The 121,896-nt window shown below is 36.1% G+C and overlaps 2 protein-coding genes across 2 annotated transcripts; one reads left to right on the top strand and one right to left on the bottom strand.

Moving 5' to 3' along the window:
* The first annotated feature begins 5,577 nt into the window (after nt 1-5,577).
* ERMN (ermin) lies at nt 5,578-10,586 on the top strand. Its single transcript, XM_019727179.3, has 3 exons — nt 5,578-5,946; nt 6,591-6,683; nt 9,919-10,586. The coding sequence occupies exons 1-3, from the start codon at nt 5,718-5,720 to the stop codon at nt 10,443-10,445; spliced, it is 849 nt and encodes a 282-aa protein (XP_019582738.2). The 5' UTR covers nt 5,578-5,717; the 3' UTR covers nt 10,446-10,586.
* Nucleotides 10,587-17,558: 6,972 nt separating this feature from the next.
* GALNT5 (polypeptide N-acetylgalactosaminyltransferase 5) lies at nt 17,559-59,618 on the bottom strand. The gene is made up of 10 exons (XM_019727177.3): nt 57,738-59,618; nt 43,472-43,638; nt 41,281-41,400; nt 33,691-33,826; nt 32,996-33,115; nt 30,637-30,754; nt 29,359-29,682; nt 24,698-24,778; nt 21,030-21,191; nt 17,559-18,128 (listed from the first exon to the last, which is right to left on the bottom strand). The coding sequence occupies exons 1-10, from the start codon at nt 59,189-59,191 to the stop codon at nt 17,988-17,990; spliced, it is 2,823 nt and encodes a 940-aa protein (XP_019582736.3). The 5' UTR covers nt 59,192-59,618; the 3' UTR covers nt 17,559-17,987.
* Nucleotides 59,619-121,896: the final 62,278 nt, after the last annotated feature.

Raw genomic sequence — 121,896 nt, 5'->3', positions numbered from 1 at the left:
TAAGCATGAAGCCAACTCTGGACTTTCTGGTTAAATGATCTGTGTTAAATTCACAGAGTTTAAGATTCTTTGAATTGAGTTTCTGTAATCTGCAACCCACAGAGCCCTGAGTCATACACTTGCCTAGGGTCACAAACCAGCAGAACTAGGATTTTATTCCCGGTCATCTGATGCCTGAGTCCATCCTCTTCACCATTATAGCGGTCACTGATGATAATGCTCATTGATCCTCTATTTGAGGGGATCTCTTAATTCTTGGCTAGTGCTCTCCCTCCCCATCCCCCAACCCTTACTGTCTGGGCCACAGCAACTTACTTTGTGGCTTCTTTCGCAGTACACTCCCCTCTAATCCTCACCAAATTCTCAGCCTGTCTCTTCCAGTACTTTTTAAATGGTGTACAGTGACTCATTGGGAGGCTAGGCCCCAGATTCTAGGACCACAAAAAGGTATAGCTTTCCTGGGAGTATAAGAAACTCTTTGTCTTTAGAGAGACACTGGACAAGCCCACCCCGCCACCCCCAACTCACCTCCATGATTGGAAAGCATGCTTCTTGTTAGATGTAGTTGAATTTTCAAATTCTGTTACAGTAAGTTCTTAAAAGTCATGTGCTATCCATAGACTACATTCTTGGCTTCCTGAGAGAAACCATCCTTTATTTTGAGATCTTATATTGCTAAAATGACAGCTGTTGTTTCACACTTGGCATAAATATAAACATAAGGTACTAAGATAGCACAAGGTAATCAACTTAATCTAATTTATACCAGGTGGCAGGCAGTTACTGTTTTTTGAAGTAAAATACATGGGTACTGATTGATTTTATTGTTATAACATTTTATATTTCTGTAACAATTCATTTTTGCTGGGGTGTCCTTTCAATTTAAATGTTAATCCCTTAAGTGAACCAGTTCAGATTATTCTGTCTTTTCAGGGTCATTCAGTGTTGCACACCCTCTGTTCCCTACAGAAGATTCTATGGGTATTTGGTGGGCTTTTGAGCTGAAAGTTTGCTTATGTTGCCACACTGGCTCGGAGAGCTGTTGAAAGTCCTGAGTTGTGAGGTTATTTGTTCACTTGACCAGTCTAAACTACATTTCCCAGAATTCTCTTTCCTCAATATTTTCAGAAAATAGAAAGGTGGACTAAAAGAGTGAGATTTGTAGGGCAGAATTGAAGCAGCAGCTATTTTATAGTTCACACACACTGTTGCTGATCTGCTGGCTCACTGCACGGGGCGGCACTGGGCCTCCAAGTGATCCACCTTCTCGTGGATCCTCCTTCAGTTCCTCTTGATTCCTGACTCATGATGAGAGGCCCAACTTCTCCTGGGGGATGCTCATACCACTAAGGTTAGAGGCAGTGAAAACTAACACAGGTTTCAGTTTGTCTTTGTATGTTACAGCTTGTTCTTGCCCCATACATCTGTTTTCCCTTCCAACTTCCTGCCCTATAGACTCAAGAGACACCTTACTTGACAATAGACTTATAGAGACAGTTAAAGCAGCACCCACAATATTGTAAGGTCAAATCCCTTCAGATAGATAGATAGATATAGATAAATAGATGATAGATAGATAGATAGATAGATAGATAGATAGATAGATAGATAGATAGATGTGTCTATTAATAGTTCTCTTAGTGGTTCTATCTTTCTGTTTTAACCCTGATTGATACAATACGTCTGTCTCAACTATGGAAATCTCTGTTTATATATTGACTCCAAGCTGCCAGGATCAAAAACTGATCTTGTAAATTTATTTCTAGTTTTTAATCAGTGCTCATTGGCTGTCTGAACTGTAACATTAACTTGTGGCTTGTCTTTTTAGATATTATTAAAGGTCAAGTGCTTATGACTTTTCTCTAAATCTTGTTTCTGGACCTAATATAGCTTTAACATGAATCACTTGGCGTTTCACAAATGGAATGTGGATATTTACATGATTTTATTTTGATACTTTACATTCCCATGTGAAGATCTTATAATTATCATATTTTGTTATAGATTTGATAATGGCTACAATTATACAATGTCCTTTACTATTAAGAAAAATAGCTATGGAAAAAGACAACTAATCCAGTAAATCATCTAAAAAAAAAGGTCATGTTTCATGGAGTAGAGATTATGTAATAGTATTTGAATTAAGGATCATTAGTACAAATTATAACATACTTTAAAAGTAATAGGCTATTACAAACAATGGCAACTTACCTCTTTATGGATAAAATACCCCATGTTTTATTTATATAGTTGGATAGACTCATCTTGATGCTAAATGTATCTTGCGTTGGCAACTACTTGTAGAAAAAATAATACATGTTATAAACCGTTTACCTGACCTCCATTATTTTGTAGAACAGCATAAAAATACTGCTTTTTATAGAGGTGAACACAGTGGTTAGCTGATGCTGACGGAACTCTGGATCCTTTTTCTATCTTTCAAAATCCAAAATAATTCTAGTGACAGGAAAAAATGTCAAAGTATGGCGTGAGAAAGAAGATAATGATAATTTAAAAAATTAAACTCCTGTAGAAACGAAGCCAGAGGTATACATTGCAAGTTGCTATAGAGTCATAGAAATCTATGTGTAGGAGAGATAAATTAAACTCTCTAAACTCTGCTGTGCCCCTGAATTAAAATGCTTAGAAGTCTGAAGGGAACTGAGGGTGATTGAAGACAGGTCTTTGAGGCTAATGTGAGCGTTTCTACATTTGTATGTTTGTTGCTGGATATTTGGTAAGACTAGTGCCACTTCCTGCTCTTGAGTATCTCACAATCTAGTATGCCCCCATGTGTTCCTACTTTGGCCTTGGTTTCTGCTTCCTCCGATCTGATTCCATGCAATATTTTCTTCTTGCCCCAGATTTTGGGCTGTTCTCACTTCAGGTTGGTGGGGTTGACTGACCTGGCCTTCAAGCTCGAGATTCTGACGTTTGAATTAAGTGATTAATCCTGTCATTCCTAGTGGAAGGAGACCCCCTGGCCCTCCCAATCCTGTCCTCAGCAGCTGGTGTCTGTCTTGGGAAGGCCTTGATACCACCTCAGACACGCTGCTGACCTTTCCTGCCTATAACAAGTTATTGTACACCTTGCTGGCAAGGTGGTTAATTCATCAGGCTGGAACCCAGGGGGACCTATGTTTGGAGGAAACATCCCAGGGATGGCACTTGGTTTGATCTATGATGTAAACTATCATTAGTAGGCTTACTAGCTGTGTGACCTTGAACAAGTTCTTTAATCTTTCTGTGCTTTGCTTTTCTAGTCTGTGAAAAGGGGATAATAGCACCTACCTTACAGGGCTGTTATGAAGATCAAATGTGTTACTATTTGTGAAGCAATTTGAATAGTGCCTGGCATATAATAGGTGCTTTACAAATGTTTGTTAAAGAAATTAAGAACAAACAAATGAAGGGTAGCAGAATATGCCACCCCAAAATATATCTCTTTGGCCTAATGATTACAATGAGCCAATTATTTTTGAGAAACAATAGACACTGGAGAAGCTCTGAAAACAGAGCTGAGGATGTAGGGAAATTTCCCTTTTGTAGGAGAAATTGACATTTATAAAGAAAATCTCCGTTTGTAAGTGTGTCTCCCTCTCTGTACCAGGAAGAAAAGTATAACACTAAATCACAAGAGAATCTTACCAGTGGAGAAGGAACTCACTTAAATCTGCATAATAAATCAGCATAACAAATCTGCTTACCCTTGTTTACTGTGCTTTTCCTTATAACCCCTCACAAGGGGCCTCCCACCCACCATACACACCTTTCTTTCTTTTGTCTAAATACAGGGGGTATTTAAGTCCACAGCTTGGGCCATCTCAGGGAGTTACTAAGTTTACCTGGGTATATCCTATGTATAGTGGTACACATGTTAAAAAAAACATCTGTTCCTTTTGCTTTTGTCAATCTGTCTTTCATTATAGAGTCTCAGCCAAGAACTCAGAAGGGTAGAGTGAAAATTATTTTTCCTCTCCTACACCAACAAATAATTAGTATGTCGAGTAGTGAAGAGCTAGTGATGACGAGGGAGAAAATTCTAGGATGTATTAAAGATAGATGTCTTCCAAGTGCTTGAGAGAAGGTTGAGACCAGTGTTATTATTTGTCATTCCTGATATACACCTTAATGAACTCAGCCCTAGCTACAATTTTAAAGGTGATAAATTTACAATTGCTGTCTTACTTCTCTTCTTCTCTTTAGAAAAGATCTAAAATGTGTTATCTTGGGAGTAAACTTTATTCATTTATTTAATAATATATACATTTAATAATAATAATAAATAAATATATATTTATTTATATTGAGTACTTACCTAGTTCAAGGCAGATGCTACAAGGTGGGGACACATGTAATAAATTAACTAAGGTCCTTGCCCAGGTAAAGCTTAGATTCTAGTTGGTGAAAGAGACATTACACAGATATTATAATTATGCAATTACTTGTTTAATCACAACTGTGAAGAATATTCTAAAGGACAAAGATAATGTGTATCAGGATTCCTGTCTTAATCCTGTGGGTCAGGGAAGTGTCATTAAAAAAATGATCTTTCAGCCTCAGAGCTGAGGACGTAGAGGATCTGGTTAGGCCAGGGGTTTAGCCTTGTGGAAAAGAAAGGCATTTTGAGCAGGAAGCAGCATGGACAAAGGTTCTGGGTTCATTTTGTACCTGTGAGATCCAAAAAAGAAAAAGAATTGATATCTTCTTTAAAAAGCAATGTGTGGTAGGTAACAGATGTTTTACATAGTCACCTGTTTCTCCCAAGGGTAGACTGTGTTGGTCCTGTATAGTTTTACTAGCATGATGCAATATCAGTAGGGAATATAGAGAATAATTCTGATTGGGAGAGGCAAAGCTTCATGGAGGAAATTATATTAGGGTTTTAAAGGATGGATTGGGCTGCAATAGATGTAAGTCAACTAGAGGATAAGAAGCTATATACCAAATGCATTACTCTAAAACTAACGTTTTTGGTATTAGCAAGATGGCAGAATATTCTTTTTTGTTTTTTCTTAGGTTCCTTCTCTGGTCTCCTGAAAGCATACCATAGAATCTGCTGCCAGAACCACTTACAATAAAGTTGTCCTGTTTACAGGTTTTTGATAAGCTGTTTTTATTCTTTAATAAATAAGAAACGAAGCCATTGTCCCCTAAAAAATAGCTTAGGTTTTACTTGAACAAAATCTGTTTTGAAATGTTAAGCTGGTTATGCAGAACTAATATGCCTCAAGGTAGTCATTCTCTCTGGATTAAAGCTGTGGAACAATTGTGGCTCCTGTTACAAGGAAAATGACAAAGGGCCATTATGAAAAGGGACAAAAATCTCTTTTCCCAGAGGGGGACTGACAAGCTGAAAGTCCCCCTCTACAGGCTAACACAAAAGCCTGATTGCCTCAGATTGTTTGTTTATGTAAATCAAAATGCTGCCATTAATTCTGCAAGGAGGACGGCTAAGCAACAAAGAAGGTGGTGATTGGCCCGATTCTTGTTCATGGGCTGGTGGCAAATCTGACAAATCCTATTGCTTTTGTTCTAAGCTCTATCTGGGCACCTTTAGGGAAATAAGCTTGTTACTAAGTATTAAAGTCAATCATTTGTATTCTTAGAGTGGGAGTTGGAACTATAGGACTTGAAGACAAGAGAGCATATCTTACCAAAGATCTGTTCACTCACTTTCCCCAAAGCTCTCTCTAAATTGGACTCAAGTGTTCATCATGACAGATGTTCCAGGGACATTCAGTCAGGTTGAGTGTAATGGGGATACACCACCTGAAAATGGTCAACAACCAATCACTAAAGCCAGTGATGTGGATGACACCCCACCATTCTACCAGATAGAACCTAGTCTTGAAGATTTACCCACAGAAGGAAATCAGAAGAAAAGTGGAAAATTACAAGGGAACATGATGCTCAACTGGTCCATGGATAAGAAAAGTCTAAAAGGTAAAACATTTTTCTTCTCTTCAGTTTGCTTGATTTGATTTATAAACTCAGAATCTTTTGATAAACTTATGATAGGAATGAGCTCTATATCCTCCCACCCCTGTTCCTGCTCAAATGTGACCTCTTATTCTACTACAGAGCATAAAGACTAAACTTCTGCCTCGGGTCAAATACAGGCTTATTTATTTGATAGCTCTGTGACCACAGCGACATTCCTATTCTCCTAAAGACTTAGTTTTCTCAGTAGAAGAAAACGGAATAATAGTACCAACATTTGTAGGGTTGTTGCAAGGGTTACTAAGTAAATGTTGGTTAAATGTTAGCTACTGTTATTTATTATTATTATTATGAATAGCCTCTTTATCATTTGAGCAAAAGGAATTCAAAATTTCAACTTTTCCTCCTAAATATATATGAAAGTATCTGAATTCATGGTTCCATACCTTATATAGGTATTAAAGAAGAGTTACCATTATATTTATAAATAAAAGGAACCAATGAAAAATGAGCTGGGAGAGTGAGTTATTTTTAGTGATCATAATTAAACATCAAAGAATCTATCTAGTTAGAGTCTAAATTGATAATTTATTTAACCTTGAATTACTTAAATATTAAAATAGTAATCTTGTTGGTTTTTTTACCAGAAAAACCAGAAGAAAATCTCTTTATTGTTCATAAGGCTATCACAGATCTTTCTCTACAAGAAACAAGTGTTGATGAAATGACATTCAGAGAAGGTAAGAGGAATCTCTGTATTATACACAGAAATTATTTGACTGGATGTGGATGACAGTTTTTGCATGGGATGTGCTTGAGTGTGGTGTTGAAAGAGTTATTCAGGCAATGCCTTTAAATGCTCAAAGCTGCTATATATAGGCAAGTAAAGAAGTCGACTATTTGTGGGTTCCACCTTAGAAAGTACTCTAGAAGCTTCCAGAATGAGACTACATGGATTGGTGTAACTGATTGACACATTTTGACCTGACTATATATTTGCCTCTTAATAAGTTAGTCCACTGAATCAACTTTTCTTCTTGATTTATTGTCTCCAAATCTGTGCGATATGTAAATGTTTCAAAAATGGGTTTATTCTAAATGTTTACCATTGATATATAACTTAAAATAATCTTATAAATTTATTTGATCTATAAAAAAATTCTAGGCCTCTGACGCAAGCACAAAATGGTTACCAAATTCTTCTCAAAAAATCTCCCAGGTGATGAAGTTAATTTTTAATTGTGTTGTTTCAGAAAATGGGAGAATAAAACGAACACTGACTTTTAAGTGACTATATTATATTTCAAATAAACTCAAGAGACTAAGAGATGCACAATCTTTTAGACTTCTCCAAGGAGACATTATCATTCAAGTGATTTCCAAAGAAAGTGAAGGATAAAAATCAATTAATCATTTAATGCCTCTCTTGCAGCCATAAACATCTTATCTGAAAATTGAAGTCAACTTGTTAGACCTAAGCAATTTAGTTTAGTTAGGAGATTAACTGGAAAAATATTTAAGAGATTGTTGGTTGAAATATTAGAACATCACATAAAATAGTAGATATCAAGGAAGACATGAATATAATTGAATTTCCTGTGTGGTTCCACTTTGCCTTAACAACACTCAGGCTGTCTGCTGACCCTATGCAGTAGTCCACTGTGTAGACAGTTAAGGAAGACAATAGAAAGCAACAGCCATTGTCAGATTTCTTACAGTATCACAAATAATTTATAAGACTGAAGCCCCTATGAAATGAACTAACTAACCTCTTTGCCCTAGTCTTTCTGCTTCCAATGTAGCAAGCTCTCAGACGCAGGGGTCTCAATCTTCCATCTAGAGTCCCTTTCAAATTTCTAAATCAGGAAGTCCAATGGAGACAAGAGTTTTCTAGGATCTTTCTTTTTTTTCTTTTCTTTTCTTTTTCTTTCTTTCTTTCTTTCCTTTTTCTTTCTTTCTTTTATTTTTTTTTACCAAATAGAGAATGAGAGCAGTTTGGATTTCTAAAGTAGATGGTCTCAGGGTGAATTTTCCCTGAATGACTTCTGTTGTTTGGTGGAATGTATGTTTTCCTATAGTCTAGAGGTCCACATGTTGTTGTCTTGTACTTTTACAATGGCAAAGAGTCTCCAGAGAGAATACTCCTGGGTTGAAAAATAGGAAGATGTTAAAAATATTTAGGAAAAACTATAATTTAAATTCAAGAATTGATTTCATACATGAAAACTCCATACCCCAGTTATGAATATGAGCAAAAATATCCGTTTCTTTGGTTCTTGCAGAAAAAAAAAAAGGAAACAAAATAAAGCTCAAGATGATAGCAAACATTCTAATACATATTAATTTATAATATAAAGTACATTGACTAGGCACCAATGACCTGATGGGAGCTGTGTACAACTATATAGAAGTGATAATCCATCTTTATTTCTATTTCTTTTTGTAAGTTTACGATCTGATTCCTATAGTCGGGAAAATCAAAATAAAAAGAATGAAAAATCTTTGATTGAAATGAACTTGTGAGCATCTTTCAGTGAAAGTAGAAAATTGTGGAAGGGATGAACAAGGAGGAACATTATCTCTCACTCTAATTTAAGATTGTTATGGTGCTGAAAGGGAATAGAGAACCCAGGCCTGACAAGGGACACAACCCAGACAATATTTCTGAATCATGGGTATTACAGATTGAAGCTTCCTACAGAAGTCTTCTAGGGGTGAAATCCCAGAGAACAACCTCTTCTCTCTTATAATTAATTCCTTTTAGGGAGCTCAATAAATACTGTTGAGGATATGCTGTTACCATATTTCCCTGAAAATAAGACCTAGCTGGACAATCAGCTATAATGCATCTTTTGGAGCAAAAATTAATATAAGACCCCGGTATATAATTATATTTATATTTATATTTATATATATTATATTATATTATATTATATTATATTATATTATATTATATTATATTATATTATGGATATTATATATTATACATATTATATTATATTATAGTATAGTAAAATAAGACCGGGTCTAATATTAATTTTTGCTCCAAAAGATACATTAGAGCTAATTGTCCGGCTAGGTCTTATTTTTGGGGAAACACGGTATGATCTGTTTGCAAAGTGAAATTTGCAATGAATTAAGCCTTTTAAAAGTCACTACGTGGTACCAAACAATTTGAGTTAATTAATTGTCATTTGGGACATGTCTAAAACTGTAGGCTAATCTAGTACTATGTAGATATGATATTATTTTTAAATCTTGACTGTCTAGGAATTAGTGGCAGATATTAGTTTATATTGTGTGTACTGTGGTGGGCCTGGTGCTTTAGTTAGCCCAGCTCATGACTCCTGACCATCTGTGGTCCCCTGCTCCTCCTTCTACACATGATACATTAGGACAATTTTGAAAAGCACGGTGACAAATACTGCCTGTGCTACTCTGAGCATGACCAGATGTGGAAGTCATTGTTGGAAGGAAGCCTTTTTTTCCTGTGAGATATTTTTATAATTTTCCTTGAGGAACGTGTGTGTGTGTGTGTGTGTGTGTGTGTGTGTGTGTAAAATATAGGTCCAAATATTTATTTTGTATATATCCACCCATGAGAGGCTAGACAAGATTTTAAGAAGTGTGTTTCAGGGAATACCAGTCTCTCTAGGTACTGTAGTCCACAACAACAAAAAATCCACAGTCAAATGAGGTTGAGTTGACTTTCTTGGAGATTTACAATATTCGTTAGCATTTTAAAGGCTTGGATAAATTCTGAAGAAGCTTACTTCTCTGTGTTTACTGCAGTATTTTCCAAACTAATTTGATGGTGCAACCTACTTTATTGTGTAAAACATATTAGTAACCCACAGAATAATATCCCATAAAACATATGCAGGGGACTAATTGTCCAGACAAGTAATTTGGAGGATAACATCTGAGTATTTTGGAATCTCTGCACATCTCAACTACCAATTGATTTTGCTACAGGGCATCAGTGGGAGAGGATTCCTCTGAGCAGCAGTAACCAGGAAATAAGTAGACACAAGGAAAGGATTGCTGAACAACCTCTAGAAGAAAGAGAAGATGAGGGTAGGAAGAACAAAGCTTATCAGGCAACTGAGATTGAATGGTTGGGATTTCGAAAACCTAGCCAAGTTGATGTGTTGCATTCTAAAGATGACGAGGAGCAAGAGGTCTGGGATGAAGAAATTAACAATGATGATGATGATGACGACGATTGCAATGATGATGAAGATGAAGTTCGAGTGATAGAATTTAAGAAAAAAAATGAAAAGTGTTCTCACCTAAAAGAGGAAGGTGATGCAAGTGAGGACTCCGCACTGAGCAGCCCCAGTTCCCAACCTGTGACCCCTGATGAGCAGCCAACCTTCGGGAAGAAGAGTGATATCTCCAGAAGTTCCTATTCAAGATACAATACAATATCCTATCGGAAAATCAGGAAGGGGAATACCAAGCAAAGAATTGATGAATTCGAGTCTATGATGCATTTATAAACTAACTGAATCTGAGAAGTTTTCATGTCCACTAAAGCAAAAGCTAATTCTATTTTCCTGAGATGCATCTTTGTATGCCTTATCTGAGTTATCCCTTCTAAGGCTGTGGAAGCTTACTCTCTGTCTCACTGTAGAATAATGTGGAAATAACCCTAGACAGAATTCAGTCTGGTAACCTCAAATCAAAACCTTTAGATTGATTCTTGGACATTTACTTCCTAAAACTTCACTAATATGACATTATCGATAAGCACTAAACAGCCAGAACCCCTGGGGAATCTGGCATGATTTAGCTTTAGAAGGAGCAGAGCTGGGAAATGTAATCATGAAATGAAAGATACCTATTTGAAATCATTCCAATATTTCTTTTGGGGTCTTTCTTTCTGTACCTTGAGGGTGATAAAAAGTCTGTTGTTAAATCTTTCTTACTTTTAAACATGATTTTATAGAGTCTGTCAATAAACTTTTTAAAATACTCTGCCTTTCCTGTTATCTTCAAAAAAGATTTTAAGTGGTTTTCCTTGGCATTTACAGAGTGAAAATTCTGTATAGGCCTCCTTCCTTCGTGGTACCATCACTGAATTTTGTCACTAGGGGGGCTGAGCAATTGTCAGTCAGGAGAATTCTGTTTACTAAATGTTGGATTTATGCTCTCAAGATGAATTAAATCCATTGTGAGGTTGATGCAGGGAGGGGCTAGGAGATTGGTGGACAATGTATTGGATAGTTTTATTTCTGTGACTTCAAAGAAAATCTTGTCTAGCACAGTTAAAGTCATTAAGAATGAAAATGACAGCTTTAACACATTTTAAGAAACTGCCCCTATTATTACACTCTTTTATTAACAATATCTCAGAATAATTTTCTTTCCTTAGAAACCTGAGACAACTCTAATCATAACTGTATTAGTTACTATGAAAATGGAAATAATTATCTTAGAATATTTTCAAAGTAGATTGTGAGCTCATATTTTTAGTGAGAAAGCTCTGATAGTTGTTGGGAATATATAATTTACTGGACCTCAGCCCAAATGAAGATGCTTAAAATTGTGCTTGTGGAGTTTCACTCAAATCAATGTGTCAAATAACGTATTGAATATTTATGAAAAGGGAGAGTCTATATTTATATAGTCTTCATAGCTCCATAATTTTTCATTTCTTGCTTCCATATATATTATCCTGAACTTTCTGTCACTACAGATAAACATTTTTTTGGCTGTGCAAATAAAAAGACAATTCTTTATTGTCTGAATGTAATACAGTCTTCATTGTACTATTCAACCCTTTGTTTATTTCTTTTTCATTTTGTAAAAATACCCTGGGTTAGCCTTTCTTAGATTATTGTTTATTTATGTGTAACAAATCCCACACATTCTTTCATTCTTCCTGGTCATGTGTTTCCATAGGATCATATACTATTATTTAGTATTTACAGGACTCAGTTTTGAATTTGAGATTTAAGTGATCCTTTTATTTTTTCAAACAGATATTTTGCAACCTGACCATCTAAAATTCTGCCACCCTTTATCTGTAGAACCTATAGATTTCATTCTTGACAATGCAAGTTTTCAGAATAAAGCCCGGGAAATCAGGTCTTTATTGATAAACTGAGGTAGAAGTTTGATGCACTAGGATAATTTGCTGTTTATGTAGATCATCTAAATCTTTCCATCTGGACAAACTTTTTATTCTTTTTTTTCCCCCTGGGTCACTGATGACCCCTACAATTTTCTGCTTAACTTCAAAGCACAGTATTGTGTTATCCATTATGGAATAGGACCATATTGTTAACCTACCATCAACAGAGTCTGTGCTTTGAATTATTCTGCAGAGGTTTGAATTCCTATGGAACTTGAGTAAGGTCAATGGTCTCTGGCCATGTGACGTGGTCAAGCAACTAGCTCTTATGGGGCACCAGCATACAGTAATCCTGGTCTTTTATTTACTTGGGTTAGTACTTTCAGTACATGTTCAATTGGAGAATGGACATTTAAGTTTTTCAAAGTGAAATAAAAGTCTTACCAAAAAAGAAAAAAGAAAAAAAGAAAAGAAAAGAAATATGTTTGACCATATGAGAAAGTCTTCTTTTAAAGCCTAAACTTTCATTGCTCTGTTTAAACAAAAGGTCTATAAAAAATAAGGTCAAAAGTTACAGCAAACATTTACCCATATTAAAATATCAGACAGTAACATAATAAATATGAATACCAAAACATGTACACAGCTCATGAAGCATGTGAAATGACTAGACCATACAATCAACATAATAAACACAATGACATGGGTAGAAATCAGAAGCAGAAACCACTCAGATACTTGTGAAACTCCAAATCAAATATGATGTCTCATAACTAACTGCCAATTTCAGGGAGTTTTGGAAATGAATGTAGAAAGTAATTTGAATTTTTACTTAGAAACTTAAAAATCAAGTGGTAACATATTTGATTCCTTCTTTATAATAACTTCAGTTGGTCAGAGGCAGAAACACTGGATACTAAAAAAAATTCAAATTGATACCAAATTCCTTTATATTCCATAGTTTTAATCTAGTTTTTCCATTAACAAATGTTTTCATGTAATCAAAAACAAAATTCACTAATTACTATTTTGACCTTTGACTTGTTTTAATGTCTGCTTCTTAGAGCTAATGTCCACTTCTTATAGTATAAAACTAGCAACATTTGGGCAGCTGTTTGAAGGAGAAAAATTAAGATATGTGCATAATCCTAACCTGAATAACAAGCATTTTGATTATTTAGAATTTGGTTACTCCTTTCAAATATGGCAAACAATACCCAGAGTGAAAATCCACCTGAGATACTTTTGTCCAGAAGACCAGGTGCAGACAAAGCTATGCATTTGAGAGTTAAAAATACACAAAAATATTTCTTAATTTTATTTGTAAGTAGAAACTCTTGGTTTTACTTTCTCCCAATTCGAAGCACAAAATATAGAGATTCATATTATACATATAAATGAATATATATGTATATAGGTATATACCCTTATATACCTATATACACATATATTTACAAAGACCTGTATGTTTTTGAATGGTCAAGTAAAGAAAATCTATTCATGCTATCAAAAATTTTAGCTTCAACATCTAATATAAAGATTTCACTCATATAGATATTTGTGACCAATATCCTTAAATGGGCAAATATCTACATCAATAATAAAATAGAAAGCCTCTGTTTTGAAAGAAATTATATGTTACTTATTTGATGATAACTATCAGCATTAGGAAATCAGCATATTAGAAGTTGCTCTATTTGTTGGAAAATGAGAATTTCATGCTTGTTTTTTCAAAGCAAAGACTCACATAAACTTGCAGAGACCCTAACTGGAAAGGTAACTATTAATCAAACCATTAGGTTGAAAACAGAGGCATTAAATCTGCTTAGTGAGATTTTTTTGTCTTTTTCCTTTCTTTTACACACAGGCACCACCAAAACCTGAAATACCATCCATTAAACCTCATCAGGTGTACATAATACTTTACATGGCTTATTCAAACCTGTTCATGAGATGGCTGTTTACCAAAAATAAGTATTTTCTACATTACCTTTGTTTAGTGTTCGTTTTCTCATTGCAAGACACTTTCACTTATAGCAATGGTTGAGTAACCTACGCAAAATTTGTTGCAAAAGCACTACAGTGACAATCTATATAATGAAGTGAAAGTTACAAGTCTTGGTTTGTGTTTTAAATTAAAGGATTCCTCAATTTTTTCACTTCCCATCTCTGTTCAAATTGAGAAATCTGTCAGCTTTGATTAATGGTTGGGGGAAAAAAAGAGTTGGTAATATTATTCACAGAAAAACAATCTCTCTATGTCTGCTTCTCACTCTTATATTTGTTCCAGGAAAAGGAAAAGAATGTATATGGCACTAAGTCAAGAAGATAGACCACTGCAAAGCATGTGGGGATAGTTATCCTTAAGCCTGCAGTTCAGTTGTTTAACTGAGAGGGGTGCAGCTTCTATTTCCTGTCTATACAACATCCAAGAGAGAAACCAAAGAAGTTTAACTCCACAATGAAGGGATTTTAACTGAGCTCACCGAGCTGATTGCCCTACATAAAAAAAACACACAAAAAAAACCCAAAAACAAACAAAAAAACAAAAACAAAAAAACACACAACTATATATATGAATCATGGCAGCATGATATAGTGAAAGAGACTCTTCTTTCCTTCCTTCCTTCCTTCCTTCCTTCCTTCCTTCCTTCCTTCCTTCCTTCCTTCCTTCCTTCCTTTCCTGCCACATATAATAGAAACTGGGTTTTATCTGTTACTAGTTGGATAACGTTAGACAATCCCTCTCAGCCGTCCTCTTATCTGCATACTGAAGAAATTGAGACCCATCTCACTGAGTTGTGTATGACAGTGAGATAGAATGCAAAAAGTGCTGAGCACATTGTAGTTACTCAAAGATAATTAATTCCCATCTATTTTCCTTTTACTCCTTGTAATTTCCTTGTTTTTATCCAAGATATTGGGGCCTTCATCTGAGGCATAACTTCTTTCCTGTGTTTGAATATAGAAGTTAAATTAAAGATGTTAAAACAAATAAAGAAGGTGCTGTCTGGTGTACCTCAACCTCTTTTTCTTGCATGACAGCACCTTGAAAATCCTTCTAAGCCATTCAAGAAATCAAGGTTGACTGGGAAAATTGAATTCATACAGTATAATTGGAATCTCTGCTCCTCTACAATCCCTAAGGTGGTATTAGAAGCAAGGTGTTTTAATATCTAAGAGAATGTTTCCAAATTAGTGTGGTGAAGCTAACAGTACATTGTAATCATGGCACATGGTGGTTTTTGGCCCGGTGAATGACAGCTGATTGAATGTCAGCAAGCAAAATCGAGCAAATTTGATGCTGGTGATAAAACATGGTTGTACCAACAACAGCTGTGTCATCCTTTGTGGGGAGTAGGGTGGAAGCTCTGGGTAATTGTTGAAAAAGATTTAAAAAAATGTAAAACCAAAAGGCTCAGATGCATTCAGATGGGTTTGGTGAGTTAGTATTGATCAAATAAGCCCTGTAAAATATTATCAAAACTAAGCTTGTGTTTAAGGTAAGATGTATAGGCATTTTTTTTTTTTTTAAGAAAGGCAATAAGTTAAGATAATCCAGGGAAAACTCTGAAGTCCCCAATAACACAGCCCCCTACTGAAAAATTCAGGGCTGATAAGGACCCTAATGTGTCCCATGCAAGGGTTTCTCATTAGAATTACCAGAAGACCTTGTAGCATATATAACTGTGTTACTGTCTTCTGCAAACAAAATTTAGAGGGCAATGCTTAAAACAATGTTGGTAGTATATTTCACAATTAATCAATACTGTTAAGGTTAGGCCTATAAGATTCCTCACTAGTGATAAGTTACGTCTTCGTGTAACTGAGCAAATACATGCTAAAAGCTGTTTTTAAAATTCTACCCAAGAACAAACATGTGATGTATGAAAACAATCCTTTGTTATGTTGTTAATACAAATTCAAATATAGCTTCATGTAATAATTATTTCAAGGTAAAATCAGGAAGAGCGTGCACTGACCAGACTGTAGAAGGTTTTATTGAGGAAAACATTCACATTTCTTCCACTAATGTACCCGAAGTTAAGTGTATTCAAAACATATTTCTTCTTTTTCTGAACAAAGTTGAAGTTTTTGGTGGAAACTTTTGGGAAAATAACCTTACAAAATTTTTCAGTTACAGGAAGAATTGCAAGAGGCACCCAGCTTATTCAGTGTGGTCAGCAATTCAATTAGGCATTTGGCAACTGACTTGTGTTTTATCCTCCACATGGCTCTGTTTTGAAAAGAATGATCTCATTTTCTAATCATTCTCTTATCTCATCTTCAAAGTCAATTATTTGGAAAACAAACTTAAATGTGATGCAAATATGCAAAACTGTCTCTCCTTCCAATTTTCAGTTATTTCTCTGCTTGTGTGTAATTAATTGAGAGTTAAAAATAAATTTGAAATAGGAAGTCAGAACAAAAGATACCCACTTTTATCATCAGCTCAACTGAACAGGGTTTTTTTGTTTGTTTGTTTGTTTGTTTTTAATATTGTCAAGAGTGTAGCATGGTTATCCTCCAGAGACCCAAACTCAGCAAAAAGGTTTCTGCATCTCTTTCATAGAAATGCTGTGAAACAGATTTGTTTGGGGCAGTGGCCTGAGGCAACACAATGACTGTGTCTCTGAAGACGCAAATTCTGATCCTGATTGTCCCACGCACTGGGCTGGGAGTTTTAGGCAGGTGATGTGTCAATTTTCTTACTAAAATGAATGTAAAAGAGTTGGATTTCTAAGATCTCCTCTGATAGTCCCAATTATTGTCATACCTAATTAGGGACTTGATTTAGTTCAAAGAAATATTGGACCTTTCCCCACATTTACCAGTGTTGTCATTAGGTCCACATCTAGGACTTTATTAATTTTCCCCTTATAGAGGTGCCAGCTCCCCTTTCTTTTGGGGCCAAGTCTAGGGCAATTTTTTCTTACCTCTCTTCCACACAGTTGCTTACCTCATTCTTTTCCCTTTTCATTGTGTTTCCTTCACTTTATGTCTAGTTTGAAATCTTTAGAGCCCTTTTTTAACATACTTCATCCCTGTGAATGCTGCTAAATCAGGTAGTATTTTATGTTAAGGAACTTTTTTCAGTGCTCTATTTCTGCTTTATTCGTTTCAACGCCCCTTATTTAGTCCTGCGTTAGAGTATGTTTAATGATTAAATGTATTTTGGGTCACTACAGTGTGTTGTGATCAGCCTCTTTAATTTTGCCTTGTTTCTTTTTTAACCTCCACATACGTCTGTGACCATTTTTTTAAGTATAGTTTTAAAAGCACAGAATGAACTGAAACAATGTCCACATCTAGAACTGAACAAGCATTTGACGTCCTCACTTAAAAAAAAAAAATTCCACAGACTCAGTTTGGTAAAAAGTATTATGCAGTGACCTAGATCAAAACTCTGCCATCAAGGGGTATTATATCAATACTATTTCACATTGGAAGGTAAACGCGCATGTAGTCTGGAGGGATTTCACCAAGGTGAGGGCTGTGTGTTTACAAGGTTTCCTAGCCATAGGAACGCAAGCCATTTCTTTCTTTATTTTTATTTTTTTGGATGAAAAAGTACTAAAGAAAACACCAGGTGCACACTGATTTTAACCTACTTGGGGGCCAAAATAGCTGGTTATTATCAAACTCAATCATCATGAGCATCATTGTACTTCCCCAAGTACTTCTGTCTTCATTTTCAGGCACGGGGAACTTACAGGCTGAGTTTGAGCACAGGGCAGTCAGCAGGCAATTCAAAAGGCCGCCTAGAGCTGCTGAAGGACTCCAGTCTGATGATGGACTGTTTCCCTGAGTTAACTTTTGATACCTGGAATATTGTGACTTTTCAAATCTTCCATTCAATGTTGTTAATTTTGAAAATTTAAACTACCCTGGGGAAATGCAGTCACCAAGTTCACTATCATTTTCACAGTGTCTAATGAGTTTACTAGATAACAACTGTTCCTCTTCATTCTTCAAAATACTTTTCAAATTTCCACTTTTGATATGGCTTCTTTGGGTCACAAGCAGCAACTTTCAGGGTCTTCTGAGACAAATTTCCTTCCAGGCATAACAACTGATGATAGTTTCCAAAAACAATGTGATTCACCTGGAGAGAAAGGGGATCTAGCAATGAGCCACAGACTGATTTTTGACAACTGAGTAAAGAAGTGGCAACCAATAAAAGAAAAGAGAGATGTTTATATTTTTGATTCTTTAGGAATTATCCTGAACTGAATGAATAACATACACAAAGGCTTTGGACTTTATTAAGTTTGTCTCTATCTCAAGCTAAATCCTCATACACAAAAGATAAATTTTCTGATCGTGTAGCTGATTACTACATTATTTAAAGAAAATAATTCCAGATGGCATTTACTATATTTGATGGATGATGGCTCCCTCACTGACGGTAAAGAAAAAACACACAAATAGTGAATTAGTTAATTTCTTAATTAAGTACATGACTTAGAATGCAAATTTGGAATATAAAGTGCTAGAAATGATGTATTTTATTTATGATCTCCCTCCCATAATCGGTGAGTACATAATTCCTGATGTCCAGAAAATTCAGATGTAATTAGGAAAAATATCAACGGTGTTTCAGATGTTCTATTATTACTTAATGTTCATTGATATCCTAGAAATGGTCAATAACCTACTTGCTCAGGGCTTTATAGTTTTTTCACTTATCAAACTTGCCAATTACCCAGGACTATGACAAAGATAATTATATATATATATATATGTAATACTTTTTAAAATTTTCAAATGTGTGACTTCATAATAATTTATTTTACAGATGCTGCTACAAAAACCCTTGTAGAACTTTGGAACTATGATGCTTGAGTATGTTCAAGGTTTTGTAAAGGAGTTGTCCTTGAGCAAATTCATTCTTGATTATCTGCAATGTTCGGCTGGTGGATTGTAAATAGGTAACTAAATAACTCGTCCCCAACCTAAGGACACTTGATGTAAGAACTAGTGGTGGAGGGGCATTCCATGACCCAAATCCTCAAAGCCACCTATGAAACTCTTTCCTTTTAGGTGGGCAAAATCCAGAACATTTGGGAAGGGCTGACCTAGAGAATATCTTTTAAATGCTGATTTAGAAATGTATAATTTTAATACTTCATTCATATCCAGGGTCAAGCTCACTATTACCCTTCCTCCTTCCATGAAGCTAACAACTCGTAATGCTTTCTAAAAGGAAAGACATACTTCTGACATTCCTAGTTTTATTCTTCATTTCTCTTGTTTTTAAGACTTACGTGTTTTGGGGGACTTAGAAGGTTTAGTGTGATAACTACCAAAATACTGCAAAAGGAAGAAAGAAAATTGTCAAGATATTCATCGCCATGAAATCTAGCAGTATGAAAAGGGGAACCCAAGACAGAAGGCAATTCTGTAACATGTTACAAAGTCACAAGCACAAACAAGGTAGGGAAACAGCTTTTTAATGTTTGCCTTCTTAATTACATCACATCCTTTACAAATCGGCTTACCATTTAGGGTGACCAAAATTGGGTCTATATAAAAATCAACTAACTAAGTCTTAAATTCTCAATGAGGACAACCCAGTTTGTAAATAAGCCTATGTGATTTAATAACTGCCTGCTCATTTCACCAGCCTGAAATCTTTTCCATTCTCAGATTTACTTCTGGAGGTAAGGACTGTGTTCTCATTCTCATATTCTCTCTTGCTCTCCTCTTTCGTTTCGCTCTTCCTCTCCCTCTCCCTCCTTTTCTTTCTTTCCTTCCCTCCCTCTGTCCTTTAGCACGGGGTTAAGGGAGTAGAAGGTAAGATGTAATTTATTTCATAGACGTTTATGGATTTTCCCAACACTATATAACATAAAATTAGCCCAGTATACACTAGTAATTCCTATTTTTTTCTGAATTACTCAATAATAAACTTTATCACTAAAGAGAAAATGTGTCCAGATGGAATTGAAATATAACAGAAAAGATCTAAAGGGAAAAAAGACTAGAGAATATGTGGCTCAGGCCCTCATTTTGACCCTGGGCAGGAAGAAAAATAACCTGAAGAGTATAGTCACTGGTTGTGCCTCAAAAAGATGGAGGCATTCCCAAGAAAAAGTGTGCTTACTTTGGAGCCATCTCTGAGCAAAATAATGGTCTCCATAAACTCAATGCACTTAGTGGATTGGTGGCTACCTCCTAATGAGACAGAAAATTTGGGAAGGCAGTCCTGACATTATTTCTGTTACCCTAAGATCCTATACAATGCTTATGACTTTGTACCTTGTTAAAATAGAATTAGGAAAAATCAAGAGGACTTTGAGTGAATAGGGTAGAACAGGGGTGTTCTGGTGATAAATATTAACCACTGGACCTCTGGAAAAACACCTCTTGATTTGTAGCATGGATGTAAATAATTCCATCAGGGCTGGTTTCAAATTACAAAGCAGTATCACTGAATGTGAAGTTGGCAAGAGCTGAATACAACTAGCTCCTACAACTGGTGGGAGCTGGCTTTAGTAACCCTGGAGAGCCCGGGTCTCTGGAAGCCAGAGGGCATGAGAAAATATCTCCTTGTATGGAAAGGAGGCAGAATGTGGAACCAGATTCACATTAAAATGCAGGGCTTATTGAAAACACTGCTTCTAGCATTCCCCATATATTGTCCCTATAAGCTTTTCTGGTAACTAATGAGAACAAATTCTAGGCTATAAGCCTGACTTTTGGCATTGTTAATTGACTAAAGCAAACGACTTTTGGAAACATAGATGATGATAGCAATATAACCAAGAGAATATGGTGACTTCCATTTAAAATAATTGATTTGAGATAAATTTTATAAAAGAAAAAAAAAGACTTGACCATTTATAAAGATATCTGTTTATCTCTGTATGAACTTTCACACTGCCTCTATTGTCACAAACACACTTAAAGCTTCTGATTGAGGAAGCTGACAATGAGTGTTTCATGTCACATTTAGTTGAAAGTTGGATCTGTGGTAAAGAAGAGGTATAAATATTTTGCTTACCAGTTCTGAATGAAAGACTGATGTTGATTTATGCAGCCATTTTAGCCTTTTGTTTCTGTTATCACAAGGGTACAGCCTTAGGTCTCCCTTATCAGGGACGGGAAACAAGCACCATTCTCCATGTTTAATAAGTCTTAACCAGGTATAATTAAACTGTTGAAACTGTGGAAGAAATGAATAAGGAAAACATCACTTCAAGCAGCAAACACAAGCAAGGGCTTTATCAAACATTTTTGTTAGCAAAGGTTAAAAATATAGGCACTCCGGTTGGATGTTTTGTATTCAAATCCTGGTACTCCCACTTTCAATTCTGATGGCATAGCATATGATTTATCCTGTCCAATCTCATTTATCTCATTTTTAAGTTGGATAGCAATAGTGTCTATCTCCGAGGATTGGATATTGACTGTCAGGTGTTTAGCACTCAGTAAGCCCTCAATAAATGTTAGTTGCAATGATACAAATGATTTAGTAAAGTTAGTACATAGCTACAAATGGAGGTCACTTCAGGTGTTCTGGATCCCCGACAACTGTGGTGCTTGGAGCATTGGAACATTCAAACCACCACAGGATTTTATCCTCGGGCCACTGGGGCTCCTGGCAGATCCAAGACATAGTCCTAAATTACCTTGGTGGAAATTATTATGCTTCTTTGTTTGAGACTATCTAGATAGACAATTGGACTCTTAGAGGTTTTGTTTCATTGTAGGAAAGGCTAACAGTCTTTCTTTGCTGATAGCACGAGGAATGAGGTTGCTGCTGTGTGAACATTCCCCAGTTCCTAGGAACTGTTCTTGGAGAAGTCCAGTTTCTGGGAGTTGCCAATGTCTAGGATAAATATCAATTCAGGTAATGGAATCATGTTTTCAACTTTTATAAATATTTTCTCCAGTTGTTTACAACTCAGTACTATCTGCCTGGTCAATTTATCCTAAGGCTCTCATCTGTGGGACATGTGTTGTTTTGCACCAATGTAAACATATTAGAAAAAAATAGACCACTGGTAAAAATCTGTCCAAATGCCTCTATGTAATGCATCATTTGTAATGTCACTGAGATTTAACTTAGATTATCAAGTACGTCATTGAGTTAGACCTCTCCACTGAAAGGGTATGCCTGGAGCATCCTCAGCATCACCTAAGAGCTAGTTGGAAATGCTGAGTCTCTGCCCCTCTGTGGATGTGTTGAATCAGAATCTGCATTGTAACAACCTCCCCAGGTGATTTGTGTGTATATCGAATTTTGAGAATGTGGAAGAGAAAAGGGTTTTTTTGAAAAAAATTTTTTTTAATTTAGTTTATTTATTTTTAATTAAAGTTTATTAGGGTGACAATTGTTAGTAAAGTTACATAGATTTCAGGTGTACAATTCTGTAATACATCATCTATAAATCCCATTGTGTGTTCACCACCCAGAGTCACTTCTCTTTCCATCACCATATTTTATTCCCCTTTACCCTCATCTGAAAAAAGGGTTCTGTGGAGAATAACACACAGGGTGATGCCATAAATTCTTAACAGGGCAGGTCATGGTGGATATTCACTCCCCAGGCAAATTTCTTATTTAGTAAAAGGCTTGTCTTTGCCTTAAGCAAGCCCTGTCCATTGCTTGTGTGTATTTAGGTTAACACAGCTTTGAAATGCCCCCTTTCAGATCCCTTCTTCTACCTGGTAATACAGGACCGGGCTTTCAGACCCCTTCTTCGAATGCAAGAGAGCACGTAAGTTGAACTATCCTGTAATTCAGTCTTTGCTTTGCTTTCTCCCACCCTTATGTAATCTTCTTTGCATTTACTTCTTAATTTCAAATGCATAAAACAAACTACAAAACTGTTATTCTCCAGAACATTTGAGATCTTATTCCCTGGCATATGTCATCAGTTGGGCTCAAGTAAACTCATAACAATTTTCTACAGGTTTGGACATTTCTTAAATTGACAAGAAGCATGGATGTATGTCATAGCATGAGGAACTATACTTTGTAGCTACTAAGAGAAACTAGGTGTTACCTTGCAAAAGGATATCTCAACTTGTTGAAAAGTTAACTAGAGAAAATTTTAAGCAAGGAGAAAGATAGGGCTTGATGGTTCAATCCTAGGGTTTTATTCCTTTTGAGGTTTTTGTTTTGTTTTTAGATAAATGCTGTAGTCACTGGCTTGATGTTGTCTCATTAATTCTAGCAAGAATAAGTTAACTTCCTCCATGTTCCTTTACTTTTTATTACTCAAATAAACCACACAGAGAAGACGCTAAAACGGTGTAATAAGACAAAAAGGGAGATGGACATTTGTGGAAGGCAGGGACTGCATAATTTATACCTTTCTCTCCTAGTATCCTAGTATCCACTCGAGAGACTGTGGTTATTGAGACCAGACCTTGGATTTTCAGATAAAGTACTGGTTAATCAGGCACAGAAAGTCACTAAATGATGAGTCTTTAAGGATAGCATTATTTTATATTTTACTTTAATATAATTTGCACTAATTGTGGTTTTGTTTTACAATTTATTACTTTCTTTCTTCTTTGACTTGTTAACATGTGCCAGTTAATTCTTTCAATTGATTTTTGACACTTTCTCTTTCCTCTATCTCCTCTCTTTCTTAATTAAGAAAAAGTTCCATTAGCCTCAAGTTTAAAATCCACTGCTGAATTATAGCAACAGAAATGACAAAATGCCTTCTCTTCTAGTATCAGCTTTGAATTAAGGGGTAGGGATGAGATGTGCTTGAAAATATAAACAATATCTCCAATTTGAAGCAAAGAAGCAAGATTTGGTAAGCGTATTATCATCAAAAAATAATTTCTCTACCAAAGAGTAGTCTACAATTTTAGGGGGCTCAATTCTACTTTTGAAGCGATGTTCCTATGAGTCTTATTTGGCAATCAAACTGGTAACTGAACGTACAGAATGCAAAGGGGTAGGGAACACGTGTAGCAGAGGAGATGCCATCACTCAGAGCTCACCGCCAGCGCTCGAGAGTCCCTGCTCCGTTCTCCCCAGCCTACTTCTTCCCCTAACCACTGTGTTCTGAGTCTGTGGGCATTTGCTGCAGGGTTTTTCACCATAGATCATGGATTATGCAATTTGCATTACCTCCTTAAGATGTAGAAGAATAGGGCAGGGGATAGGGAGGGTAAAATTTCTCCCTGAGATTAATTATTTAAAACTATGTTTTGTCTTTTTTCTTTATTATTTAATCTTCATATGTAATGCGTTATTTTTTCATTTTTTGTCTTTATTGTTATAGCAGTGAATGTTTCTGGAGCATAAGTGTTATGTATTTCTCTACATGCTTCATAGGTATTAGCTAATTTGATCCTCACGCCAGCTTTAGAGTAGGCACTATTATCAGTGCCATTTACCTAAGTGTTAAGAAACTTATAAAGGTAACACACATTTGTAAGTTATGGAGCCAGAACTATGTCCCTGGTGGGTTGACTTCAGGACCCACACCTTTTCTCCCTTAGTCACTGTCATTACATTGAGTGGTGGACTCTCTTACCGTCAACCTTATGATGATAGAGAAATTTAGAAATTCATGATTGTTTCTACAGGCAAAAATGAATTTCTCAAGTGAGTGATGAATGTGTCATACCTTACACCTCTCAACTACACCTGTACCATCACCTGCAGCTGCTATGAGAAAGAAAAACCCTAGCTCTGCATACCTTGCTGCTTCCGTCACAGTCTTCCAGAATGGCTGTGGTGTTTTTAACGGAAATGCATTTCCCCAAGGCCACGTTAATAAGCTAGGAAGCAAAATAGAAGATATGCATTAAGAAACAAATATTTTAAAGTAGAACAAGATATTCAGAAAGCACAGAATATAAACCTACAATAAGGTTAAAAGATAGTTAATAGCTTAGCAGTACTTAGCACTCTAAGATTTTACTGGTTGCTATCTCTAACAGAGACATAATGTAATCTTGCTAAAGTACAGCTTCAATCTGTCAATTTAGACCTGTGATTCAGGCACAGAGCTAACAAACAGAAGCTTTTAATTAACCCTTGCCTGGAATGCTGAATAGGGAATGAGCAAAAGGTGAAATGAAAAGCAGTTATTTTCTTGGCTCAGGTTTGTCTGATGCATACATTAAAAGTCAATGCACATATTTGCAATTTAATCAAACCAACGGTTCCAGGCTCTGTAGCCTGGTTGACCCTGCCAAGCTATTTGACTGCTTAGGCACTGATTCATAGATAAATTGAGTCCTTCAAGAACAGCAGATTATAGCTGATTCCCTGTCAGAATCTTCCTAATGACTCAGGCAAGCTACAATTCATTACAGGAAAGTCACGAAAGCTAATACAGAGCCAAGCTTAAAGGCACATCCTGGCAGGCCCCCAGGTTTTTAATGGATTTGCAGGGTCAAATATGGAGGCAGCTTTCTATAAGTCACTATTTAATGCAGAAAAATGTTCATTCCCTTGCCCTCTTTGACATCCTGGGCAGGGCTAACGAGATGGTGGGTTAATAGTGCAATTCTGACTTCTCGGATTTCTAAAGAGCTGTGCAGAGCCAAGTCTACACTTGGGAAAGCCTCCTGAGCTGGTAGACAGTGAAGTCTTAGTTGCCAGGGACACTATGAGTGCCCCTCTCTGTTCTGCGGTGCTGAACACAGAGGTCTAATTCTGGGGTGCTTATGATGCAGGCTGTGTAGCTCACACAGTTTCCAGCCTTCATAACATGGTGCTCAGTGCATTGGTCCCCATTTTTACATGCATAGCTTAGCTGGCAGTAAGGGGTATCTTCAGGGACCAGAAACGTAGGGGGTGGGGAACACCCTAAAAGCAAGTGGTTACACTACAAATATTGGTAAGAAGAGACCCATATTTTAAATGCAGGAGGAAAACTGGGGCATGGATAAACAAGAACGGTGGAATTACAGTTTCCCACATAAAGGTGGAAAACCAGAGTTAGTCTCTCAGTGGACTAGTGTACTGGGAAAAACAATTTACCCTTTAGCACAGGGAGACTACACAGAAGCTAGAGTCTCCCAGATATACAACCTTGCAGTGACCTTCATTTGGGTTTGGGACGTGAATTTACACTACTTGCATGGAGTACCAACCCTGACAGACCCTCATGCACTGAAACAACATAAAAATAGTACCAGGTTGGTTACTTCTGGGTGGCTGGAATGCAAAAACAATTCCAGAAGGATAGAATCTCTGTCAGAAATCCTCAGAGAAAGCTCTATTCACAATTTAAAATGACAAATATAGGAGGGGACCATCCACCATAGCAAATGGGAACAGTCAGAACACACAGAAAAAATCAATCACCACAAATTTCAGAGGAGAGTTAACAGATGCAATAAGATTGAATAATCCTGGAGATTAAGGAAAGGAAATGGTACCTCACATGTTCTCTGGATCTTAACAGAGAAATATATAAACTCCTGTATTTGTAGATTATTTAGAAAATATTCTATTTTCAAATGGGTTTGGAAAACTCTGGCTTCAACAAAGCTGAACAGGTTGTCCTATTCCAAAACCTCTCAGAACCTTCAGTATATTAATGTTTAACTTGCTGTTCCAAGAAGGAATGCAGTACAAGTGTTTGCCATATATATTTGAACATGGACTCTTATTTTTTGGCAGCACAACTAATAACATTGCCCAGAACAATGTTTGGGAATCCCGGGTTCAAACGATTTCTCTGCATTTATTTCACATAGTCCTTTCTTCCAAACACTGAAAGGCATCAGAAGGAAAAAGAAAACTCTTCAATCCTTGCCTCCCCCTCCACTTCATCTGAAAATCTATTTTTCCTTCCGTTTTATCAGAGATTACTGGAGAAATCTCTGATAAAGGAACTGTTATTTATCTCATTATGAATGATTTTTCAAAATTGATTCTTTGTTTTTAAAGAATTTTATCCATGCTTTACTGTAAGCCATTTCAATCTTTATAAAAACAATCAGGTGTATATCAATTTTAAATTACCTGTTTTGAATTATTTTATTTTCCAATTTAGGAAGTGGGAGTATCCCACAACGTATCACAGAGTTCTTAAACATTATATTATATAGGCCATTTGCTAACAGTTTAGTCCAATATAAATACACATTATTGGTGAGGTTATTTTATTAATTCCAAGTATTTTTGGTTCAATAAGAAAGGATTTGTTCTTATTAAAAAAAATATAACTTTACTGGATTTAAATTCCTAAGTGTATATGTTGAAAGAAAGGAAAAACGTGCAGCAAGTAACAAGAAGTTGTGGAGTTTATTTTCTTGGAGCTTCTCAAGATTTTCTATCCAAAATAATGGTTTCGTTAATCTGAATTTGAATTGCCTAGAGAAAGTTCCCTATTTTATTTTATTTTTTTAATGGCAATAATACTCCTTACCAGTTGCTTCAGAGGGGAGCAAATGACATCTTTATTAAAATTTGTCTGAGGGAGGCAACAAATAATAAAGTAGAAGGAAATAATTTGTTAAAAATCATTTAAAAATATTTTTTGTATTTTGATATATTATAGCTCAGGCATTAGAAGGCTGTTTCATTAAGGATAGCTCTTTAAAAATTTCAGTGAAGCTCCAACAAGTTAGCCTCAAACAGAAGGCAAAAGGTAGTTTTTTAGTTCCCTCTGGTGGTTAAAATTCAGTAATGCTCTTGCGAGATTTTTGTGTTGACAATAAAACACGGAGAGTATTTCTTTTCTTTTCCTGATTAAGAGAGAGAATTTTAAAATGTAAATTTATTTTTACAGACATGTTATTTGAACAGTGTATAAATCCAGGGTATTCTTCCTAATGAGTTACCTCAGATAAAATATCAGATTGAACCACCTGATGTTAGCTGCTATTCTGTTTTGACCTTTAATGATGGCAATTTTATAATACATTATGTTACATACAAATAGGTCACATATAGTTATTTATCAGTTGAATTTTATAAAAACAGAAAAAAATTTGGACTAGTTTCCGCTCTTTCACACTGTTCCAAGATCTCCCTATACCCAAGGAGAATGGCTTTACTAAGTCCTTGTCGTTAGGAGATTTGCTAGGCAGAGAGGTTGGTTTGTACAATCCACTTTCTAGGGAGATTGAAATATGTTTGTTTAAAAAAGCAGGCTTACTGATGGTCAAGTCTGAGAATCTCTTGCATGAATAAAAAAATAATTCTGAAAGAAAATTAAACAATACTGGGAATATTTATAAATAAAAATTAAATGAGAAATAAAACAATAAAAGAAATTAAAAATATGCATGACTGGGGAAGAGCTCTAGGTCCAGGCTTAACTAACCATCTCTAAACCCAGTCTATGGTAAATGTCCTCATATCTTGCCATTCTGTTCAAATTAATCTTCACTCCTAGAATGGGTTTGAAATGGCTTTCATCCAGGTTCTCCTCTTCCTTGAGTTTGTTCTTAGCTTTGTACTTTATCTAACCTATTTAGCTTGGCTTTGTCCCTTTTGGTACATTACACTGCGCCCTGGAATTTCCTCTTATATTGTCCGACAATTTCTGTTATTTTCAACCCCTCTTTGAAATCTGTGAAATCCTAATTAAATTATGTTATCCCATTGATTAACCCTACTCAATAACTTCCCATTGCATTCAGAACAAAGGAAGGAAGGAAATAAGAAGGGAGGGAGGGAAGGAGGGCAAGCAAAAAAGAAGTAAAGAGAGAGAGAGAGAGAGAGAGAGAGAGAGAGAGAGAGAGAGAGAGAGAGAGAGAGAACCGTTTAATTCTGCCTACAAGTGATATGACTCTTCCACCTCTTCCACCGTCTTCAACTTCATCTGATGCCCTTCTTCCCTCTTTCACATCCTGACAACAGTCATCTTCTTTCCAGTTCTTGAATGTCTCGGACGGTCATGTGTCTTAGAGTTTTTGCACAAGGGCATCCTCTGCCTGGGGCTCTCCACTTTAGAACTTGGCTGATTCTTCACCTTTCAGACCTAGCCTTCAAAGTCTCCCCGGGGTTCACCACTCTAACTTAAGCTTCCTCACTTGTAGCCAGTTCCCTAAAAGAGAGCTGTTATCTTTTTTATTTACACTTTACTTGCTTATTTCTTACCTTTCTTCCCTACTTAACTTTAAGCTCCACAAAGAAAGGAACAGTCCACTTCTGAAATACCGCCCAGTTTATTGATACTCAGTCGGTATTTGCCAAATTAATTAATGAACATGGCTACCTAGAAGCTTTTGTCAACTTTACTTATATTCAATCCTCAGCCATGTTTTGTCTCATCTGCACTTATCCTAGGTATTTATTTATAATGGAATAATTCATCCTTTCCCACACATTTTCAAAGCTGTTTTTGGAATTTTACTTTTATGGAGTCAGATGTTAAATAGCTGCTTCAACTTACCACACCACCAGCCCTCACAATGGGAGCCTTCAAGTCAGGAAAAACATTCTCCAAGTACCATTTGAAACTTTTACATTTTAGTTTCTTTCGAAGTTCCCGTTGCTGGGTGAGGTTTCCGACATCTAGCCCTTGGTCTATGAGGTGATCCCCGTGGCCATAGAAGAGCTCCTTATACTCATCAAGCCAGACCTCAGCAACCCGCACCAAGTTCCGTTCCACAGTCTTCATCCGGTCTTTGGGGAAGGAATACGGGTTGTCATTCCTGAATATGTGGCCCACTCTGGAACAAGGAATGATCTCAATTTCGCCACCACACATCCACACCTGGAATAGTTTGATGATAAGCATCAACTATCAAATCATTGTCCATAAACCATTGGCAATTAACAATGAATGACAAGAATCCATCTAATAACTCTCACCTTCCCCATCTGAAGTATTAGTCTCAACTTCTAAAATCTTTGTCAATATGAAACTAAAGTCAATGGGTTTATTTAGTTTTGTGTGTTTTGTATGTTGCTGTGGACCAATTAGTAAAATATTTTTTCTTCCTTCCCTCACCTGCAATGTAACTTTTTATTTTTCCTAAAGAAATTCTCACAGAATTCCAATAAATAAAATGAATTCCTGCTTTAGTTGAATCAGGGAAAGGAGTATGTATTTCCATTTCCTTGAACACAACTCAGAAACCATTCTTCTTGATCAGGAGCTCAAAGTAATACCTTTCCTCCTATACGTCACCCCACTCCATAGTAAAGCAGTTGTTTTTTGATGTTCTCCACTGTGGCTGTTGCTGTGGCTTTCTTAGCTATTAATCGATGATTGTGTAAATACCCAGAGTTGTATGCTATGTCTTCCTATGGCCTGTTGGTGGCCTGCCCTAGAGTTACTTTTTGTGCTTCTGTCCTGTGCTCTCCAAGATGACCCATAACTGAATGGTTTCATTACTTTCAATATATCAGACAAATGTTCCAGGAGAGTTATTTTATGTCAACTATGAATCCCACAGCATTTACATTGAATGGCAGACAATTATTTCCCGCATATTCAGATACAGAAACAGTGCTGTAAAATATTAGGAACTCCAATAAATTTCATGAGTGTTATTGATTCTTCCAAATTCAATCTTGGATATGAAAACATTAATCCAGAAGCCCTACAATTCCTGTGACATTTCCTCCCAGAGGCAGTCACATATCTGATTGTATTAGTAAAATGAAACGATTAAAAAAATGATAAACTCTTAATTACAAATAGAATTTGAGAAACACTTTATACCTTGAACGACAACTCCATATTTTCTCCACCCCAAACATCAAGCCCGGGGTCATATGTTCCAAGTTCAAAAAAGTAATTTTTATCAATTGAGAATAATCCACCTGCCATGACGGGGCACCTACAAAAAGAAAAGTTTGTTTTTTATACTTGCATGTCATGGGAGCTCAACTTTTAGTGTGGATCCCCTGTATAGTTTGTGATGGACTTGGGAGGTGTTTCAGAGTAACTACCAAGTGCCAGGAAGTCTTGGAATAGAGTCAAAATAGCACTTAAGTGACAAGTTCCCTGGTTCTTGGTGGCAGAGCTTGATTCGGGTCAGCAAAGATAGGGCCTGGAACTAGGATTCTCATTTGTCCTCTGCTCCCTGACACAGACTCTTTGGAGATGTTATTTTTAACAAACACTTATTTAGTGCTAAGGGAATACCAGGCACTGTTATAAGTAATACATATGTGTTAACTCAGACTTCTCAAAAATCCTGAGAGTGTGTACCATTAAGAAACTACAACACAGAGGTAAGAAACTTTCCCGGTATCCACCTGGGGTATAAACTTAGGTGTCCTTGCTTGACGCTGTGGTCTTTCATTGCACTATACTGACTCAACTACAGGCAAACTTACTGACAGCTTTTTATGTGGCAAATACTTTTTAAATCTCTCTCTCTCTCTCTCTCTCTCTCTCTCTCTCTCTCTCTCTATATATATATATATATATATATATATATATATATATATATACAGAGTATATAGAGTATCTATCTATCTATCTATCTATCTATCTATCTATCTATCTATCTATCTATCTATCTATCTATAGAGAGAGATTATCTGATTTATTCTCAAAACAACCTAAGAGTTAGCTACTTTTATTAGTCTTAATGTAAAAATAAGGGAACAGAGACTTAAAGAGGTTAAGTAGCTTTTTAAATCTCCCACCACTTGTAAGTAGTAGAGCTGAGATTTAAACCCAAAGAGTCTGACTCTAGAGCCTTCCCTACTGTGATCGATCATGGGGGAGAGAAAGTATGTTTGATTAGACAAAGTAGTAATCACTCCCAAGGTGGTCACCACTGAGCCAGCTGAAAGCAGTTTCTGTGGAGAGCCTGCCTTCTCTTTAGGGTCTCCAGCAATCTCAAGGGTAAAGTAATTCTTGCCCCACATCTATCTCCCTTCCTCCATCATTTATGTAAATATTCCCTCTGTATCCCAAATGTCCTTCCTAGATTATCCAGGATGCATGCTCTTCCTAACTTTATGTTGAATATAATCTGAACTAGCCACTACATTGATCCTCAAAATGGGAGTCTGAAAAATGCAAAGCAGTTCTTTAGGTGTACGATCAGAGCAAGAGTATTCAATTCACGCAGATCTGAATTTGAATGCCAATTGTTTCTTTTACTAGCTGGACATCCCCTGGAGAATTACTTAACTCTTTTAAGTCTCAATTTCCTCATCTTTATAATGGGAATACTACCACCTCTCTCCTAGGGTTATAGAGAGGGTTAAATGCATATTGCTTGATAAATGACAGTAATCCTAGTTCACTGGCTAGAAGTATCAATTCTGAAAGCATCACACCTGGTGAGGAAAGAGGTGTGTTTTATCGAGGGGTAAATTCAGGGAAAGCATGCTGTAATGTATAGTCTGGGCTCAGGCTTTCTCTTGGAGCTTGCTGGTTTGAGTCTATGTCAGTTCTTTCTCCAATGTGGAAAGCTCAGGACTCCCACCACTTTGGCTGAGGCTGGCTGCCTGCTGGTACCGCAGGTCTAGACTCTGGAGAAAGTGTTAGCAAGACTCCATTTTGGCTTCAGGACTAAGCTGTATTCTTCAGTCCAGCTTTTCTATCAATAAAGCCCTGATTTTAATTAATATCCAGCTTCAGAGTTTATTTATTAATTCATTCACAGAAGTTGGCACACCTCCCATGGAAGGGGTAAGACTAGACTGGAAACGAAAATCCTAACAGTAGCTATTATTATAATGATACTTTTGTTGTTATTATTTACTCTGTTAATTTTTATTCATGTTGATTTTAATATTATGTGTGTTTATATAGCATGTGTGCAGCACATTCAACTAGCTTAATGTTTCCTAGGTTGTAAATCCCAGAGAACAGGGATAGCGTTAATGAATTTCACTACAGTCGGGATGCAACTGACTGTGTAAACATAAGTTTTGGTAGTGGGAAACTAATTTCTCAGGAAAACTTTGTTTGCTTTTGGCCATCTATTACCATAGCTACAACTGTAATTCTTGATATTCTATGGAATGACAGGATATGCTTGTTTTGTGAAATTGCTTCCTATGCCTGTATAAAAAGAAACATGACTGCTTCCTAATCTTAAATTTCACACACTTACCTTATTATATCAGTTTCTTTAATTTTATTTTTTGCAACAATGTCTGGAGGAATTGTTCTCCAACCAAAGTTCATGGGCCACACAAAGATGCCTCTTTGAAAGTTGTCCACTGTCATGTAACTAATCCAGGAAAAAAAACAAAAGTGCTGCCTGAGGTCATACACATATACTGAATCGACCTGACACCATGTCTTGTTTAAATGAATGAAACAAGTGAGTAGGCAAATGATTTTAGATCAATACAAATTTTCAAATAACACTTCAAGAAAATTTATGAGGACAATTTTCAGTGACTAATTGGCTGGATTGCTGATTTTTAACTTATACTTTTATTAAAAAATGTTCTGGCCATTTTGGGGGTAAACAACTTATAAGCATATAATTTCCCACAAAAAATAACTAATTTTAAGGAAAACAAGTATTTTGGTGTTCGGCTGAATAGAAAGAGGAAAGAACTGCAAAATGAGTATTCGGATTTATTGGTACTAGGGTTAAGAATTTGTGATGATCAAATAAACAGATTGGCCTGATCTGATCCCAAGATATCTATCATATATTTCCATTTATTTAAATGAATAAACTGTGTATTTCTTTGATTTGCAAAAAATGTACATATTAGGAGTATGACCAGTACTTTCTGTTGCTGCTGATTAAAGACTCACTTAGAAATATCGTGTGGAATATGACAATATTACCTCATATCCTTATCATTGATGACTTCAATTACTGGACAGGCTACTTTTTTTCTACTTAAATAAACTCTTTCCAGAAGAGGTTCCAACCAACCAATGTTACATTCCACGTGAGAATCTAAGAATGTCAACACATCACCTAGAGAGCCAGAAAAAAAATCATTTGAAAATGAGATAAAAGGTCTTAGGGATTGCTCCAGAAGTATGGTTGTAAAGGCCATAGTCTTTTCTTCTCACTGAATTTTCCTGATAGTTTCACTTTATAAGGAAATTAAAAATATATATATAAGCAGTTGTGTTGTGCAAGTACCATTTATGTTTGGGGAAAATTGATAAGCCACTTAAATGGGCAGCCAAGACTCTGAAGGGAGTACTTAGTATTAGAGGTGGTTGCTTATGTCTCTTCTAAGGAGGTGGGTCTCATTAACTCTGAGGGTGGAGGATTGGGACTTTTTTCTGCAGAAAAACAGGAGGAGTTTGAAATTCCAAGTTTGGCCTTAGGAATGATGAAGAAGGAAATTTTCTCCACATAATAGGGGTGAAAAGAAACTAAACCAGCAAGAAATCATCAAGACTAGGAGGTAGTGTTAAAAGGATTACAGGGGAGGGGAGGGAAGATGGGGGTTGTTTAATAGGTCTAATTTTGAATTTTGTAAGATGAAAAGAGTTCTAGAGATAGCTTGTGAATATACAGTGTGAATATACTTCACAGTACTGAAATTCGTACTTATAAAGGGTTAAGATGGTGAATTTTATGTTATGTATGGCTTATACAATTAAAAAAGAGTGTGAGAGAAAAAAACTTGCAGGCCAAAAATATTTATTAATAATTTTTTAAATTAGTTTTGTGAAGTAACACTCACTGTCTTCCCCATGAAAATTTCAGTAGCATCTACATTGTTCCAAATAGTGTGTGTGTGTGTGTGTATATGTGTGTGTGTGTGTGTGTGTGTGTGTGTGTGTGTGTGTGTGCATGTGTGATTAATAACTGGATAAATCTGGCCCCTGGCCAAAATCCCATGTGTAATCTGTCAGACTCGACTATAGGCAATGACACAGGCTTTACCTGGCAGGCCTCATGAAGGAAAGCCCTTCCCACGCCAGCCTTGATGCACGCCAGTGCACGGCAGGCTCTGAAGGACGTTGCAGTCAAGGACTCAGGCCTTCCTTCCCCCCTAGCTGGACACCCTGTTATGTGTGTCTGCATTCCTAGACCTGGCTCTTCCATTTGGAGGCCTCCCTCTCAGGCCAAGACTTTATGGGAGATGGGTGAATCTTAAATACATTTTTCTGCATTCTGATGGAATATTCAGTACTTTTCCACTCCTAGCCCTGGCCCTTCTTCCTCACCCTGACTCCTGAGCCATAAAACAGAAAGCCTTTTATTCTGGACTCCTTCCACAGTGAGATTTATATCTGTTCTGATCCAGTGGCCCAGTGGCATTCCACAGGGGAAAATGGAACAGTGGGGGAGCCAGCACTTTCTTCTGTTTAGCTTCTTTACTTACACTATTGTAATAAGTGATTCAAGACTTCACTGTACTTTTATTTTGGCTTATTGTTTTAATTGACACCTAGCTGCTTCCCTCAGCTCTTGACAAACCTATAATAGCATCACTTGTCATCTATTAAGTGCTTATTCTATGCCAGCCACTGTTCTTATTCTATGTGGTTGTCTTCTTTAATCCTTACAATAAACCAGAAGGATAAATCTAAGTTTTATTCCCCTTTAAGAGGAAAGGAAACTGAGGAACAAAGAATTTAGATAACTGTTTTCAAGGCTGCACAGCTAAGTGGCAGCCTGATATTAGAAAATAGATAGTTCATTCCATAACCTGAATTTAAAAAAACAACAAAAAAAATGCCCAAAAGATGCAGAATTTTGAATATGGGAAGGCTTAACTTAAAGTAAAAGCAGAAGATAGCAGTAGGCAAAGAACAAGATGAAAATAGATATCTAGATGATGGATCTTTATTCACTGAAATCTGTAAACTACCTCTCAGTTAATGGAATTCAGTATCTTACTCCCTGATACTGACCAACATGGGAATTTTGCATGAAGCTAAAGAACCGATTTTAGCCAAGATCTTGAGAAGACTCTTTAGACAGAACCAGGCTGTGGTGGACAGAAGGCCTGCATCCCCTGCCAAGTCCCCGACTCTTGGAGACAGCAGTTACATCTCCTGATCATGCTGGGAGAGCCTTATTTTCAGGGAATTATAGATTGTTTGATAATGAAAGGTCATTATCTCCTAAGGGTGTCCTCTTGCGTCCTCTCCCTCTTTTTGGAAGGTTTACAGGAATCATCCAGGTATGTAGAGTATGTAAGCCTGGCCTGCTAAGGTCTCACTTAGAATATGCAAAACAGATGTATGGTACAGAATATGCAAAACAGAGTTTCCTTCGTCTCACCATACGTACTCCTATTGCATTCAGACCCAGAGTTACAAGACGAGTCACTGCTAGACCCTGCCCCAATCCCCACAGCAGGGTTAAAGGGGTCTGGATAGACTTCCTCAGTCCCCAGTGGCAGCAGAATGGGTCCCCAAACTTGCATTCGATTCCCACCAGGCCCAGACACCCACAAGGCTTCTTATTCACTTGTTGCCAGGACCCAAGGGTAGTAGCATCTGTCCAAAACAGGATGGAATTCTATGCTGTTTCATTTTGGGGGAGAAGAGAATTATCTCATGCATGAATGTCACTGGTCCACATTCAGACATTTTAGTTGTAAATAAGATCTCAGGAATCAGAGCAGGGAGTTGTGTAGCTGACTGTGAGTGGGATTTCTAATTGTTCTGGATATCATCTGTGGACATTTTACAGTTTCTCACTCAGAAGCTCAGAGGCATAGTGCAATGAATGTAGGATTGAAATCACACAGAACTGTCTTCATCCCAGCTCTACTGCTCTTAGCCACATTGAATAAGCTACTTTTAACCTTTTTGAGATTTACTTATGGGGATATTTCTAATAACTACCTAATACCTAAATTCTTAATAAATGGTGAATATTATTTATGGTTTTCCCATGAGTGTTTAAGCTACCACTCAGAATAAGTAACCGAATCTGGATTGCCTCCTGGTAGGTTTTTCTGTTTCCAAAGAGTGACTCCTAGTAATGCTGGATTGTTTACAGATGAATTTCATTGATACCTCTATCTATCTATCTATCTATCTATCTATCTATCTATCTATCTATCTATCTATCTATCTCTGCCAACCCAGATCCTCTCATCGAGCCAAACAGCTTTGGCTCCTTTTTGAACATGGATCATAACTTATACTTAGCCGACCAGCTTGGGCTATTGCTTACAGCACCAATTAGTGCCAGAGTGTTGTGTTTAGGGCTCCTTGAGGGATGTGGACCTGGCTTGTCACTTAATTTTACGTAATGACTTATAAGTGATGCTAAAAACCAACAACAAAAAATCAACACCGGTTTGAACTTTAGCAGAAACAAGTTGTAGGAATTTGCAGAAGGACCGTGGCCCTTCAGGAGGCCTCAGAGTTGGCCAGGAGTTAGATGGTACTTCTTGTCCACATACTTACAATTAGCCAACTGATTCTTTGGAATGTGAACAGCAACGTCAAGTATTTTGCTAAAGGCATGTCATGAAGGAAATGAGAATCTGCTCTCTGACTATGGAGTGTACTGCTGAACCTGACCAACTACAGGCTCCTCCTGGCAGGGCAATAAGTCACTAAGTCCTGTCATTGGTAGCACGGGATCCAGGCAGTCAGGTTATTCTCTTGTACCTCAATGACTACACCTCTTCTTCTACTGCTTTCATATAGGGGACTTTCCCTAGAGAACCGTGACGTGGTCTACCCTTCAGAGTGTGAAATCCTACTTGGTCTCTCTAACTCCTCATTCACACTAAACAACTGATTGGATCTGAGCCTTTTGACTGAATCAGATTCAGATGAAGAACCTATCATGCTCTGGAAATGAATGTGTAGTGGACATTACTAGTGGTCAGAGAGTCGTTGACTTGCCCTTATTATTTTGTAGAAGACTCTTTCAGACTTTCAGAGAGCCTGATAATAATTGGGACAGAAATGGGGCCTCCCGTGTCTTTGAATGTCCCATCTCATCCTTGCCTGTAGCTACCTTTCCCTTTTCTCTGAATTCTAAAGTGCAAATCTATAGGGAACAATAGCTGTTAAAGCCTGTCAGATTCTGATTCTGGATTCAGGTTCTTATCTTTAATCTGCTTTGCTGGGCTAAGGCATTCTAGAACAAATGTCTGCACTGGTATCTTTGCTGATCTCTGATTACAGAGACTCCTTAGACCCAGAGAGGTTTCCTGCCTCTGCTCTACTTGTGAGGCCTGGAGCACACCCACGGCGGGGTTGAGAGGACTCACAAAGCTGTCCGCTCCCTTCAATGCCAGCCCTGAATGGTCCCTGAAATTATGTCCTCGGCTAAAGCTGATATAAGATCCTGTATCCCCTTGTATTCCCCACAGGGGCCAGGCACAAGATATATTCATATATCCTTAGACAAGGCTGTTACTACCCCATCCAGACACACCTTTCTGATTCTTTCCAAATTCAGGCCCTCCACTACTTACACTACTCAACGCATGGGCCGTAGACCCGACTGCTAATGTGCTCAAGGGTGTTAATGAATGACTGAGGAACACATTTACTTTTTTATTATACATTTGAATTTACTTATTGAAAGGAATTAGTTTACAGTTGTAACTATAAGTAGTTGAGCAGGCCATTTAGGCAACTGCTTTGATCACGTTCATAACACCCTATCTGAAGACAGCCTCCCATGTTGTGTAACAGTTTACACTATTATGGAGATCACGACCAGTGTGCTTTGTGCTCTATGCAGGAAGAAAGAAGTTTTTTATAAGCAGCACATTTTTGTCCTGTATTCACCAGCTTTCTCTATAAGGATGTTTAATTTTCATCTCAAACTTACATGGACAAAATGAGAAGTCAGTTGCAATCCAAATATTCTGGTTATGGCCTCACCACCCACCAATTTTTTTAGATTCCAATCCTAGGATTTTTTTTTTTTTACTCCTCTCATTTATTACTATCTTCATATCTTATCTGATGGCAAGTCTTGCAAACTCCATGTCCACAGTGTATTCTAAACCTGAGCCCTCCCTCCGTTTGTCTTAGTACCTCCCTGATGCTTGGACAACTATAATAACCTTCTAATTGTTCTCCCTATTTTCTCTCTCATCTCCCTAATAGTCATTCTCTACAAAGTGACCAGAGTGAACTTTCAAAAGTAAATCAGACAATTTCACGCTCCTCTTTAATGTCCTTCATTGGCTTCACATTAAACCAGGAATAATGCCTACACTCCTTAAATGATGTATACAACTTTACAAAAGTCTGCCTTTGCCTTTCTTTCCCAGTGAGTCCCCTACCACTCAGTCTGTGGTCAGTCTCCATCAGCTATAATAAACGTCTTTCTTTAACTAAAATATACAGAGCTTGTTTCATTTGCTGGGAATGTTCTTCAGCTTTAAAGTTACCTACTTGGATTATTTCTTGACTATCCTATTTTTGCATCATTTGTGGATAATTACTTTCCAAAGGAAATTAAATGTAGAATTTCATTTATTTTTTCTGAATGCTGTCCATCATTAAAAATCTTACTTGTTACTGCAACGCCAATTTTGGAATCATATATTTGTTGCCAATTAAGAATTTCCATTATAGAGAGGAAATTTTTTAGCAAATTAATAGGCTAAGAAAAGTTCCAAATTTTGGGCCTAGTTATAAGGAAATGAAACTCAACTGAGTAGATAATTCACCATTAGCACAGGCTTGAATCTAAGCTGGTGGGGTGTTCTGCAATGCCATAGCTTATAGGAACAAATTGGTGGTTAACTGTTTAGAGGCAGCAAAATCCAGTAAATAAAAATACGGATTCTGGAGCAAAGGTTTCTGCGTTCTAATCCTGGCTCTACCACTTACTAGCTAGGAGAATTTGGGCAAGTCATAACGGCATGTGCCTCTGTATTCTCATTTGTAAAATGAAGAAATGATTGTACCTACCTCATAGAGTTATTGTGAGGATTATATCAATTAGTATAGAAAGTATTTAGAATGGTACCTGGTGTATAAGTTCAGCTATTGTTATGGGGTACAGGTCCTTCCATAGAAGAATGTGAAAATGAACCAAATGTTTGATGTTATTTTTAGAATATTTACAGACAGAAAAGATTTGCCTTCTCCCATTCACCCTCTAACTCCCACACACACTAAAAAGAGATGGGGGAAAGAAGGCAAATTGCTCTTTGAGGAGACAGAAATGGTTGTAGGAAGAACAGACCTAAGTTAGGGAAGAGAGAGTTAAAAAATTATGAAGTCTTAAAATACTCATGAGTTTAGGTCAAAAAAGTCCCAGGCTTGAAGGGACTTCTCATGGTGGTCAAATCTGAGAAAATTTGAGCACCAAAATAATAATAATAAATAATAATAATAATAGTAAAAATAACACTTAATTTTCTAAAGTCACAAATCCATAGTGATGGGGGCCTGAAAGGGGAATACAAAGGAGAGAGAGAGAGAGAGAGAGAGAGAGAGAGAGAGAGAGAGAGAGAGAGAGAGAGAGAGAGAGAAAGAGAGAGATTTCTTTATAAGTGAATGCCAGCTAATAAAAGAAAAGATGATAGAAAAACCAATTTTGCAGCACTTGGTGTGACAATTGATCCAAGCAATGATCATCAATGGATGCCAAACTATTGGTTAAAATGTGAGGAAAACAGAATATTCAACATTGATCAAAGTATTGCCCCACATTACTTCTCACTGCCAAAGGAAAACCCTAGCTGTCAACATCTTAACCAAGTGCTCAAAAATAGTATCTTCAACAGTGGCACAACCTGACATCATGTGCCTTTTGATTTGAAGCAATTAGAAGTATACAATTCTCATAGTCTATGAAGTAGAATTCTATGTAAGTATTTATGTCAAAACATTTATTCTGTAAGTAACATGAAGAAACAGTAAGAAATTTTCAGAATGTGGTCAAGTATGCAAAACAAATGGCCTATACTCTTAAGAAAAGAAAAAGAAAAACAAACATGCACAAAAATGAAGAAAAAAATAAATCAATGGTTAAGTAAATAACGTGTGGAGTTGTCTATTCTACATTGAGAGACTAAGACCAAACAACCAAATGCAATGTACAAAACTTAGTTAGATCTCAAACTTCAAACAAAACAAAACAAAACAAAAAGCTATAAAACTATTTTGGGAACAATGAGAAAATTTGAAAACAGCATATATTAGGTGATAGTTAGATATGAAAATTATGCTTATGTACGAGAATCTCTATTCTTCAGAGATGTCCACTAAGGTACTTACGAGTGTAGTGTCATGGGGTCTGTAAGTTCCTTTTGAAAAGTTCAGAAAAAAACGTGTGTATATATATGAACATGTGTCTGTGTATGTGTGATAAAGCACATATTACACAAAGTTAAAAATTGGTGGAATTAAATGACAGCTATATGGGTATGCATTGTACTATTATTTCACACCTGATGCATATTTGAAAAAAAATATTAACTGAAACAAAAATATAACCGAAACAAAAGATTAGCAGCTTCTTACCTGTTGCAATCTCTGCCCCTGCCAGTCTGGCTCTTATTAAGCCGTGTCTCTCTTTGAGGTGAAGAATCCGAACTTTTGGGAACTGAGACATGTATTTATCCAAATTATCTTTTAGGTAATCTATATCAGAGTTTAAGGATAGACAAGAAAACACTTAATTGACTAGATCTGGATAATACCAGAAGTAGTGCCTTCTCGATGTCAAACTCCAAAAACTATGATTTAAAAAAAGCATTAAAAATTTTTAATTAAGTTAACAAATAATATATTAGTTTCAGGTGTACAACATAGTGATTAGACATTTATATAACTTACATAGTGATCACCCCATAAGTCTAGTACCCACCTGGCAGCATACATATTTAGTACAATATTATTGACTATATTCCCTGTGCTGTACTTTACACCCCCCATGGCTATTTTGTAACTACCAGTTTGTACTTATTAATCTCTTCACATTTTTCACTCCAATCCCCAACCTTCCTCCCCTCTGGCAACTAACAATTTGTTCTCTCTATGACTCTGTTTCTACTTTTTTGTTGTTCATTTACTTTGTTTTTCTAAGATTCCACATATAAGTAAAATCATATGGTAATTGTCCTTCTCTGACTTATTTCACTTAGCGTAGCACCCATGTTGTCATAAACAAAATTTTATTTCTTGGGCCATGATTTTATTTTCTGATATGATTTTCTTAGATGAATTTTTGTCTGGGTTCAATACTCTAAGCTGTCTGTTTTCTTAAATCCGAAGCCTTCTTTTCAGTGTTGCCCAATTACACAGAAATGGGTTCACCTTTTCTGCATATTTGTCAGTACAGGAGCAAATTTATCTTGAAATAAAAGAAAGTGAAGTTTTGCCCAACTTTCTCCCTTTGCAAAACCCTTTCTAAGACCCAGGGAAAAGGCTAAGCATTGCATGCAAATTGAAAAAAAAAAAAAGCAAAAGAAAGATATTATAACTGCAATTGGTTAAGAACATTGTCACTTCCTACTGTGACATCCCCCCTTCATCACAACCTACCCTCTCTTGTTGAATGGCCAAAGAGGGATCCAGGTAAAGGAACACTTTTTTTTTTTGTGGTTTTATGGGGCATATTGATGTGGTTTTCAGTTGCTTCTATGTGCAATTCAGCTATTGACAGCTATCTCAGATAGGAATGGCTTTTAGGAATACTGCTGCTCACTTTCCTACTAATTTTGTGTTGTTTTTCTTAAAGAGACCCCATAGAAGCTTCAAGTTCCACAAAATTTGGGTATGCCATTTTTAAAGGGACTATTATCTGCTTGGTAACTACATACTATTTCTGTTTATGCTTTCCAGGCTACTTCTTAAAGTTTTCACTAGTCTTCCTCAGGCACCTCAATACTTCTGGAGCTCAGTGTGATTCTGGTCAGAATTCTGAGGCTGAGGAAAGTGGCTGTGATTGTGGTCGTGATCAAGGAGAAGCTGTTCTATTCAGGTTGCCACCTGTTTGCTATTTTCTAAAATTTTTGAAAGTAGGTTGCATTTTGGGAATTCATAAGGTAGTAGTCATCAGAAGTCTGACAGTCAGGGGACCACTTACATACACAAATTCTTTGACAATCCAAAGACAGATTCTCCTCTGTAATAAATAAAACACATGTAAAGACCTACCATGGCAGATTCTGTCTTTGAACTCTGTGAGAATCTCATCTCTCTAGTCCCATTGGCAATTTCTCTTCACAGTACTTAACTGGACACATAATATGCTTTGCTCTTGAGGAAGAAGCCATAGGCCTTCCATTTCTTTGTTTTCCACAGAATCTAACCTCTAGTTAGAAGAAAGGCATCCAGTTAATTGTGGGGTCTTTGCTTATTAGAACCCATGAATAGGTATTTATGCAATCGTAGAAGACATCTTCTGGTTTTTGGAACTTCAAAGTGCCCATCTCCAAGGAGCTATAGTTAGAAACGCTCACTCTTACATGGCAGAGACGCCACAGCTGAAAGGAAGCTTGAGGTGGCTAGCTGAACAGGGCCCTGGATGACAGAGCTGACTTTCTGTGTTCCACATGTGCTTGGACTTTAGCCTCTAAAGCACACATGGAACAATGCTTTGGCATTTGTAAAATGGTTATGCTGTACCAAATTACCCTGGAATTTTGCCATCCATTCATACTGCTATGGCCTCACATCAAATTTGATTTCTCAGAAGTGGTTTTCTTACCTTTGGTGCTAAAGTCATCCACCAGCAGAATCTCCTTGATGAGATGTGGAGGAGAGCGATTGAGTACGCTGTGAACAGACCTCAGGAGAGTGGACCACACCTCATCCACAAAGCATATGATGACACTGGTGGTTGGCAGGTTATTGTGAACTAGCTGTTGTGCACACCTGGACCAGAACACAAGCAGAGCACAAGCAATGTGCTAATAAGATCCACAAGATAGTTTTAGAAGGTACAGACTGTGATTGTGTGTATATATACATTTTATCTTATCTATCGATCCATCTACCTATACATGTCAATTATGATTTTATCATGTGCTGTTTCTTGGGGAGGGGCGTAAGCAAAATAAAAGAGCAGAGGAAGAAAAGCCAGTAACAGTTATTGCTATAAAAGGACCAGCAATGCAAAACAAGAACTTCCTGTAGAGGCATCATACTGTCGTGGAAAGGACATGGACTTCTCAGGTTGTTAGTCACTATTCTGAACCCCATCACCAATATTTCTTGGATCTTTATTCATTGATACCTTATTTAATCTCTCTGTGTCTCAGTGTCCTCATCTATACAATGAGGTAATGGTTCTTATTGAACTATAATAAGTTTTACATCCTAGTGAGAATGCACATAAAATGCCTACCACAGTTTCTGGCACAGGAATTGACCAAATGGGAGCTTTTGTTATCCTAATTAGATTATATAACACAAGAGAACATTCTTTTTGAATTATTTAATGCTACCAAGTAGTTTTTGATTGCCCTTCCAACTGGCCTTCTGCCAAGTGCCAAATGAAATATTATTTCTTCCACTCTGCATGTAAATATATTTATGGAGATCATATATATATATATATATACACCAAATAATTAAACTCTTCAGCATCTCTATCTGTTTAAGGATTCTTCGCTGAGGCTCTCTCTGCTACAGAGTAGTCACAGTTAAAATCACTTTGCTGGCATAGAAATGCGAAGAAGGCTACTGTGGGAATTGGTATTCAGGTGGGTTGTAATTTTTCTTTCTTAATGCCCTGCAGTGAATACAGCCTCATTGCTGGCATTTTTCCATCTCCTTCCTGTTACTCTTCACAGGATGGTACCCAGTGGAACCAGTCTTGCCATCCTTCAATACAGCTACTGTTAGTAATATAATAATTAAGTCATAAGTAAATACTATAGGCCCTCTGAATTATTTCAATTTAAACCTTAAAATTTGGGTATGCCAACAGCATCTCCTCCTCTTTTTATAGATGAATAATTTAAATCATGGGGAGACTAGTCCATGATTATACTGTTAGTAAATGGCAGAGTTGGGACTCAAACTCTGGTCCAAGTCCAGCTCCAGAAATAAACATTCAGGAAGTCTTAAGTCCACAAGAATAAAAGCAGCTAGCAGTAGATGTGATGTTCTGTGGGGAGCAGGTTCTTCTGCCAGATAATATAGTTACACTTTACTTAGTTCATAAATAAGAAATAGATATGAATAAAAACTATAGTAAAACCACATTTTTACAAGACTTTATAGTTGGTAAAGTACTATTATGTACATGATTAAATTCAATCTTTGTAACAAATGCTTGAGATACATATTATTATACGCTTCTTCAAATAGAGAAAACTGAAGCTTGAGAAGTTAAGTGGCTTACCCAACATTATTCAGAGATTAGAGGGATGACCCCAGTACAGTGGGAAAGCTGTGTATAACTTTGAGTCTACAGTCTGCCCTTCACATCTATCATGGTCTGAAAACAGTATTTTCTATCTGTAGTTGGGAATCTGCAGTTAGGAATGCAAAAATACTGTTTTCAATCCTCAGTTAGTTGAATCTATGGATGTGAAACCCAAGTATATGAAGAGCCAAATGTATTTATTGAAAACAACAACAACAAAATGCATATTCAGTGGGTCCTCACAATTCAAACCTGTCTTGTTCAAGAGTCAACTTTTTTTAGAGAGAGAGATGACACATCTGTTATGTCTCTGAATGGGTGAGTGCCCTCTCTACCTGTCAACAAAAGGTTGGTTTACTTTTGACTAACAGAATTATTGAAGTAAAGGAATACATTTTTAAAAAAACTATATCTGGAGCTTCTTTGAAGTTTAGAAATTTACACATTGAAGACCATGAAAGTGTTAATTAGTGATATCGAATTATGAATTCTAATATTGAAACTCAATTATGAAAAAGAAAAAGTAAGTAGAAAAAGAGAGGAAAGAATATGAAGTGAAGTATTTCTAAACATTAAATAAAATATGATAGTATTTATCAACAATTTTAGCAATTGAAAATAATTTTGGTACTAGAAAAATTTTAACTCCAGAATTTTTTTTTTTTTTTTTACAAAGCAAAGTATTTCTTATGTGAGAGACCAATTCTCAGCATCTCTAATGTGACCATCAAAGACCAGAAGTGATAAGATTAAAGTTCCCCAAGCAGGGAATGGGTGGGGCTAGAGTACAATGAATTTAGAGTAAAAGGTGATGGTGGAGTGGAGACTATTTTGTAGACTATTTTGGGAGAAAACCTAGAAAGAAAAGAGGATAGCTAGGTGGAATGTCATCCCCATTTCCACTCCCTCTCCCCAGTAGGAAGGTACAGAATCATATTTATGGGTTTCCAGGAAGCTATACGTAGAGTTGAAAGTTGAAAGCATCAGTGATTTGATAGGATTATTGGTGGAGCAAGCTCTCTCCTTGCATAAATCAACCTTAGAGTGGCAGCAGTTAACTCAATTGATCGGTCTTGTCTCCCTGAGTAAGTCTTTCTCTCTCTCTCTCTCTCTCTCTCTCTCTCTCTCTCTCTCTCTCTCTTTAAATTTTTCTGTCCCATGAAACACTGCCCTCTTCTGGTTTTCACCCATCACTCACAGGCTTTCCCCTTTTAGTCTCCTTCTCAGCTTTTCCCTCTTCTTCTTAATCTCTAAACAGAAGATTCTCAGAACTGAGTCCTGGTTTTTGTTTCTTCTATGTACTGTCACTGTATGATCTCATCTATGCCCACAGCTTTAAATATTATATCTTCCAAATTTATATTCTGGTCATATTTCTCTCCTGAGTTTCAGACTCATATATCCAACCAAATACTTGACATCTCCTCTGGTTGCCTCACAGCATCTTACACATGACAGTGTGAAATGGAAATCTTGATTTCACTTTACCTACCTAACCAGTTCCTTTGCATTTTCCCTCTTAATTAATGGCATCATCACCTACCTTGCTGTAGAAATATAAATGTTTTCCTAGATTCACCCTCTTCCTGACTGTCATAAAACTGATCTCTCATTAACTTCTGCCCACTGTATTGCCAAAATATATCTCAACTCCAACTTTTCACCTCCACCATTGCCACCCCTGGTTTAGGAGCTTTCCTCATCTTTCTCCAGGATTATTGTTGAAATGTGTTGACTAGACTCTTTATTCCCACTCTTCACCGCATACACACACTCTCTTGTTTAAAATCCTTCAGTGATTCCTGTGGGATAAAGTAGGAAAAAAAAGAAAAGAAAAGAAATCCAAAAATTTACCATAGCCTAAAGGACCCAGTGTGACATCGCCCCTGGCCATCTCCCAACTTCTTGTGGGCCATCCCACTATCCCCTCCCATACTTCATCTAGCCACATTGGCCTTGTTTCAGTTTCTTAAAAGATGTTAAACTCCTTCCAGTTTTGTTGTTTCTTTAACTTCTAAAACTACTTCCACCCCCATCCCCAGACTTTCATTGTTGGCTTCTTCTGTTCATTTAGGTCTTAGTTTCAATAGTGCCTCCAAAGAGAAACCTTCTCTGACTACTCAGTCAAAATTTAGCTATTGAAATTTAGAATTTCTTCCTCTTTTTTATAGTCACCTGTATTTCTGCCATAGCAATTATTTATTGATTTTATTTCCTTATGTTCTGCATCCATAATTTCCCAAGGGCAGAGCAAATTTGCCTTACTACAGTGCCACAGCTTCTAGCATACATGCACATAACAAATATTTAATAAAAATGTATTCAGTGGATGAATGAATGGAGATGGAATGGAGCTTAAATCAAAAGCTTAAATGGTGGAAAAAGAGATTGTTTCCTTTGAGAAAGGAAGAAAAAAGTGGTAATGTGTACAAATACATTTATGTGTCTGGGATGAGAAGTTGAAAGAATTTGTAGCTCATACTGGAGGAAAGGTTATTTGCTAATATAATAGGGTAGGGGCTTGACGAGAATGGAGAATATCTGGGACAGACAGTATGAGCAATGGGAGACAGTACTAGCTAACTACACATAAAAACATTTTTAAGCACTTTCTTGAATTTGAAGATCCCAAAATTTTAGTCAGAATACAAGTGTGATTTGCTAGACCAGTTTGGCATCTTGGGTGTAGGAAGAGATAGAGTAGATTGTTGTATTATTCCAAGTCTAGGGGTCATCATAGCAAATGACATAGAAAGAAAAGTGGTAGAGGAATTTGAGGGTACTGGTGTAAAATGGTTAAATGTTTAATCATGGATTTAGATTGGGAAAGGGGAAGTAAAGCTAAGAGGAGGTTAATAGCCTGAGTGAAATGGAAGATGCTAACTTCCTATGACTTTCTCTTCTCTAACTTTAGAATGTAAATGAATGGGAAATGCACATTTCACACATAAATATTCCTTACAACATTTGGTACTGAAAAAATAAATCAGTTCTAAAAAGGAAGGGTCAGCTGCACAAATTCTGCATGAGCCATCTGAACCAACAAGCCTAGCTGTGAAATCCTGAAAATTGTTTTATGGTTGAAATTTGGTTGATTTTAGAAATATCTAGTTTCAAATGAATATACATTGAGAAGAGTTAACCAAGCTGGCTAATACTGATGATTATAACTCAGTAGGTTTTGGGTCTCTTTTAGAAGGAAATTCAAGAAGTGTCATAATGTTATCCAGCCTGAAATTGGAGGTAACAAAAGCACCCAGAAATGTGAGAGATTTGGGAAAGGTACCTTCACTCACCAACTATGTGATCCTCCATTCCCCCCAGCCTGTTATGGTGACTTAATTTCACCATTAGAAATCCATGTGGATAAATTATGAAGGATTCCATTAGATTCTAACATCCCAGGACATAAGTAGTACTTCTGCTAATTATTGACAAACATATTGGAGACGTACTTAAGGAATCACATTGAAGAAGACCCTGTGGAAAATAACGTACATCACACTGGTGTCAGGAAAGAGGAGCAGCAGTCAAGGAAATGTGAGAGGTCTCAAGTATGAAGTTTCCATGTGCCTTGGCTTGGCTGGCCGAGATGTCAGGCCACTCTCACATTTATAGTTCCCTATTTCCTGCACTACCAAACAGGTTAGAGATGTTTCCAGATGTCTAGAAAAACAGCATGCTGTGCTGTTCAAAGGCACAGTGGGTCAGATCAGAAAGGCTTTCAGAATTATTAGCTCTTGCACCATTTTTACATATTGACAGTCATCTAGTTTTCACAGGTTGTAAAAACTATTCCAAGTTATCCTACCCTGACCCAACTGAAGTAAACTTCCCTTATTTCACTTTTCCCTTGGAAACCTTGCTTTCTGCTACACTGGAGGAGTCACAGCTTAAAGACTAACTTAAATGCAAGATATTGCTGGGTTGGTAATCTTTTTTAGAGAATAATAAATCATATGTTTATTCCATATGCCCATTCCTTACAAAAATTAGGTATTTAGAGTCTATATGCCCCAAACAATCCTTAAAAATTAACCCAATCTATTTTGTTTGGGGGAAGTCTAGACTTAGATTACTGTAGCCAGCCCAACTACAGAAACAAATGGGGACCTTAATATGGGGGTTTCACTGTCCTGCACACAGTTGATACACTACTGTGGTGGGACAGAAAGACTCTGGACTTGAGAAAGATGATGAGGGACTGAGTTTTTAGTCCTTTCTGACTTTGATTTGGCTGCATGACCATGGGAAATCACGTAACTTGCCAGAACCCTAATTCCCTCACTTTTAGGATGAGGATTTCAGTGCCTTCTTCACAAAACATCTGTGAAGGTTTGATGAGATAATGGTTATAAAAACACATTGTAAGCTCCATAGGGGGAAAAAACTCATGTGAGGACCTATGATTATCCACAATGCAAATAAATACATTTTGACTGGGTGCACTGCCCTTTTCCTAGGCAGTTCTTTAGTCCAAATCTATCAGTGGCTCATCATTTATCAAGAGACTCAGAAAGTGATGTGTTTCACCTTCTTGGCTTGTGTGTGCTGAATGCTCAGCCACTAACTTGATTTGAATGTAGGCTATCAAATAAAGAAGGTTTCAAATCAGAAGATTGAGGGAATGATAACATTCTCCCACTTCTATGAATTTTTCATTTTATTCCAAGACAGTCAAAATGTACTATGTAGGTCAAGTCTCACTCTTCTCAGGTTTGAACAGAAGGTCAAGGAGAATATTTTCTCCACTTCTATTTGCAATTCAACTACTCCTCCTTTTAAGCCTTTAGGGGCCTTCACTCCCCAGGCTCTGGTATCTTCAGGAGGATCAGAAGGAGAATTGAGCATCTGGCTGAAGAGCTCTGTCTGGAATTTTATGATTTTCTTTAAGACCTTAGAATTACTGGGGCTTCTTTTCCTCTCACTGATAAGAAGGTATAGTTATACTAAAATTTTACTTTTATGTTTTGTTATTTCTAAGATAGAATTGCCTGACTACTAATTTAAGAGATTTCAGTCACACTCACCACCTCTGCTTGAAAATGCCTTAGCCAGCTGAAGCTGTGCTTCCTGAGGTAACTGTATAGCCATCAAAGCCACTGGACTCAGGCTTACAACTAGAAACCAAAATTCACCCCTTTAACAATAGTCTGTTTTGAGCAGGCAGCTGTCAGAGTGAAATTGGAATGGGAGGGTGGAGAGCAAGAGGTGGCGTGATGTGGCAGAAATAGGTCTAGGTGGACGTTAGGGCACCTTGGGGGTAGAGTTCTGTCTCTCCTGAACTGTAAGACCTTGGGCAAGTCACTTCCCTCCTTGGACTTCTCTGTTACAGAAGGGACTGGATTAGATTGCTTTTGAAGCTCCAGTCTACTATTAATGATCTGTGATTCTCTATTCAGCTTTAGCCTCATTCATCCATAAGGGCTTTACTTCCTTCAGGGTCATGCGACCCTTGAGAAAAGGTAAATTAAATCGTTCTCTCTGTGTTTTTAAGTCTTTCGACATTTGTCCACTGGCCCTTAGAAGAACCTGAGTAATGGGAACTCTATTTACAACTATGGTTTCATTTCTACCCCCACTGTTCTCCCCCACCCCATGTCGGATTTCTCTCAGTTTCTCAATGGATTATTTTTTGTATTCTCTTTCCCCACTTCTCTAACTGCCTACCCTTCAGGTCACAACTCAAACACTTCTGCCCTCTGTCAGGCCAGGTTTGGCCTTTCTCTTGCTTACTCCAGTAGTACCGTGTTTCCCCCAAAATAAGACCGGGTCTTATATTAAGATTTGCTCCAAAAGACATATTAGGGCTTATGTTCAGGGGATGTCATCCTGAAAAATCATGCTAGGGCTTATTTTTCGGTTAGGCCTGATTTTCGGGGAAATACGGTAAGTACCCTGTGACTCTGTATAATGTTTGCTCTACTCTTTGAAAGCAGGAACAATGCTTAGGTGTTAGGTTGCATAGTAGGAGCCCAGAGATATTTGCGCATTACTGAGCTGTCATTGTTGGGCAGTTTTAAAGAATCATCTTTGTTTAGTGCTGTATAGAAAAGGATTTCCTATAAATTTTCTCTCTGATGAGATACCTAACATGCAAAAGTATTTCCCCTCATATACCTCTGACCCACGTATAAGAAAGAAAGATGCTTTAATTTCTGCTAAAGTCATATGATTATAAAGAAACAAAAGGAGGAGGAGCTGAGTCCTACAAAAAAAAACCAAAAAAAACAAAACAACAACGCTGGACTTAGATGTCAGGAAATTTTCTTTCGAATCCCAAATCTGCTTTGGGCTTGTTGGACAGCAGATATATCATTTGTCTTTCATTCCTCATCTGTAAATCATATGAGAGGTAGTACGTCTTTCATAGTGTTGCTGTGAGGATTGGCAAGAATCAAAACACAGAAACACATAGAAACACACACACACACACACACACACACACACACACACACACACACACACACACACACTGCTACCTGGAACATAAATAAGCACTTTTGTTGGTTTGAGGCTCAGCAAGGGAGAGATTTCCCTTATTCATAGAGTCTTGGCAAACCCAGGAGAGGTGGTGGTGATGGTGGTCACAGTGAGAGAAGAGTGACTGGGGTCTAGGAAAGAACCAGCTGATGTAACAGAATTGTTACTGAGTGAGGAAGAATCAGAAGACTAAGGGTTGGGTCCCAACCTTGCCATCGGGGGCCCTTGGGCAAGTTAACTTTCCCTGGGTTTTTTTCCTCACCTGTTTATAAGGAGAGGTAACTTTTTATCAATCTGACATGACTATTGTCAGGATCAAACGAGATGACATAAGTGAAGGATGAAAGGTCCCAGCTGCCTGGCATGGTGTGCCCAGCTCATGATAGTTAATGAGCAAATAGCTCGGGAATGAAATGGCCTGCCAGCTTCTGAATTATCTGCTACAATCTGAAACCTCAGCTTCCTCTTTAAGTCTCAGTTTCTGTCCCGATAAAGCTGAAACAATGATATTCCCTGCCCTGAGGAATGGTTTTAAGGATCAAACAAGAAGACAAGTCATAAAGGCCCTTACAAATGCTAAGTTTTTCAGGATTGCTCCTTCTTACACATGTCTATATCCCAACATTTTAGAAGCAGTGCCAATTTAGAAGATAATTTAATTTGGAATAATACAGACTTTTTTTATTTGTTTTTTAATAAACATAGAGGGAACTCAACCAAGCTCCTTTCATTTTGAAAGCAAACAAAACAGAGCTTCTAAACATTGCTATTTTCCCCGACTTTTCTGACCCACGAGTAAAAACTGTTTCCCTCTTGAGAGGCTCTGCTCTGAATGGGTTAGACAGAATAACCTAACAGGAAACGTTTTTTTCTGGGACAAGAGTACCCATGGCAATATTATGGCAAGAAGCTGATAAAATATGGCTGATGGTTAAATTGGGTCCTTGATTAGATGTGTAAAAAAGAAGTGAAAACAGGTTTGAATTCCTGCATTTACTAATTACTCTCTCCCAGAAATGTTTCTAGGTCTTTGGCAGTATTTAGGAGAAAAAGTCACTGATTTTCTTGAACATTTCTCCATTTTACATCAGTTAGGCACTGTTTAACCGTCTTCTCTTTGAATTAGTGTTTTACATTCCTCTCCTTTGGTCATCTTCCTCCTTATTATTCCCCTAGTCATGGGGAAAGTGTAATAGACAAAAGTATCAAAAGGCTCTGTAATCTTCTTTTGGCCATATTTATTTTAACCTTTATTATGTTATGTTCTGGCCTGCACATGTTAACAAATTCTGCTGTTTATTTCCTGCTCTCCTATATGACTTTTCAGTGAACTAGTGCACTGTGCTTAACACAGCAGACACAACTGCACACAAATGTGTATAGGTACCTATGTACACACACACACACACAGACACACACACACACACACACACCATGCACACTTCAAAAGTACCATGGCATTGTGTTCATCGATAGGGGTAAAAGTGTAAATAACCCATTTAAATCCATCTTGTGAGATTTGTTTTGTCCCCTGCCCCTGTTTGGTTTTTCAGGGAAGTCATAGCTTTGCCAGTCAATTTTAGATAATGTTCTCCAGTCACTACTAGTCACACAAGCAGTTTCATCTCATCAATTAAAATATTCATCCCATGTAAAAATAAAAGAATTTGAACTTCATTTAACTTTAAAATTACTTTTCTCCCAACCTGATAAACCTTCAGAGGCCTGAAGTTTGGAAGGATGTGTGGCCAGTGTATTTTCTCTCTCCTAACTGCTCCTCCTACTCCAGTAAGTCATTGGTTATAGTTTTTGACCTCACAAGGGATGGGAAGGGAGGGGAGAGATGGTTCCAGAAAGGGTTTTCTTCCCCCACAGTAATTTAGACTCATTTGTGGCAAATGCATGGTGCTATCTTTTGCTTTTTATACTTGCCAAAAGAAAACTCTTTAGCTGTGTAGGAAGGAATCAAATTATTGGTTGACAACAGTCCCAGCTCTGAGCTGAGAATAAAGAACAATTTTTAATCATTTTATTGAGGGGCTTGCCAGAATTCTGTAGGAAAAGCAAGCGTTAAACAATCAAGTAAAGTCAGGACAACACCGCACTAGTAAAAGAGCATGCTGCAAATCTTATTGTACTTTAAAAATGAAATACTGGCAGCAATTTTTTTTTTTTTGAGTCATTTTTCTCTAAATACAGATTCAGGAAGTGCACTCTTAAAATAAATTCATTTTTGGAGTTTCATCTTAACTATAGTTGCAGGCAAAAGACAGACTTTTTTAATAGAATTGTCCTGCATTTTCAGTACACAGGACCATGTTTAACAACACCTGTGTGTATATTTACTATCGTTGACTAAAATACACTTTAATAATTAACAGCAAGAACTATAAGGATTAGCTTTTCATAAAGAAATGATTAAATATGAAACTTCAAAATGGCTGTCAAAACAGCATTTGATTGTAAACATACTTGATAGGCAAAAACTCTAGGCAAAAATGAAATTGTATTTTACTTTCTGACATTCTTATAAGTAAAATAAGGATATTTTCTCCCGTGACACTCAAAACATTAAAATTAAAATCAAAACAATACCAAAAACATCCACTAAATAATAAATGTGGATTAATGAATGCATCAATAATGTTAGAGCAGGATATATTTACCTTTAACTTGATACTAACGTATTTCATATAGTCAAAATGAAAAATTAGGGAGTCATTATTAATTCATAAAAGGACTCATTACAAGCTTCATTTGAATAGTTACTTCTCATTTAATTTTAAAAATAGTATCAATTTTTAAAAAATCATTTTAGAAAACATCTTTTAAAACAATATTGTGTAAACTTGTATCTTTTGAGTGCACAACACTGCTCAGTGCTAAGGGAGTACAAACTGAAGTAAAAGACAGTTTTCTTCAGAAGCTTATAATTTCACAGAGCAGGCAAAATAGATTCTCAAGGCTCTAGTTAGTGGAGAGCACAAAACAAGGAGTGTGTTAGTAACCACAAGAGCATTAAGGGTCATTGGAATTTAGAGGTCACAGTCAAATCATGGTCCAGTGGGAGGTAAGCTACAGCTCGGTGTTGAGCAGAATTAGATTAAGATGTATGGGGGGGATATGGTGTGGACCATGGAAGGTAAGGATAGAGGGAGGCTATGGGAAGGGACCAGTTAATCAAAACATCAGTGGATAGTAATGGGCATAATATGTAGAAAAAGGTAAGAAGACTAACTTTCCTCCGGATGAGGGCCCACATCTGAGAGGATGTCACACGCAGAAAGCTATAGCTACACTTCAAGGGACAGAAACATGGGTGGCACTAAATCGGACAGTGAGAAAAATTCTGATAACAGAAAGGAGTTCAATTCTTATGCTTTTTGGAAAAGGCCATAATTGTATCTGAGCATCTTAGAGATGGTTCTTTGGGACTCAGGAAAAAACGAGGGAAGAGCAGGTTTGGAAGAGAGTCTCATTTTGGAACTTGAGCAGGTGAGCTTGTCCTGCTCGTCTCCTCTCCTGCTCAAGGCCAACCTAGCATATCAGTTAAATCATCCTTAAGAAAATATTAATTAGTAACTAGTTATCTTTATTGAGGGGAATTGAATTTAAATGAACACACTAGAAAATCTATGATTTTTTAAATTCTTTTTTGTGTGGGTGGGAGTTTCAAGCCATATTCAATATGCAGTTAAGATGTGCCAGGAACTGTGTTAATTTATAGTGATGGAATCGGGAAAAAAATATAAAAATGGAGATATTACCCAGAACTCTTAAAATGTAAAGATTTCAGTGAGCTGCAACTGTAGCTAATTTTAAGGCCCGTCCTCCTCTGTTCTCTCTCTCTCTCTCTCTCTCTCTCTCTCTCTCTCTCTCTCTCTCTCCCCCACTTTCTTATTATATTCTAGAACATTTTTCCTCTGTTACTTTCAAATTTTATTATCTTAGAACATCTTAATGTATGTGTATTCTTATAAGCCATCTCATATACTTTTTGAGCAAGGAAGAACATGAATAAAATCAAAGTAAGAAAACTTCACCCCAAATCCTGCCAACCTGATGAATCAAATGTTTCTCATTTGTAGTCCCTTCCAACTTGTATCTGTATGAATACATAGTTTGTACATATTTGTAGTCAGAGTGAGTGAAATAAAAAAAATATTTATCCTCTTTCAAGGAAAGAGGCACAAAGGAAATTTTCAAGGAAAAATGGCACAAAAGTGCTGTAAATACTTCAGGGGTCCCACACATAGGATCCCTGGTGGCTTGTCACCTGCATCCTCTTGGTGGAGTAGAGCATCAGGTCGGCAGCTTGCCGAGACAGCGACTATGTTTAGCCAAGGTGGATTATGTGATAAGAGGGAGGAGGCCTGGCCGTATGCTATCTGACTCATCCTCTCGAGCACACGTGTCAGTTTCTCCTATAGTTGGGACAGTGTCCTTCATAAAACAGAGCAGGACTATAAAAGCAACTTTCCTAGGCTGCAACCCGTAACGTCCACAGACCAAAATTCAGAAACGAACAAGTTCTGGGAGTCATCAAGCCTTCAATAAATCACATGCATAATAACATCATTATTACTTGCTTTTGGCCCTCACACAATTGCCCTTTCTCTGGTTTGGAACTGTAGCTCACGCTCCTGTGCAGTGTTTGATTCTTCCCCAGGCTCCACAGCCGTCCGCTGAGGCTACAAGAGGAATGTTAAAATGAAGCTGCTTTAACTACTACTTCATTCCCTCGAATTTTGTGTTCAGAGGTGATATATATATATATATATATATATATATATATATATATATATATATATATATATATATATATCATGTATATGTGATAGGTAATGCACAGAATTTCATATCAGAGCTGGTCCAATATAATTTTCAGGATCCATGGCGGAGGGTGGGAGGGCAGTAATCAGCAAGAGATGGGAGCTAAATGCACAGCATATTTCTGAGCATGGATTTTACTTATTTCTCTACGATTACTGGCTCTATGACCATGGATAATTTAATTTTCCAGGGCCTCAATTTCTTTATCTTGATTTTGGGTACATGTGTGTTCTCCTCAAGATTGGTGAGTTTCCCCAGGGTGAGGAACACAGCTGGCACAGTGCTCGGTCTAAGCAGGCAATTAGAGCAAGGCTGAGGCATTGACCAATGGCTGAGAGAACTGAAATGGGCTCCTTATAGGTGACATTGCAGTGGAGAGGCTCCACCTGCTAATATGAATACAGGCCTACCAAGATCTGCCTTCTTCTAGTAACACTGATGACCTGGATCACAAAATGAGTTTTCTACAGAGGCCAAACAAAGCCATTGTTTACACACCACGTGTGCTAAGCTGATTCTTGACATTATCTAATTCCAACTTCCAGGCAAACATTGTTTGGCTCAGGGAACCGAATATCAAGGCATGCATGGAGCTGTATATCAACTAAAGGATAGTGAGCACACGGCTACACAGCACCCTCACTTATGAGTGGGCTAAAAAGAGCTGGAAACTCACCTGTATTTGAACCAGATCACATAATTGTGATTTGATCGACCTTCTGGTGATGTAGTTGTAGAAATTTAATTCCTAAAGCTGCCCAATGAGCTTTCATGAATCAGTGCTTCAAGGAATTAAATTACTCACAATTAGGAAGAATTTTGCTAGTTAAGATATGATGCTAGGGAAGCCTAGAAGGTTTTTCCTCTGTGCTCCATTCCCAAATATATCCCTGATAAACTTGCTAACAATGAAAAGTTCCAAAACTGGGAATTCACTTCACTGTGACTGTTTAATGGAATTACAATTTAAACTCTATCGTCATACATACCTTGTTAGAAATCAAGTCCATCTAGTCATTTTTATGTTTTCAATAGAGGAAAGGAAATGGAACACAAGCTAATAGGGGCGAGGGCCAAAGTCTCAGAGAAATAAGTATAGGAAGATAACACAGTTGGTATGCTGATATTGGAATTTTTCTCTATGTGGGTGGTAGATTATTTGGACTGTGTCTAATGATTAATGTTGCTTTAGTTCTGCAGGTGATCATAAAATTACGTAGAAATATGTCTCTATCTCAGAACCAGAATACTTGGGGTTGAGAAAAGACAGAGAAATGGATCTTACCCAGCTGGTCTTGTGTCTTCAATGGCTCTGTCCACTGGGATCAAATCACTGAGGTAGACGTTGAAGTTTCCTTCTTTCCATCTTCTTTCTGCCTCCTTCTCCTTTCCATGGGGAACGACTACAGGACGTCCAAACTGACCTGGAGCTTTGGGGTCCCTTGGAGAAACTGTCATATCAATGCTTAACACCTGGTGCATTTTGGGGTCTTCAGGTAAAAGGGCTTTTGTATGACTTTGGTTGAGTTCTTCAGCCTGGGCCTTGCCAGTTAAGTTGCCTCTTGCTGGTTCTAGCCCCTCAGCTAAGACTTGATTAGCTTGAGACACTATTGCTCTCTGTAGAACAAGTGAAGAGAAAGATGCCCCGCTTCTATTCCTGGAAATGTATTTCCCTTGGCTTTCACCCAATATTATAGGAAATATACTTTTGCTTTTAGGATTGGGGACCTCTTTGGTGTCTCTCTTTAGCTCCTCCTCCTTGGTTATAATCACAACATGGCTTTCAGAGAAATTGAGTTTCTTCCCACTGGCCACTTTGGCTCCACCATCCTTTGGCAAGCTTCCCAACTGTGTCTCATTAATAGATTGCTTCTTTAAGCCATTTAAATTGGCAATGAACTTGGAAAAGGGAAGGCTTTTACTGGCTTTGTGTTTATATGCATTTAGTTCTTTGCTCTGATTCTCAGTTTTATTTAAGGCGATGGCTTCCCTAGGTTTTGGCACTGGCAGGCTGGCAGGGTGAATCCTCCCATTTGCTACTGCCTGTGATTGCTGCTTTGATCTGTTAGTATTAAGCCTGATGGTCACATTCAGGTTCCTTTCAGCTGCTCGTTTTGATGTGTCACTGCTGTGACTATGACTCTTCTGGGCCTCCTGGTTTATACCAACAGGCCCTGTGTGTACAGATATTTTGGGCAATGGAGTTCCTCTTTCTGCTATGAATGGGGTTTTCTGAGTCCCCTGAGTTATTTTTTGCTTTGGTATCACAGAGCGAGAATAAGCTTCAGGTTTGAAGTCTCGCTCCTCTGTCATCTGCTTGGTAAAAGTCACTGAGAAAGTCTGCATATGTACAGGACGCCACAAAGGTGCAACCTTAACACTTCCCAGGGCATTCTGCATTTTTCTTTCCCTCTGGGTTTGGTCCAAATCATCTTCATCCTTGAGCATACTCTCCCCAGTCTTTCTAAAGTTCTCCTTGCCCCATACGCCCTTCCCATGTCCCCTCAGTGGGGGCTTCATTTCTTTTATGTTGCTGTAAACGATCTTCATTTGGTCTGGCTGAACTCTGAACCCTGTTCGCTCCCTTCTGACAATGTCTTCCTTGAAGACCCTAGTGTTGATCTCACTGAATGAAAGGCGGAGAGCTGCCATGTCAAAGAGCAGCCAGATGACAGAAGCTACAAATATAAATGCCAGGACTCGCCCACTTCCTCGGAAAAACTTTCGGATCTTGTTCATGGTACAAAGGCTTCCCTTGCAGCCTGCCCTCCCTTTGAGTCTGCTTACCTTGAGTGGAGAGGGGGCTGAAGTAGTAGTAGTAGCAGCAGCAGCAGCAGCAGCAGCAGCAGAATTGCCAGAAAGCGGCCCCCTCCCCTGAACACAGCAGGAAACAGCAGTCCAAGGGGAAAGCTCAGTTCCTACAGCTTGTCAGTCTCTGCCTGCGTGGCATTTCATAGCAGAGCATCTGTGCCTGCTCGCTGGCCCCTGGCTAAACCCTGCTAAACACTGTCCTTAGGTCACTCTGGGAGCAGTCGATTCCAGCCACCAGACAGTTAAACATATCACTTGTCTTGTCTCCGGGAGCCTGTGTCCACCTTCCTACCAGCCCAAGAAAAGGTGGGGGCCGGGCTGGAACTGCTGCTTCTCTCCTCCCAGTTCTCAGTCTGCACGCTGTAACTCAACACCACTTCTCATAAGGAAAACATTTCAAGCCATTACCCAGAAAACTTCATTCAACTCTCACCTTCCATGTTATGTGAGAGTGAGTGTGTTTTCAGGGCAATTAAAGGGAAAGAAAGCTATCTCATTTGGAGAGCATGTGTTCCTGGTTTGTAACCCCACCTACCCCATTCGTGCTCATTAACCCTGTTGTACCAGGTCTCTGAAGGATCTGCCTGTGCAATTAATCAGCAACCTTAACGTTTCAGCTTGAAGAGGTAGCAGCTTAAAGAAGGTTTAGCATAACCTCAATACCAGAGGTGGAGGTGTAATTATTCAGAAGTCTTCTTTGAGGGGGTATTAAAATGTTTTCTTTTGTATATCAACTGTTTTCTAAACTAGTTTATTTTTATTATTTCATTTAATAGATGCAAATTTAACTTATCATATTGATATAAAGGTTTCTAAGCACTTATTCTCAGTACTTGTGTCATCATACACTGTCACAGTTTGCCGATGGCACCAGGACTGGGACCTGAGTGTGTGTGGCTTTACCTTAGACTCACTCAGAAGTCTCCCCACTTTCTGATTAATGGATGGGGGAAGAGGGCAGAAATGGCAGTTGGTTTGGTATTGTGTTTGGAAGAAGCTTCCCAAGTCTTTCTGATGTACAGCCAAAGTTGAAAAACACTGGGCTAGAGTGAAATACCCGACTATTATTATTATTGTTATTTTTGGTTTTTGAACACGGCCCCATAATTTTTGTGAAATTCCCTTCCAGACAGAGTAAAACTTAATGAAAACTACATATTCCCAGGACAAGTGAATCAGAATCTGCATTTCAACATCACCTAAGATAAACATTGTCCATAAAATTTGAGAAGTACTGCCCCAGAACACTGTTTTCTAAGGGGCTCTGAGTGCTCTGCAGACAGTGATGCCACTCTGTGTTAGGAGGGTTATGGCATTCCTGCTTTGAGATAAACCTAGGTTCCCAAAGGCAGGGGAAAGGGAAAGGAAAGATTCTGAATTCCTTATACTTATGCATTGCCTTCTGCAGCATCTGGCCTTTAAGTTTGTATTTTACCCCAAGAGAAGGAACCCTGATAAATGCAGCTATGGTAACTTGTTTCTTGAATCCCTGATTCTCCTATTTATCGACTGCCTGCTCACTTTGGTTTGGAATATCCACATGGATGGCGGTATTGATAGCTCAGCCCCTTCTGTCATGCATCGCTGCCTCGATTCACCCATCTTTTCAATATATGTTGAGTGTGTTCCCTGGCTCAGGCCCTGTGTTGGGTGTTAAGGGATATTGAGTAAAGGGATATAGTTCTTGTTTTTGAAATCTCACAGTCTATTCATGGACACAGACAGGTAGGCACATATTTAGTGCACGATAAGTGACATGAGAGAATAATATCCTGGATTCTATGGGAATGTAGCTTTGTTTTGGGATGCAGGGATGAATTTTGAAGAAGCTATTCTTAGACTTGAGGGATGAATAAGAACATAATTTTCTCTGCTCACATTGTGGTCCAAGAAATATTAGTTGGATGGTGAAAGGCAGATATATTGGCCAAAGCATAGAAGTGAAGAGGGAGTATAGTACCTAATGGGAAGCATAAGTTTCTGACGACCAGAATGATTGGAAACACAGGCTTTGGTGTTAGTTTGCATGTGTGTGTGTGCACCCAATATGTCCCAAACACTTTGCTAAGCTCTTTCCATTGAGTATGTCATTCAATCTTCACAACAACCCAATGAGGAAGATACAGTTATAACTATCACTTTGAAAACAAGGAAACAAAAGCCTAGAGAGGTGAAGCAACATGAATTAGTGATTAGAAGAGTTGGATCTCGAATAAATGACTGTACGAGGTTACAGTCCATGTGCTTAAATACCACACAGTACTGCTTCTCTAGCTGTATAACTTTGCAAGTTAGTTAGTTTTATGTGTTTACTCAGCAATAAAAAAAAACAAATAATTTCTGCCTTGCAGATTGATGTGAAGATTGGACAGCACAATTCAAAGTTTTTGTTATATTGAATGCATGATAGTCACTGTCACTAATATTGTGGCTGATACTTTGTGGTGAAAGGAGTGTGGGGTGCAAGTAGGAGGCCATATACCAGCTTCTCACAAAAATCAAACAGAAGGCTGAGGATTAACATGATTTTAGCCCTGGGGCAAGAAGTATATCTGAGATTTTTTTTTCTTGATGTTCCTATGTCTTTTTTATTATGTATTCAGTCAATGAACAATTGTCCACTATGAATTAACTACATGGCCCAAACATGAAATAGATGACATTGTTTTTGCCATGAATGATCTTAAAACTCCACCAAATAGAACACCTTCAGCACAAAGCACAACACAAATATTTAGGATCCACGTTCTGAAATAAAGTGAGAATTTTTTTTTTTTAAGTATCAGGGGTAAGTGGTTTGCATTATGCTATTATTTTAAATATGAAAATAGAATGCTTTGAAAATGTTTTACTATACAATATTTAAGTTTTGTCCAACTGCTGGTCCACCCCAAATGGCAGCTGGGATTACAAAACTCTTGTTAGAATAGTTAACACTTGTTACTTCCTTACCATGCTTGATAGCTTTGAAAGACTGCATGAAAAATATCCTGAGTCTTCTATATTCATTTGATCTAAGAACAGTGATTTATTTCTCTCTTTCTCTGGTCTGTCCTTACTAATAAAAACATAACTTGCTTGAGAAAAGTGTTAAGAAAAATAGAGTCTTGGCCTATCTATCTTGGGTAAAGTTACTGATTACCTCTGGCTTACGCTTTAGTGTTAGCTGACATAGAATTCAGAATAAGACAAGAAGAGTACATAAGGGCAGAAAGAAACATTAAGTCCCCTACAAAAGGAAGAATGGATTGATATTTAGACCTGGTCTAAAATACTGATTTGGCCATTAATACAGATGACCATGGATATGTCACATATGAAAGAGCTCCTCTAAAGGTCTCCTCCCTACCTTTTCTCCATCTTTCCCCTGGTGAGTCTATGACAATCCATGTGGATAACAGAAGTTGGATATAAGCAACACTGCAGACTCAACATTATGGATCCTTAGGGACCCAGTAACAATTTCTGGTGGCCCTCAGCATGTCTCCTCTTTTTACTCTCTTGTCTGGACATGTAATATTCAGATCAATGACAAAGTATGGCTAGAAAAGAATAGAAAACAAAGAAATTAAGAATTTTACTATTAGTAGAAGTCATCACACACATTATCCAATAGATGACTTTTAATATAGGTAAATCACGCTCTTTTTAAATTTTAGGTGTATTAATTTCCATGTTACCAGCAGAAAATTAAATATATTGGTGAGTTGGCTATTTAAGGTACTTCTAACTGTCATCCCAAATGTAGCTTTGGCTGGTAAATTTCTCAAGAATCTGCACAAACTTAGTTGGAGTGGATAACAGCCTAAATATCTAGTTATGAACTGATCCCTGGGAGGCTCTCGCAGGGGTTATTCTAATTCTCATTCTGAGTCTACCTGTGTAGTAAAAATTAAAAATACATATTTTAGTTTCTTCTTCTGTAAAATGGGTATATTAGCAGGAGGACATAACCTTTACTCTACTTGGTTGCTGTAAGAATATCATATTAACAGCAACCATTCGTTGAGAATTTACTGAGTGTTTGCCACTAGATTCTCCCAGACTAGATCATAAACTGTCCAGCAGGGCAGCTCTATGTATAATTAGAGTGGGATCTGTACCCTTGCCACTACTTCCATGGCATATAGTTCTGAAATATCTTCACTGTTAATCAGTAGGAGTTCAATAAACATGTTTCTATTTCTATCTTCACATTTCCCCAACAGAATTTTACAAGTATTGGTTTCCTTTCTGTGACTTAGCACCGGAAGTTACTCTCTCAGGGTATTTGAAAGTTTCTTGATTATGTGGGTGTAGTCTAAGTAACTAATGGCTATATTCTTTTATGATATTTACTCAACAGCTTACCATAATTATAAGGATATAAAGGAAAACTATAATTAAACATATATTTTTACAGAGAATAATGATAATCTATAGATGCATCACTGAATTTTAATTAGTTTTAAATTTGAGGGTTCCAGTTAAAGACAAAGTAGGATGAGGAAGTGATTCATTTGGGAAATTTGAATGGGAAATCTGAGTAAATATTAAATATCCATTGTTCTTTCTTATTTTAATATGGTCATTTTGTTTCCTTCAGAAATTTTTTTGAGAAAAAGACAAGTTGTATTCAACAGGATAACACTATTCTGCGAACAAAACCCACACACAAAAAGAGAAGGTTGAAATCATAATTTAAAGGCTGGAGTTATAGAAAAATTCATCAGTAGAATACAAATATAAATGGAAATCTTATTTCACTTTAACAAGTTCTTCCACTGAAGATGAATGAATATAAATCAGGCAGTCATTTAAGCATTGGTGTATGTCCCTTTTTTTTATAATTTTTGGAAGCTGGTTAAGAAATGACCTCACTCCTTAAGGCCCAGAAAATGAGGGCTGCTGTGACCTTCCCTTAGATATTTGTTCCTGGAAAGAGTTCCCCATATTAGTGGCTGTAAATCATAATTAATTAAGCTTGAATTTAAAGAAAGCAAGGCCTCTACCCTTGAAAGATAATACACTGTGCTTAGACTTTAGTTTTCATTGATACTTGCATATTGGAGCTGAGCCAACATTTGTGCTTTATAGGTCTCGGGCCAATTTTAAGTTTTTAATATTTTATTTTGATTTGTAAAAATTTCATAAAGTTAAATGTAAAACATTAATTGAGTATCTACTTTGGACAAAGAACTGTGCTAGTTATCAGAAGGAAGAAAATGAGAAGATTCTTAAAAAACAAGTTGTCAATGAGCCCAACACCTGTAGCTCAAATACAAAGTTAACAGCCATTGGTATTGGTTAATTATAAATTCAGGGCTAAAACAAGAAAATAGCTCAGAGAGACTCTGATAAAGGCTTCACTAACTCAGACAGGAAAGGTAGGGGGAACAATGATAGTCTGAGAGAAAAGAGAAGTTCAAATTTAAACATGTCAGGTTTGTAATATATGTGGATTACCATGTACGAGGCTCTGGGAAAACAAAGAAACTGAAGTTCACAGCTTAGTGTATTGTTTCCAGTTTTTTTGTACATCAAAAAATTTCATGGGGATGGATTTTTAAAATATAGATTCCCATGTTCTACTCTCAGAGATTCTGAGGTTGAACACAGGGCCCAGGAATCTAGATTTTTAACTAGGCTATTAGATGATTCTGATACAGGTGGACTGAGAACCACACTTTGAGGCTCATTGGTTCAGTGGCAGAGGAAAACATATTCATATTAAAATGGAAAAGTGAAACACACAACTAATTTATTGAAATGATTGGAAAGGCCTCCTGGTGGTGATGACTGAATTATCCTATGTCTAGGGAGGGGGAATTTAGGAAAAGCATTCTAACAAAGGGAAGAACAGGCTCAAAGCACTGAGGAAGGAAGACATGACAATGACATGAATGAATAATCACAATTTCATATCACTAGATTTTAGAGTGCATTGCCAAACAATGAGGCACAGATTGTTGGAGGGACCTGGACTGTGAACGGCCCATTGTTCAGGTTAGGATTTAGAAATTTTATCTTTCAAGAAATACAAGCCTTTGAACCTTTTTGAAAAAAATTATTGGGGTGACATTGATTAGTAAAATTATATAAGAGTCAAGCGTACATCATCTATATATTGCATTGTGTGTTCACCACCCAGTCAGTTCTCCTTCCATCAGCATATATTTATTTGAACCCCCCTTCTCCCTCTTCTACCATCCTCCCTCCCCCCTTATAATCTGGTAACCACTAAACTATTGTCTGTGTCTATGAGTTTTTGTTTCTTTGTGTGTTTGTTGCTTTCAGTTTTACATCCCACATATGAGTGAAGTCATATGGTTCTCGATTTTTCCTGTCTGACTTATTAAAGTTGGAGTGTGACACTCACATTTTTGAAGAGAGAGCTGGTGGCCATGTGGAGACTGGATCGGTAGGAGGCAAGCTGCAGGCTGGGAGCCCAAATAGGATGAACACCACCTGTTCATGGTCTTTCTTTCGATCAGTGTAATCAGACATGGAATAAAATCTAAACTTTAATTGTAGGTATTATATTAATCTATGTAAGAGTTATTTTTCTAGATCCAGTGAGAAGACTGAAAGCAAGATCATTTCCTACTAAAAGAATGAGCCCTATTAAAGACACAAGTGATTAAAATATAGATAAGGTACAAATATAAGTGCCTCTCCTTCTCTTTAAAAGCCTAGGGTATGTTTAACTTTTAAGGAACTGCAAAAATATTTTCTGAGGCACTTGTACCATTTCATATTCCCACAAACAACTGGTTGTTCCATATCTTCACCGACACTTGGCTTTTTAATTTTTGTCATTCTTGTGGCTATATAGTGGTATCTATTTGTGGTTTTAAAATTATATTCCCCTAAGGCCTTATGATTTTGAGCAAATTTTCATGTGCATATTAGTTCTCTACATATATATATTTGAAGAAGGGTCTATTGAAACATTTTGTCCATTTTTTAAAAGATTTTTATTAAAATATAGCTAACATACAATATTATGTTAGTTTTAGGTGTAGACCATAGTTATTCAACATTTATATATAATACCTAAAAAAGTGATCACCATGATAAGTCCAGTAACCATCTGACCCCATACTATGCTGTCACAATATTACTGACTATATTCCCTATGACATATATTACATCCCCATGATTTACTTGTTTTATACCTGGAAATCTGGACCTCTTATTCCCCTTCACCTTTCGCACCCTTTAAAATATTTTCAATTACAGTTGACATTCAATATTATTTTATGTTAACTTCTGGTGTACAACATAGTGGTTAGACATTTGTATAATTTAAGAAGTTATCCCCTTGATCAATCTAGTACCCACCTGGCACTGTACATAGTTGTTATGAAATTATTGCCTATATTCCCTATGCTTTACTTCACATTCTCATGACTATTTTGAAACTACCAATTTGTATTTCTTAATCCCTTCACCTTTTTCACCCTGTCCCCCAACCCCTTCCATCTATCACCCTGATAAATCTAGTACCCATCTGACACCATACATAGTTATTACAATATTATTGACTATATTCCTTATGCTATACCCTACATCCCCATGACTACTTTGGAACAACCAATTTGTACTTCTTAAGCCCTTCCCCCTTTTCACAGATAACCCCCAACCCCCCTCCCTTCTGGCAACCATCAAAATATTCTCTGTATCTATGAGTTTGTTTCTGTGTTGTTTGTTTACTTTGTTCTTTAGATTTCACATACCCATTGCATCTAACACTCCATTCAGAACAATACCCTCCAGGTCCATCCAGGCCACTGCAGATAGCAAGAACCCATTCCCCTTCATGGATGAGCAATATTCCATTGTATATATGTGCCACCTCCTCTTTATCCATTCTTCTATCAATAGACACTCAGGCTGCCTCCATATCTTGGCAATTGTAAATAATGCTGCAATGAACATGTGGCTCACAGGTCTCTCAAAGTAGCATTTTGAGTTTCTTTAGATAAGTACCCAGAAGTGGGGTAACTAGGTCCTATTTGTCTCTTGTTATAGCCTTTGTTTTAAAGTCTATTTTACCTAAGTATTGCTACCCCAGGTTTTTTATTTGTTTGTTTCTATTTTAATGAAATATCTTTTTCCATCCCTTTTCATCTGTGTCTTTCAAGTTGAAGTGATTCTCTTGCAGGTAGTAGCATATGTGAGGGTTTTGTTTTCTTATCCATTCAGCCCCGCCATGTCTTTTGATTAGAGCATTTAATCCATTTACATTGAAAGTAATTGTTGATAGAGATGTAGCTATTGCCATTTTATTATTCATAATTTTGATCTTCTATTTTTCTCTACCATCTTAAAGAAGTCCCTCTAATATTCCTTGTCATTCTGGCTTGGTGGTGATGAACTACTTTAGCTTTTTCTTGTCTGGGAAGCTCTTTATCTGTCCTTTGATTTTAAATGATAGTCTTGCTGGGTAGACTACCCATGGTTGTAAGTCCTTGCTTTTCATTACATTGAATATTTTGTGCCAATCCCTTCTGGCCTACAAAGTTTCTGTTGAGAAATCAGTTGACAATTTTATGGGGGCTCCCTTATAAGTTACTAGTTGCCTTTCTTTTTCTCCTTTTAGGATTCTCTCTTTGTCTTTAACCCTTGCCATTTTAATTATAATGTGTCTTTTTGTGGGCCTGTTTGGGTTCCTCTTGTTTGGGACTCTGTCAGCTTCCTGGACTTGTCTATCTATTTCCTTCACCAGGTTAGGACAGTTTGTAGTCATTATTTCTTCAAATAGGTTGTCAATCCCTTGCTTTCTCTCCTCTCCTTCTGGTACACCTGTGATGCGAATGTTGTTACACTTATGTTGTCCCAGAGGTCTCTTAAATTATCCTAATTTTTTTTCTTGGATTCTTTTTGTTGTTCTGATTGGGTTTCTTCAGATAAATTTTGGGCTACCTTGTCTTCCAAATTGCTGATTCAATCCTCTGCTTCATCTAGTCTGCTGGTGATTCATTCTAGAGCATTCTTCATTTTAGTTATTGTATGCTTCTCTTCTTTCTGGTTTCTTTTTATGGCTTCTATGTCCTTTTCTGTGCTTGCTATCTCTTTGTTGAATTTCTCATTAAGTTCCTTGAGCATCCTTATAACCATTGTTTTGAACTGTGTATCTAGTAGGTTGCTTGCCTCCATTTTGTTGAGTTCTTCTTTTGGAGTTTTCTCCTGTTCTTTCATTTGAAATGTATTTCTTTGTCTCCTCATTTCAGCTGCTTCTCTGTGTTTGTTTCTATGTATTAGGTAGATCTGCTATGTCTTCCAGTCTTGGCTGGGTGGCATTATATAGTAGGTGCCTTGTGGGGTCCTGGCACAGTCTCCCTCGTCACCTGCTCCAGGTGCTCCAAGAATGTCCCTTGTGTGGTTTTGTGTGTGCCCTCCTGTTGTAGTTGAGTCTTGATTGCTATTGGCATGTAATTGGGTGGGATTGACCCTCAGGCTGATTGGTTATGGGGTTTGACCATATCCACAGCTTAAAGCCTATTATGTGGTGGGCTTATCCCATTGAGTGGGATTTGCCCCAGTGGGCTCAAGTGCCTGTTGAAACCTCACTTTGGCTTAGCTGCTTGTGAGGCTAATTGGGCAGTGCTCTGCTGTGTTTGGAAACCAATCTCCACTTATGTTGGTTCTGGGGAATCTTGGGAGGGTCACTGGTGTAAGCCCAGGTCACTTAATGCCTGTGACCAGCTGGGAACTACCTAGTAGGAGCTACAAAGCAATCCAAGGTTCTTCACTGCCTGTGCTAAACCTGGATATGTGTGGGAGAGGCCATACTGTGAACTGAGGATGTCTGCCACCAGTACCAGGCCTGGGGTAGCTCCACAAAAATCTTGGACACCCTGAGTCCTTTTGCAACCTGCCAGCTCCCTTAAAGTTCAGCCACTGGTATCCATATTGGGTGAGGCAGGGTCTAAGGGAGTCACTAGAGTGGGAAGAGTTGTGGTTACCAAGTTAATGTAGATTCTAGTTTGCTGCCAGTGCTGAGCCTGGGGCTTCTTAGCAAAAGTCTCAGAGCACATTGAGGCCAGTAGCAGCCTGTCTGGGGCCAGCTGGACGCTGATAGTTTCCACAAAAGAGTGCAATGTGGGCAGAGCTCATGGAGAAAGTGCCTCCAGTGCTGAGGGAGTTTGGTGGGGTGGGGTCCCAGTGAGTCAGCAAGGTGGAGCAGCGGAGCTTACCAGGCCAGTTAGATTTAGATTTGGTCTCTTGGGGGAGGGCTCAATTCAGGAAAGATGGTGTTCATTTGCCAGCTGCGGAAGAGGAGGACGTCACACAGGGAAAATTGTGACTGTTCTCCCGCCCTAGCTCCAAATCCACACACCTCAGTCTGCCTTCTATATGCCTCTCATGCCTCTCGAATCACCGTCTCTATGCTGGAGCCCAGGTGAGTGCCTGCTAACGAGAGAATCTGTGCGTGGTCCCCTTAAGAGGACGTCTGGGTTTTCTGCAGCCCTCTGTCCTGGTCAGTTGGAATCCTCACTGTTTTTCCCAGCCAGATATTGTGGTAGCTCCTCTTCCCATCACCAGTACTCTGGGTTTGGGAGCCTAATGTGAGGCTGGGGTTTCTTTCTCTTTTGGAAGGAACCTCCATGGCAAATATGTCCCTCCAGATTCTCAACCACCACATGCAGGTGTGGGTCTGACTCGTTCTGTCTCCAGCCCTCCTAGCAGTTTCGTAGTTGCTTCCTCTTAATATCCTTATTTATAAAACTTCTGTTCAGCTAGACTTCAGAGGGTTCTCTAGGTTGACTGTTCTATAATGTTGTTGTAATTTTAATGTGTACATGGAAAGAAGCAGGCACAGTGTTTACCTCACCATCTTGGATCTCTCCACAGTTTGCCCATTTTGCATTTGTTTTCTTATCATTTAGAGGCACAAAAAAATATTTTAGGGATGATAGATAAGTCTATTATGTTGATCCTGGTGATGTCAAAATGTATCAAATTGTACACCTTAAAAACATAGTTTAATATATGTCTATTACAATTCAATAAAACTTTTTTTTTTTTTTTTTTTTTTTTTTTTGACTCAGGGAAGAATAAAGGTAATTCCTGGACAAAAAGACAAGTTCAGTATTACATTTTTTTTACCACTGCAGGTAGCAAAAATGTGGGTAGAGCCATTATTATACCTAAGGTCCCCAAGAAAGTGTTCCTAGCTCTCTGGTCCTAAGAGGAAACTGCAGTTCTGTCAGTGGGTCTCAGCAAGGGCAGAGCAGGATCTCCTGATTTGCGTCATGTTGCCTCAGGCTGTCTGAGAGGGCATGCCATTGTGTTCTTCCTTGTATGGGTCCAGCTGAATGCACTTCTGATTCTTGATGCCTGGGTACAAAGTACCCATAGACTCTTTTAACATATTTAATAGAAGCCAATTGCAAACTTAGAATTCAAGTGTAACATTGCATCTAACTTAAAATTGAGTTGAAAAATATCTATAATAAAAATCTATAGGCTTCAATTATAGTCTTTTTTGAAGAAAATATTTATAAAATATGGTATTTGTGGGTTATCTTGGGGATGGGGACTTCAGGCCCCAGGCCCAGGGTGGACATTGTGCAGGGAACCCTCTCCAAGGACAATGCTTAGGGCTTTAGCAGTTTAAGGAGGGTGAGAGTGGATGGGGTGTGTGTGGAGGAACTCAATGCTCAGATGGGTTTGGTGATCAATTAGAATGTCTTACTGAGTGAGACAGGGAATATAGAACAAACTAAGGAAGTACAGAACAAACTTAAGATTTCTGTGTGGGTAACGGGGTGAATATTTTTATCCAGTGGTTCTCCAACTTCAGCATGCACCAGAATCACCCAGAGGACTACTGGATCCCACTACTCAAGTTTCTGATTGAGTAGGTTTGAAATGGAGTCCAAGAATTTGCACTTACAATAAGTTTCCTAATGAGGGTAAAGGTGCTAATCTGGGGACAACACTTTGAGACACATTGGCTTTTGCTGAGAATGAGGAGCCTAGAGGAGAAATAAATTTATGGAAGATAGTGATGGTTTTGATTGTGGTCATGTGGAGTTTGCACTGCCAAGGGAATATATTTGATTAAAGATATCCTTTGTCAAAAAACAAAAACAAAAAATTGGCTTGGATTTTCATTTTAATTTATTAATTTAATTTAATTAATTAATTTAATATTAATTTTTGCTCCAAAAGACACATTAGAGCTGATGGTCCAGCTAGGTCTCATTTTTGGGGAAACACAGTAATAAGAAAGACACTGAGAAAGAACAGTAAGAGAGAGTGGGAAGACTGGTAAGGAATAACGTCATGAAAATCCAGGGAGGAAAGAATGGAGGATGTTCAACAGGATCTGATGTTTTTAAGAAGTTAAGCAAAATATATTCTTAAAATTGTCCTTTAGATTTTCCAGTTAAAAGTTCGTTGGTGGCCTTTAAATGATTTTTTAAACTGAGGTGAAATGCATATAACATAAAATTAACTATTTTAAAGTAAACAATTCAATGTGCTTTAACACATTCACAATATTGTACAACCACCACCTGTAACTACTTTCAAAATTTTCCCAAAAGGAACCCCCATACTCATTAAAACATCAATTCCCATGCTCCCTTCTTCCCAGTCCCTGGCAACCCAATCTGCTCTCTGTCTCTATGGATTTACCGCTTCTGGATATGTATATAAATGGAACCATATAATAGGTGAGATTTCCAGTCTTGCTTCTTTCGCACAGTATAATGTTTTCAAGGTTTATCTACTTTGTAGCATGTGTTAGTACTCCATTCCTTTTTATGGATAAATAATATTCCATTGCATATTTATACCACAATGTGTTTATCCACTCATCTATTGTTGAACATTTGGGTTGTTTCCACTTATTGTCTATTGGGAATAAAGTTGCTATAAACATGCCTGTACATACATTTGTGTGCGTGCCTGTTTTTAATTCTTTTGGATATATACCGAGGAGTGAAATTGCTGGATCATGTGGCAATCCTGCTTCACTTTTTGAGAAACTTCCAAATTGTTTTCCACAGAGGCTGAACCATTTTATATTCCCACTAACAATTATAAGGGCTCCAATTTCTCTACATACTTGCCAACACTTGTCATTTTTCATTTTAAAAATTATTATTATAGCCATCCTCGTGGTTATGAAGTGATATCTCATTGTGGTTCTGAATTGGATTTCTGTAATGACTAATGTTGAACATCTTTTCATGTTTGTTGGTCTTTTGCTATCTTCTTTGAAGAAATATCTATTCAAGGTCTTTGCCTATTTTAAAAATTAGGTTGTTAGTCTTTTCTGTTGTTGAGTTGTAAGTGTTCTTTTTTTAATTCTGGATATTAGACTCTTATTAGATATATTATTTTTACATATTTTCTTCCCATTGTGTAGGTTGTCTTTTCACTTCCTTGATAATGTTCTTTGACATACAAAAGCTTTTAAATTTGATAAAGTACAACTTGCCTATTTTTTTCCTTTTCTTGCCTGTGCTTTCAATGTCAAATGTAAGCATCCTTTGGAAAAACCAGAGTCATTCGTATTTACTCCCATATTTTTCTTGAATTTTATGATTTTAGCACTTATATTTAGGTCATTGATCCATTTTGTGTTAATTTTTGTGTATGGTGTTAAGTGAATCATTTAAAAAAGAGTTGTGAGGGTGAAAAGAGACACTGAATAGAAGGAACATAGGTTTTCTTTTAAAAATTTTGGTTATCTCTTATACATGTGTTTTTCCTTGTTTACTCTCTTACCCTTAACTAGATTTTAGGTCCTGTGAAGGCAAAAACTACATTTATTTTATTCATCATTATATTCTTAGAGCCTAACACCAATCAATATTACTTTTCACTATGTTCCATGCACCAAAAAAAACAAAAATGATTAAACCAGAGGAGGTTCTATCCTTATTTAGTTCACACTGTAGTGGGGTTACATAACTTAATAAACAGACAAAGAGTGTAATTTTAGATAGCAATGCATTCTAGAAAGAGAAATAAAAGGGACTAGGGAGATAAAAATTGAGTATAATTAGAGAAGCCTCTATCTGAGCAGAAACCTAAATCAAGTGAAAGAATGAACTATGAAAAAATCTGGGAGAAGAGATAGATTCCAGATGGAGAAAACAGAGAGAGCCAAGACCTGAAACTGAAAACAAGCCTGGCATTTTGGGGATTGGTAGGAATGTGAATGTAGCTGGAGTACCATGAGTGAGAACGAGAGTGGAAAGAGATGAATTCAGAGAGGTAGGCAGCGGCCACATTTCATAGCTAGTTTATTGTATAAACGATTGTATTGGTTGAAAGAGTGGGCTAACATTCATAACATTACATAGATTACCTTAAAGGGGTCTTTTCTTAAAAACTACTTTGTGAAATAGGTGCTAATATCCCCATTTTATAGGTAAGAAACCTAAGGCATAGTGAGGTTAAGTAATCTGCCAAAGTCACTCAGCCACTCAAATAGTGTTGGGTCCAGGATATAAACCCAGGTAGTCTTGGGTCCAGTACACCAGTGTTTCACAATCTTTTTGTTGTTGTTTATTATGAAACACCACTGCCTAGAAGAAAAAATTAAATTAAAACTCTCTCAAAAAAGAGAGGAATTAAATACTAAGAAATACCATTTTGTCAAGTAGAGTAGAACTTTGGAAGGTCAGAAACCATTGTAATATTTTAGAATTTTTTGTACCTCCTCCCCAAACTAATTTTTACTCCCTCAAGGGAAACATCACCTCATTAATAAAAATGCATACATTACACTATAATACATAGTTTCATAGTGAATCCATATCTTATAAATAAAGTGTGTCTCTCATAAATAAGTGCTTTTATTGTATAATTTTCTTACAGAGCAATCAAAGGGATAAGTCAGTAGTTTAATGAGACTACTTTTTATCTGAGGATGGAGAAACCTGAATATTTTTGAAGACTAAGGCATAGAGGTGATAAGATTGAAGATAAAGAGTGAATAAGACCTTATCAGATTAAAGTGAGGTCTAGGAGGAGACAGGAAATGGGTTTAAGAACAAAGGTGGATTATTTAATTCATTTTGGAAACCACTTGGAGTACTTTCATTTTGACATTGTACTTGTTCCAGGGCAGATAAGGATAAATGTAGATGAAAGGAAGGGAAAGTTTAGGGAGTTTGTGTCCCATGGCTGCCAATTGTTTTAGATAAGTATAAGGCAGACACTGAAGAGTTGGGGGGTGGGGGGTGGGAAGGGGATCAATGTGCTTGGTAAAGGTTGGAATCAGTTGTTATGAAGAAAAAGAAATACTGGTAACTCAGAACAAGGACTGTCAGAAAGCTTGGAGAGTCCTGCTGACACTTAAACCAATGCCTCTAATCTGGGGTAAAACACATCAAGTGACAATAGAACAAAGTAGGGATCTGGATAGTCCCACAACATTCATGAGGCAAAGTGAAAAAGGGGGATTGGGAAGCAGATATGGAGTAATGATTTCTGACCAGCATGGTGGGGAGCGGAATGTCATGGAACTCCTCTTGTAGGAAGTGGGAATCCTTGGATCTTGAAGCACTAGTAGAACTTCTACAGGTTAGATTAGGAAGTAAGGACTTAGGTTTTTTGTTGTTATTGTTGTTGTTGTTGCTGTTGCTTTTGGTAGAAGAAGGCATTCTTTAATGACCACAGACATATAGGGGCTTTATCCTTTGAAAAAACTATTATTAATGATATAAAAATCTTTTGTCTGTCTCTTTTGGCAGAAACTGAATTAATCTTTAGCTTCTCTCTGACATCACTCAGTGAAAAGTTTCAATGACTCACAAGCTAGGCTTGACTTATGAGAACAAAGGCCTGGGGAAATCTCTTTAGGGCTTGGCCAGAGCGAAATTGTCAGGTGAAGTGAAAGTTTGCTGCCCAACCCTCTACCCTGGCCCCCAAGGAGCTCCGCCTGTCTAACATGGGACACCACTGTGAAATTCCAGGTATTACACCAATAATATCCTCAGAACATGTCCTGACTCCTCTTTCTCTTCTCATCTGGGCTACTCTGAAACCATCATATTCACTCCATGACCTCCCTTTTAGCAAAGAGAAGACAAGAAAGAGTAGAAAAAGAAGTGTTGTGGGAGGGGCAGACAGCAGGAGCTGTGGCGGGCATTTGAAAGCACTTTTCATGGCTGTGAACAAGTGGATGAAATGAAAGCCTTTCCAAAAGAGCTAGATGCTTCTTCATGTCCTCACAAACACCACCAACTCAATTTCTATCCCCTGGAGAAAGATAAAACTAACTTTCTGTGAGATGAAATGATGACAATAACTTTGGATCCAATTACATTATCATAACCTGGAAATAATCTTTCCATTTGAGGCTTGCTGAAGAGCTGAACTATGAAACTCAAATAACAAGCATGAGAAATGAAAGAGATTTGAACTCAGGGCCCTTGGGACATTTCCCTTAGTATTAAACAGGGATTTTTATTTTGCTCTCTGAAAATAGGGTAGGAAACGGACAAGAGGTAAACTAACTCAGAAATTATAGAAGCAATACCTAATTGGAAATGGAACTAAAAGAGGAAAAGAAAAATGGGTTCCGATTAATGTTAGGCTTGCAGTTATTGTAGAATTTGAATTTGTTTACATTATCACATATTTGTAGAGTTACGCAGCTCTCTGATGTGGAGTGTCTAAGTGTTTGCCTTACTCTTGGGTGCTAAGGATTAACTCACTTCTCACGACCAGGCACACAGGAGACAGGAGTATGCAAGCATCCACTCATGGCCGAGCTAAGAAATGTAAACACAGCTTTAAAGCACCTGCCTTCTTTCCACAGGGATGCAATAAGCCTGAAAGTAGATAAACTCTCCCCATGAATTGGGGCTGGATTGGAGCCATGCAAAGAAGAAACACTTGAGAGAGAAGGAAAGATGAACAATGTGTATATTTTACACATGTGCATACTTATGTGTCTATGTATTTATATGCAAACACACAAACTCCACATGTGGCTTATGTTTATGTGTACATAGTCATATTTATACACATATGTATGCACATAGTTCACAGAGTACACCCAAACAAATACCAGATATGCTGATTTTGAGCTCTGTAAGCAAAAGATTATTATGGAGAGAGACATGAAATGGCTTTTGAGGACATTGGTCATACTACTAGGTATACTGCTTTATGGAGGGCATATCATATGTTTTGCATATATTTATTTTGGGTAAAAGGATACATAATGACTGCTTCAAAATTTTGGATATCATATGAAAAAAGGATTTAACTAATTCTGTATGGTTCTAGAGAATAGAAGTGAGGCCGAGACAGCAGATTTCTGTTCTAAATGAGAACAACTTTCTAATAAAGAGATGTGTATTCCTTCTAAAAGTAGATAATGATCTGCCTGCTCTTGGAAATGAAATGTGGCAGAGGCTGCATGGCCATCTGTCATGAAAGTTATAGGGGGCGTTCTTCCATTTGGTGAGGGCTTGGACTAGAATCATTTGTTGCACCATCTCCATTCTAAAATTCAGTGGTTCTCTCAAATACATAAACACATGTTGAGGGAAGTCAAGTCAGATAATGGTTTTGGCTTTCTGACTGCTTATATGTTATCAGTAAGTGACTTATGAGCAGCTAACTCCTATCTCAATAAACCCTAGAGATAACAATTTTTCTGTCTTCTATTTGATTTCTGTTCTCCTTAATTCTTTTCCTATCCTTTATTTTCTGTTCTCTTTTCCTTATTTTTTTTTTTTTTTTTTTTTTTAATTCTGCCTGTGCTCTCTAGACGTAAGGGATGGAGTGAAGGTAATATTGTTGAGAAAGTAAAATGAGGAAGAAAACTGTTTAACTCAGTTAACTCTTATTTTCACTTCAAATCCTGGCTGTGTATGAGTATGTGAATATGTGTATGTATATTGGAATGTGTGTGTGTGTGTGTGTGTGTGTGTGTGTGTGTGTGTAGACCCTCAGTGAGTGGTGGTATTTCATGGAGTACTTTTTTTTTATTTTTATTTTTTATTTTATTAAATTTATTGGGGTGACAATTGTTAGTAAAATTACATAGATTTCAGGTGTACAATTCTGTATTACATCACCTATAAATCCCATTGTGTGTTCACCACCCAGAGTCAGTTCTCCTTCCATCACCATATATTTGATCCCTCATGGAGTACTTTTAACCTTGATAATTCTTTTCCCAAATGGAAGTTTGGAAGAGTTGGGGGTTGGGAACCACTTCTGATTGTCACAGTGCCTGGGGACTGCTACTGGAATTTAATGGGAGAAGGGAAGGAATGCTCAATGTCCTGCAATGTGTGGGACAGTCCCACCCAATCAAGTCTTATGCCACCCCAAATGATAATAATGCCATATTGAGGCACACTAGATGAAGGCTTTGTAGATACACTACCTGGGTTTGAATCTTGGTTCTGTCGTTTTCAGCCCTGTGATCTAGAACAAGTACTTGAATCTCTCTGGGCTTTTGTTTTCTCATCTGTAATATGAAGGGTAAGAAGGGCCCCTACCTCACAGTATTGTTGGGAAGCTTAAATGAATTAATAAGCCAAATATACAGAGGAGTACAGACAATAAAACACACCAAGTTTCAGCTACAATTTTTATTTTTCTGAAATGGCTGGAAATGGGTATTTGGATTCATTTTCCATGTTGACTATATGAGAGTGTCTATATACTTTAACCAGTAAGTTAAAGTATATTAGGTTTGAGGGAACTAGAACACAATAAATCAACACTTACAAAGTGTGGTCTATGGACCCCTTGAAGTTGTGAAGCTGCTGTGATATCACCACGGACATATATGTGCAGTAAGCATTAAGAAGATAAAATAAGTGTGACTTTCTGTTCCTCTCATATGCAAATATACACCCAACTCTTTCCCTAACACACACACACACACACACACACACACACACACACACACAGTTGTAATTAATAAAATAGACATTCATTTAAAGTCCTAGAAGTTTTGTCAGTATGTATTTGCTCAATAGGTGGATATAAAAATACATTTACAATATGGAATTTTGAAAAAGTTGTTTCTTTAATTAATTATACTTGAAAAGGTTATGATTTATACAATAGAATGTTCTGAATCATATACTAATGATGAAAAACATTTTATTTTTTTAAAGTGACTCTGAAGGCATTTTAAGATTTGCCACATTCCAAGGTCATAATCATGGACGTTCACAATAATTCTGTCATAAGTCAGTTCTAGAAGGCACATTTGATTAAGCAAAATCTGTTAAAACACTGTAATGCCATAGAAATTGCTTTTAGAAAAAAAATATCTGACATTAGCTTCTTTACCTTTCATTTTAATCTATTTTATGAAATCAGAGTCAACATTCTTCATAGTGGTATCCTTTCATATGATGAACAATATTTCCGATTGATTTTGTCCTATCTGTTTAAATAATTTCCCTTTCCCATTTTGACCAACTCATTTGGAGGGAACACAAGTACATATGACAATATGTGGACCAAACTGTATGATTCCCCATAATATGACTATTGTATTTTTCTACGAATGTACAAGAGGTGTTAAAACTTTCTGCCCGTCCTGGAAACATTTGTTGATCTACCTCTGGCACAGGTACCTGTATGTACTGGATGCCCCAAATTCCATGGACAGAAGGGAGATATTTTATACTTTATTAAAATATGCATACTCACCCATATTTCATTATTTGTTATAAGGATTAAATGACTTATAAATACTTAGAGAAGCACAGACAGATAAAGCACATTTAGTATATATCAGCTGCAATTTTGGTTTTTCTGAAATGGCTGGAAATGGGCTATTTGGGTTCACCTCACATGTTGAGTATATATGAAGTCTGTATGCTTTGACCAGTTTTTAGGGAACTGGAACATGAACCCATATGCAACAATTTCCATGGAGAGGATAGAGATATCTCATAATTGATGAAAATAGGAGTACTTCATGTACCACTCTGGTACAACATCTTGATAGCTGGGGCGGGGGCGTGCCTGTGTGGGGCAAGGGGTACAGTCTACGGGAAACTCCTGATTACATGTTTTCATTTGTAGCAAAGTAAATTTTACATGTAGGTTAAAAGTCACCCATAATTACTTTTTAAATCTTTTGAACACAGTGACCCTCCTTGTAGTCAATTTATACATACGTATTCATACAATTTATTAGCATAACCACTAAAGATCATAAGGTCTTCAAATTGAGAGACTTGATCTCTCTTTCTTTGTTCCCTTTCTGTTACATAAAATTTTGGGTCACCATTTTGATTTCCTTTCATTCATTAGCTGGAGGAGCTTCCTGGTCACATAGAATAATTTGTGTTGTTCTAATATTGTCATTATTTTGAAGAGTCTCTTAAAACTTCAATGAGAAACACCTCATCTTTGAGTGTTTAAAATATAGTTCTTCATGCTATTTTAAAGTTGGAGAAGTATAGATTTAACTAATCAATTTGTCCAAACAAAGATGACATTTTTTCAAGGGAGGAAATGCTGTTCGAATAGCTAGAAATATGTGTGTATTTGTAGAGAAACTCAGTCTATAGTACTTGCAGTGGGAAGCTAGTAGAAAATGATTTGGCCAGGCTAATAGAAATAATTTTCAGGGTTCAGGCCACAACTCAAAGTTTAAAAGTAGACGGTTGTCTTTGGGATTCTTTGTGAGAAACTATGTAAGATTAGCTGTTCAGCTGAGATGTGTGAAATAACAGATGTCATGTTTTCAAAAAACTACTTCCAGTTTCGTCCATCTCTTTTAAAAATGATAATTTTTTAAATGAAAAGAGAGTCAAATAATAACTAATTGCTGTTGAAAATTTAATTTAGAGATCTTTATGATTGGCAGAAATGCACATTTCCCTTTCTTTTTAAAGAGAGTTTTACAGCAATATCTTGAGAATCTTTCTTCCTACTTTTCATTTCACATTTGTTCATTCAGAGTGTCCAGGTGCTTCACATGGTGCTATATGTTTTGGATACTGAAATAAAACAAATTTTTGTCCCAGCTATCCAAAAGTTCTCTAATAGTAGGATAAAGGAGACATTTAAAAATACCTAAATAAGTATCAGTGATACTGGGCATCAATGGGTTCAGTAGAACCATTAAGAAAGGAGAGGAGGATTGTGTCTGAATATTTGACTTTATCTTTCTGCTTCCTCTTTAACAAGGGCTTCTTTATCATCCTTGATTGTGAATTGTCCATAGGCTGAAACTTATTCTTTTTCCAGATTTCTGCTCTGGCACTCTGAATCCTGGCTTCCAGTACATCATTCTCTATTATCTATTGCCCAAAGCTTAGCTAGACATTAGCACATGGAATGCAGTGGTCTAGTTATCATTTGTTTAACCAATATCCAATTAAAAAAACTATTGAACGGACTGAATTTATGAATTAAATTACAAAAAGAAATATGGAATACTAGGGAAGAGTAAAAGCTTTGGGGAAAATATACACTTCTAAGAAATAGTTACTTTCCCATTGCTAATTTCCCATTCATAGAGCATGAACCCTGAGATGAGGTGATTTAGTTTTGATTTGAATTCTGGCTATGATACTTTGCAATTGAGTGACTTTGGGTAAGTTGTCATGGGGCTTTTGTGAAGAAGAAATAAGATAATGTATGCAAAGAATATAGCACACCACTAGTCGTATAGTAAACGCTCAGTAATGATGGGCTACTATAATTTCCTGATTGACACCATCATAATCTTGTTCCTGCTGCTAAAAGATGGTTGTTATGCTTAGGGATAAACTCAGGGGGGCTACTTAGGTGTTATGATTTCACAGACCATTGAAAGAAACATGTCAGAAATATTCTCCCACAAGTCTATGATATCTTAAAGTTATAATAATTGTGTTTCAATAAATTAACTCTAAATGGAAACTTTCCCCATGCTTAGTATTCTAATCTATTAACATCCTTATACATATGCAGAGGAAAAAGAAGATTGGTTTGAGACCCAAGGTGTCTCCTCCATCCTCCTCTGACATATTGATAAAGATCACTGGAGCCTGGGGAAGAGAATCCAAAAAGATACCAAGGGCAAACTTCACCTATTTCAGTTTTATGGAAAGATGATATCTTTGCCTCTGCTTTTTCACATTGTAGGTATTACATCTAACCCAAGAAACCAAAGGTATGAACAAACATACTATTTATATGGCTTTCCAGTTCCCTAATATGTATGTTTTCTCAAATTTTGAGGAGGATGATTCAGCCTGTGGAAATGTATTGCCTAAGAATCTATTCATTAGTCTTTTACATACTATAGGTACTGGGTGATGGTGAGTAAGCTATATCAGACCCAACTCCTGCTGAGAAAAATGAGAAAATGTGAATAAAATGTAAAAGGGAAACATTCACTTGAATTCTTTAGAACTCTAACAAGATAGGGAGAAATCTGGGAAGGATGTGTGAAAAATGCAAGTGGGGCTGGGGTGGGGGTGGAGGGCAGTGGGGCAGGGCTTAGAGATGATATTTCCTTGGGAGTGTATTTGCTAATTTTAGGGAGAAGAAGTCTTATATCTTTCAAAAGAATAAAAACAAAGTATGATACCGGATTACATTGCAGTAGAGCTAGAAATCAGTCAGACTGATAACCAGAAAACCCTCATATATTTGGAAATTTAGAAGCATAACTTCAAGTAACCTATGGGTAAAAAAAAAAAGAAACCATGATGAAAAATAGGAAATACATAAATAAATAGTGGTAAATATAGTACACATTAAAATTTGTACTATTTATCAGAAAAGAAGAATGGCTGAAAATAAGGAGGCAAGCATTAATCTCACAAAAATAGTTAAAGACAGCAAGTTAAACCCAATGAAAATAAGAGGCAGTAAGTAATAAAATAAAAGCAGAAAATAATGTAATAAAAACACTCATAAAAGAGAGATTGACAAGTTAGCTTTTTGGAAAGACTAATAAAATGGATAAATGTTGGTAAGGACAATCAAAAGAAATAAGAAAGCACAGATAACCAATATAGCAAGATGGGGAAAAAAATGACGATATAATGTGTCCTTCAGAAATAAAAAATGTCAAGAGGATATAATGAACAAATATATAGTAATAAATTTGAATACTGATAAATTCCTAAAAATGCAAAACTTACCAAAACTGATACAAGAAAAATATGAATAATCTTTTGATCGTTAAAGATATTGAATCCTGAATTGAAAAGATAATTATACTCAAACCAACAAACAAAACCCAATCTGCCACAAAGAATACTCCCAACCTTCTTGTCAACTTTGGTGAATTCTACCCAAAGTTTAAAAAGAAGTACATCAATTTAGATAAATTCTACCAGAAAATAAAGAAGGAACACTCCATAACTTTTATTAGGTGGCAAGTATAACCTTGACACTAAAACCTCATAAAGATATTATGAGTAAGGAAATTTATAAGAAGCCAGTGTTACTCATGATCAGAGATATAAAAACCTTAAAGTATTAGCAAACTCAATATAACAATACCCAAAAAAGGATACATTATGATTAAGTTAGGTCTGTTCTAGGAATGCAAAATTAGTTTATCATTAAAAAGTCAGTGTATTTCACAAATTAACAAAGGAGAACAATCGTGTTCATCTCAATAGATGGAGAAAAAGCTTATGATAGAATTCAGTTCTTATTCATTATCATACGTCTTAGCAAGCTACGAATACAAGGGGACTCAATTTGAAAAAGGATATCTATTTTAAAAATCCAGAAATACCATCCTTAATGGGGAAAGCTGAAAGCTTTCTTTTTGATGCGGGGAATGGAAAAATATGGCTGAATATTCACTTCAATTCAAATTGTCTTGAAGAGCTTACCCAATATTGTAAGTCAAGAAAAAAGAGCTGTGAGAATTGGAAAAGAAGAAATACAATTGCCATTATACTTCAGATGATATGATTACATGCATTAAAATTCTGAGGCATCTATAGATAAATTATTACAATTTATAAGTTAATTTATCAAGATTGTTGTATAAGAGGTCAACTGAAAAAATAGCAATTGTATTCACATATATTACACATTATAGAAACAGATATAAACTTTAATGATCAATGTTAGCTAACTCGCCTAGCTAAATGCGAAATTTTAGAATTTTGCCTCAGAAGTGGAATTAGTTTTAATCCAACTGAATCTGTGGAAGAATTATATCCCAAATGTCTTTAACATTCTCTAAAGTTTGTTTTTTCCAGTCTTTTTGCAGCAGAATACTGTAGGTATAGTGATAGTTATTTAAAGAATAACTTCAAATAAAAAGTTATTTGAAGAATAAGCCAATTTTTTGATCTGGACATATCAATATTGGTGTAACTTCTTCCAAGATAGCAATGACCAGCAAAGTCTCATGCTGGAAAAGCCATCATCAATAGTTAAATGGGATTTTGTTCTGTTACATTTTCTTGCTGCTTTCTTCCCAAGTGTCAGCATCTCCTCGTGAGCTGCCTCTCTCTTTCCAAGCATTCCCTGTGGTGAACCCAAATGTTGTTTATCAGATGGGTGTAATTCAACCCACTAAATGACATCCTTGCCAATGGGATTCGTGCTATGAATCCAACCCCCTCTACCTAGTGACATACGCATGTTGTTTTCAAAATCTGCGTCATGAAGATCTGTAGGCAGATGTAGGTGGTACCTAACAGATGCAAACTTTTTATTTTTATTTTTTTGAGTCTTTCCTTTGTCATTTGGAAACAATAGTAGAAAAGTAATCATTCCTTAGTTACAAAGGATTTAGACAGAGAGTCAGTTATTGGGGCTCTCCCTCAATCCTTTCCTGCCTTCTGTACCTTGCCAGACCTTGGGAAAGAAAAGAAACCATATAAGCCTTGCATTCTGCAGCTTATTTTAGTTCACTCATGTCTTGTGTTTTTATAGCTGGACCACACTTACCTACCACACATACCTAACTAGCAATAAAGACAGGAAGGCAAGAGACGCCTGAATGGAATCTGGAATTATAGCATTTACTTCCACTGTTATATTAATTTAAAATGCAGTTAATATTATTTGTTTCTAACACTGAAACATTTTAAAACTGATTTCTAGAACTCAGAAAATATAAAGACGTTTTAATTACTTAGCAACTCTCTGTAGGTTTAGTGGACATATGAGAAATATGAGAAAAGAAAACGAAAATACTATGATAATAAAGAATTTATTTTTAAAAATCTCTTCTCTTACCAGGAAGAACAGGAAATTCCCTATATTTAGAGGTTGGAAAGATCCTGGGTTTAGTTTAATCATGAGTTAAACAAAACAAAACAAAACAACTTGAAATACATGACCTATGTTTCCTGTTAATTTTCCCAAACTGATGAATCTAGGGTGAATTTCAAGATTATTTGAAAACTTTTTTTTCAGTTGGATATTTCAAGTATTGTTTTCAAAAGTTATCATTAATAGTATTTTAAATAAACTTAAAAGACTTTGAAAACAAGAAGATGTGACTTATTATATCTAAACAAGAACATCTTAGAAATCAAAATTGTGACATTTGAGGAGGATTTAAACTTGGCAGAATTGTGTCTATAAAAGGAACAGTAGATTTTGAAAGTATTGGAAGCCATGTGGCTCATAACGAAAGACTTCACCACTTGACCAAATCACTTTTTTAAATTCAAAACCTTTCCCCCTCTTCTAAACAATGTACATTGTGATCTCTATCTTCCTATTTTTAGATTTGGAACTGAATACCAAGTTAGCTTCAGAAGTGTTACTTTTAATTTTTATTTAAAAATGTCAGATTTGTATTATTTTTTCATTTATTCAGTGGGTACACTATATTAAATAAGGAAGGCTATTTATAGAAAGGAGAGAGTCACATTTAGTGTTTTGATTTACCCTGGCATAAATCCCAACCTTTTCACTGTCAGTGGATGAGTGAGGATAGCCACTTCTGCTGGGTCCTTGCCTGTTAGTTGTAATAGTCTACCAATTTGGGACTGTTAACCATAATATTTTCTAGGGGCCTTCCTCAATATCTGCTTTCAAAAGGCCAAGTTATTATTTTAAATATCTCTACTTGCTAACATTAAATCAAGGTCCTATTTTATTAAGTTAAAAATGACTTAGGGCTTTCATGCATTTTCTTCTTTCCTTTCACTGCACAGCCTTCAGAGCCATATCAGACACAGAATATTGGTAATACAAAATGTGCCAGAATGCTCCAGCACATGATTTTTGGTGCTATTTTAAGCATAAACCTGTTTCTGCAGCACAGTCCATCATGGATTTTTTCCAAGACTTGTATTTTAGAATTGGTAATAATCCATCATCTGAAATTCATACTAAATATTTGGAATTTGTAAACTCCATTGTCAAGTGGTCATCTGCCCCTTGTCCAGGCATGTTTTACCAGAAGGTTATGGTCATAGTGTGGTAAACTCTCGATTGTTCAGAGCCTCCCCCCATTCCCTGACACAGCAAGGAGCTCTGTCTAATCTCCTTTACTTCCTGACCCCAAGGCAACACCTCACTTAGCCACTTCTACTGGTGCTCTTCAACCCAGAAGGCGGCCATCTTGGATAGAATCCCATGGACTCCCTTCAAGCCCAGCTACTTTAAGTGATGACCACTTGGCCTAAGGCGATCTAGCCTTTCCAAGCACACCAACTGCTGAAAGGAAAGGTTTATCTCACAGCTGACTGTCTCCTCTGACATTTCGCCCAGGTCCTTGCTTTCAAAATCTTCCAAGCAGGAAGCAGATGTCAATATTTTGGTCCATCTACATTCCTGGTCTCCATGGGACACTTTACAAACTCTTCAAACACTTCATTACCTCACTCACTTCTGATTCCTGAAGATCTCCTTAGTTTAGCAAATATTCATCTGGAAAGTTAAATGACTGTCTGAATGGCAGGCACTCCAGTCTTTCCTTGCTTGTGGGTGGGGAGCAACTCCTTTCTCATTTTTATAGGGTAAAGGAAATGAATGGCACAGCGCTTTCTATTTGATCAGCTGTTTCAATGCCCCTTTTTCATTTATTTTCTACTCTGTATAGGAAGGAAGTGAGTCATTGTGATTAATAACGTCATTAGATTTTTTCTGTCATCTTTTAGTTTATAGTCTAGCATACATGTATTCAGTATATTTTTGCAGAAGGTGAATGTACTTATTGCTTACTATTTTCATTATTGGAGCTTTAGTAGAGTTTTTAAGACAATAGGAAAAGTCCCCTCATCCTGTTGCATCACCTTATAGAGTAATCAGCAGGTTATTGAAACTTGTGGTTGGCAATCTTTATGGTTTTGAAAAATGTTAAAAATTCTTATTAAGTAAACATTAACTTTGTATTCACATACTTCTGATTAAATTTCTGCATACTTAATCTTGTGAAGTGGTTAAATGCAGGTGAAAAAAATATATATTTTTTTCCATTTCCCCATTCCATGTGCCTTTCACTTTGGCAGAACAAGATAACTTGCCTCCTATTGATGCAAAATATAAATTGGAGTTGAACTTGCTCTAATTCACAATGGCCTTGAAATTGGAACTCCATGTATTTTTTTCTCTATAGAGTGAGAAGGATAGCTGTCTGGGCTCCTGTGACTAGGATTTCTTCCTCCTCCTTCCCCTCCTCCTCCTCTTCTGCCTCCTCCTCCTCCTCCTCCTCCTCTTCTTCCTCCTCCTCCTCCTCTTCCTGGAGCTGTAGCAAAGGATTTCTACCAGAGGTAACCCATGGAGTCAAAAGCCAGAAGATCATCCAAGCTAGGTTCACTGGAAAACTGAAGCTCAAATACCAGAATTAGAAATAAAGTCAAGAGTCACAGATCCAGAAGACTGGGGCTCAGTTAACATGAAATGATTGGAGATAGATTGGGAATAAATAAGAGGAGGTTCATGATAAAAGCCATAAGCCCTGGTAGATGTTTAAGGCTTGCTCTAGGGGTTTGTGATATATATCACATTGTTTTAAAGAGTCAGAGATAACCATGATTGAAATAGATAAATTTTTCTTATTTAAGTGTCACTTGTGGTGGAAACCCAAGATGTCTATGAAAATGAAACTTCAAAGTTCCTTGTATTTCTCCAAGGCTGTTAGGCTACATATTAAACTCCTGGCAATTTCTTATTTACGGTAACACAAACCAACCTATTTTAAACATATGATGCTCTTTGGCAAAACAACAATAATATTATAATATGACAAACCTCAAAGTGTTGAGGAGACAAATTTTAGTCTATAATCTGAAACCAAGTTATGAACCAGGGAATAAATGAAAAAGCCCTCTAAATGATAAACAACAGTACAGAGCTTGCTCCAGAGAAGAGATTAGTACACGTTCAAAACCTTACCCAAATAATTGAACAAAGAGTAAGGTAGCACATGAAAAGCACTAACATATTAACGACCATGAGAAATAACAGCTGATTTCAAAAGAAGGAAAGAGGACTCCTCATGTAAATGACAAACAAATTAAGGACAATTTGTGGAGAAGGAGGAGACCTCCATGCCTTGTGAGTTCCTTCCTTCCTTCCTTCCTTCCTTCCTTCCTTCCTTCCTTCCTTCCTTCCTTCCTCCCTCCCTCCCTCCCTCCCTCCCTCCCTCCCTCCCTTCCTTCCTTCACTTCTTTTGACATAAGAAAGAAAATTTGTCTTTCCCTATGGCCTATCTACAATCTCTTTAATTGGGGCATGGTATATAATTTTAGTTCTATCATTGAGTTATTGAAAAAATGCTGGGTTGTGATTAGTGTGCTTTTCTTTTGATATGTAAGCACTTGATGTAAGAGTGAATTTTGCTTAGGATGAAATGCAAGATAAAAACAATGGCTTTAGTTTATTTTTAAGAAGTGAAATTAATATGGACATAATTGATGAAGTAATTTACTGATGAAGTAATTTCAGTGAATCCTAGTCTGGGTGGAATTATTCTACTCTGAGTTGAAGAAGGCAGTATTTTCAGTTCTACTGCCTCTTTGACTTAGGGGATTTTCAACCTGTTTATTTTTATTAAGCCATGGAGTATCTATTATAAAATGGAACATATTTACACAACAAAAAACAGGCATGTTTAAAGAATGTCAGACTACTTTATAGTATCATTTTGAGTTTAACTTTCCTAGTATGGCTCCCAATTCCTTTTCATCATTATCTCAAGAATTTAGTTCCTGTGTTTTGAATTATTTTTATTCTTCTTCTGTGGGTTATTTAAATTCTGTATTCTTTCAACCCTTGTTCCAAACTCAATTATATTAATATGTATTTCTTTATTTTTATAAGTGATAATATTAAGCAGAGCTTAAGAGGCAATTTTTTCATGAGATGTATGTGTAGGTGTTCTCAATAGTTTCATTTTAAATTATTTGGTCAGAAAAGGACAAATGTAATCTGTAAATTGGTGTGTGGAACAGGGAAGTATTGATGAACAATTGGTGAGCTTGGTACAGACAATACTAGTTATATCTCTAATCAAGTTGCTGTATAACTTAATGGTCATACTTTGATTTTTATGATGTTAACCCAAATTATTTAAACTTCAAACTCCTCATGGGTTAAATGAGATAAAACATACTTTCATGGTACTGAACTAGAGATAACCTGGGTGGTAGAGTTTCTCTTTACTTAGTTTCATCAATACTGTGTTTCTGTATTTGAATTGAATTGGTGCTTTTCCTCTCTCCTCCTTTAGAATGAGTTGCTTCTGAAAATGCTCTTATGTCCTTCTTATAAACAGACCTTTGCTAAGTCTACTTAACCAATCCTTCATGTCCAGTCTTGATGTACCAGAGTCATAGAATGAGTATAGCTTTGTGTAGGATAGGATTAATACTCTAAATTTATCCATTTTATGATTCATTAAGATTGCCAATTGACTTTTTTACTCAGTTTGTTGTGAAACTTGGTATATATTTTTACTAATATGATTTCAGATATATTTCTTATTTATATTGTTCACTATAAATTGGTAAAAATGTTTAAAAAATTCCTGGCTTAGATCTTTTATCCAAACAAGTCATTGGAGGAGGCATGTGTAGGGTCATCCATATTTTGCAGCTTTGTATAGATGTCCTGGATATAAGATGAAATCCAGTTTTTCTTCCTACTCTGTAACTGCATATTAATTATAGGTATGGAAGCAGAAGGTGGCGGTCACCATAGAGAATAGTGCAGTTTTAAATATGGATGAGTGCATGTGTATAGGTTTATATTTGGATAAGAGTAGTGGCTAAACAGTGGGTTACTTAGTATTGATAAGGTAAAATTTTGGCATTTAATGTTTATTTTTTGAAAACACATATTAAAGAGGTGTTAATGTATTTTTATTTATTGTTTTCTTTTTTTTTTTCTGAATTGCCGTGAAAGCAAACCCCAAATCCTTGGCAAAGTCAAACGATATTTCATATTTTTCATTTGAATGAGTGTTGATACCAGTCCCATCAAGCTTTTGTAGAAGATTAAATTAGTTCCATAGGACTAGGACTATTTTTTAAAGCCATTTAACATTTGTTTTTCTGTGTATTGTTTTATTCAAGGTATTTACAAATTAATCTCATTTTAAAAAATCAAAATCAATCTATATATGTGTGTTTGAGCATCCCACAGTAATTAAAAAAAAAAAGTTCTTATGAAAAAGCACAGTGAACTTTAGAATGTAAATGAAAATAAAATTAAGGCTCAGTAATTTGCACAGAGGTTGTCTTTCATTAATGTGTGTCTCATATAAGCAGTCAGCATGTAAAAATAGATGGCAAAACTGACCAAGAGTTTAAAGTTACTCATTATACATAAAATATGTGCTAAATTAATTAAATAATTAATTAAGAAGTCTAATTTAAGAAGAAAACTAGTTGATGTACAACATTCAATAATCACAGTTATTTTTCTACAGTTGTTAAATATAATTTGTCTCATAATGTTATCCTTTGGTAAATTGTTACAACATCATATAATATATGTAGCTTATTAACAGCTTCATTAATTGCTATTAGAGGAAAAAAAGCTATGAAAGCTAGTATACATAGGAACAAATGTTGAGGCAGATGGTTGAAATTAGTGAAATGTGAGCAGTTGCTGAACTAGTTTAATTAGCTATCTATGTCAGAATAGTTGAAATAAATTTGTCATATTGTCTTCTGAAAGACAAGGGGACAATCATCTTATATCATATTTAAAAAATAAGACAAACATCAAAGAACTCTGGGTGCTGACCAGTGACCATTAGTATGTTCTGTACTGAGAGCTGAACTGCTTAGAATGACTGGGAAATTTCCCCATTAGGGAATACCAACTGCACCAACATCTTTTCACTACCTGTAACAGGGAAAACAAAGGGAGAAGAACAAGTGGAAGTTGGCCACTGACCATAAAATTTTCCTGATGCTCTTACTTCTTAGTGAATTATTCTCAGAGGAGTGGGAATAGATTTTTGAAATAATTTCATAAAACAGTTTCATCTGTGAGATTCCAGAAAATTCTAAGCCATCACAATTGTAATAATGTTTATGCTCAGCCCACTCCTGGCTATATAACTGGGAAGTGGAGAGGGGGAATCAATTTTGTTGGTACTTAACTTTGGTTAATTCTTACAGATTTGAGTTTTGCACTAATCCCCATAACATAAACAGCAGTTAAAGACTATACATATCTTTTTTTATTTATTTTATTTTATTAAATTTATTGGGGTGACAATTGTTAGTAAAATTACATAGATTTCAGGTGTACAATTCTGTATTACATCATCTATAAATCCCATTGTGTGTTCATCACCCAGAGTCAGTTCTCCTTCCATCACCATATATTCGATCCCCCTTACGGAAACATGGTATTGGAAAAATTGTGATGGCATTCTGAATTATTTAATGGATTTCTCCAAATTTGGGGTGAATAGTATTTGGTTTATACCTGCTGAGGTTTATATAGGTTTGGAACAATTCATTATCTCTTCCCACAGGAATGTTTTCCTGCATTTTCTTTTTAAGAAACATTTTTGAATTTTTTTAGCAGAAGTGGAGAACTAGGCCATCAGTATATAAAATGGTCCAATGATACAGTCTTTATCTATTTTTTTCAAACACATTAGAAGTGAGCTTTGGGTGATCATGTTTTTACCCATATGAATCTGAATGACAACTATAAATAAAAAGTGTGGCCCATTAATGATGCAGCTATGCTTTCCCCTATTAGGATTCACTGTGGGGTTCTTTCTGCTGGTGTTAGTTTATAAGTTGTTTGATTTAGAAACTGTAGAGCTGCTACTACTAGTGGTTTCACCTTCCCTGCCTTTTTCATCACCCTTGGACTTGGGAAAGAAGATAGAAGTATTTAAACCTTCAATTCTAATAGTCTTCATAAAAGACAAGAAGATATTAAGCATAATGCTTGCTAGTTATAATTTAGGAGTTAAATTTAGGGATCCTAGAATGATCATTCAAAAAATAAAGAAACTTAATTTTATTTTTACAAATGATAACAGGTATAAGACAAAGAATGCTATTATAAATACTCTACATATGAAAAACTAGAGATACAAGAATACCACAAGCTAAGTAACCAAGCCAATTGTACTACTATTTTTAATACAGAGAAACATAGGACTGGCTCTAAGAAAAATTTCAGCTGACATAGCTATATTTGTACATTATAACATAGTTTAGTGACTTTGGCTCTTAGCTTAAAGAATATCATTATTAAATTATCTTTACTAAACTGTGAATATTATTTATTATACACCCATCCTACACCATGCACTAGAGTTGTAATTCCTTAAAAGTAAAGACATTGTACCATTGGTCATCTTTCTAGTCATTATAAAAAACAAACTGACAGGTGCTCAGTGAACATGTCTTAATTGGAAAGTGTTTTGCTCTAATAGTAGGAGCATTTGAGAAAGCTGCTTCTACTTTGGATACAGAGCCCTCTGCTCTAACAACAAAAATATGGGATAATCTACAAAATCATAACTTATTTGTACTCATCAGAGAACCAAGGTTGCAAAGCAACTAGGATCAAAGGGTGACAAGAACCTCCAAGGAGAGGGGGACCACTCAAAATTTGCCTCTGATAGAGCACAGTAAAAAGAGAAAGCATCCCCCAAATCATTGGGCCATAGGATGCTCAGGTATTTGGTTAAACATTTATTATTACTAGGTTTTGTTATTATTAATAATGTTATGGGATGTGCAGTTGAAGATGTTTCTGGATGAGGTTAACATTTGAATGAGCTGACTGAGTAAAGCAGATTGCCCTCCTGCATGTAGGTTGGCCTCATCGAATTCATGAAGTTCAGGATAGAATAAAAGGCTGAGTAAGAACACATTCTTTCTCTCTGGCTGTCTTCAAGTTTGGATATTGGTCTCCTCCCTGCCTTCACACTTGAACTTCTACTAGAACTTATACCATCAGCTCTCTTGCTTCTCAAGCCTGCAGACTCAACTAGAACTATACCATCAGCTCTCCTGGGTTTGGACTTCTTAGCCTCCATAGTCAATTCCTTATAATACATTTTTACACAGAGAGAGAGAGAGAGAGAGAGAGAGAGAGAGAGAGAGAGAGAGAGAGAGAGAGAGAGAGAGAGAGAGACATCCTATTGGTTCTGTTTCTCTGGAAAACCTTGCTTAATACAAAATAAATTTAACAAATTTTAAAATGTCAAATATGGGCAAACATGACACTTTAGCATCCTCGAAAGTCCCGTATAAAGGAGTCTGCAAGCACTCACCAGTACTTGTCCATGGGCCCTAACCAGGTGCTCATGAGTAACATTGGAGGCATGGTAGGAGATCTGAGAGAAAGTTCTTGATGTTGCAAGCGTGTGGATGGTGACTGGCTGCTACTGAGGGAAAGGTGAAATGTCCGGCCCTGTTATGAATCCTTTTTTCACATGAGAAAAAAAGTGTCTGCCATTGGGAGTGGGGTAGGTGACTTTGCATTGCCTCACCCCTGATACCGGGCAAAGTTTGGTTGCCACTGGGGTAAAAGGAGGAGGAAAAAGTTGTCTACTAGGGAATGCAATAGGAAACTTACTTGAGCCCAGAATCTTGCACTGATAACAGGCAGAGTTCTAATATAGAACAGAGCCAAGAAACTCAATTTTTCACAAGATATTCCACAGATACAAGGGAGATTTGGGCTGTCATGATGAGAGGAGGAATGCTAAGAAGGCTAGAACAAGAGACTGAAAAATCCCCATGTGCCCATATAAGTCTTGCACTTAGTAACAAGCTAAAGAAGGTAGTCTATCTGGGGGAAGGGAAAGATGCTGGAGAGAGATTCTCTCTGTGGCACAGGTATGCAGAGTCTGGTGAAAGGTGAGAATGGATCAGAAATGCTGATAAAAACCCTCTAGCACTCTAGGCTCACACTAAGCCCGTGGTACTAGTAGTCTACTGCTGGAGACCTTTGAAGTCTATGGTGAACTAAAGGTTATTAAAGCAACAATCAAATCCAACTGAGTTCAAGTACTGCTTAGATTGACCCAACTGTAACACTAATGAACTGATAGAAGAAGAAATGTGCCTATTTTCTGTTGTATATTTACCTCAATTTTTTAATACAAAATGTTGGTATTTGATTGAATATTATACAATACACAAAAAAGCAGCAACAAGAAAAAATAAAAATAATCCATTAGCAAGAGATAGTCAACAGAATCAAATCAAGTTGTGACCCAGGTCATGGAACATTAGTTTAAATCCTTTGAAATAGCTATATTAAATGCATTAATGGGTGTAGTACAAAAGATGAACACATCAAAAACAGGTGGGAAATTTCGGTAGGCATAGGAGATTTAAAAAAATAATCTAATGTGAATGCAAGAAATTGAAAAGATACTAACAGAGAAGAAAAAATAATTTTATGGGTTTATTAGTAGTCTAGACATAGCAGTAGGAAAAGTTGGTGAAATCTAAGTTAGAACAATAAAAATTACTCATTTGAAACAAAAGAGAAAAAAAAGCAAAGAAACAAAACAAGAATGGAGTATCCAGTAGCTATAATTTAACATCTATGTTTACAGTTTTATGAGAAGATAGAGACTATAACACAGAATAAATATTCTGTGGTAAAGAGATAATGAGCAAATTTTTCTGAAATAAATGAAAGAGACCAAACAGCAGATGAAAGAAACAGAGAATCTCAAGCATGATAAATTAAAAGCAAAAACATATTTAGGCACATTGTAGCCAAACTTCTAAAAACCAAATATAAAGAGAAAATTTTGAAAACATCTATAGAAAAAAAGAAATATTACATACAGAAGACCAAAGACAAGAGAGAAGAATGACAACAGGTTTCTCATCAAAGGCTGAACAAGGTAGAGGGTAACAGATTAGCATCTTTAAAGTACTGAAAAAAAAGCCGTTAACCCGTAATTTTCTACAAAGCAAAAATAGCTTTCAATAATGGAAGTAAATAGAAGACTTGTTCAGCAAGTAATGGATGAGACAATTCTTTGGCAATGAATTCGTATTATAAGAAATGTTAAAGAAAATTTTTAGGCAGAAGGAATATAATACAAGCTGAATTGTCGGATCTATAAGATTGAATAATGCTGTGAATGATAAACATATGAGGATATAAAACATCTTTTCTTTTTAGAAAACACTTAAAAAGATAATTGTTCACATATATGTAAATCAAACTACTATGCTGCGTGCCTTCAACTTATATGGTGATGTATATCAATTATTTCTGAATAAAACTGAAAAAATAATTGAGTTTCAAAAACAAAAATCATAATACTGTGCTGTGGTATTTATAATGTAATTAGGAGTAAAACATGAAAACAATAGCACAAGGAATTAGTACAAGAAAATGATGTTGTGTGATTCTTACAACATGTTGAAGTGATATAATTTTGGCAGGTAAGTTGTGAGAAGTTAAATATGTATATTGTAAACAATAGAGAAAACACTAAAAAGTAAAACAAAAAGCTATAACTAATAGGGCAAGAGAGGAGATAAAATTTAACCAGAAAAAACAGTCATTTAACTCAAAAGGAAGACAGGAAAAAATACAGAATATATAGCACATTTAGAAAACAAATAGTAAAAAGGTAGATTTAAATTTAACTATATTGGTAATAATATTAAATATAAATGGTGCAAACATGTCAGTTAAAAGCTAGGTATGTCAAATAGGATTAACAAGAGCAAGTTCAAGTATAACTTTCTACAATAAACTCACTTCATATACATATAAAGATATAGATTCAAAGAAAAGTGATGGGAATATATTTAAACACTAATCAAATGAAGCTGAAGCCAGTGCATTAGCATTAGAACAAGTAGACTTCAGAACAAGAAATATTACAAGAGACAAAGGGACATTACATAATGATAAAGAGATTATTTAGTCCAGGAGCTATATCAATCCTAAATATGTATTCTTCAAATAATAGAATGTAATATATATGAAGAAAAAAACCTGATAGAACTGAAAGGATAAAGAAACAAATCCACAGTGATAGTTGGAGAATTAAAAATTCCTCTCTTTATAAATAATACATGTAGACAAAAAAATCAGGAAGACTTGGGCAATGCTATTAACCATCTTTACCACACTGACATTTATAGACTGGTCCAATGAACAATAGCAAAACATACATCCTTTTAAGTGAACATAGAAAATTAAAGAAGAGAAAAGATTTCCTGGGCCATTGAAAATGCCACAAATGCTGAAGATTTGAAATCATTCCAAATATGATGTTCAGACCAAAATAAAACCAAATTAAAATTTAATATCAGAAAGATAGCTGGAAAATCCCTAAATATTTGGAAATTAAACAATGCTTTCAAATATCCCATAAATCAAAAAATAAATCAACGGGAAATTATAAAATATTTTGACGTGAATGAAAATGAAAATATGACATGTTAAATTTTGGGGAATGCAGCCAAAGAACTCCTAATTTACAAATTATAGCATTATATGCTTATATTAGAAAAAAAGGCAATGACTTTTTTTGGATATAACATCAAACGCTCAAGAGACAAAAGAAAAAATCAGTAAGTGGAACTACATCAAACTAAAAACCTTCTGCACAACAAGAGGAATGATCAAGATGAAAAAACAGCCAGTGGGATGGAAGAAAATACTTGCAAGTCATATATTTGATAAAGGGTTAATATCCAAAATTTATAAAGGATGTATATAACTCAATAGCAAAAATAAAAATAAATAAATAAATAGATAAATAAATAAATAAATAAATAAATAAATAAACAATATGATTTAAAAATGGACAGAGGACCCGAATAGACTTTTTTTCCCCAAAGAATATATACAAATGGCAACAAGTACATGACAAGGTGGTCAACATCACTTATCATCAGGAAAATGCAAATCAAAACCACGATGAGATATGCTCTCAGATCTGCTGGAACAGCTATTATCAAAAAGACAAGAGATAACAAATGTTGACAAGGATGAGGAGTAAGCAGAACCCTGGTGCACCATTGATGGGAATGTATATTAGTACAGCCAATATTGAAAATAGTATGGAGGTTCTTAAAAATATAAAAAATAGAACTACCACATGATCCAGCAATCCCACTTCTGGGTATATACCTGAAAAAGATAAAATTACTTCCTTGAAAAGATAGCTGTACAGTCACGTTCATTGCAGCATTATTCCCAATAGTAAAGAAATGGAAATAAGTGAAGTGTCTATCGACAGATGAATGAATTTATATATATATATATATATATATATATATATATATATATGAATATTATTTAGCCATAAAAAGAAGGAAATCCTGCCATTTGCGACAATATGGATGGAACTTGAGGGCATTATGCTAAGTGAAATAAGTCAGACAGAGAAAGAGAAATATTATATAATTTCACTTATATATGAAATCTAAAAAAACTAAGCTCACAAAAGCAGAAAGTAGAATGTAGTTGCCAGGGGCTTGTAGGTGAGGGAAATGGGGAAATATTGGTCAAAGGATACAAACTTTCAGTTACAAGATAAATTTACAGGCTCTAATGTACATCATGGTGACTATAGTTAACAATATTGTATTGTATATTTCACAGTTTTTATGAGAGTGGAGGTTTAATGTTCTCACCATAACAAAAACAAAATGTTCATGTGAGATAAAGAACTTGTTAAAAAACCTTATTTTGATAAGGTTTTTTTGTGATAAGCATTTATTGTGATAAGCATTTTGTAATGTATATATGTGTCAGTTTATAATATTGTACATCTTAAACTTACACAATGTTAAATGTCAATTATATTGCAATAAAGCTGAATAAAAAAGAATAAAGCTAAATCTAATGAGCTAAGCTTCAGCTTAAGACTCTATATAAACAAGAGTAGCTTAAATGTAAACAAACAGAAGGAAGGAAATAATAAATATAAGAGCAAAATCAATGAAATAGAAAAAAAGACAGTTAATAGAGAAAATTAATAAAACCAAAAACTGGTTCTTGAAAAGATTAATAAAATTAATAAGCATTTAGCCACATTGACTAAGGAAAAAGGAGAGAACGTAGAAATTTCCAGTATCAGGAATGAAAAAGGTTACATTACTACAGACTCTATAGACTTTAAGAATAAGAAAATAATATGCACAATTTTTATGGTTTTAAACTTGACAAGTTAGATAAAAGGGAAAATTTTCTTAAAAGATAGAAATAACCAAACCTCACTCAAGAAGTAGTATGTAATCTGAATAGTCCTATATCTACTAAAGATATTGAATTGATCGTATCTATTGTTAACAATATTTCAACAAAGGAATTTCCAACCCCACTTAACTTCATGGATAAAGTCTATCAAACATTTAAGGAAGAAATGATACCAACCTTTTACAAATTCCTCAAGAAAAATAAGAGAGGATATACTTCTCAAATCATTTTATCAAGTTAATATTATCTTGATACAAAAACTATACAAAACATTACAAGATAAGAAATTACAGACAAATATTTCTCATAAGTGTATACAGAAAAATGCTTAATAATATAGTAGTAAATAAAATCTAGCAATAGAGTAAATAATAGTGCATCATTACCAACCTGGATTTATCTCAGCAATACAAGATTGGTTGAACATTTAAACACCAACCAATGCACTTCACGATGTTAAAAGACTAAAAAAAGATATATTCATAACATTGTGTTAACAGATATGGAAAAAATTAAAAATCAACACACAAGAATCAATTGTATTTTCATGTTAGAGCCACCGATTGGAGTAAAAAAAATACTATTTATAATGGCACAAAAATCCATGAAATATTTAGGAATAAAATTTTAGAAAGATATATGCAAGACTATTGTACTGAAAACCATGCAACATTATTGATAGAAATTAAGGAAGACATAAATAACTGGAGAGCAAAACTGTGTTTATGAATCAGAAAGCTCAATATTTATAAAATGTCAATTATCCCCTAATCAATCTATCAAAATTCCAACAGGCTTTTTAAGAATAGAAACTGATAAGCTGATTCACAAACTTATATGGAAATCAAAAGGATCTATGTTACCCAAAACAATTTCAAATATCCAAAAATTTGGAGGATTCACACTACCTGATTTCTTAACTTACTATAAAATTACCCTAAACAACAGTGTAGTATTGATTTAAGGATAGACACATTGAACAATGGAACATTCGAGACTAGAAACAGACCCACATATATATGGTCAATTAGTTTTTTATAAAGGTAGCAGGGTAACTTACTGGAGAATGAATATGCTTTTTAACATATGAGATTGAAACAATTGGGATCTAGATGCAAAATAATGAAATTCAACAGTTAATTCAGACTATTGTCAGAAAAAGGGCTCAAAATTGATTATAAACCTAAATATAAGATCGAAAACTAGAATAATTTCCATAAGAAAAAATAGGAGAAAATATTTTCTACCTCAAGTTTGGCAGAAATTTCCTAGGACACATGCAAACGAAGCATGAATCATAAAAAGAAAACAAATTGATAATGCAGGCTATATGACTTTAAAAATTTAATTGCTTATTGTGACCCTCACTTTTCTTACCTATAAACTGATAATAATCCTACTGTAATAAGTTTGTAGTGAAGATTATGTAAAGATTATGTAAAGCATTTAGTAGCTGCTTGAATTAGTAGAATCTATTTGTAATTATTATTTTTATTAGTAGAAATATTAGCAGTGATATCTAAAGCAAGACAATTCTCTTCAAGAATTTTCTTGCTTGTAAAGCATTATCTTTTCAATAGGACATACTTAGATGTATTTAAACAGTTCCCACAAAGATCAGAAAGAAAATTATACTAGACCTTAGTATTAAACTTGTTCCCTTTTATTTACTTGTTGTCATAGGTGAGGACGTGGCCATTGGGAAACAACTCGAGTGAATTTGAAATCCATTTCTCCCCATCTCTTTTCTTCCCTCTCCCTGACTTTCTCAAATATATCAAATGGATGGATTTAGATTTCTTTGGTAACTTCTTGTAGTTAGTCAATGAGGACTAATTTATATTAAGTAAATACTAATAGTTTTACAAACAGGATTATGGGCGATACTAATTTACGTGTGTGTGTGTGTGTGTGTGTGTGTGTGTGTGTGTTTTCCTACCAGAATTCATTCTCTTGTTATGACAAAACCCTGAACAACAACGTATAGGTGGGCATGATTGACATGAAATGTATAACCACATAACATGATATTAGGGATTGACTTTAGAGAATAAATTTTTTTTTGTTTTTAGAAATATGCCCTGTGTTAAGCCATTGGTGAACACTTTGTCAAATCAGTGACCCAATCTTTCTTTTCTTCACTTAAAGAGCCTAATGGACTAACAGCATTTTTATTTTGGCTCCTGTTGATTATGACTCTAACAAGTGAACAGAAGGGCTTACTTTTTAGAAATTCTGGTGAACAGCTTGCTGCAAGTTTAATGAAAACAAGTTTTTATTCAGACCAAGCTTGTCAATCTTGGTACATGAGGTGACAATAGACAAAGGACTTCATGGGTTCTTGGAAGTGAGGCTAGACCAAAAGAAAGAGTATTTATTTTGGGGGCACCTACAGGTTTTTGTTTGAAGACTGCATTTCTGCTGATGACTTTTGGGGAATTGATCGATTTATGTGATCTTTAAACTAGAGAACTTGTCAAAATGTAGCATGAAATTTATATGATTTTCTGTTTAAAGTGATCATTTGAAAGATTTTACATATAGTCTCAATTTTTATGATTATATTAAGTGTTTGGAGAAAGAATCAGATTAGAACATAGTATCATTGCCACTATAACAAATCACTGATTGTAGAACAAGGGGAAACTAAATGTGAATATAAAAGTTCAAAATAACTTAATACCTGGCCTTTTACCACTTGCATTTCTAGATAATTGAAAACTAAGGGAAGTTTCAGAGAAGGACCACAAAGACAGTTCTTGTCAAAAAAGCCTATCAGGAAAAGTTAAATGTATGACAGCAGTTATTCTAGAGCAAGAAGGTCAAGGTGATTTCATTTTTAAAATTTTTGAAAGTCACTATTCTTCTATAGCCGGGAGTGTTTTTGCCCTGTCCCCTCACCGCTGGACATTTGGCAATGTCAAGAGGATATTTTTGGTTGTCACAATTGTGCAGGGAGGTTTTCTATTGGCATCTAGTGGGTAGAGGCCAGACATGCTGCTAAACATCCTACAATACACAGGATAACCTACCACAACAAAGAATTATTAATCCCAAAGTGCCAATAATGCCAAAGCTGAAAAACCCTTATCTACAGTTTGATAATTTACTTGTCTTTAAAGCACAGGTGTGTTAGATTTAGCCTATTCATTAATAGAAATATTTCCTACAAATTAAGAACTATTTAACTTGATCAGGGTTTTCAGGAAGTTATTTAAACATCTTGACTATCTGTGAACATTAGATAATACTTCCCTCTTTAGATTGTTCTAAAGACTACTTCCAGAGGCAGGGAAAATGAAGTAGATTGTCTCATGATTTTGTATCATAAATGGAAGTCTTGTTTGGTAATAAAATGTTTTTGTCAAGCACAAAAGTAGGATACATTATATCTACTATTCATAATAAAACAGATATATACAGAAAAAGTGAAGCGAAGAGATGTTATGATACAATCTCAAGTGTACTTGACCAGGCAGTGCCACTAGCATTTTGAATATAGTTGTTTTAAATCCTAAAATGTTCTAATCTCACTATAACCTTCTATGAACTGCTTTGCATACGCATGGCAAATTGTTCTAAAGATACAATAATAAAAGATGATTATGAGTTTTTAAAAGTTTTATGTGTCTGATTGCACAGTAAGGACATGGACTGTATTATATATTCTTGCATTTACCAGAATGTCATATAGTTTGAATCATATAGTATGTAACCTTTCCAGATTGTCTTCTTTCATTTAATAATATGCTTTTAAGGTTCCTCCATGTCTTTTCATGTCTTAATAGCTCATTATTTTTTAGTACTGATACATCCATTGTCTGGATTACCACAGTTTATTTATTTATTCACCTACTAAAGCAAAATTTGGCTGCTTCAAAACTTGGCAAGTACGAATAAAGCTGCTATTAACATCCATGTTCAGGTATTTGTGTGGACATAAGTTTTCAGCTCCTTTAGATAAATACTAAGGAGTGAAATTGCTGGATCATATGGTAAGGGTATATTTAGTTTTGAAGAAACCTCCAAACTGTCTTCCAAAGTGGCTGTATCATTTGTTTTCCCACCGGCAATGAATGAGATTCCTCTTGCTCCGTATCCCTGTCAGCATTTGGTGTGGTCAGTGTTTTGAATTTTGGCCATTACCATAGGTGTGTAGTGATAGTACAGTTTAATTGGTATTTTAATTGGCATTTTCCTAATATGATGTTGAAAATCTTTTCATATGCTTAATTGATATTTTTGGTGAGATATCTGTTCAGTTATCTTGCCCATTTTTTAATTGGATTGTTCACTTTTTTATTGAGTTTAAGAATTCTTTGTATATTTTGGATAAAGTCCTTTATCAGATGAACCTTATACAAATATTTTCAACCAGTCTGTGGCTTCTCCTCTCATTCACTTGACATTTTCTTTCACAGAGAAGAAGTTTGCAGTTTTAATGACGTACAGCATACCAATTATTTCTTTCATGGAACATGACTTTTGTGTTGTATCTAAAATTTTATTGTAAAACCCAAGGTCATCTAGGTTTTACCCTATGTTATATTTTAGGACTTTTATACTTTTGCATTTTACATATAGGTCCGTGATACATTCTGAGTTAATTTTTGTTAGGTGTGTATGGTCTGTGGCTACATTCTTTTTTTTTTTTGGCATGTGGGTATCCAGAACAATTTGTTGAAAAGCCTATCCTTGTGCCATTGTATTGCCACTGCTCCTTCGTCAATAATTATTTGACTATATTCATGTGGGTTTATTTCTCTTCTCTTTTCTGTTTCATTGATCTATTTGTCTTTTCTTTCACCAATACTACTATAGCTTTACAATAAGTCTTAAAGTCAAGTACTCTAAGCGCTCTAACTTTGTTCCTCTCCTTTAAAGTAGTTGTTCTGAGTCTTTTGCCTCTTTCTGTAAAGCTTAGAATCAGTTCATTAATATCCACAAATTAACTTGCTTGTGTTTTCATTGGGTTTACATTGAATTGATTTAGTCCTTCGTTGATATCTCTTATCACGGTTTTGTAGTTTTTGTCATAAAGATCTTCTACATATTTTGTTAGATTTATACCTAAGTATTGCATTTTGATGGTGCTAATATAACTTTTTTTTTTTCAAATTCCAATTGTTCATTCCTGGTGTATAGAAAATTGATTGACTTTTGTACATTAGCCTATAATCTGCAATTTTGCTGTAATTTACTAGCTCTAGGAGTTTTTTTTTCCTTTGCTTCTTTCAGATTTTCTACATAGATGACCATGAACAAAGACAGTTTGATTTCCTCCTTCTTAATTTGTATACCTTTTATTTGTTTTTCTTGTCTGCTGGTGGTAACTAGTTCTTCCAGCATGATGTTGAAAAGCAGTGGTGAGAAAAGACCTTCTTGTCTTGTTCCTGATAGTAACAAGAAAGCTTCGAGTTTCTAACCATTAAAAATATGATGTTAACTGTAAGTTTTTTGCAGATGTTCTTTATCAAGTTGAACAAGTTCCTCTCTATTTCTAAGTTTGTTGAGAGTTTTTATCCTGAATGGGCGTTGGATTTTTTCAAATGCTTTTTCTGTCTCTATTGATATGATTATGTGATTTTTCTTCTTTAGCGTGTTGTGTGATGAATTCCATTGATTGATTTTCGACTGTTAATCAGCCATGCATACCTGGGATAAATCTAATTTGCTTGTAGTGTATAATTTAATTTATGCATTGTTGGATTTGATTTCCTAATATTTTGATGAGGATTTTTGTATCAATGTTTATGAGAAATATAGGTCTTCAATCTTCTTTTCTTGTAATGTATTTGTCTGATTTTGGTATTAGGTAATGCTGGCCTCATAGAATGTCAGGAAGTATTTTCTCTGTTTCTATATTCTGGAAGATATTACAGAGAATTGTTATATTTTGTTTCTTAAAGATTTGGTAGAATTCACCATTGAATCCATCAGGATCTGGGCTTTCAGTTTTGAAGGTTATTAATTATCAATTCAATTTCTTTAATAGGTATAGATAGTTAGATTTTCTATTTCTTCTTGTGTGAGTTTTGGCAAATTGTGTTTTCAAGGAATTGGTTTAGCTCATCTAGTTTACATATGCGTTTGCACAGAGCTGGTCATAGTATTTCTTTATTATTTTCATGAATGTGGGATTTATATTGATGTCCCTTCTTTTATTTCTGGTATCAGTAATTTGTGTTCTCTCTCTCTCTCTCTCTCTCTCTCTCTCTCTCTCTCTCTCTCTCTCTTTCTTGTTAGACTGGCTAGAGGCTTATCAATTTTATTGACCTTTTCAAATAAGAAGCTTTTGGATTTGTTGATTTTTTTCCCCATTGATTTCCGCTTTTAATTTTATTAAATTCTGCTCTAACTTGAGTTATCTCTTCTGTTTCCTTTGGTTTAGTTTGCTCTTATTTCTCTAGTTTCCTAATGTGGAAGCTTACATTATTGATTTTATGTCTTTCGCCTTTTTTCACATATGCATTCAATACTATAAATTTTCCTCTAAACAATGCTTTCTCTGCATTCCACAAATGTTGATAGGTTCAATTTTCATTTTAATTTATTTCAACTGTTTAAAAATTTTCTTGGAATTCTTTTACTTATTTCTAATAGAAAAGTATGCTGTTTAATATCCAGGTACTTTGGCATTTTTCAGCTATCTTTCTATTATTGATTTCTAGTTCAGTTACACTGTGATCTGAAAATAGATATTGCATGATTTCTATTTTTAAAAATTTGTTAACATGTACTTTATGGCCCAGAATGTGGTCTATCTTGGTGAATGTCCTATGTGACCTATGTGTATAGTAGGTCCTTAAATAACATTGTTTTGTTCCACATTGTTTCTTTATAACATTAATGAGATGCCACAGGAACTTAACTATTGTTTATGTCAATTAGCCTATGGTAAAATTGTTTTTGTTATATGTTGGTTATGTTAAAGTCATAGAAGCTATCCATGACATTAAATGAGGACTCATTGTAATTTGTCATTGCTGGATGAGTAGTCTAAGATGTAAATTATAATCAGGTAATTGATGGTGCTGTTGAACTCGACTATGTCCTCACTGATTTTCTGCCTTCAGCTCTGTATGTTTATGATAGAGAGGTGTTAATGTCTACAACTATGACAGTGAATTCATTCATTTCTCCTTGCAATTCTAATAGCTTTCACCTCATATATTTTGATATTGTGATGTTATGTGCATGCACATTATGAATTGTTATGTCTGCTTGGAGTATTGATTCCTTTATCATTATGTAATACCCATCTTTATCACTGATATCTTTCCTTGTTCTGAAACTTGCTCTGTCTGGAATTAATATAGCTATTTCTGCTTTCTTTTGATTAGGTTAGCATAGTATATCTTTCTCTGTCCATTTACTTTAAATCTATATTTGTCTTATATTTAAAGTGGGTTCCTTGTAGAAAACATCTAGTTGGATCTTGTTTTTTGATCCTCTCTGACAATCTCTCTCTTTCATTTGGTGTACTTAGACCACTAATATTTAAAATGATTATTTATATAGTTGGATTAATATTTACCATACTTGTTACTATTTTCTATTTGTTTGCTCTTGTTCTTAGTTTATATTTTGCCTTCTACTTTTTCCTGCCTTTCATGGTTTAAATTGAGCATTTTATATAATCTCATTTCTCTCCTTTCTTAGCATATCAGTTAAACTTCTTTATTAACCTTTCTTTTTTTTAGTGGTTGCCAAAGAGTTTACAATATACTATTACAACTAATCCAAATCCGCTTTCAAATAAGACTGTACCACTTTACTGATAACGAAATATTCCTAATTCCTTCTTCCCATTGCTTGTATCATTGCTGCCATCATTTATTTCACTTATAAATAAGCATATGTGTGTATAAATATATTCAAATAGATTGTTGCTAATATTATTTTGAACAAACTATTATCTGTTAGAACAATGAACACAAACTGAAACTTTTATTTTACTTCCATTAATTCATTTTCCAGTGTTTTCCTTTCTTTATGTAGATGTGAGTTTCTGACCCATATTATTTTCTTTCTCTTTGAAGACCTTCTTTTTTCATTTCTTGTAGGGCAAGTCTACAACTTCTTTTGTGATAATAGCACTGTGATTAGGTGTAAAAAATAGAAACTTTTTTTTTAGAAGCATCTATTAAAGTATTTTGTAAATGTAATGAAATTATTTTTGGGGGTAGCTTATAATAAACCAGAAGTGTAGGAGAGAAAAATAGAAAAGTATCTTAAAGTTTATTTAGTCTAAAATTTCATTTTATTGATAAAGGGACAAACTCAGAGAGGCTAAGGAGCTTATCCATCAAGGTTAAGTGCAGTTAATGGCTCAGCTGAAACTAAAATTAATTACTGATTTCATTTCCTGTACTTAAAAAAAACCAAACAGATAGAAGGTTTTAAATATCTCTTTATAATCTCAATTGCATTACTTTGTTTAAACAAAAATTAAGAAAAATAAAAAAATAACCTCTACCTGAATAATGATAAAACTTTAAAAAATTAAATTATGAACTGGCATTTTACTTAAGTTGAATGAATTTCTCACAACTGTTAGAAGGGCTATTGTCAACAAGACAACTAATAACAAGTGTTGGAGAGGCTCTGGAGAAAAAGGAACCCTCATACACTGCTGGTGGGAATGTAAACTGCTACAGCTACTATGGAAAATAGTATAGAGGTTCCTCAAAAAATTAAGAATAAAATTACCATACAACACAGCAATCCCTCTTCTGGGTATCTATCCCCAAAAATCTGAAAACATTTATCCATAAAGATGTATGTACCCCTATGTTCATTACAGCATTATTCACAGTGGCAAAGACATGGAAACAACCAAAGTGTCCTTTGATAGATGATTGGATAAAGAAGATGTGGTACATATATATACCACGGAGTATTACTCGGCCATAAGAAAAGATGAAATGCTGCCACTTGTGACAATATGGATGGATCTTGAGATTACTACACAGAGAAATAAGTCAGACAGAAAAAGTAAAGTGCCATATGATTTCACTCATATGTGTGATATAAAATTGAAAGCAACACATGAACAAGACAAACAAACAAGCAAGAACTTGTAGACACAGACAACAGTTTATTGGTTACTAGAGGGTAAAGGGAGAAAGGAGGAGTTAGAAGATGGTAAACAGGTCAACTATATGTTGATGGAAGGAGAATTGACTTTGAGTAGTGAACATACAATGCAATATATAGATGATGTACGAGGTCAGACAATTAAGTTTGCGAACTTGCTGCAACGACATTGCTAACATTTTTTGATATCAGAGGGATTATTCATTATGAATTTGTACCATTGGACAAACAGCTAACCAAGTTTACTATTTGGAAGTGTTAAATAGGCTGTGTGAAAAAGTTAGACAACCTGAACTTTTCGCCAACAATTTATGGCTCTTGCATCAAGACAATGCACTGTCTGTGAGGGAGCGTTTAGCCAGTAAACAAATAACTGTATTAAAACACCCTCCCCACTCATCTATCTGGCCCCAATGACTTCTTTCTTTACCCAAACATAAAGGAAATATTGAAAGGAAGACATTTTGATGACATTCAGGACATCAAGAGTAATAATGATGACAGCTCTGATGGCCATTCCAGAAAAAGAGTTCTAAAATTGCTTTGAAGGGTGGACTAGGTGCTGGTATTGGTGTATAGCTTCCCAAGGAGAGTATTTTGAAGGTGACTATAGTGATATTTAGCAATGAGGTATGTAGCACTTTTTCTAGGATAAGTTTGTGAACTTAAGCATCAGACCTCCTATGCCAACGATATCTATAGGGTGGAAATACATATAATAGTGTATACTTTACACATATTGATAGCCATATAAATTGGAAATTGATTTATTATTTTGTTCATTTCTAGATTTAAGAAAGTGGTGGTGAATGTTAATGTTGCTGATTAAATTTAAAAGTGTATCATGTTTGAACTGTGATGACACCAAAATCTGAGGAAATATTCTTTTACTATTTGAAAATAATTAGTCAATTCAGCAAAATTGTCACTCATTCATTGATGAATGAATGAAATCTCCTTCATATGTCTCATTTTTTTCACTTTTATCTTACTTATTAATATACGGTGATGGAAGGAGATAAATATCAATAGATAATAGATAATAGATAAAATGTCAATGTACATTCATGTTATAACTACACTTATTTCTTAGTTGCAACCGTAGATTGACTACAAATAGAAGAGATGGACAAAAATCAATGAAAGCAATCTGTGAGAATCAGTTGGCTATATAAAATTTATAATAAGTATTATTGCATATTTTATCATTATTTAAACATGATAAGATGTTTAACATCCAGTGTAATATCTACTACATAGATGGTCATTGTGGATGTTACTTTTAAGTGTGTCTATGTAGTGAAGGAGAAATTGAGAAGAGGAGCTGGATTTATCAGGAAAAATTTTTAGAATAAGTGTGTTTTGTGCTAGATTTTGAAGAAGTGGGGTTATGAATTAAAATAATCTAAGACGGATAGCTATGACACAGAGAATTCACTGATGTTCAATTTTGTCTTCTTTGTTTAATTATATTGCCTATCATCTTTAGCTTAAATAGGCTGGTTTCTCTCGCTAGAATCTCAGGGAGTGTTTTAAATATATAGATTCTTGGGCTTTAGCACCAATGTACCAAATCAGAATCTCTAGGGATTGGAAATGCATCCCTGGTATTTTTGGTGAAGCCAGACCATCTATACCTGAGGGCTGGATTTAAAAACTACGAGAAAATAAGGAGGGTGGACCCCGAGTTCTTGATGTAAATTCTGCTTCTGTTTTTTCCTAGCTCTGTGAACTTGGGAAAGTGACTTTGGTTATCCCACCTCTGATAGAGGAGCAATGATAAATTAGTAATGAATTTGCAATGTATAAGACAGATGATATTGTTAAAAGAGAAAAATATCCTTGGTTATGTGTCCGATATTCTTTTTTTTTTTAAATTCTGTCAACATATCTATTGTTGTTTGTCTCTTTATTATCTTGTCCCCTGTTCTTTTTTTCCATTGAATAAAATTTGCCATATACAAATACTAATATTTTTAAAACTTAATTTGTATTAATTCTATGAGAAAATATGCCACTTTCTACTGGACAGATAATTGATTATACTCCTAATTTAAAAAAATCTATAGGCAGGGTTTCATTAATAAAATACAAAGACTAAATTTTCTGTTTATTAAAAGGTATATGGTGGGGCCGGCCCGGTGGCTCAGGCGGTTAGAGCTCCATGCTCCTAACTCCGAAGGCTGCCGGTTCGATTTCCACATGGGCCAGTGGGCTCTCAACCACAAGGTTGCCGGTTCAATTCCTCGAGTCCTGCAAGGGATAGTGGGCAGCGCCCCCTGCAACTAAGATTGAACACGGCACCTTGAGCTGAGCTGCCTCCCACATGGCTCAGTTGGTTGGAGCCTGTCCTCTCAACCACAAGGTTGCCGGTTCGACTCCCGCAAGGGATGGTGGGCTGCAACCCCTGCAACTAGCAACGGCAACTGGACCTGGCAACTAAGACTGAAAGGACAACAACTTGACTTGAAAAAAAAGTCCTGGAAGTACACACTGTTCCCCAATAAAGTCCTGTTCCCCTTCCCCAATAAAATCTTTAAAAAAATTATATATATATACATATATATACATACATATATATATATATATATATATATATATATATGTATGTATATATATATATATATGCATATATATATATATATATATATATATATATATATATATATATGGTGATACAAAGAGAATTGACTCTGGGTGGTGAACACAATATGATATACAGATGATGTATTACAGAATTGTACACTTGAAATCTATGTAACTTTATTAACATTTGTCACCCCAATAAACTTTAATCAAGAAAAAGTATAATTCTATTTTTATTTCAAATTTGACTAAGGAATTTCAATTTCATATGGTTATTATGCACTGGGATTTATAATCTTGAATCATATCTGCATACAAATGTGTTAAAGATATATTCAATTCTAAATTGTATTAAGTCAGCTAGCCATCTGTTTTAGAGAAAGTTACCAAGTACAAAAAATTAAACTTGACAAATATTTCGTAAAAAGTATGTGTGAAAAAAAAAGTTATTTATGACTCAGATTGGCTTGTGATGAAGTACTTTTTCTTTATAGCCACAAGATGGTGCTTTTGCACTCTGTATTTTCATCAAGAAAGCAAAATATCTTTAAAATGGTTGACAAAAGACTTTAATTTTATAAGAATCATTAGAGTTCAAAGTGCTTGTTATCATTTCCCAAAAAACACTCCTCACTATACCCTTGGGAAAGAAATGTTAATATAAAAGTTTGAATGAAAGACATTTTTTTAAATCCATAGGGACAATTCACTTTATCTGTTTGTAAGTAGGACTGTGACTTTGACTATATTTGTTATTTCTGTTCATAACTGAGGAAAGTCCCTCCAAGTAATCAACATCTGTATGTTACTACGTAATCCCCAACATATCATATACCCATTTATTAAGATGCCCAAACTGGAGCTTGTGAAATGCCAGTCACAGTAAATTGTTCTGTAAATGTTGTTGGGTTTAAAAGTGAAAAGGTATAAAGAGAGAATCCTCTAAAAATAAAACGGTTGTGCTTCGTATCCAAAATATCTTAACTTTCTTTTCCCTGTGTGCCATTGTTTCATTCTTCTTTTGCTCTTTTATTCTAAAAGGACTTCTTTGCTTGTTCCATATTGAGTTTATTCTTTTCACATGACAGTCATGGACATCTTAAGATTTGGGAGTTGGAGAGCCTGTCAGTATCCTTCCTTCAACCTCTGATCCAAAGAAGGAATTCTTTGTATGTCATCTCTTGATCATCTAACTGTTGTCCTGTCAACAAGAATCTTTCTGTGATGACTTTTTTCTTCTTTTTGTCAAAAGCTCTGCTCATTTTTGTTTGTTTGTTTGCTTTTTAAAAAAATCTGCTAACTTCATTTCAGACTTTATGTCTGAGAGTTTCATGAGGATCAAATATCTCATATCACATTTGGGGACAGAGTTCCAGAAAGCAGTTTCCAGGCTCTTGGCCTCACGTGGAAAAGTGCTGGCTCAGTTATTAGATGGCCATCAGCTATAATCAGATGGCCATCCTCTGTGGCTAATGGCTAACCGGTAACAGCTGATGGCCACACAGTCACAGGGGATGGCCATCATGGCCATGTAATAACTGAGCCAGCACCATTCCACGTGAGGATGAGAGCCTGGAAACTGATCTCTGGGACTCTGTCCCCACACTTCTATAGTTTTACTATATCTTGCCTTTCAAACTATAAGCCACTAGAGCAATTGATGTTTCCAAAGAGAGTCACCATCTACTTGCCTGCTAGGGCTTTTGGAGACATCGTATCACAAGTTTTTTTCATGAAGATTTCAGGAAACTAGTTAGAATTATAAAAGCAATTCACCCAGAGTTTTCACCCAAGAAGGGCTATGCTTTCATCTGATTTCAAATTTCAACTTCAAACCGTTTAGAAGGTTTTTGTTCCACCTCCTCAGCCTTTTGCCTGGTGCCCCAATGGCAGTACATAAGCATGGATGCTGTCTCTATGAAGCACAGTCTTCTTTCCATTCAAGAATCATTATTTTATATTCTTAAAGAAAAACAATTCACTTGCACATCTCAATTTCTTGCATATCGTAAGTTCTTTCAAGCCTTTGTGAGTGAATGAGGGTATGGATTAAAGGGGACTGAACCAGAGGGAGGGCAAAGGAGGAAGAGGTGGGGTTATCTAATTTACATGGAGGCAGCAAGGAGACAACTGCATAAAGGACTCACCTTTGTGAGTAGCTCCCTGTCTTAAGCAGCTACTTATAGTGTCCCAAATTCTCCAGAATAATTTTGTTTTATCTTTTGTTAAGACCACCTCTACAAAGCAACTGATTTTCCTGTTCCCAAGGGTTGAGACAGGTTTTCCTGTTGCTATATATTAAAAATGTATCAACTCATGTGGTTTCCGTGTAGTACCAAGGACTCCTTAGTAATATAAAAGTGGAGTAGAAGATAGAGTTACAATTTCTGACTCAAGGATTACCTTACCTCTCTGTGATTACCACCATCTTGAGTGACATTATTTCTTGAATTCTCTACTTCTAAAAGAAAATTAAACAGTCAGAGCACTCCTGTCTGGAAGAAAGGCTGTTTTAGGGGGGATGTTAGTAAAGGAAACTTTGATTTGTGATCTGCATGCATTTCAAGTTGGTATGCCTAAACTGCATAAATTATTTAGGGTGCCATGTCAATGAGAGGGACACTTCCATGCCTTGATGCTTGAGGGGACAAAAGAGCTATTTGTCACACATTGCTGAGGTAAATATTATTAAGATGATTTTTCTCTTCCAAGTCTTCCATGCCCATTGTTCTGTCAAATTGAGAAAAGAATATCTGCCATACTATAAAATATATTTTTATGAATGGCACATTATATTTCTGTGGGAAAGTATACTGCATTCTTCTCTTCATGAGCATATGAGGTGTTTTTGATATGAAATGAAAGAGTGATTCTCAGTACGGTATCACCCAGAGCTACACCTGTTACTTATCTAAGCTCCATTAGGCTCCAGTGTGACTAAGCAAAAAAGCACCCGACCTAATTAGATTTTTTATGTTTTTTTCTAACATCAAAGTCTGTGTCATAACTATACTTGCCTTTTTCTTTTCTTCCTCAAGTTACTTCAAGTGGCCCAGTTTATCGTTTGCAAACTCTAAGGATGCCTACTATCTGGGAAAGTATTGAATGGCCTTTCTTATCCAGTTGAAAGCATGGAGGAGGAAACATTTCCAGGTGGTCCTTCCCACCCATCTCTAACTTGGGTAAACTAACCATTTATAAGTCATTTAGTTTTCAAGTATTATCGCCTGGCCAAATTTAATAGCATGAAGGAAGAAGACAACCAACACCTGAGAAATCTTTTCCTTTGCTAAGGACGGGGATAGGTGATAAGAAGCCGTCCTTGTGTTTTGAAGCCACAGACAGGTTCAAATAATGCTGAACAAGCGGGACAGGATCTTGAATCAATCAATATTTGAGGACGTCCCTGTGGTACCAGTATTCAATTTGATGAAGAGGAAAGCTGGCCCGGGAATTTAGAGGTACAGTGGGACAAGTGAGAGGGCTGGGGATGCCTGCAGGCAGGAGAGTGTGCCATTGATGGCTCACCACTCAAGTGTCACATCTTTCAAGTCCTACGTAAAAATCTAGCAACAGGTCACTTTTTTGTAATATATTGTGACCATTGACATGAATTCAAATTGCACTTTTTCTAACATCTGACCAAGTTTGTCAGAGGATAATTATTTACCATTCTGATGAGTCTGGGCGGTCCGCTAATTAATTCTTCAATGGGATGCTTGCCATCCTTGTTCCTTACTACTGCATACTGAGTGTTGTGCATCACCGGCACTGGCACAAGGCCCACCTTAATGATTATACACGTTGAACGTTTGGTGCCAAGTGCTGTTTAATTCAGTGTCTCTGAGGTCAAGGAGGAAAGGCTTCTGCTGTGCTATGTATTTACAATTTTTAGAAAAAGAATAGTGAAAATGTGGTTTTACATTTAAATAATTCCTAGCCCAGTAAATATTGCAAACTAATCACAACTAGGTACAAATGTATTAACAAATCTGCAAATTAGTATTAAATGCATTGATTGGACTGAGAATTTGGTAACATATTTAACGTTGCTCTCAGTAAACATGATCACAACACTTAAGAAATTATCTGTGACTCTTTCCAGACAAGGACATAGGAAACAAATAAATGAAGTGCAAGGTCATAACACCTTACTAATAATGAAAATAAATGAGAAATCAAGTGAACATATTTTAAGCAAGTCTTTCTTAAAAGATGGTGCTGAAAATGATATGAATCAGATTTGCCTACTAGCACAGGGCTAATTAAAATATGTTTAATTGATAAAGATTGTTGATTAGTTATGTTTTCTTGTAATCTCTGCTAGAAAGCTCAGACCTGGAGGTATATTATTCAGTTTCATTTTCAATACACTGCCTTTTTAAAAATTCCAACTTATATTATTTTATGTTAAACTGCATTGGGGATGCAAGTTATGAGCAATATTTCACTTAGGACAGACACCCAATTAAGTTGACCTTGTCATTAAGAGAATCATGTGTTTCATTGCTGAATTTAAAGCTTTGATAATCATTTTAATGGTGCTTCAAAATGACCAGAAATCTCTAGCAATAGGGATTACAAATTCTCACATTTCCCCAGGCAAATAAAGGACAAGACAGGCCACCTAGTCATGTTCCAAAAGGCTTTTTCCCTTTTTTATCAGATAAGTATTTATGGCAGACAAGCTACCTCTAGGCTTTATCGATGATGATGATAAACTGAGAAGGAATGACAGCTGAAGGAGAGAGGAAAACCACGAAAGCGAGCTTGAACCGTCTTCTGGGGCATTTGGGTGCTTCAGAGAGCCCTGCAAAGCATCCCCCGGAGTGTGGGGGTGGGGAGACGAGGAGGAGTGTGCGGACTGACTTCTGAATAACCATTCAGTTTGAAAAATTCCAGGACGTTGAAGAAAGCTAAGGGACTCTTAATTTCCACATCTGACATTTTCTAAAAATTGAGCCATATTTATATTTTAGATAGTTCTTGGGCATTATTATTCCTGTCCCTTTTTGGAATGCCGTCATTTTTGTACATTACTACAGTAACACGAACGTGGGTCATGTAGTACTAGTATTCATGCCGATCTGCATGGAACACCAATTCCTTTGCAGATGCTTTCTTCCTCTGCCATGTTCTATTACAGTCAAGGTTGGCTGTAAAATGTGTACAAGACGGTTTACCTTCCACAACTAAAAGTTGTCTGACCTAACCTCACTTCCAAGTCCGCTAAGGCAGAACCTGGAATTTTCATTCTATTTCAACTCAAGAATAAGTTAACGTCATATTTGTGGTTTCACCAACATTTAAAAAAAATCATTGCTCTGGTTTATTTTCTGAAAACAAACAAACAAACAAACAAGAAACCTGAAATAGGGAAAAGTTGCAATGCCTTTCAGTTCTCAATTTTCATGGTCGGTGTGTGACAAACAGTGTCAAGGAGATCTCACCAGTGTGCTAATGTGGATTTTTGTTGCCCTCTCATTCCTAGGCATTGTGACCTATGAACTTTATTCAATATGTGTAATATCTTTATGCTTGCTTTCCCAATCCAAATCAAAATCTGGTTTACTTTGTTCATTGGAAACTTGCGGCTCTTAATCATAGACTTCCTGAGAGAGGGAGGCCGAGCAGGTACCTGGGAGGTGTGCACACATGCCTGCTATTTCTCTTTTCTCTACCAGACACTTTCAAGTGTTCTCTGCTCTTTTCAGAGAAGCGTCCTCCACCCATTTGCTAACCAGCATAATCCTTTCTGTTAACCACCCTACGATATGCTATGTTCAAATTCCACTTTACAGGTGTCAACAGTGATTGCAACAACCATTATCCTTACCCAATGTGTTTCTCTACAGTTAGATTTTTATTTGTGTGTTCAATGAATCCTTAAGCATTACGTTACAAGACCAGTGGTCTCCAAACTGATTTTCCTCATAAACCTCATCGGTGCTAGATCTTTTGATCATGCATTTACCCCACAACTATGCATATTCATTTATTTCATAAATTATATGCATACAGAACTATACTATAAATTTCATATATTGTAAATACAATATATATTATATTAACAATTTAGTAATAATATAGTAGTAGAAATATTAACATTATATATTAAAAACTAGTATATTTATACAAACTAGTCCAAAATAGTATCTAGCATATTATAAAATAGTATAGTTTACATTATACTGGACCATATACACAAAATATAGGAAACAAAAAACATGATAAGAATGAAAAGGTAAATACAAATACAAGGCTGACTGTTGTTCTTCCAAACTTAATTGACTGCCTTATATGACATCCTGTGGTTTACCACCGCCTTTGACAAATGCTGCTTTATTCTAGCAGAGAATTTTAATGGAATTGTTACTACAACAAAAATATAATTTAAAATTATTTTATATTATGTGACTTGCTGACTTATTCTTTGACTTCACTTAGCAGTCCTGAAGATAATATTGGAAGTAATTTGCATCTCCTGATGGGGTACTTGTGAAGTAGTGAATAGAATATCTTGAGTAGTAATGGAAAACTGGCTTGAGATTAAAAATTTGCTCTGAATAGACTTAAAAGTAAATAATTTACAAGTGGTTGATTGTGACTTTATGGGGAAAAAATTGAGACATAAGGACTTAAGCATCTTCCTAAGATTCATGGAGTACCTATGGCAAAAGAAGGAACAGGAAAAACAAAGTCCCCAAGCCTCTGTACTCGGCAGTTACTTTGGTACTTTTGACACTTACAATTTCTACTAATAAACAAAAATACACCTACATCCCTGTACACTTACGCAGACATTTTAAAATAGTATAATAAGGTCGCTATCAATCAAAGCCATTAGTCATAGCCTTCTATGTAAATCACTTGTGTTCAAAATTCTTCTCCTTTAGATAACCTTTCACAAAGAAATATATTGTCAAGAATGAGAATTCATATTTGTTTCTCCAGTTGGCATTTTAAAATATTTTAATTGACACAGAACATTGACCAACATCTAAGTTAATGTTGATTGACAATCTCTCTTTTAACATTACCTGTACCTTGGGCACATATACATTTTCTTCCATGTCCGAATATCATTTCAAAAGTCTTTTCATTTTGGTCTGTGCAAACTTAGGAGTTTAAAAAACATTTATGGGCTTTTAATATTTTTAAAAATGTAATTAATCCTTTTGAGAATTTGATGAAAACTGTTGGCTGTCTCCCCCGGGAAATGCACATACTTACCAAAATGATACCAGGTTAAGACCCCTGTTCTAGTATGATTATAGTATATATATATATATATATATATATATATATATATATATATAAACTTCTTTCACATTCCTCATTTCATAGGAAAATTATTTTTAGTAAAGTAATATACAAAGTGCAGTTTAATATTTTCCTATGAACTTCACACATGAAATTGTAGATATGCCTCTGAGATCACAGTTTAAAACCACAGGATAAGGCGACAGTAAGGAAGGATGCAAAATAAGGGGCGATGTTCCCCTACTATGATTGACATTTTCATGATTTGGGGTTGGCCAAGTCAGTGATTGTGATAAGAGAATTCCCAAAACCTTGGGGCTGATTTTAGAGTTTGATGGATGGAGTCTGGGCTGTAAGTCTCAAGCATTTCTGGTGGTCTGTCGAGATCATTTGCCATGGTTGTAAAAAGATAGCTGGGCCTCAAGAGTTCAGGGTTGATGTCAGAAATAGGGAATGGGAGAATGGAGGTCAAGAATTAGTACAATTGGGAAAGAAGAAGGGAAGACTTTAATAAATCAGGAACTAGAAAAATCCCATGAACTGGAAAGAGTTCTATTTGCCAAAACATGCAGTGGCTGGCCCATTTGTTTGAGAGGAAAAGCTAGGACTTCCCTACTTGGTCTGACTGAGCCTAAAGAAATTGTCCCCACTTGTTAATAAATATGTCAGCCTTGACAAAGATTGTGGCATTTACCAGGGTAGTACAGAATTTAAATTTTACTGAGCTGATAAATAAAGAATGCTTGGGAATTACATTACCTTAAACATTCAGAGACAGTCTCAGAATTCCTTCAGTCTTTATTGAAAATTGCTCCAATATTTTCATTGTTTTATTGAGTCTCTTCTATCAAATAATTACATATTATTTTGTCACATCCTGGGAATATTTGTAGACACTAAGTGCTTTTAAACACTTTCCTGCCCTGATACCTTTGCACATGTGCATTCTCTGCACTCTGCTTTTCTGATATTTTTATGGCCCCCTCCATCATCCCTTTAGGATTTTACTTAAATGATATACTTTCTATGAGGTTACCTCTGACCATCCTATTTAAAATTATGATTGTTCTATAAGATTCCTTATCCCTTTGCCTAGCTTTAAAATTTTAAGTTATTTATCATGATATAACATTAATAATATCTTTTTTATTTTTCATGTTTACTCTCTGTCTCCTCCCAATACAATATACTCTTTATGATGGAAGAGTACGTGTTTCTTGTTAACTGCTCTATCTAGAGTGTGTGGAACAATGCCCATATGAGGCACTTGATAAATATTTATTAAATGAATCCATGAGTGATGGAAAAAAATAATTTCATTTATTCATCCAACAATTATTTATGCAGTACCTTTTATGTACAGGTCACCACAGTGGTCACTTGGGATATGATAGTGAAAAAAAATACTGGTGTCTGCTATGAAGGAGCTTATAGTATGAAGTCAAACAATTAAGTTTGAGAACTCATCCTAGAAAAAATGCTACATACCTCATTTCTGAGTATCTCTATGGTCATCTTCGAAGTACCCCCCTTGGGAAGCTATGCACTGACACCAGTGCCTAGTCTACCCTTGAAAGCAATTTTGGAACTCTTTTTTTGGAATTGCCATCAGAGCTGTTGTCATATTACCCTTGAAGTCCTGAATGTCATAAAAATGTCTTCCTCTCAATATTTCCTTTATCTTCGGGTAAAGAAAGAATTCATTGGTGGCCAGTTCAGGTGAGTAAGGAGCGTGTTCCAATACAGTTATTTGTTTACTGGCTAAAAGCTCCCTGGTACATTGTCATGATGCAAGAGCCATGAATTGTTGGCGAAAAGTTCAGGTCGTTTTCGTCTAACTTTTTCACACAGCCTTTTCAGCACCTCCAAATAGTAACCTTGGTTAACTGTTTGTTCAGTTGGTACAAATTCATAATAAGTAATCCCTCTGATACCAAAAAGGTTAGCAACATCGTTGCAACAAGTTCACAAACTTAATATCAGACCTTGTATATCCAAGAAGACAGACCCATAGGGAAATAAATATAACACAATGATATAAAGCTATAAGGGACTGAGAGTTTGAAGAAGAGAGGACTGTTAACTCTTCCTGGGGTAGTCAGAGGCTGCTGAGAGGTTGATTTTTGAGCTGTATTGTTAAGGATGAGTGGGAATTCACTAGGGAGAGAGGGTAGGAAAGGTAGGACAGATATCATTTAGTGTGCAGGAAGATGTGGTTATAATCAAAGAGGCTGCTGTTGGGGCAATCTTTTCAGGCATGTGAATGCACATGGAGAGAAAGAATGACTGTCAGCCCTTTCACACTGAGTACCTCTGAAGATCATCCTTGGCTAGCAACATGCACTGCTGGGTACAATATTTCTATCTTTGTGGTCTTCTTTGCCTCTTAGCCAGTATTATGCTTTTGCTCAAAAAAAGCCACCTCATCCCTGATTGTTTTATGCCAAGTTGGTGTGTTGCCTGTGATTGTTTCCCAGCATTCCACAGCTTGACATTTGCTTTAGTGTATCCTTATGGTGTTTCTTATGGCTGCCCTGCTTTCAGGCTACATATGTTGTACCATTTTACACTTGGAGACCTTCCAAAATATGTGAGCGAGAATGAGACCAAAGTGGTTGCCTTTAAACCAGAAGCGGGTAGGAAGGCGAAGAATCCTGGATTCCCAGAATCAAAGAGTTGAAACAGACTTGAGAAGTCTACTAGTCAATTTTTTGGACTCACGGCAGGTTTGCAGAAAAGCCAGTCCAAGAATACCACTAACATTTGCTCATATATGACTAAATCAACTTTTAGTTTAATTCTAAGTAACAGTTGACTATTAGAAATTAAACATTGCATGCACAACCTTGACTGCTTAGAATAATGCAAGTTTCCATTTTTGGTAATGTATTTGTTCATGCAAATGACAGGTCCTGTCATGTTAAAAAATGAAATAAGTTTATTAATGGCCTTCCATTTCCTGGCATAAGTAACCAAACTGTTAAGAAATTGAAACAACTTTTGCTGTTTTGTAAAACATGACGTTTGGGAGGAATTCATCTTTGTGAGGTCTGTTATTGAAATGGAATTCTTTTATCTTCACATTGATACTGACCTTTCAGAGTGATGCACACAGTTGGTACTGGTTAGAAAGTAACCATTTGTAAATTAATCAACATCCAACTCTGTAATTGGGGCCTTATTATAGTCTATACTCTAAGAAGAGTCACTCACAAGGATTACAGAATACAGTAATGGCAAAAATTAAAGAGAAATTATTGGAGACTTATCAAGACAGGAATCACCCAACAAATACAGAACATACTAACTATAACATACCATGAAAATATAAGTCATGACCTAACTCCTCAAACAGTTCTTATGCTAATGAGGAGATTACACAAACATACCTGAATGTAGTCCATGGTACATGCTGAATATTCTGACAGTGAATGTGATAACAATGTTACTGCGCATTATTAACAAGTGGTATATTGGCAAGTACTCTAGAATATAGTGGTTGGAAAAATTGTAATGGGTTGAAGCAGACAGAGGAGATACCCAGGGTAGAAGTGGAACCTGAGATAGGCTTGCAGGGTAAGTTTTGTATGGATAGAGAGAAATAGCTCAAGAGCATCTTGATTAGGAAACAAAACAAAACGGAATCATGAGTCATGTGCAAAATGTTCAAGAATAGAGCACACATGGCCACATTGGAAGATTCCGGTTGGAGGGTTTGAGAGGCCAGGATATATTTGGAGTTTCAAGATTACAATCTGGATTTTATTCTTTCGCAAATGCAGAGCTATAGAATACTCTGATCAGAGGACAAGCAAGATGAAAGCAGTGCTTTAAAGAAAGGAAATATGAGTCTTAGTCCTTCAGGTATTAACAAGACACAAGATTAAAGAATTGGTCAATAATGTATGGTAGGATCACCTAATACTGTCAGAGCAGTGGTAAAGAAAGATAGTTTTGGAGAGATAAGAGCTGAGTTTGAATTCCGGCATAATCACAATCTAGCTGTGACCTTGGATAAGTTAGTTAACTTTTTAGTGCTTCTTTTTTCTCATCTATAAGTTATGAACATTGACAGGGATGATCTTGGGACTTTGTAGATGAGCTGAGATACATAAGGTTTTCAGAATAGCTCACAGTAAGAGTTTAATGAATGATATCTCTTTTTATTATTAGAGAACAGTGATAAATAGCTTTCATGCAGAGATTATTGATCAGATTTCTATACCTCTCTGAAATGGAAATAATGATGACACCTACATTGCAAGGGTACAGTCAAGATCAAATGAAATCATTCCTGCAAAGGTGTATATAGCACAGAGTGAGCATTAATGATTATTACTTGGCTAATTCATGGCTCCCACCCCCAGGCTGCAATTAAAATCTGATATCTTTAAGTTCAGAGGTTCTTGTTTGGTAAAACTCTTAGGGAGAAGTCCCTGTGGTCTCTGGACTCAGAAGTCAGACTCAGATCAAATACTTTATTTGGGTTTCCTGTAAAAGCCTGAAGACACAAAGACATGAAGGAAAAGTCTTTGTTTGGGGAAACTTGATACTTTTCTGTGATTGCCAAAACAAACTCATTTGGACAAATGAAAACTGATTTGGAAATTTTAAAATAAAGATTGCAAACCAAACAGGACGTAGCTTGGTTAGGGAGGAAATGATTCACTGGATTAACGTAATGAGAGCGCTCTATTTGTGCAAAACTTAAACAATTACAAAGTTCTTTCTTCAATACTTAGTGCTGCTGTTGCTGTCCAGCTCTGGACTATTTTAGGTGGAAAATGAGAAGCAGGGGGAGGAAAACACAAATATTCTGTGTGTGTGTGTATGTGTGTGTGCACTTGTGTGCACGCATACACATATACTTAGTGCCTTTTCTGGCTATCAACTTTTCTTACAACTTTGTGCTTCCAAATGATTTTTACATTTTAGTGTGTTTTTGGCAGAGGAGAGAGCTCCTCACTTTGAATAAAAGGTAGTGAGATCAATGCAACTAACTAGAAACTGTCTGAAAGTAAAAGGCTACTGTTAAAGAACTCTCTCTTTTTTCCTTTTCCTATAAAAGAGAGGTTAGAGAGTGGCATGTGGCTAGAGGAGTTGCAGCCACATGATGGAGGACGGGAGAGCTGTCA

This window comes from Rhinolophus sinicus, chromosome 17 (assembly GCF_057876585.1).
Source record: "Rhinolophus sinicus isolate RSI-liver-muscle chromosome 17, RSI-T2T, whole genome shotgun sequence".
NCBI classification, from domain to species: domain Eukaryota; kingdom Metazoa; phylum Chordata; class Mammalia; order Chiroptera; family Rhinolophidae; genus Rhinolophus; species Rhinolophus sinicus.
This window is presented reverse-complemented; position numbering and strand designations above follow the sequence as displayed.

Coding starts and splice junctions, on each gene's coding strand:
- ERMN (XM_019727179.3), top strand. CDS start 5,718: ATGACAGATGTTCCAGGGACATTCAGTCAGGTTGAGTGTAATGGGGAT. Junction 5,947..6,590: donor GGATAAGAAAAGTCTAAAAG/GTAAAACATTTT, acceptor TTTTTTTACCAG/AAAAACCAGAAGAAAATCTC. Junction 6,684..9,918: donor TGAAATGACATTCAGAGAAG/GTAAGAGGAATC, acceptor ATTTTGCTACAG/GGCATCAGTGGGAGAGGATT.
- GALNT5 (XM_019727177.3), bottom strand. CDS start 59,191: ATGAACAAGATCCGAAAGTTTTTCCGAGGAAGTGGGCGAGTCCTGGCA. Junction 33,827..41,280: donor AGGGGCAGAGATTGCAACAG/GTAAGAAGCTGC, acceptor CTGGCTCTCTAG/GTGATGTGTTGACATTCTTA. Junction 29,683..30,636: donor ATATGGAGTTGTCGTTCAAG/GTATAAAGTGTT, acceptor AAACTATTCCAG/GTGTGGATGTGTGGTGGCGA.